This window comes from Pinus tabuliformis, chromosome 2_1, assembly GCF_031772625.1.
Source record: "Pinus tabuliformis cultivar Carrire ecotype Pingquan chromosome 2_1, CPIR1, whole genome shotgun sequence".
NCBI classification, from domain to species: Eukaryota; Viridiplantae; Streptophyta; class Pinopsida; order Pinales; family Pinaceae; genus Pinus; species Pinus tabuliformis.
In genome coordinates, this window is record NC_142299.1 from 618,758,937 (window position 1) to 618,903,115 (window position 144,179).

Here is a 144,179-nt window from a genome sequence, read left to right on the forward strand (position 1 = left end):
GCTTTTTCCCATTTGCCTTCATTCTCGGAATAGAATTTCTCCAAATATCTTGATTTTTGGAGTTTCCTTGCTTTTCTTGCACAAATATATGGATTTAATATCTAGATATTTTATGAGCAGATTCGTTGGCATAACCTCTTGAACATCACTTAAGTTCACTAACGCTCCCCCTGGTCTAACAACATGAGTTAGCAGGCTGACTAATGCTCCTTTATGCTTGGTAACAAGCTTTATAAAGCAGGTTGTCAGTGTATAGAGAGCATTAGTGTGGATTCTGGGCCTGCAATTGTGGTCATTGTTTCAGTCACCTTGTCTTTCACCTCTGAGTTGATGAGGAGGTCAATTTGTCCTATAACACCTGATATCTGAGAATGTCTTATGTTCTCACTAGGATGTTGTATTTTCGTGTCCATATTTGTTTCTGGAGGTCCATCCCTCATCCTATCAACCTCCACCATAATTTCACTCCCATTACTTGGTTCAGAGTAAAGGGGTCCCTTAGACCTAGGCCCCCTTCCATCTTTTTTTTTATAAGATTAGGCCATGAAACTAATGCCCATTTCTTTGCTTGCTGTGCACCTCCCCATAGAAACTTTTTAAATATGTCCACCATTTTGGAGCAAGCCATTTTTGGGGCTGCCATTCCTGAGAATTGATAAATAGGAATGGATTGAAGTACTGCTTTGAGGAGAATTGTCCTGCCCACTAGGTTGAGGAATCTAAAGGACCAATTGTTGAGTTCACCACTGAGTTTTTGAATCATGGATTGCCAACAAGAGGTCTTCAAGGAGTTCACTGACAAGGGAATTCCCATATATTTAGATCGAAGAGATCCCTGATGCCTCCGTGAAGGTGTGTAGGACCTATTTTACTCGACGAGATTCTCTCAGCGAAACATGGAAAAATAACATGATATCATCCACGAATTGTTGATGGGTGATGGGTAGGTCATTTCCCCATAGCCTCAGTTCTTTGATCCAAGAATTTCAAACTTCATTCTTAATGTGATGCCCCAATCCTTCCATTGCAAGAATAAAGGGAAAAGGGGAGATAAGGTCCCCTTGTCAGAGACCTCAGGAGGGGTTGAAGGTAGGAGAAGGGGAGCCATTAAGCAGAATGGAGAACACTGGGGAGGAGACCATAGCATAAATCCAGTTTATCCATCTCTGGTCAAACCCAAAGGCCTTGAGGATGCTATTTAAGTATGCCCAGCTTAAACGGTCATAGGCTTTAGAGAGGTCCAACTTAATCATCATGCCTGGGAGTTTTCTCGTCTTTAGCGAGTGCACTATTTCTTGTGAAGTTACAAATCCATCTAGGATTTGTCTTCCTTCCAAAAATCTAGTTTGCTCAGGTGATATGAGGTTGGGGAGAAGGGGTTTGAGACGCTTTACAATCACAGTGGCTATGATTTTATATATTACATTGCATAGGGAAATGGGTCAAAACCCTTGCGGATCTTCAGAACTCGAGGATTTTGGAATAAGAGCAATAAAAGTGGCATTTAGGCTAGGGCATACCTTCTGATTTTAGTGCGACTCTTCCACCACCTCCAATATGTCCTATCCCATGAAGCTCCAAGTTTCCTGGAAGAATTTCGCCATGAAACCATCTGGGCCAGGGGCCTTATTTTTCTGCATTCCTTTAACTACCTCTTCAACCTCCTCTAGTGTGACTGCTCACATTAGGGCTAAATTCTGGTCTCTTGAGATGAGTTGGGGAATATTTCTTGTAATCCTTTGTATAGCTTCCAAGCAGTCCTCAGGTGGTTCAGTGAGGAGATCTTTGAAATGATCCACTAGCAACTTCTCCATATCCTCATGTTGTACCATTCGGTTCCCCCCAACATCTTTTAAGGAGTAGATTATATTATGTTGAATCATGTATTTGTGGAAGAAATGAGTATTTCGTTCTCCTTCCCGCAGCTAGTTAACCCTTGATTTCTACTTCCATAATATCTCCTCTTGCTTTCTTCTTTCCTCCAACTGGTTAATTAGTTGGCCTTCTTCTTTCATTAGGTTATCTGATCTTCCTTCCTAGATGATCTCTTGTTGCACATCCTTTATTTTAGTAGTCAACTGGTTTTGGTATTTCATAATGTGCTCGAACTCTTCCTTGTTCCATTTCCTTATCTTATGTTTGAGTTCCATCAGTTTCAGTTGAAAGGTGTGCATGAAATTTCTCCCTTGCTCTTCATTGTTCCTCCACCAACCTTCAATTCCCTTTAGCAATTTTGGATCCCTTACCTAAAAGGCCTCAAATCAGAATGGTCGATTCTTGGGCCCAAGCTTCAAGTCTACCTCCAGTCTTATCGTCCAGTGGTCAGAGCCCATGCAAGGGAGAATCGAGGACTCCATGAATATGTCCCTACTTATGGTTTTATCTAATATCATATATATTTCCATTCATGAGGTGATCTGGTGGCTTCCTCCCCATCTATTGTTCCAAGTATAAACTCCATTATTTGTCTGCAGGTCCACTAGGTGCAGCTCCGCTATAAGGTCCTTGAAAGTTTCCATATTTACGTTTGTTCGCCTAATCCCCCCCTTATTTTCCACTAGTGAAGTTATCATGTTGAAGTCACCTCATACAACCCATAGATTGTCTAGGGCACAAATTCCTCAGCTTTGTCAAATTCTGGAGGAACACTCGCTTTTCCCCTGGAATGTGAGGCCCATAAACCCTTGTTAGGAGAACCCAATCTCTGGACCCGATATGTATAAATTTTCTAGAAAGTATCCTCAGTGGACTAATCCACTCTTAAAAATTTATCTCTCCAGGATTCCAAAGGATAACAAGGCCTCCCGCACTTCCATTGGCATCTTGAGTGATTACTTTGTACTAGGGTTTGTAATTTTTTAGGATCTCCTTCAGTTTTCTCTCAGTAATCTTTGTTTCTTGTATTATCATAATACTTGGCTTGTCTCTTTTTAATCTATCCTTAAGATACCTTGGTTTGCCTCTATTGTTGAGGCCCCGTACATTCCATGATGTAATGATCATTTCAATGGTTTATTAAGTTGGTGGAATACCTCTAATAGCAGCACCACCCTTCCAGAGTTTACCAACATCTCTCCTACCATCTGAATGGATTCGTTTAGAGTTCTCCTTCCTCGCTTCATTCATCCTTTCCCTTAGGGTCCAGGGTCTTGGGCTTGGCTAACTTGGGAGCCCAAATGCTCTGGTTGATCTATGATGGTTGTACCCTGCTTGGCTTTGAATTGTTGAAAAGTTGCTTTGTACAATTATTTTTGGTCCTCTGGGATGAATCATTCATCTAGATGCCTCCATTCCTGCAGTAGATGTTTCATCACTTGTTCTTCAACGTTGAGATCTTCCTTCTGAATATCAATCTCCATATGGACTTGTTTTTCCACTTACATAGGGGTTTCTTTCCCTTGAGGTTTTGTTGTAGTGGCTGCAACAACCTCCAAAATTTTGGTCTGCATCCAATTTCAAAGCCTTCCTTGGGTTTTTCCTTAATGTTTGCAAGCACTCAGGTTCATCTTGTGAGCTTTTGTTGAGTCTTTGCACCCTCCTTGCTTAACCATTCAAATTTTTCATGTTGATCACAATGACATGCTTGCAGTCATGTTCTGGCCATCCACAAGGTCTACCTTCATGTTACAAGTTGTGTCCGCTATGTAAACATCCATCGCACTCACACACGAAGTTGTATGAACTATCGTGCAAGCGTCGTCATGGTTGTTCAACAATCTATCACAAGTGTCACGCTTGTCGCTCACACCGTCGGTCAATCACACAAAGTGTATGTTGTCTTGTTGATTCAAGGTGTCTTCTCGTCAAGTCATGGTGAGTGTGTGTTCATGAGTTCATGCATGTACGAAGTCACTTGTTCACACACTTAGTCATTTTGTTGAATATTTGTCAGCCGGACCAGCCTCCAACAGCCGGACATTCGTTGAGCTGCATTACGCAGTTTTAGCTCTCAGTGATTATGTACTGTTGTCCAGAATTGTGCAGAACTTGAGGTTGCCTCCCAGGCAGTCTGCACTGTGCAACCCTAGAATTGACTTGACCGATTGTCACCCAAAACAACACAGAAGTTTTCTAGCAAGCCATTTCAATTTGTGCTGCTCGCAAGCACATCAACTGAACCTCTAGTTGGTCAACCGGAGAGTTTGACCGAGCAGTGACCCCGGGACTCACTCCCCCAAAAATTTGCAAAAGATGCAAATCATGCCCTCTCTGTTGACTGAAGAAACTACACGGGCATGAAACTGCGTATACATGCCAGATAGACACCATGTGTCCATCACTGTATCCCTCAAAAAATTGTTCAGTTTTTCCAGCTAGTCACCCAGTTAGTTGGCCTGCTGCTCTCCGGAAAAACTATGTAGTTTTCACGAGAAGTTCCCCAGCTTCCCAGCATCCCACTCATCTCAGAAACTACACAAGGATGTCCAGCAAGCCAGCCTCCCAGCGTTATGCAAGTTTTTCCAGCAGCACTCCCGTAGCCCGCTGCTAGCTCCTCAGAAAAATTGAGCAGTTTTTGTCAGCAACACTCCTGCAGCCTGCTGCCAGCTCCCCAAAGAAATTGCGCAAGTTTTGATGCTAGTCCTCCGCTACTACCTACACTTTGTCCCTGAAAAAATTGCGTAGATCTTCCCTTTAGCCGAGCCAGATCCCGCAGATAGTCATTGTTGATCCAGATTTTCCATCTTAGTCTCCCATTGGCCTCTGCACAATTTCAACCGGTAGTGCCCGGAGCTCGTGTCCTGGTTTGAAATTTTCCTTGTGCAGTTTTAGATCCTTGTCCTCTCTCCCGGTCACCTGCATCTGAAAGCGAACGACAATGCATCATGGTATACTAGGATATTTCCGGATTTGATGTCGTCCCGTTATGAGTGATTGCAAATACAAGTACATGGATGATACATGACGCGACGACGAATAGGATGAACAAGGAGAGCATGCGAGGAGATTCGTTCGCAAACAAACAAACGACGAATGCATGCAAGGAGATTGTTTCACGAACAGACGAACCAGGAATGCATGCAAGGATATTTGTTCGCGAACGGATGAACACATGAAGCATGCCAAAGTAAAAGCGAAGGAGATACATGCAGATGAAACATCAAGACCATCGAAGGCTCTGCACACCTTTCCATGTGGAGGTGAAGCTATGATACACCAAGAGCACATCCATCACTCAGTAGCACTGCAGCTCGACATGCACACCACTAGCAACATGAACACACCAACTTTGTCATGTCGAGTCATGTCATGAGTCATCTCGGCCACATCACTATTGTGGGCCACACTGTTGTAATCAATGTAATGTAACGTGGAAGTCCAAGAGACCCACATGTAAATCTGAAGAGTCATGTAAAGTTGAAGATTCATGTAAGTCAAATAGTCATGAGGGAAGTCGAACAGTCACAAGGGCCAGTTTTACCCTTGGCTATAAATACCCCTCATTTGTACATGCAAAATACTTTTCACCTTGGCTCCTCCCACATAGCCTTGAGAGTCTGTAATCTTTTCTTTGAGGAGCGAGCAGTGGCTCCAATGCCCCGTTATCGGGGTTAGTGATGTAATGGTGTACAGATGTGTCTTGGAACTTTTTCTTAATTCAAAAGCATCTTAACAGGCTAGCACATTTTCACACATGTATTGTATTACTTTGTAAGACTATTCTTTGAACGCTTGTAATGCATGTTTCTTTAACCTGTATTAAGGCAGTTGAACTATTTCGGTTGTTCTAATACATATTCTTATGAAAATGTGTTGTATAATTTGTTAATGATGTCTCGGCCGTGTGGGTTATCCCGCCAGACACTCGACAGATTCATTTGTGTAAACTTTTTATAATGCATGTCGCACTCGTGTGGACTATTCCGCTGGTTGTTGTACGTGTTATCTGTTCACCTTGTGTTTGTGACTGCCACATCCATGTGGACTACTCCACCGGAAGTTGTGCATGTCATGTTGTGTTGTGTGTCTCTAGCAGAGTTGGGACTATTCCATTTCAACCTGAGACTCACTTCCACCCTCTCCCTCCATAGTGAAAGAAATTTGACACAAGTAACACCAAAGCACTCACCAAAGACGTGAAACTCGTTGTTCGAAGACAAGGAAGACCACTCTCACGTGCTAACAAGCAATAGCTAATGCATATCTTTAAGATAATGGCAACCAAGCCATCGTACCGAATGGGACTCCTACACAAAACGGTGTGAGGTCTAGTTGGGACTTCATACCAAGGAGATCCCCTGAATGTTGGCGGGTCCAACACCATAAACAGGTTCCTCTTCCACCTTTCGCTTGGGCTTGTTCCCCCCCAGATGGAGACTTTTGGTTATTTTCCGATTCCATTGTATTATCAAGGATTGCCTCCCCCTCCTCTTCCTCTTGTAGGATTTCATAGCGGTTGTGGTTGTGTTTCCCTTTTCCACTCTGTACTAGGTTGGGGTTCCCCGGATTCCTCTGGTTTGTTTTTCGTATTTGAACTTCTTGGAAACCATCTCCATCTTCTTTTGCCTTCGTTTCCCCATCTACTTTAGATGCTTTGTGTGCCTCATTCTAGTTTAGCGGGCAAGCTTGGAACAGGTGCCCATATTCATGGCATCACCGACATCTGAAAGGTATATGCTCATAATCCAGGGGTTGTTTCCATACCTCATCATGGTATTCCAGCTCTATGAAATCAGGTAGTGGCTCTGTGATATTCATGTAGACATAGATCCTGGCGTAAGAAGTGTACCTTCCCATCTCGTGGAATCTGCAACCGTGACAAAGGCTCCAATAGAGTTGCCAATCCCCTCCAAGATTTTTGGGTCCCGGAAATCCACTGGTAAGGCAAATAGTTGTAACCACACTAGAGAAGCAAGGAGTTTTTCCTGATCTGGGTTGTAACATTCCTCCCAGTGTCTCATAAAAAGTCCTGCATTGTTGAAAAAATATGGCCCATCCTCAAAGACTCTTTCCTTGTCCTCCAGGTTGAATAATATCACTGAAATAAGCCTTTCACCCATTTTAAGTTCGATATGTCCCTTCGATTGCCATCTGATTTGGATCCATTTGATTAGATCCTTTTCTGTCTGCCATACTCTAATAAATTTGGAGATGAGGCATGGTCCTTCATGTACTTCCTGTATTCCTCTAGCTTGTTATTGGGGATGACGAATCTTGGTTTCTTAGCGGCCCGTGGTAGGCATTGTCCTCTCAAGCCTGCCTTCCACTGAGCTCCCAGGACCGAGGGTCCTTTACCACGGCCATTGCATTGCATGTTTCCGCTCCATGCGAACTCGTTTCCCCTGCCACTACGTTTCGATAGGAGAGGATCTCCCCCCCCTATCAGATGACTGATGGCCCCGGTCAAAAGGTGTGATCAGTGTGATGTGATTGCAATGATTTCCTCTGCCGAGGGTTTCTGCAAAGATGTCAGGGTTTTGCAGGTACCCTAACCGCACTCCGTCTTCGCACGTTCCTCCCTAAAGAATTTTAGGGTGAAAAAAAATCCAATATTGAGTATGTTTTATTTCAATTGGATTTGCATCTTTTTGAGTCGTAAGATTAATGTGATCTATATTTGTTCATTTTTCCTAAACTTGGACATTTTTACCTGAGTACTCTGATAATTCTATTTGGATAAGTTGTTCTATTATGTTTTCCAATGATTGCTCCGCAGCCTTTGACTTATTGACTTATGCAAGTAATTTCTAACCATGATATTTTGAGCAAGAAATTTCTTCATTTTGTCTAAAATAGTTTTGTCAAACTCTTTCTACATCCTTGATAGTGACTTTTGATTTTCTTGAGGCTTCACCTTTGAGATATCTTTAAAGTCTTCTAATGAAGGTATTATCAATTCTAACTTCATTGTAATGTCCTGGAATGTCATCATCTTCCTCTTATAAGGAAACGTCAAAAAAATCTTCTTCTTATAATGAAACATCAAAAACTTTTTTATTTCGTATTTAATTTGAAGGAACCTAGTGTTTGCATCCAAGATAAACCTAGAATTATGTCACCATCATTGCTCCATAAAGATTTAACGGTGAATTGTGATATAAAAATGTATAATCTTTAATGTTTTGTTGTAAATCAGTTGTCATATAGTTTTTTGTCTCAATAGTCTAATTTTTCAATTATATTTGAATAAGGAAACACTCATTAGTTAGTGAATTCATGACTAACATAATTATTTTTTTTTGAGAGGGGAAATAGAAACAATAATATTTTTTCCTACAAGAGTCCCCTTGATTCTAAGTAGCATTGAAGTAGAGCATGTTGAAATTTAGGAAATCTCCCTTTCTCGTTAGTAATAGACTCCATTTTGTTTTATGTCAATAATTTACATCAAACTGTGCGCTGGTTATGAAGCTTGTGTATTCTTTTGTAATGAGTGAAAGTGTGAAAGACTTGCTTCTTCAATATGCCCTTTAATTTAAACTTAATGTCTCCCTTTTAAATCCTTCATGGCTTATTGCATATAAGTGTTTATTAAGGAAGTGAGCTAATGGAAATTAATTATTCCACATTAACCAATTTGATGTGCAATTATTGTTCGCAACCTTTGAGTTGATGTTCTTTGGGATTAATGTTGACCCACGAGTTTGATATTTCTAGTTAACAAATACCCTTTACCCGTTTGTAAACCAACATGACTATAGCGAATAATTTCCCTAAAGCATTGCACCAACAAATAACAACAATGGTGGTGTATCCACCATGATAATCCTGAGAAGGCGGGGCTGCAAAATGAACTGATAGAATGAAAAATTATTAGCAACCATGTGAATGAATGTCACAATGGTAATAATTTACCATTGATTAACCAATCTCTTTGCGGAATTTGGGGAACATGCACCTGTTGTACTCAAACTTCTCCAGATAGTTGCACATCGCATGTTCACCTTTATTTTCAGTGAGGTCTACTAACAAGTTGTGTCGACTTATTTTCTGGTGTATTTATTATGCCAAAGAGTGCTTTGTTGTTTAAATATCACAATATGATGGTCTAATAATTTCACAAAAGGGTATTAGACAATTGTCGTTCAACATTTAATGAAATATGATAACGATTTTATAAAATGATGGTCATATTTGTTGTAATGATGATGACTATGATGTTTGATAAATAACTTCTTTCAAATAATCCTTTCTAAAATTGATTTATGACTTTTATATATAACTTAAAACACACATTTTTAACTTCAAAACTCCCCCCTTATTTATAGCTATATATATAGTCCTTTTAAATAAATACCCACCTGCACATCTTTAACTCCTCAGATAATTTCCTTCACGTAAAAAGATAAAACTTATCATGCACATAAATGGATATTTGTATTTCTTTTGTTTTTCTTTACCTTGCAAATACCACGGATTGCCAAAACCACAAACTTGTAAACCACCATTGGTAATTAATGAGGAGCCAAGGTTATCTTTTTTACTCTTCTTTTTCTTACGTATAGTTTTAAAGATATTTGGAAAAAATTTCATTTTACTTTCACATGGATTTTTTTAACTTCAGATCTACTAAACGCGGAGAGGGATCAAATCTCTCAAGGTGCAAACCTCTTTTATAGTGAAAAAGCCTCCTTTACAATGAAAAATGTTTAATAGGACATAAATCTTTTTTACTCTTCTTTTTATTACATATAATTTTAAAGATATTTGGAAAAATTCTCATTTTACTTTCACATGGATTTTTTTAACTTCATATCTACTAAACGCAAAGAGGGATCAAATCTCTCAAGGTGCAAACCTCTTTTATAATGAAAAATGCCTCTTTTACAGTGAAAAATGTTTAATAGGACATAACATTACAACATTTCTTGCATCTCGGTGCAATAATTCGAAACATTTATGTGTATATATATATATGAATGTTTTTTCCATAACCCTAGATTTTCTTTTTTGCAAAACTTGTTCTTTTTACTTCTTTTTTCTTAACTACAAGAATAAGAGTGGTCAAAAGTCTAAATGTAGTTAAGGATATGGAGAATAAAAAGACCTCGAGAATTTTAGGTGATCATTGGTTGGATTAGAGAACATAGCTCTAATACCAAATGATACAAACAAAATTCTTTACTACACAAAATATTCAAAATGTTTGGAATACAAAAAAAAAATCCATATAGACAATATATAAATAGTATATAAATAATTAATAGTAGAAAATACGATAATTAGTACAGTTGGGGTTCCATATATATACCTAAGCAAAAGTACCCATTCATAAAAAGTCATATCCCAATGGACATGTCCTTTCATAATTATTAATTATATTGTATTAATTATTATTTATATTTATTTTATAAATATTTACAATCATTGTGAATATTGTGAAAAAAAATTAATCATTTTAGAGAAAGAATTCAAAAGCACAAAATAGCATAACGTTATTGCGTAAAAAATGGTCATAATTCAAATAAATGTTGCAAGTTACATCAAGGCCAGTTTTCGCTAGAATTGATTTTCTGTTGAAAAGTATTAGAAAAATTCAAACGTTAATAAGGAAAAGCCATGGTAACATACCAAATATAATAATAAATGTCTCTTAAGATCAATTGTGGACTCTTGGATCCATAAAGAATGATGTAGTGTATAATAATAAATGTGTCTTAAGATTAATTGTGGACTCTTGGATCCATAAAGAATGATGTAGTGATTAAAACTCTGAAGGGATATTACCATTATTTGAAGTATTTTTAATTCGGTATATGCAAAAAATTAATTAAAGCGACCAGTTTAAGGTTGAAAAGAGATGGTGGGAAGAATACTACATTCAAGACCAAATATTATGCCTTTAATGATGTGAAAAAACACATTAGCAATGGTTACCTTATTAGCATTAATGGGAAACCCCTTATTATCTCAGACAGATAAATAACACATTGGGTAACCTTTTGACTATCAATTAGTTTGTTTTTGGACTAAAATCTAAATAGTATTGTCTAAAGTTAAACATTATAACAAAAAATTAATTATTTTTTAAAATATTTTATTTTATTTTTCTAGCATTTCATTGGCTATGATCTCAATGATCTTATTATGCAATGATTTATTTTTGTGAATTTGTTTTACATTGCTGACATATTAGTATTGGGAAGTGTATTGTCAAATAAATATCACTTTAAATAAATTACTACATGCAATGTCTGCTTTCTCTTTACAGCGTGCAACGACAACCACGAACTCATTTGTTATTACAATTTCATTTCTCAATCTTCACTATGTTTATAAGTTTTTCATTAATCGGTCCTTGTTCTTCTTGCTCCAAGTCTTCCAAACCTGACATTGACATGTTAGATGGATTTAATTTTAGTCGTTGGTGAATTGGTACTAGAAATTGTAGCAGTTGGAATTTGCAAAAAATGTAGCCAATAGGTTGTGTGCCATGCAATGTCTATCTCCATTGGATGTTGCACAATGATGTCAAATTTCTCAACAGTAATGAGCTTAAATATAATTATGTAAAACTTTTATATCAACCTAACTGCTAAAGCTTTCATTTAAAATAGATTAATATTAATATCTAGAAAGTAATAGGTTTTTTTCATAGTTGTTTTGTGTAGTAGCTCCATATATACCCCATTGGAGAACGAGTAGTTCCGCTGGATATAAATCAATTTTCAGTGGTATTTCAATAGTCATAATTTCTGAATTTACAGTGGTTTTATACATTTTCGTTGCAAATCTAGATTTTACTTTAATGCTTGGTTTAAAAATTTAGTGCGAGGCAAATTTAAAAGTGTGTAGTTTTAATTACACTTTTATTTTATATTGTTTGGGATATATTTTTCATCTCTTTATATTCTTGTTATCTCTTTTTTATTGATGAAGCTTGAAATATAACCTAGTTTATATATATATAACTAGGTTATATTTCAAACTAGTTTCTCACTCTTTAATGAAAACTTATATGTTTTCGTGTTACATAGTAGCTAGTCCTTTTAATAACTATAGTTGATTTTTAAAAATATATCAGATTTTCTATAGTTTATTATATTGTTTTGCAAAATTAAATAATTGTGGGAATTGTAGTTATAGAAAACAGTTTTTTATTTATTTAAAAAAATACAAAATTATAGATTTTTGATTGGTTGAAACATATGAAAGCATTAATTAATCATAGTTGAATATTACATAATAGGAAAAAATAATAGAAAAAAGGTATTTTTAATTTAAAAGCAAAATTAAATAATTATGAAAATATTATAGATAAAGAGAACAATTTTTTATTTAACAAAAAAAAATTAGTGAAAACATACAATTAATTGTAATTTAACATTACAGGATAGAAAAGTAATATAATCCACGTATTGTAATGTATTGTAATTGTATTAGGTAAATGTCAAAATCAATTTTTTATTTATTTAAAAAAATATAAAACTAATGAAACATATGAAAACATTAGTTAATCATAGTTGAATATTACATAATAGGAAAAAAGAATAGAAAAAAGGTATTTTTAATTTAAAAACAAAGTTAAATAATTATGAATATATATATATATATATATATATATATATATATATATATAATTTAAAATTAGTGAAAACATACAGTTAATTGTAATTTAACATGACAGGATAGAAAAGTAATATAATCCATGTATTGTAATTGTATTAGGTAAATGTCAAAATGTTAATGTATTCACATGATACCATTTGTTATATATCAATCATCTCGCATTTACCTAATACAATTACAATACGAAATGATTGATATATAACAAATGGTATCATGTGAATACACATTTTGACATTTTCCTAATACAATTACAATTCGTGGATTACATTATTGTAATTGTATTAGGTGAATGTCAAAATGTTAATGTATTCACATGATACCATTTGTTATATATCAATCATTTCGCATTTACCTAATACAATTACAATACGAAATGATTGATATATAACAAATGGTATCATGTGAATACATTAACATTTTGACATTTTCCTAGTACAATTACAATTCGTGGATTATATTACTTTTCTATCCTGTCATGTTAAATTACAATTAATTGTATGTTTTCACTAATTTTTTTTAATAAAAAATTGTTTTCTTTATCTATAATATTTTCATAATTATTTAACTTTGTTTTTAAGTTAAAAATACATTTCTCCTATTCTTTTTTCCTATTATGTAATATTCAACTATGATTAATTAATGCTTTCATATGTTTCAACCAATCAAAAATCTATAATTTTATATTTTTTTAAATAAATGAAAAATTGTTTTCTATAACTACAATTCCCACAATTATTTAATTTTGCAAAACAATATAATAAACTACAGAAAATCTAATATATTTTTAAAAATCAACTATAGTTATTGAAAGGACTAGCTACTATGTAACACAAAAAAATATAAGTTTACATTAAAGAGTGAGAAACTAGCTACTATGTAGCACTTGTTTTGTTATAAAAAAATATAAGTTTACATTAAAAGGGTGAAAAATAATTACAGTTTCATATATGCGAAACCCAAATTATCACTAAGAGTGATAAAAAATGACAATGGTAACATCGTGCATCATATACACCACTAAGAGTGATAAAAAATGACAATGGTAACATCGTGCATCATATACACTTATGGGATAAGCTACCAAGAGTGTAATATATGTGGACGTGTATAGACCTAAGTGGGCAGACTTATCCTCACCTAACTTATCCTTGAAGGTCATATGATTTTAATATATCAATGAATTTGCAAGGCAGTAGTGTAGTAATATATTCAACCAAATACATAATGGATTCACAACTAATATCATTTCCACTTTGCATGTGTTTGATATATAAAGGTTTAAATTTTTTAAACAATTTCATGAAAAAATAGTTGCTAACTTCAAATATTGTATAATTGGTAGATTGTTAATAGGGTTTAGATTGGGTGGTTGTGGGGAGTGTTATTTTTCGCACTCAGGATCAATTTTCATAAGTGACATGTTGAGCTCTAAATGAGTATATTGTTGTAAAGCCTTAGGTTCTAGGTTGACAACGTCTTGACTTTTGCAAAATCCAGTTTTCCCTAAGTACTACCCTCAAAATGAGAAGTGCCCAATGGATTTGTACATAATTTGTATTTCACTGATATAATTGATAATTAACCTCAAGGGTTAGCTGAAGTGGTCATAAGCGAAAGGTGAAATATTTCCTTCAATATTGGGAGATCATTTTTTAGGTTAGACTCCATAATCAGAGCTGATTATTTGACTCGTTTACCATCCATGAATCATGGAAAAGTACTCAAAAGGTTTTCTTAGTTATTTTCCTAAGAAAAATGTGTACATAATTGGTAAACACATACCCACAATAAACATAGTGATTGCATCAATGAAATTGAATGAATATGACCTTGAAATTTGTCGAACTAACCTTGTTTATATAAGAGGCCGAATATATATTTCATAGCACATTCTGTTAGAACTCAAGGAACATATATCCACAAAGTAAATTAGCATTGAGTTAGAACTTGAGGATCTGCTTTCTTCTAAATAATGTTCTGTATATATTATTTTCTACCAAGAGCATTGATATTGACCACACTTCATAATACATCCAAATTGCATTGTCTATTGTCTACAGTCACAACAGTTTTCAATTTATATCATTATTTGATATATATTAAAAATTAATCTCTAAAGTGGTGAAACTAAGTCGAAGGGCACGCTTAAGAATCCATGCTCTTAGAAAGTGAACAAAATCTGATTAATATTCAGCTATATCGTATCCAAAACTTTTCAAAAAGGTTACGCATCCCCATGTATTCATATGTATCTGTACCCTTGTAAACATCAGGGCCAAAGACATTATCAAATAGGTATTTTCAGTAAATGATTCCAGAAAACAAACTTCCGAGGAAAATATGAGGCATAGCAGCTTCATCTTCAAAATGCAGAGATAAAAGAAGGTCCAGTTTTAGAAATAATTTAATACAAAGCTAGTTTTGGCTAAAGCAGTACATATGATGCCTTCCTGCTATTTTTAACAGAACACAAAGGATCCTTGCTTGGCAGCCATTCTTGGTTGTTCGGATACATATTTGAAACTAGTCTTTTGTTTGAAGATGCTTGGATAGCACATGGAACACTAAGTTCCAATATGATCCTCTTGGAGTGACAAATGAGTTCCAAGAGATAGCATCAAACAAGTCATTCATTGCAAGGTATTCTCCAGATACATAATTACCCAATCCTTGAGTGACTGAAATTCTGTTTGCATGCACTGGCCATGAAAATGATTTATCCGAACTCTCACGAGACAAAAGACTGTGCAAAGCCTTTCTAATGCATAATTCTCCGAGAAATATGAATGCAAATACATTAATTGCCGCCAAAATATAGCACTGCATAAACCATCAATTTCCTAATAAAGCACTAATATTTAACCAGGTGACTGCGTAGCATCAGATAGATTGAGCAAATTAGGATCTAATCCTTCAATGGACATCTGCAGCTTTACTGCCTGCATCAAATTCAAATGTAGCTGGATCAATAATCCATGCTTTTCATGGTGCATACATTTACCAAAGCACGTAAACCATACCATGCAAATTGCATCAGCAAAATATTTCACACCACTTCCAAATTGGTTATAAAACAAATGGTCTTTGGTTGTATTACTCTCTGTTGAATCCCCATATATATATATACACACACACACACACACACACGGAGAGAAAGAGATACTTTTTGAACTCATTGTGACTGCCTTCACGTCAGTGACAATGAAAATGGACAGAAAATCTGACATAAAGCCGAAAGTTCAACACTAGTGAACAAGAAAAACGGAGTTTCTAGGCTGATTGGATAATCAAACATGTTTGACATGTATACTTTGCCTTTCTAATCCACCTGTTTGAAACAAACTAGACAATAACAAATAATGGGCACTTACTTGCTCTGGAACACCAACCCGGAGCATTCGTAAAAATCGAGAAAACCTTGGGTCATTCATTTCCTGTACATAAAAATACGTGTTAAAAAAAAAGTGTGATCACGTAAACTTGAGAAAATGTACAGATAAAAGTTTAAATTTAGGAAAACTGGAACTGATCCACTCCTAGTTTATATACACACACAATAAGTCAAAAACAGATAAAAGTTTAAATTTAGGAAAACTGGAACTGATCCACTCCTAGTTTATATACACACACAATAAGTCAAAAACATAGATTTCATCATCGAGGTGGTCCTATTATAGCAGACCTCAAATTTTAGTATGGATTTTAGCATGAACTCAAAATAACACATTCTCTTGTGAATATAAATGTATACTAATTTATACTGGCAGACGGCAGGAGATAAATGAAAAAGAAATTCTCCATCACATAAGGTTACTCTTAAGTCCACAATTCAACATAGTTGCCAAAGAAGTGTGAAACCCGGAAGTTTTACTTCGTCAAGAGTGTCAGGAAAACAAGGATAACAAAAACACTAGTGTTAAACACAGTTCTAAATATAGAAGTTTTGAATATAAAATTCATATAGCGGTTTCACAGCTTGAAATGTGGTAATCTTCTTACTTTTCACTTCTATGATAATGTGAACTATAAAAGTAAGCACAAAAAATTCAAAGGAATGTGTTTTCGAGCTTAAAGTAGAATACGAGAAATAGTCATAATATAAATTTACAAGCATAGCATTACATCAGCGAAAGAAGAACCACTAGGAAGAGTTTTCTGGTGATGAAAAAGACAATCCCAGTAACTACGGTCATAATGATAATGCAGATAAACTACGAGATTCAAGATAAGAAACTTTAAGGTAATAAAAAGAAAGAAATCAAAACCTTTCTCTGGCTTCATTCAAGCTGACTATCAAAACCTTCAGTCCTTAAAGAAACATCATTATCATGACAGTTTAACTTTATTCTAAATGTCTTATATTCATGTGGGATATTTGGGTTAATTACTAATAAAAACCACAAAACCATTTTACTGGTCTGCCAAACCCATGGGGATTCTAGCCTAGCAATCACCAGCACTATCGAATGAATCACCTCATTGCCCTTACTTCCAGTAGAATCATTAACCCCAGCTGCAGAAAAAGATTACTAGCTCTCAACTGAAACAATTGAATTGACTGTCCATTTTTTCTCTAAAAACATCCTGTGCAAATTGTCTACTAAACCCCCCTGAATGTACATTCCCAGTTGATCCAACTCTTTTGCTCATTACTCACTGTCCTTGCTGCAGCAGATCCACATATCAAGCCCGTCTTCCATATGAATTGTCACTGACTGTTTATGTTTGTGATCCCTTGGTATAGCACAACTTAGATGGCATTAACATAGTTTTGTCGGGTTGCATAATATGGATCACAACAATAAGAATACTATTGAGCCGTGTCATTTAAACATCTTTATTAGCTACAATGAAATTAATAATGAGGCCTTGTTTGAGGGATTCCATGCATATATCAATCTTCTAAGTTAATGGTGCCAACTCTTCTATAATTTCACTCATCATATCAAAGGTTACATCAAGGATTGATTAGCTAGTAGATTTATTGAAGACTGATTAAATGTCAAAGAAATGTGTGAACAATGAGGATGGGTAGATATCGAAGCAAACAATAAAGAACAGAACAATGGTGTAGCCACACTTATATGTTACAACTCATCAGGGGCCATTTATTCGAATAGATCTCTAAGAGGGCCATATATCCAAATGGTCATCAGAAATAGGCATGGATAAGAAGCCTCTTTAGTATCTCAATGGGCACTAATCTTGATGCAAACATGGCAATGTGGCATTGTGGAGTCTCAATGGCAGAAATGTTTAGCCTCAACGTGTATTTGACAGAAACAGAGCTTGACCTATTGACACAAACATATTACAATGTGGCATTGTGGAGTCTAAATGGCAGAAATGTTTAGCCTCAACGTGTATTTGACAGAAACAGAGCTTGACCTATTGACACACAAACATATTATATTTTACTTCAATAGGCATTAAGCGGTTGTGGACTCAGATTTTAGAACTCGTTTTTTCCAAGACTAAATCTTGGTGGATTCCAGCCCAAAGTATACAGAACCCATTCAACAGGGGAAACCAGAGAAATTTCCTCCACTTTGAAAAGAACCAGGAGCCTATAAAGAGATTCACCTTTTGATAATTGGAATGAGAGTAAATTATGTGCCCATTGCCCTTAGAAGTTGTGTGGGGTGCTCTATATATTATTGAGAAAGAGAACTTATTCAGAAAATAAAAAACTTCCACATCTATAACACAAAGAAGAAAGAGAACAGGAATAGATTCAGACTTGAAACAAAATAAATCCAGTTCAGGCAATGAGATTTCCTTTACATTAATTTCAGAAAATATAGTACATTTCAGGACCTCATTTCTTGAGTACCAATAACAAGATCTGCACAAAGATGTAAATAAGCAAAAGATCTGACTCCACTATTTTGGTTGGTGCCTCACCAATCGGACCAGGGTCAGAATCCTTGGGTAGCAGACCTAAAGAATGAAAACAGAAGTGGTGAGGTTTAGGAGGGAACAAGGTGTAGAAAAAAAAAGAGTAAGGCAAGATAAATTATCAAGACACCAAAAGCAATAAGAGACGTGATAACACATCATGGGCAAGGTGCTAAAGGGTTCTTCCTCTTAGTAGTTGTTGTTCCTTAAATATAGGGGCATGGTCAGTTATAGGTAGTTAACCATTTTTAACTGACCTGACTCTATTTTGGAGCAATGTTGACACCTGTCTCAGTTGCTCGCTTGTCTTGAAAAAACACCAAAATCAACAAGAAGACATAATAATATACCATGGACAAAGTGCTAATAAGGTTCTCTTTGTAGTTGTTATTCTTTAAATACTGGACATAGTCAGTTATAGATAGGCAATCAGTTTTAACTGACCTAACTAACTACTGGAGCATCTTTGACACTTGTCTCAGCCACTTGCTTGTCCCAAAAATACTGAGTTACCATTAAGGGATTCTCAGATGATACTGACCTAACTAACTACTGGAGCATCTTTGACACTTGTCTCAGCCACTTGTTTGTCCCAAAAATACTGAGTTACCATTAAAGGGATTCTCAGATGACGATCAGATTTTAGAATTTGTGGTACCAGTGAAGAGAGCTAGATAATGCTCTTGCAAGGTCTTTTGTTGTTTTGTGGATTTTTGAAAGGCATTCAATTCTTCGCCAAGGGACTCCTTTTGGAGGCTTCCTGACATGTGCATCCTCAATTCCCTCAACAAGGCTATTGTGAAGCTTTATGAGACAGTTATCAGTTGGCTTCACACTCCTATAGGCCTTTCTGATTTCATCCAAAGCACAATCAGAGTCAAGCAAGGTTGCCCCTTGTCACCTACTTTGTTTGGTGCTTATATTGATGTGCTAGAAGTCCACCTTAGGACACACATGCATGTTAATGATGGTTGCCTTCTACATCAGGTCCTGAGTGCTATTCTCTTGTATGAAGATGACATTGTTCTCTTAGAATCCTCCTTGGAGGGTTTACAGAGGCAGCTTGATGCCCTTGCTGATTTTTGTCCCATAGGCAGTTGATGGTGAACCTTAGACTCACAGTGGTCTTCATTTCTTTTTTCAAAGGAGGTGAGGTCAATATCACAATAACTTCAACTTATTCAGGAGCCCATCTCACACACCCCAAATTTAGTTTGAGGCCAGTTTCCCAACCTCAACTTTGCAAGAGGTACGAGTCTCTTTCCATACTTGAGCATTAGCTTTTCCACATACGCCTCTAGGACACTTAATTGAGATGCATCGTTTTGATAGGATCATTAATCCAACTCTTCTCTATGGTGTCAAGATGCAAGGCCCTAGTTTACTTCTCATTAACTCTGCCAGTGTTGAGGAAGTACAGTCTCTCATGTTATAGCAAATGATCCAATGCAAGCAGACAATCCCACAAGCCATTAAACAATCTGAGTTTGGTGCCCAGCCCAAGTGCCTAAAGAGTATTTTCAGAAGGGTTTCCTTTCCTCACAGGGTTTGCTCCATCCTTTATATAGCATCAAGATAGGATACGTATTCTTACTTGGCCTATTGCTTTTTCATGGAGATTGCTTCCACCCTCTTGGGTTGGCAAAGTATTTGATTCTCCAAAGCCTCTTCACTGGTTCAATATATTGGGCATATCCATCAAGCATCCCCCACTTAGCTATTCTTTGGAGGGTTCCAGGCAATACCCAAAGCTCTTTCCGGAGTCTCAACTACACTTTACTCTTGACCAACATCTTTCCCTTCATCAAGAGATCAACATGTGAATAGGGATGACATTTACTAATGATATATACGGTTACTAGGGATATCTCCTTCACAAGCATTTTCTCCTAGGATGGCTTTCTACTTAAGAGCAGGGGGCATATATAGTGTATATTTTTGGTCTCAGGGACAGAACTGGAATGCACTTTGATGCATATACTGAATGTAACTTTTTATCATAATAGAAATTTACGATTTTTTCTTCGGATTAAAAAAATAAAAAATAAAATTTTGACCCAAAAAAAGCAATATATTTGTTGAATAGGAGTTCCCAAAAAAACTATGAGAGAGCTACACCCAAATAACCTTGGAAAAATGAAAAACAAAAGGTATGCCATTTAAAAATATTTGGTTTGGTTGCTTATGATAACACCACATGTAGAAAATAGTTGCTTGTTGGGTACTTTGATGAAAGGAAAGCATATAGGTCATTGGACCCTACATAAATGAGATTGTTGTGACTAAAGATGTTAGAATCAATGAAAATTCAGATCTTCACTAGGCCGGTGATAACTAATTTAAGACTGATAAATCAGCATCTGCAAGGAAAACAAATGCAAAGGTTTTATTAGTGATCACGCAATGTTGTGCAGATAGTAAAAGAGGCAAAAGAGATCCCAAAATTTAATGATGGAGAAGTAAGTGAAAGCCTCGAGGAAGTGAAGATTCCCATGGTCCACAATGACTGTAAGGTAGAAAGGTTACAAGATGTGAAGAAACAAGAGTTTCCACATCTCAATGATGGAGGAGAAGGTAGAACACTAGATTTGTTGATGCTGATTTGCTTGCTTCTTCAAACATTGTTGAATCCTAGGTTGATGGAGGAGAAGCACACATGGTTCCTACAATGAGGCCAAAGGAGTTGGATGTATCCGAATTAGTCACCACTATGGAAAATAGTTTGATTGGTGATGTATGTAAAAGGGTCACATGATGAACCACAAAAAATGTGGATCATTCACACAAGAATGTGAATCAACCACAGGAAGTGCAAGCCGCAAGTGTGTATGAGGCTCTTTACGTATTATGGCAAATTTTATACGCATGGTTCATGATTTTTGTAACAATTTGAAAGCTAGGTGTGGAAGAAGGCAGCTTCTTGAAGTTGAAATCATCTTTTACATCTGTGGTATATGCAGTGAAGTTTCCAGCCAGCATTTCCTCTCATCAGATTGAGATTCAGTAGTTGGTAAGGTTTTCTAAGCTGTGCATTGGCCATGTTAGTTTCTGTTAGAATTTCAGGCCCTAGGTGACTAATATCCTTATGTTCTCAATCAAACAATTAAATTGTGAAATTTAATTAATGCTGACATTAAATTTCAAACCATGGCAATAATCATACAATAGGTAGAAGCTAATTTAGTGTAAGCATAAATATTAATTTTACACATACACATGTAATTACTCCTTCAAATCAGCTTTCCATTTCTTCAAAAACACTTGCAAGGAAAGCTCCACATACTGCCCAAAAAACAGCACTTCACAGACACCAAAAACACCGCGAATTGAGCTTGTACAACCTACTGAAAAAACAGAAAAACCAAAAAACTGCTATACGACCTACATGATGTCATGTACTATCTGTACGGACCTGTCCATACAATTGTATGGATCCATACAGATTTGTCTGTACCACTATATAGAACAATATGAACTATTGTCTCAAATGACGTGTTACTCAAGAATGCCTTTTCCCTGGCTGCCTTCTCTCTCTCTCTCAAGTATGTGTATTGAAATCCTCTAACTTGCCTTGTCTTTATAGTTTGCGCGGAGAATCTATTTTAATATTTTTCCTTGTCTAAGTCATGCATGAGAATCTGAGATACAATTGACTCAACTGCTAAGTATAAGACTTTTATACTAAAATGAATTACAAAATAGAATATTTCTCCAAAAAAAGAATTACATTTTGAAAATACTTTTTCAAAAACATGTTGGAGTACTTCTTGCATGTTCACAACTTCACACTGAACATGCACATAACTTCCTGTCCCAGCTATAATTCTCAACACTCCTTAGCAAGGAAGGAATTCTACACTAATCCAAGTTTGTCTCTAAATACCTCATATTTCTCTTACACCAAGGCCTTGGTCAGAATATCAATGGCCTGTTGATCTATGGGAATATGTTGGAGCTTCATTGCTCCCTTCTGAACCCTATCTCATATGATTGATATGTGATCTCAATATGCTTGGACCTATCATGAAACATTCGATTCTTGGAAAGTTTGATACAACTCATTTTATTACAATAAATTATTGTAGGCTACAACTCTTGATCAAATAACTTTGCAACTTGTGAAGCCATAAGGCCTCATAACTAGTAGTATTAGTCACCATGTATCCTGCCTTTGTTGAGCTCAGTGGCACAAAACTCTGCTTCCTGCTGAACAAGGATACCATCATTGATCCCAAGCTGATGCAACACCCTAAGGTGCTCTTCTTGTCTAATGCATTGCTTTCTCAATCTGAGTCTGAATAACCCTGATATCTTATCTCAATATATGCTTGGACCTGTCATGAAACACTAGATTCTCAAAGATTATAACAATAACTGATTGTAGGCAACAAATCCTGATAGAGCAATCTTGCAAGTAACTCGTGAAGCCAGATGGCCTCATAACTAGCAGTACTAGCTGCCATGTCTTATGCCTTTGTTGAGCTAAGTGCCACAAAAGTTTGCTTCTTGTTGAACCAAAATACCATCATTGATCCCAAGCCAACGCAACACCCTAAGGTGTTCTATTCTAATGCATTGCTTGCCCAGTCAGAGTTTGAATAACCTTGCAACTTCTCTTCATCATCTCAAGGATATGTCAAACCATACTCCATTGTGCTCCTCAAATACTTAAGAACATGTTTTATTGCAATCCAATGCTCTTTTCTTGGCTGCACCATGAAGTGACTCGAGGTGTTCACTACAAAACATATATCTAACTTGGTGTTGACCAAATACATCAAGGAATCTATCAATTGTTTGTACATAGTGGGATACCCCAACTCTGAATCTGAAGTTGTAACCTTTTTCAAATTAGCAAATCATGGGTGTGACCATAGGTTTGCAATCCTCCATCTGAAACCTCTTCAAGATCCAAACTACATACTTACCCTGCGAAGGAAAATCTTCCGTAGTCTTTGCTAAACTTCCAACCCCAAGAAGTAATTCATCAATCCAATATCCTTCATCTTGATCTCAGTTGCCATCTCTACTTTGCACCCCATAATGAGCTTCTCTACATTGTCAAATACAAGCTATCTACATACAGCACCAAAATAAGCAAATCAATCTAAACAAATATATAAGTGACAATCTACTTTGCTTTTGGTGAAACCCATACTTTGTATATATCCATCAATCTTGGAATAACATGCTCTCAATGCCTACTTGACTCCATACAAGGATTTCTTAAGCATGCACACATGGGCCTCCTTCCCATTTACTTCAAATCCCTAAGGTTGTTCTATGTACACCACTTCTTCAATGATCCCATTAAGGAAAGCAGACTTCACATACTCCATCTCATAAACAAAACTAAGGACATAATAACTCTGATAGAAGTGTGTCTGGCAACTAGAACAAATGTCCCCTCATACTCCACTCCCTCTCTCTGGGAGAACCCTCTCACTACAGACCTCGTCTTGAACTTCTCAATGTTACCATCTACAACATGCTTAATCTTTTAGAGCACCTGGAACTCACAAATTGACTTCCCCTTGATCATGGCACCATGTCCCAAACATCATTCCTCGTGACGGAAGTGTAATTCCCCACCATGGCATCTGCCATACCTATTGGCTTATCGCCTCTTGAAAACTAGAAGGTGTTAAACTTCAAAAACCAGTTTCGATTTAGTTTTACTTCAATAATTATTTTATACCCAAAAGAGTATTTATTCAATAAAATCTGAAAATTGTTGGAAAATAAATTCATCGGTATTTTTAACTTCTCATAAATAAATAGCAATGTTCCACCGAGTTTCCGGGACAGAGAAACGCGGGAGCGGGATACGCACAAGGGGGCGTATATAAGCAACCCCAAAATTTAGGGAAATTTCAGAGAAACGGGGAGACGTTAGAGTCATAAAAATTATTAAAAATTTCATATATAAAAATAAAAAATAAAATCCCAACAATATGTAAATAACTAAGTTAGTAAATAGTAAATGTTCATAATTATGAAATGTACATCTAAAAATGATCATCATTTCATATTAGATTATTATGAATCATAATTATCATTTGACATTTTTGCAATCATCAATGTAAAATTGTAAATCTAAAAGTAAATTACTAAATCGAATCCATCATTTGACATTATGTAATGTTCCATCTAAATTCATCATTTGGCAATGGGCATTAATATTATGCAAGGTACATCTAAATTAAATTAATCATTTGACAATTGAAATTACACAATGTACATATCATATGACAATGACATTATGCTTAAGTCTAAAATAGCCATAGAATACTAAACTAAAAGTAAAAATAGAAAGCAGTGAAATACGAGTAAATTTCTCAAAAAGTACTAAATAATAAATCGCAACTCCAATCCAGTGGCTCCAAGTCATAAAATCAAAATCGCAACTCCAATCCGGCAACTCCAAGTCACAAAATGAAAATACAGCCCCATATGTCTTAGGCCCCCGATCAATGGTAAATCCGAATCACATCAAATTGCAAATGGAAAATGTCAAGCAGCGGTAGCAAGAAAATCTCGAGTGGCAAGGTAAAATGTCGAGCAGCAGTAGAAGGAAAATATCTGGCGGCAAAGTAAAATCATAGGGTTAATGAGAAATGAATGAGAAATGTGAACGATTATGTTTTAAAGCTTTAATTTATTCTTTAGTTTTTATTTTCAATTTTTTAAATTATATTAAAATTTGTAATTTTTTTATGTTTTTAATTGTTATTAGCAAAAATATTGAGGGGGGCGAGGGGACACTTTTCGTCACCAAAAAAAATTCCCCCCCGAAGTTTGCGCCAGTTTCCCAAAAAAAAGTGGACGTGGGGAAATGTTTCCCCAAGAACTTCCCTGTCCCGGGAGAGTGGGGGAGTGAGGAAGCGCGTCCCCACCCTAGGGGGCGCGTCCACATGGAACACTGATAAATAGCAACAAAAAATTATAGGAAAATCAACACAAGAACAGCTAAATTTTCTTGCCCGCTAGAAAATTTAGGGACTTGACCAACAGATAAAATAGGCAGAAACTATAGCAATTGTTTGAACCTAGAAATGACCCACTAGTTTTTCAGCCTAGAGAAAATTTGACCTCTAAAAATCGGTTGGTTGAAGAACAACTCAGCCCTACAAAATTCTTAGCCTATACCTGAAAGTCTCAGCATCGTTCTGGTTGTACAGCTACGCCCTGAAATTCTTGGCCTACCTGGTAAATTCAACCTCCAAGTCTTGGCCCCCGAAATTTGCCTGAGTTTCCAAAAAAAAGGGGACATGGGGAAACGTTTCCCCAGGAATTTCCCTGTCTCGGGAGTGTGGGGGAGTGAGGAAGCACGTCCCCCACCCTGGGGAGCACATCCACGTGAAACACTGATAAATAGCAACAAAAAATTATAGGAAAATCAACACAAGAACAGTTAAATTTTCCTGCCCGCTAGAAAATTTAGGGACTTGACCAACAGAGAAAATAGGCAGAAACTATAGCAATTGTTTGAACCTGGAAATGACCCACTAGTTTTTCAGCCTAGAGAAAATTTGACCTCTAAAAATCAATTGGTTGAAGAACAACTCAGCCCTACCAAATTCTTAGCCTATACCTGAAAGTCTCAGCATCATTCTGGCTGTACAGCTACGCCTTGAAATTCTTGGCCTACCTGATAAATTCAACCTCAAGTCTCAGCTCTCCTCACATGACCAACCGGAGCTTTGCCTCCCCTCTCACAACCTCGGCCTGCTCAAATTTTTGGCCTCTCCTTCCCCAAGTCTCGACCCCCCACCCAAATTCTCAGCGTCCACAATTTTTCTCTTCAGAAAAACCTACTATACACTTAAGCCTATCACTCTTTCAAAAAATCGCTTCCTCAATTGCAATATGTCTTCACCTCTCCTTTAAGCTTATTTTATAGTCTCAACTTGGGATAAATCCCTAACCCTCAATCTCCAAAGTGATAGATGTTTGGAATTAATTCCTAACCCACTTACATGAATGGTAGAGATTAGATCTAAGTCACTTAAACAATTAAATTGTTTATCCTTAAAAACTTAGCCCAATAGTCAACATTAATCAATTAAATTAATTAATCTACTTTTCCTAAGCTAGACTTAGGAAATAAATCTTAATAATGCTTACTCCTCTCAGGCAAGCACCTAAAGAGGCAATCTGACATCTTTTGCATGCTAAGACACCAAGCCTATGTAGAAGCACCTAGTTGTGTTAATAACATCAACATTCACTCCTAGGGAGAAAGGTGTTTTGCACCACCCCCAACTTATCCTTGTAGAAAACAAACTTTCCCTTCACCAAGGGCTTGGTGAGAATATCTACAACCTGCTCATCTGTGGATATATACTGAAGTTTCACAGCGCCCCTCTAAACCCTGTCTCTAATGAAGTGGTACTTGATCTCTATATGCTTGGACCTATACATGAAACACTAGATTCTTAGAGAGCTTGATGCAAGTTTGATTGTCACGGTGAATCATTGTCAAATCCAACTCTAAACCAAACAATCATGTGAGCATCTTGCGAAGCCAAAATGGCCTCACAACTCACTAAACTCAGAGCCATGTACTCAACCTCTAGTGAACTAAGCACCACTGAACTCTACATCCTGCTAAACCATGAGATAATTGTTGATCCTAAACCTACGCAACACCTTGAGGTGCTTTTCTTGTCAATAACACTCCTAGGCCAATCTGAATCTGTATAGCCCACTAACTGCCCTCCATCACTCCTAACTATCTCAACCCATCCACTGTACCTCAAAGATACATAAGCACATGCTTTGTTGCCACCCAATGAACCCTCTTCAACTCCACCATAAACTAACTCAATGTATTCATAGCAAGAAAATATCTAGCCTAGTGTTGACTAGATACATCAAAGAACCTACCAACTTCCTATACAATGTGGGATCCACCAACTCACTCTCAAAAGCATTCAACTTCCTCAAGTTGGTGGTCATGGGTGTTGACATAGGCCTGCAATCCTCCATCTTGAATCTCTTCAGGATTTCAACTGCATACTTCCACTATCCAAGGAAGATCTCTCATGTCCGTTGCCACACCTCCAAGCCCAAAAAGTAGTGCATCATGCCAATGTCCTTCATCTCAAACTTTGTTGCAAGATCCCTCTTGCACATCTCTATGAGCTTATCTGACCCTATAAGAAATAGATCGTCCACATACAATACTAGAATGAATGGATCATCTCCAACAAGTGTGTAGTACAAGTTGGGATCCACCTCACTCTTAGTGAAGCTCATGCCTAGCAAATACCCACCAATCCTCGAGTAGCATGCTCTAGGTGAGGGTTTGAAACCATGCAATGCCTTCTTCAACTTGCATACATGAGACTCTCTCCCATGCACCTCAACTCTATATGACTGCTAAATGTACACTTCTTCCTCAATAACCCCATTGACGAATGTTGTCTTCACGTCCATGTAATGCATCCTCTCCACCCATCTCTAAAGTAATAGATACCATACTTTGATAGAAGTGTTCTAACTTCCTGGCGACTGGAGCAATTGTCTTCTCATAGTCCACTCCCTCCTTCTGGGATAACCCTCTCGCCATGAACCTAGCCTTATACTTCTCAATGCTACCATCTACAGCATGCTTGATCTTGTAGATCCACCTGGAACTGACCACTGATTTCCCCTCTAACCTCATAACAATGTCCCACACATCATTGTTCATGATGGAGGCATACTCCTCCACCATGGCATCTCTCCAAACCAATTGGTCTACTACCTCCTCATAATTGTTAAGATCGGAGCCAATGATATTACTCATGAGAACCATGTAACTAGGAAATTGTCTTGGTGGTTTGTCCTCTCTAAACATCCTCCAAGGAGCCTCCACATGCTCCTCAACATCACTAAGAGTCAGGTCCAGCCATCTCAGCCTCCTCTTGACAAACGTATAAGGTGCCTCTTTCTCCCCTTCCTAATCTAATGGTTGAGTACCTACTACTGATGTTGTTGCTTCAACCTTCAAAGCCTCTTGCTCCCAATCGTTTGCCACCACTAGTATTGAATCATGTGACTTCTTCAAGGCCCTGTGCTCCTCAAATCTCACGTCCCTACTCACTACAGTCTTTTCCAGCGATGGGATATACACCCTGTATGCCTTGGAAGTCTCGTTGTATCCTACAAAAATGTGCTTCAAACCTAAGGGCTCCAACCCGGTCCTCTTTTGCAATGATAAATGGATATACACTGGACACCGGAAGATGCAGAAATGCCCCACCTTCAATTTCACTCATGTCAACACCTCAGGAATCTTGTCCCCCGAGACCTTGTGAGGATTCCTGTTCTAAATGTAATCCTACAAAATGTGCTTCAAACCTAAGGGCTCCAACCCGGTCCTCTTTTGCAATGATAAATGGATATACACTGGACACCCGAAGATGCAGAAATGCCCCATCTTCAATTTCACTCATGTCAACACCTCAGGAATCTTGTCCCCCGAGACCTTGTGAGGATTCTTGTTCTAAATGTAGAATGTCATGTTACATGCTTCCTCTCACAAGAACATAGGAAGATCCTGATCATGAATCATGGCTCCCTGTTTTTCCTCTCAAAAAACCCATTTTATTGTGGATTGTAAGGAACTGTCAATTCCTTCTTTATACCTACCTCTCTACAAAAGTCCTTGAACTCATTAGACATATACTCAACCCCATTGTTTGATCTCAAAACTCTAACAATCTTCTTTGTCTGGTTCTTCGTGAGAGATTTGAACTTTTGAAACCTACTGGAGACCTTATCCTTGGTTTTCATGAAGTAGATCCATGTCCTCCTCGAACAATCATTGATAAAGGTGACAAAATAGTTGTAACCACTCAACAACCCCACTGACATAGGACCACACACGTCTGAACGCAATAAATCCAGCAACCCTTTGGACCTAGAATCCCTGTTCGGGAAGGCTATCTTGTCACACTTGCCCAAAGCTTACCCTTTGTAAACACCATGCTCCTCCACGTTGAACTCAGGAAGGCCAATGATAATCTCTCGTAATATAGGTAGAGCCCTGTGATGCAAATGTGCCATCCTCCTATGCCACAAATCACACAAGTTGTCACTGTCATGCACTAATGCTCGCACCAGCTGACCCCTCAACATATAAAGGTTCCCTTTTCTTCCTCAAATCACTTGGCATGTGCTCAAATTGGAATCCCTCAACCTGGCAAGTACCTATCCATGACTAAAGTACACCTCGTGCCCCTTGTCCTCCATGGTTGAGACTTCTAGAAGATTCTCGATCAACCTTGGTACATATAGAACCTTTGTCACCTCCATATTCTTCCGACTCTAACTAGAACACAATGTTACCAATCCCCTATACTACACATGTGGCATTGTTGCAAAGCTCCATGTATAGCTCTAAGTTTGACTCTGACATACTGATGAACATATCACGCGATCTTATCATATGACAAGAAGCACCATTATCCTTGAACCACGCACCCTTAGTGATGGTGGCTAAAATACAAGACACAAGTGAGAACTCCTTATCGAACTTGGTGGCAAACTCGCTCACTTGCTTATCTATTGAAGTTGTTACCTTAGTCTTCCCCTTTCCCTTGTTCAGATATTGACCTGTATAGTGGCCGACTTTATGAAATGCAAAACACTTGACTTTGCTCATGTCCTTATCTCCAACTCCTAAGGTACTTTTCTCTAATATGTTCTTCTTCCCCTTACCCTTCACTTCCTAACTATCAAGGGCAAGGTTCTCATCATTACCCTTTGACTACCCCCCCGAAGTGACTCCTCTCGAGTTTCCTCAAGTATGAAGTCATCCCATAACCTTTCCCAGTTAGGAAGATTCTCATGTGATATGATCCCCTTGATGAAGGATGCCCATGGCTTGGAAAAGACATTCAGGGTTGTCCTCATTGTCTTCTCATCTGTCACTTTCTCCCCAACTAACTTGCTCATCTCGAACCAGTGTGATCACAGTGAGATATGAACTAACACTAACTCACTTGGTCATCTTGATGTTTCTCAACTTCTCCCTCAACACCATTTTTTTTTTGCATTGCTACTCTAATAAAGATCGGTCAAAGCCTCCCACATTTTCCTAGTTATATTCTTCCCTTAGAGATGAGGGATCACATGATCCTCTACTCCATCAAGAATAATCCTCCCAACCTTTAGATCTTTTAATTGAAAGACAACCAGTTGTGTAGCATCAATAGGAGTAGTATGCTATTTGCAAACTCCCAGATCCCATTCTCCATTAGTTCTAACGATATCCTCTCCTTCCAAGGACTATAGTTGGATGTCCCCTCCAACCAATCTTCATATTGTTGATAAGTGGTTGTCATTGATGTCAACCCAAGTAGCGCCAAGTGTTGCCCCACCTTTTGTCACTCAATGTAACTTGAAAATTCATGGAATCTTGCATTGGGATCCTTCTAGATAGATTCTCCTCGACGAGATGTTTCTAGTGGTATGTGGCATGCCATGTAGTTCTTCACAATTTAAAAGATATTCTCGTTTGAAGTTTGTAACCCCAGTTGATGGGCTAAAACCCCATGAGATGGTATCATTGTTCATATTCGTTAGTTTTTAAAGGTTATTTAAGTGTCATTAAGGGTTATTTACTATTATAAATACGGTCATAATCTTAAGATATGGTTTTATATTATTCCCAATCCTTAGGAGGTGCACTTTACCATTTAGCAAGTAAAGAAAATTCAAAATTGCTCCCTCAAGGCCAGCGCCTTCTTAACTTAGGAAACAAGGCACTTATTATTTCAAATTTAAATGTTTTTAGGACTTTTGAAGCCCCTCCTAATCTCCAATGTTCATCTTTTAAAAGCCCTCCTTTTGTCTATAAAAGGGAACCTCTATACCTTCTATTGGTATGTGCTTCAACAAATTATTAAGGTTATTCTCTGAATATTTGGCCACCCTAAAAGAGCTAATAATGCAGAGACCGCAGAATGGATTAGGCTTCGGTTTATAACTATTTTTGGAACTGGTTGTGTACAGAACTTGTGCTTCAGGAGAGCGAGGTACAGGATAGTCTTTTTGTGTCTTGTGGCTTGTTTAGGGTGCAGATCCATTGGAGCAAAGGCATAAAAATTGGATTAGCATTCAGACCTGCAGTTTTGAGTTGAGAAACAACTACAAAATTCCGTCATTCATTATCCTTTGGAGAGCGATTTCAGGCCTCAGTTTTCGGATTTGGACCTGTAGTTTAGGCTTGAAAAAGTTGCCTCAAAAATTCAGTATCCATTGATTGTAAAGTAGAGCGAGTTTAGGGCTCATCTTAGGTTTGTTTTAGGTCTAGTTAGGATTAGTCTAGAGTTCTATTCTATGCAAAAATTGATGATATACCTGTGAGAAGAGATCACCGTCTAGGGTTTGTGGCTGTATCAAGGTAAGTTTTGTTGGTATAGTTTCATATTTGGATTTGTCTTGTGCTAATCTGCTGCAGGTGGAAGATCAGCTTCAGTACCTCAGCTATGTCAAGGTAAGTCATTTGTTTGTACTGTTTTACTCTTGTTTGGCAACCATCTTGTATCTTCTATTGCAGACATCGCATTTCAGGTCAATTGTCCTTTTATCTTCTAATACTATTCCTGTTAAGTCTTCGTTGTTATTGAGTTTTCTCTAGGATACTTGGGTACCTTGGTTACTTCTCTTTGGGAATCATGAAATTCGCATAAGTGATCAAATCTAATTGCATACAGCCCAAAATTTACATTTACATATGGTTCAGAATTTTTTGTTGTAAGTTTACTTTTGTAGGCTTGATTGGTACTGGGTTATTGTCTTTTGTTTTGGATGTTGGGGATTCGCTTGGGTATATCTTTCATTGCAGGCACAAGACGCCTACAACATCTACTGTTTAGAGACTGAATGGAAGCCTCTCCATGCACTGAAATCTACAGCATTTGATTGACAGCTAGACAAGGACAGAACAGTGACTTCAAGGGCAGTATGGAAGAGCAGTTCTTTCATTAAAGGCAAGGCTAACTATCACAAACAGTGAAATAGAGTATCAAGGTCCAAACAAGCAGACCACTTCCTACAGCAAGATTCATCATCAGCATCAAGGACAGTTTGTACAGCAGTTGTCAAGACTTGTAAAACATAGTAAAGAATCTGCACTATTGTACAAGAGTTGAAAAGTCAATTTTATTTTGGGACAAGGGTTCGGTCTGTAGTTGGGACAAGGGTTTGGTCCATTGTTGGGACAAGGGTTTTGGTCCTAGTGTGTGTTGAGTCAAGGGTAGTTAAGTCTAGAATTGTTGGTCAGTCAAAACAAAAAAGGCATTGTATATCATTGTAAGTGGACCATTGTCCCTGGTACGAGAGTCCACAATTTTTGCTTTTAATTTTTGGCTTTCTAGGGTGGTAGGGTGGTGCTAGGGAGGTGATTGAAGTCACCTTCAGGTGGGTGCCTGAAAACACTTCAGGGTGGTAGGGTGGTGCTAAGGCAAGTTGGTGCTTGCTAGGGTGTTGGTGCATCCATTCAGCTGACTGCTAATAAAACCTTAGGGCATTGGGGTGTCCTTCCAGTGGGTGCTGGAGAAGAATGCTTTTCTAGAGTTCTAGGGAGTTGTAGCTTTCTTTTCAATTGGGGCTGAAGATTTTAAAAGAACTTATTAGAAAAGCGTTCAGTGGTTTTTGACCCGGAGGGGGTTTTCCACCTAAAAATTCTTGTGTTCATTGTATACTACTTATTTACTATTTTGAATATTGCTTTAATGCTCTGAAAAGATTAATTAAATACTAATTCATAAGAAATATTGATTCACCCCCCTCACAATATTTCCAACACATCTCAAACTTGTTCTGGCCATCCTGACAAACCCCAAATCAAATATCTAGAAGCCTTAGAAAATATACTACTCGAAGAAAAGAAAAGAAAAAAAGTGTTTTGTTGTAAACCCTTGTGACTGCTTGATCTTCCCCACAAAGTTTCTAGTGCTCTGACACCATGTCAAATTTCAAATACCAAGTCTGATTTATTTTTACTTCAACAATTATTTTACACCCATAAAATTATTTACTCAATAAAATCTAAAAATTGTTGGAAAATAAATTCAATGGTATTTTTAACTTCTCAGAAATAAATAGCAGCAGAAATTTATGGGAAAATTGACACAAGAAGAACATAATTTTTCTGCCCACAAATCTCACTTCACTTTTATTATTTTGAAAAAATTTAGGGCCACAAATCTCCCTTCACTTTACACGGAAATTACAGCAATTATTTGAACTAGAAATAGCCCAATCAACCAGTGAAGCACGACCCTTATAAGACTCGCAAGTCTTCACGAGTCGAATGACGAAACGAGTCTAGAGGCCAAGACCCTCCTATAAGACTCATACCCTCCAAGACTTGTCCAAACTATTCAAGACCCGTGAACCCTTATAAGACCCTTATCGGACTCGTGGAGGACCAGCACAGACCAAAATTTGATTTTGATAAATTTTTCTTTGTTTTTTTAGATCTGGTAGTGAGGGAAAGGGAAAATGGAGGGAAGTAAAATGCTTTATAAGCTGACCTCCTAAACTTGTGACCCATTTCGCATTCACATTGTCATTTGACTCATTTCTCGTTTACCGAGTGTTCACTAAAGGAGTTGAGTGACTCCATTTCACAATGAAGGAGCTCTCGCAAGAGGCTTCATCAGACCCAGCTTCATCACAACCAAGGCTTCATGAAGTTTGATTATTTGTTTAATTTTTTTTTGTTTCCATTTCCAAAAAAAAAATTTATCTTTCACTTTCAAACTTTTTTGTTTCAATTTCAAATTGTTTTTAGGCCTTGTGGTTGTGTTTGTCAGCCACGCACAGGCTCTGTGCAGCTGAGAAACTCAACCACAGTGCCAAAAAAATGTCATCAATTAGAATTTAAATTTAAAGCAAAATTTAATACTGTGATTTTATATTTTTTTCTCTTCCAAATTCCATGCCACCGAACGGTATGTAGAAATCCTTGAGATTTGGCATGGGCACATTATGTCTGAGTCATTCCTGGTGACGACCACCAAGTCAAGTGCAATTATTGTGATGCCACAATGTATGTGGGCATAAACAAGCTAAAACACCACCTAGCTAGAATTCATAGGAATGGTCTTCAACCTTGTGATCATTGCCCTCCAGAAGTCACTGTTGAAATGGAAGCTTCTTTGGATGCCATTAGAGAACAAAATTCTAAGAGGGCAAGAATGAAGGTTGAGGTTTCTGGGATAGGTAGATCTCAGATAGCACCACCGGATCAAAGTGCAGGTAACTCCTCTTCAATTGTTGTGGCAAACAAGAGTATAACCTCTCCTTTCTTCCTTCCTTGTACAACTACAGGATCTCAGCCAACCTTGGAGAATTTTAATGAAAAGAACAGGAAGGAGGCAAAAACAGCAGTGAGGAGGTTTTGGTACCATAATAGTCTTTCATTCAACTATGCAAAGTCTTATTTTTATCAGACCATGGTGGATGCCATTGTAAGTGTTGGCCCTGGATACAAAGCCCCATCTTATAATGCACTTAAGGAGAAAGAGCTAGATGAGGAGCTCGAGTGTGTCAAGGCACAATTGGAGAGCATTAAAATCTCATGGAAGTTTACAAGTTGCACAATTATGTCTGATGGGTGGACAAATCAAAGGGGCAGAACAATAATAAATTTTGTTGTAGCTTGCCCTAAAGGAACCATGTTCCTAAGATCCATTGATGCATCTACATATGTAAAGGATGCAAATTTGATTTTTACATTGTTGGTTGAGGTTGTGGAGGAAGTTGGGGTTGCAAACGTTGTCCACTTAATCAAGGACAACACAACAAATTATGTGGCAGCTAGAAAGTTGCTTTGTGCCAAATATCCCACCATTTTTTGGACTTTGTGCGTTGCCCATTGCATAGAATTTATATTGGAGGACATTGGGCAATTGGAGTGGGTGCAAGATGTTGTGCAAGAGTGCAAACAAATTACCAAGTATATTTATAACCATCACAGGAAATTCATAGAGGGTGAGCTTAGTCGCCCAGCTATCACACGGTTTGCTACAAACTTTCTTTCCCTCCGAAGTCTTTTGTATGAGTACCAAGCATTGATAAGAATATTTTTAGCTAGCAATGGATATTTTGGAAAGATAGCACAAAACCAAAAACATTGGTTGTGAAAGCATCTCTCCTAGGTGATAGTTTGTGGGAGAAAGTCACTGAGATTGGCAGCTTCACTAAGCCCCTTGTGGAAGTCTTGAGATTGATGGATGGAGAGAAACCTGCAATTGGATATATTTATGAGGGCATGGACAGGGCCAAAGAGGCCATCAAGACTTTCTATAAAGGAGATAAATATAAATATCTCCCTTTATGGGAAATTATTGATTCCAAGTGGGACAGGCAACTAAATTCACCATTGCACGCAGCGGGAGCATATCTCAATCCGAGCTTATTCTATAATGAGGGGTCTAACATTCAAAAAGATCCTGAGGTGATGAGAAGTGTCATGATATGCATTGAGAAGATGTTCCTGGATCAAGATATTCAAGACAAAATCAACATGCAACGAGATATGTACAAGGAAGCATCTGGCATGTTTGGATTCAGCTCAAGCCAATGTCTCAAGGACAAAAAAATGCCTTGTATGTTGCAAACTAATTATCTTTGTTGTTTTTTTTTTACAGCTCATTGGTGGATAGATTGTTGGTTCTGAGGCACCACAATTACAAGAGTTCACCATCAAAGTTTTGAGTGAACCCTACATCACTTTTGGTTGTGAGAGAAATTGGTCAGTATTTGAGCACATCCACAGCAAAAAGAGAAAAAGGTTGGAGCATGAGAGGTTGGAGAAGTTGGTTTTCATCTACTACAACCATTGAATGCTTACAAAACCACTGTAACCTAAGGATCTATATCCAATTTTATTAGATAGTATTGATTTAGAGTTTGATTGGGTTGTGGAGGAGTCCCCTGATTTGAGTTGGCTTGATGAAGAGACTAAGGATCTCTCTAATTTGCTATCTCAAATGGAAACTCCAAATACACCCGCCTTGCAATTGTTTCAGCCTTTCCATGTTGGCACTAGCTCCTTCATGGCTTATTCTAGGTGTAGTCGTGCATGAGACTCAAGATTGTTATGAGACTATGACTTATCATTTATGACATATGTATTTGAATTTTGAACTTGCTGCCATTTTTTATTTTGATTATGGAATCATGATTCCTTTTCCTATTCACTATCTAAATTTTTTGCTTACAAAAATCGAATATGTTATGTTGTACTATCATAGCTATGAGATGATGTTATGAATTATTGCATATATTGTGGTTTTATAACTTATAAGGATTGGAAATGTCATTAGTTTATTTTTTGTGCTTAAAATTTACCATATTTTAATTTTTTTTGTATTTTGTCGAGTCTTATGCGAGTCATTCCCAATTCTTGTACAAGTCACCAAGTCTATACCAATGAAACATGAATCTCCGATCACTCGCGATTAATCACGCGTCAAACTCTGCTCTTCCCTCAAACGATCTGATTCAACTCTGGCCGATTCAAACTCCCGTTGACCGAGTTTGATTCTTGGTTAACATGAGTTTGACTTGCGACTCACCAATTAATTGCGATTTAGGCGACTGAGGTGAATTTCAGCCCTCAACTCAGCAAGCACGGGTTTTAAATTTTAAGGTTCCCACATTTTTCGCTGCGTGGTTTGGTTAGGTTACGTTGGTTCGTAACTGACTTCTCACTGCTTAGGCCTGCAACTAATACACCGAGAGGTAATAGAGGCATGGTTTCAGTTTCAGTTTACTCCGCGTAATAGAGTCGTAGTGTAATAGAGGCATAGTGTGCAATGTGCTCTAGTGTAGCTTCAGCGTGTGCTCTGTCAAAGATTTCAGTAACAAACCATTATCGTATCTTTTCAGTAGCAATCAAGAGATTGCAATCACTGCTTTTTTATTGATTAGTATGCAGTGTTTTATAAACTTTTAAAAGTAGATGCTTCTGGTTCTATGTAGTCACTGGTTAGGAGTTAGGACTTAGTACTTATGTTAGGACTCATAACATATATCAGATACTTATTCATTCATGATATTTTGGACATCTATTGATATTATGCATTGTTTGGACATGGCTTTATTGAATATCAATGAAAAATGTTTTTTAATTCAATGTGTATATCAGATATCTTTATTTATTGAATTCACCAATTTTTTCCCGATTTTTTCCCAATCCGATTAAAACTCTTCGCTCTTTTGCCTCGTTGATTTATTGTCGATTCCGAGTCTGGTAACATTGGTCTATACCCACACGAGTCTTATATGAGTCTAAGTCGTGCAACATTGCAATCAGCATCAATAAAATCATGCAGCTACCATTTTCCACTCGAAATATATCTCAAACCATAATCAATGATGCTACGAAGATATCTCAATATATGTTTCGTTGCAACCCAATGCACATGTCAGGGCTCAACCAAAAAATTGGCTCAACATGTTCACAACATAGTAAATATAGGGTCAGGTGTTCACTAGATAGTTCAACGAGCCAATCAATTTACGATACATAGAGGGATCAATCAAATCAAAAACACAGCCTCATATCTTCTTCAAATTTGTTACCATGGGATTGTCCATCATGCCAAACTTCCAATCCTAAACAGTGATGCATAAGACCAATATCCTTCATCTCAAATTCAGAAATTATCTTCCTCTTACACTGGACAATGAGAACTTCAACCCCTGTCAGAAACAAAGCAACAAAATCGAGGGTTCACCTTTAACATCATTGGATCATTCTTCAAGACTTCTAGCCATCTTCATCTTGGAAGTCACAACTGACTTATTTTCATCATGGATCAAAACATGCTTCAACCAGGTTGATCTTGTTTGCTCCCTCTGAGTCCATAGCTTATGTAATACAATATTCTCTCAACACGAGTTTTCTTGTCTTTGTTCTTATAGTCTTGCATCTAATGCCGCAGCCTTGCCAGGCTTCATCATGTACCTGTAATCCTCACCAAGGAAGAACAAATATAACCAAACAAGATATACAAGGACAAGACAAATATCAAGAACAGTAGTGATTTAAAAGAAGAGAGATACAAGATACTTATCTTTTTTAGAACATGTTAGCTCCCTCTTGATCTTTAGCCTTCTTGCAAATCAACCTTGTTCATATCATCATCATCATGTCATTCCTACTTGGAGCTAGGGTTTCTTCTTTCAAGCAGAAGCAATCAATCCATAAGCCCTAGGCTTTCTTTTCCAACCCTAATTGTTTAGATAGGGTTATCAATTGATTAACCAAGGTTTTGATTCCAAACCCTAACAATTCTTCAAGTTTAGTCTAGAATTTACAAATTCACTCATCCTTGCATATTTCCAGCTTCATCATTTTTTATTTCAATGTCAGTATTATGAATGATCAATCCTAGGGTTTTATTCACAAACCATAGGGCTTTGCTAGGGTTTACAAACTCAAAATTATTAAAATTGGAAACTAGGGCCAAATTCCACTTTGGACAGCTCATTTGATGGAGATAATTATTGCATTGAATTCCTCTTTTCGAAAGGACCAAAATCAACCTAAAGATCACTAAATTTGGACAAGGAGAAATATGTTTTTGAGGTCAAGCCCACACATGTGCAAATTGTCAAGGTCGGCCACATCATCATGTAGGCTCAAGAAGCCCAACAGACATGCCTTTTGACCCTCAATGTCTTGTATAAATAAGGATGACTTCAAACCTCATTTGGCACCTCATCAACTCATATATTCTTCTCTCTCCTCATCTGATTGGTTCGTACACCTCATTGGGTAGTTGATCTTCTCACGCATGTGGCAGAAAGGAGGATGAATTTCAAGAGCCCAAATTTCAGTTTTGTTGCAGGGTTTGACCACATTAACCAAGGGATGTTTGACCTCATTTCACTGTGATTTTTATGGGAGAATCTCTGTTTGAGCAGGCCGCATTTATTGGCACAAAAAATCGAGATTTTCTGGGTTGTTTGACCTGTGTTGACCGCAACCCTGTTTGACCCTAGGGTGGACTTCAAGTTGGCCAAGTTTGACTATTGATTTATTAACTATTTTTCACTAACTTTGACTAGCAAGAGAGGTTGAGTTCCTCTCTCCTTTGACAGAATTTTTTGGAGAAGTATGACCAGACTTTCACTATTGTTGACTAAGGGCAGAATTAAACATTTGACAGGGCTATTTTGGACAGTGGTTTTGATCATCTATTGGCAAGTAAATTTTGACGTTATTGTACTCTCTCTCTCCATTGAACATTTGATATTTATAATAAGAAGAATCGATCAAGGTTTTCCCCATCTTGGGGTTTTTCCCTAGCTTGAGCCAAATTCTTGTGTTCTCTTGTCTTGGCTTGTCTTATGCATTTATTGTTTATGTTCTATCTATAGTTATTGTCAATGTGAATGGTTAATGTGATTTCTATTGTAAATTAAATTGGAAATTGTCATTGGGCTAACTAAAGGACATTGAAGTAATTGTTGCAAGCATAGAATATACGAATGTTATCTAAAATTAACATGGTATCAGAGCCCGAGTGAGGACAAATCCCAAGCAAGAGAGAAAAGCAATCACTAAGATATTTGTTGGTCAAAGACTATTGGACAAGTCTCCATGGCCTCTACATCGTACTTCAAGACTGAGGACAAGCTCAATGACAAATCTAAATATCGTGCATGGAAGGTGAATTTGGAGGAGCATGAAGTACAGGGAAAAGTGGTGGAACCTCCTTCAAATGCACTGGTTGTTGCTAAGACTAAGTATAGAAAATTGAACAAATCAAATCCTCTTTCTCAACAATGACAAGCTACCTGCTTTTGACGAGTTATTGGCTAGATGCACTCAAGAGGAGACAAGGATGATGGAGAGAGATAAGTCCTCCAATGGAAATGAACCTACTACCTTCTTTGTTCATGCGAAAAGGAAGAATGATGTTGGTGCAAGGAGACAGGGTCAAGGATCTAAGAAGGGATTCAAAGAAGGAAGAAAAGGAAGGTGTTACAATTGCAATAGGTTTGGCCACTATGCTAAAGAGTGTCCTCACAAGAAGAATCCTCCAAGGGATGATGACAACAACAACAACAATTTCAAAGGCAATGGAAATCAAAGGAACAACAAGTTCAACAACAAAGGAAAGAGGAATTCTCCAGCTGCTCGAAATGCAAATGGTTGACCTCCCAAAAGGACAAGAAATGTCAAGTATGATGAAAGTAATGTTGTAGAAAAATATGATGAGTTTTATCTTATTTCCACTCTATCTACTACCTCTCCTCCAGATACTTTGGATCACTGGTTGATTGATAGTGGAGCTTCAAGGCACTTCACTAGATACAAGGAGGCCCTCTCAAATTTGGTTGAAAAGAAGAATAATTTAAAGATTATACTTGGAGATAATGCCACCTACCCCATGAAAGGGATAGGTATTGTCACTCTTCATTTGAATCAAGGTCAAACCATACATCTACAAGAATTATTGTACGTGTCCAATTTGACGAGTCTTATATCAGTCTGAGTCGTGCAACAACGCTATCAGCATCACTAAAATCATGCAGCTGCCATTTTCCACTAGAAACATATCTCAACCAAAATCAATGGTGCTACAAAGATATCTCAATATATGTTTCGTTGCAACCCAATGCACATGTCAGGACTCAACCAAAGATGTTCACAACATAGTTAATATCAGGCCTGGTTCACTAGATAGTTCAACGAGCCAATCAATTTACGATACATAGAGGGATCAATCAAATCAAAATCTCAGCCTCATATCTTCTTCAAATTTGTTACCATGGGACTGTCCATGGTCTTACAGTCCAGCATGCCAAATTTCCAATCCCAAACAATAATGCATAAGACCAACATCCTTCATCTCAAATTCAGAAATCAACTTCTTCTTACAATGGACAATGAGAACATCAACCCCTATCAGAAACAAAGTGGCAAAATCGAGGGTTCACCTTTAACATCATTGGATCATTCTTCAAGAATTCTAGCCATCTTCATCTTGGAAGTCACAACTGACTTATTTTCATCATGGATAAAAACATGCTTCAATCAGGTTGATCTTGTCTGCTGCCTCTAAGTCCATGGCTTATGTAATACAATATTCTCTCAACACGAGTCTTCTTGTCTTTGTTCTTCTAGTATTTTCATCTAATGACACAGCCTTGGCAAGCTTCATCATGTACCTATAATCCTCACCAAGGAAGAACAAATGCAACCAAACAAGATATACAAAGACAAGAAGAATATCAACAACAGTAGTGATTTAAAATAAAGAGATACAAGATACTTATCTTTTTGAGAACATGTTAGCTCCCTCTTGATCTTTAGCCTTCTTGCAAATCAACCTCGATAATATCATCATCATCATGTCAATCCTACTTGGAGCTAGGGTTTCTTCTTTCAAGCAAGAGCAATCAAACCATAAGCCCTAGGCTTTCTTTTCCAACCCTAATTGTTTAGATAGGGTTAACAATTGATTAGCCAGGGTTTTGACTCCAAACCCTAATAATTCTTCGAGTTTAGTCCAAAGTTTACAAATCCACTCATCCTTGCATATTTCTAGATTCATCATTTTCGATTTCAATATCAATATTATGAATGATCAGTCCTAGGGTTTTATCCACAAACCATAGGGCTTTGCTAGCGTTTACAAACTCAAAACATACCTAGAATCTATTCAAGACATTCAGACCTCTAAACCTTCAGATTTTGCAATTTCATCAAGTCTCAATTCCTCAATAATAGTTCAATCAGACTTAAAGTTTTGAAGAGAAGCTTCTACCTTTTATCATATCTGCCTTACCTAGCAATAGGTGTAACCTTGACATTCTTTCATTTGTTTCCAATGTCCAAAGCTACATGCTTGCAATGATCAATCTATTGATTGACTGGCTGAACTATAGAGTGAACACCAAACCTGATATTTGCTATGTTGTGAACACATAGAGCCAATTTTTTGGTTGACCCCGACATTACAGCGAAACATATATTGAGATGTCTCCATAGCACCCTTGATTATGGTTTGAGATATGTTTCTAATGGAAAATGGCAGCTGCATGATTTTACTGATATTGATTGCAATGTTGCACGACTCAGACTCGCAATAGACTCGTTTGGCTATTGACTTGGTGACTCGTATAAGAACCAAGAATGACTCATAAGACTCAACAAAATACCTAAAAAAAAAAAAAAAATTGGCAAATTTTAAGCACAAAAGAAACTAATGACATTTCCAATCCTTATAAGATATAAAACCACAATATATGTAATAATTCGTAACATCATCTCATAGTTATGATAGTACAACATAACATATTCGATTTTTGTAAGCAAAAAATTTAGATAGTGAATAAGGAAAGGAATCATGATTCCATAATCAAAATAAAAAATGGCAGCAATTTCAAAACTCAAATACATATGTCATAAATGACAAGTCATAGTCTCATAACAATCTTGAATCTCATGCACGAATACGCCTAGAATAAGCCCTCGAGGAGCTAGTGCCAACATGGGAAGGCTGAAACAACTATGAGGCAGGGGTATTTGGAGTTTTCAGCGGACTCCTCCTCCACAACGCAATCAGAGTCTAAATCAATACTATCCAATAAAATTGGATCTATAACCTTTGGCTACAGTTGTTTTGTGAGCATTCAAAGGTTACCAACTTCTCCAATCTCTCATGCTCCAACTTGTTTCTCTCTTTGTTGTGGATGTGCTCAAATACCGACCAATTGCGCTCACAACCAGAAGTGATGCAGGGCTAACTCAAAACTTTGATGATGAACTCTTGTAATTGTGGTGCCTCAAAACCAACAACCTATCCAACAATGATTTGTAAAACAATAACAACAAAGATAATCAGTTTGCAACACCATGTTAGTTTTTGTAGCATCGGATGTGTTCTAGTCACGAAACTTGGTGGAGAGGCTAAAATACATGAGATCTCCATAACCCAGAAATCGTTTCTAGAAATTCCACCTAAAGATGGCTTAATTAGATTATTAACCTATTTTTTAATGTTTCCCAAGTCTAAACTTAGGAAAACTGGTTAATTAATCATAATTGATTAAGTCAAGGTGAGAATTCTCTAGAAACTCACACAAATCAACAAGGAATTAATTTGGGCCCTTGATTAAGTTCTAATCTTGGTCGTTGGTGCTCGAATAGAGGATTATAAGAAGAATTCGATGGGCACTTTGGAGAATACACTAGATACACTTGTGGAGTTCAAATTCCTTGGCAGTTCGATTTCTAGAGAGCAGCAACAGTGGCTGGAAAGCTGAAGATCGAAGCAGAGACAGTGAGGGGCAGGGACAGTGATCCAGAGGAAGTTTTCCAAATCCGAAGAGGTAGCAATAAGTGACAGAAGTAGTCCACACAGAAGCAACGCAAGGACTGCACAGTCGCTGAAGTAGAGTTGTTCGATTTAGCTAGGGAGGAAGCTGATTCAGCTTCCAGAGGTCAGGAAAGTCTTCCAAAGGGCCAGAGAGTCACTTCCAATAGCAGAGACAGGCAAGACGGCTTGTTCAGAGGCTGAAATTGAGCCACACGTGTGAGAGGCAGCACTGGGACTGCACAAAGGGCCTACATAGGGGTTTGGACAACCAACTTTTATGGAGAAGCCAGTGTTGAGATTGCTTGTGGGGTGAGAAAATTTTCCCTTTAATATTTCTGTCAGATTCTTGTTGTTTGGATTGCCAGTTGGGCATCCACAGATTGTACTCAAAATTTCACTGTTGCATAATAATAAAAACCCTCAGTTGTTGCATTAGCTTTCCCACATTGGGTTTTTCCCAGGACATTTGTCCAAAAATAACTGTGTCAATTTTTATGTCTGTGTGTTAGAATATTTCTCAGTTTCCAGCGTTATTATCTTCCACAGAGTTTATTTGTGAAAATCACAGTGTGAATTATTTGATATTTGCAGTAGCAGACAGCAGATAAATTGTTAAATAAATTAACAATTAGAAATATAATTTCTAGTTACTGTGATAGATGAAATTTTCACATGGTATCAGAGCGTGAGTGATTAGTCGAGAAGTTCAGAAGCAAAAGAAGAGAATTTTGCTAGTCAGAGGGAGCAACAGGCTGAAATTCTCAGAGACTGCACAGAGCCTAGGGCAGGCAAATCGAATTGCTAGGGGAAGTTAGATTTTCAGTTGCAAGGTTGCAAAAAATTCGAGCTACCCAAAGTAGTGATTCCAACAGGCAGAGGGAGCAGAAGTAGCTCATATTTTCGCTGAGCAGATTCCTTGGTTGGACGCAGAGGGTTTTGCAGTAGCTTGCATAAGCAGAATCTGCGTCGGGTAGAAGAGAAAAAGCACACACAGCAGAGGGAAAATTTCTCTCAAAGGGTTTCTAGCCAAGAAATATGATTTTCCAATTGCAGATTGGCAATAGCAGCTAGCAAATTTGCGCATTCCAGAAAGGAGTGCGAGTAGCAGAGCAGCGACCGAGTAGAGGGAAAGAGGGAGTCTTCAACAGATTCAGAGATGGCCACAACTGGATTGAGAGATCAAGATAGGTTGGAAGAAGCCTCCAACTATGTTAGATAAATATCGCCTAAAGCTCTACATAGACAACGTTGTGGCAGTTCCCAAGATGTGGATCAGCTGAAAGAATACAGGAAGGAAATGGCGAAGGCGAAGCTTTGATCCTAGATGGAGTCCGAGACCATATAGTTTCACATATATCTAGCAAAGATACTACCAAACAAATGTGAGACGCTCTCGCTTAGTTGTATCAAGGTACTTCCAAACAACGAAAGATGTTCATGGAAGAGAAGTTGAGGTGCATCAAGATGCAGAAAGGGGAAGGCATAGATCCCTTCCGCACCAGGATTTAGGAGGTCTGAGATCAGCTTGCGGTTATTGGGGCAACACCTCAACCAACAGAGCTAGTAAGGTTGGCACTGAACAGTGTCTTGGAGGAGTGGCAAGTTTTTGTCCAAAGTATATTGGGCAGAGACAAGCTACCAGAATGGGATAGGATGTGGTTGATTTGCAGCAAGAGGAGTTGAGGCGAGCTCTTCTAAAGAGCACCATCAATGGCAGCAGTAGCAACGGATCGAAGGGGGCAAAGGAGGAGGAAAATGTGGTCCTTGCATCAAAGGGTCCCAATCAGGGATGGGGAGAAGAAGAAGAAGGACCTGTCAAAGGTCAAGTGTTCCAAGTGTGACGAGCTTGGCCACTACAGTACGTAGTGTCCTCTCAGGAAGAAGGACAAGCAAGAGAAGCAGGACCAACAGGCAGTGTCAGTTATCGACAAGTTGTCCTCCAGGTTAGAGGAAGACTTCGTGATGATGGCAGCCATACCTCCAAGAGTGAGGTGGGGTGACTTGGAGTTGTAACCCAGAGAGCTACAGAGATGGGCAAGGTCCACTTAGGTGTCCTTCTCATGGATCATTACCTTGCTACAAGGGCCCACAGTATTCAGTAGCAGGATGGATCAGTGTCAGTGATTCAGTCAGATTCAGAGTGATAGTTGCAGACTAGTGGCATTCATATGTTGAGGAGGACAATCGCAAAGTCAGCAGCATCACAGATTCTTTAGTGACAGTGCAAATGCTAGTAGCAGTCAGAGACTCGAGAGACAGATGCATCATACTGAACACAATTGATTCAGTATTTCAGATGCTTCTCAGTTGCAGTGGTTGCAGTTGCAGCAACAACAAATGAGAGGGAGTTGCAGTGCAAATGCAGTGTTCGCAGCAGTATAGTAGGGTCAGCAGCAGCACAGATGCAACATCAGAGTTGCGCAGTGGTTGGTGGGCAGTATGGCCAGACATCAACAGCGTGACAAAGAATGATACAGAGACAGATTGTTGTAGCATGGTGTGCAGCACTAGAATACAATCCTCGCTAAGAGGGAGTGTTAGTTTTTGTAGCATCGGATGTATTCTAGTCACGAAACTTGGTGGAGAGGCTAGAATAATGAGATCTCCATAACCGAAAAAACATTTCTGAAAATTCCACCTAGAGATGGCTTAATTAGATTATTAACCTTTTTTTTAATGTTTCCTAAGTCTAAACTTAGGAAAACTAGTTAATTAATCATAATTAATTAATTCAAGGTGAGAATTCTCTAGAAACTAACACGGATCAACACGGAATTAATCTGGGCCCTTGATTAAGTTCTAATCTTGGTCGTTGGTGCTCCAACAGAGGATTATAAGAAGTCGATGGGAACTTGGAGAATACACCAGATACAGTTGCGGAGTTCGGTTTCCTTGGCAGATCTATTTCCAGAGAGCAGCAGCAGTTGCCAAAAAGCCATAGATCAAAGCAAAAACAATGTGGAGTAGGGATAGTGAACCAGAGGAAGTTTTCCAAATCCAGAGAGGCAACAGCAAGTGATAGAAGTAGTCCACCCAGAAGTAGCGCAAGGAATGTGCAATAGCTGAAGCAAAGTAGTTCGATTTAGCTGAGGAGGAAGTCGATTCAACTTCCAGAGGGCTGAAGATCACTTCCACCAGAAGAGATAGGCAAGACATCTTGCTCAAAGGTCGAAACTAAGCCACACATGTGAGAGGCAACGCTGGAACTGCGCAGAGGACCTACGCAGGGGTTTGGACAACCATTTTCTAGAGAAGCCAGTGTCGGGATTGCTTGTGGATTGAGAGAATTTCTCTCTAATTATTTATGTCAGATTCTTGTTGTTTGGATTGACAGTTGGGCATGCATAGATTGTACTCAAAATTTCACTGCTGCATAATAATAAAAACCCTCAGCTGCTGCATCGGTTCTCCCGCATTGGGTTTTTCCGGGGACATTTGTCCAAAAATAATTGTGTCAATTTTTATGTGTGTCCTAGAATATTTCTCGGTTTCTAGCGTTATTATCTTCCGCAAAGTTTATTTGTGAAAATCACAGTGAATTATTTGATATTTGTCGTAGCACACAGTAGATAAATTGTTAAATAAATTAACAGTTAGAAAAATAATTTCTAGTTGTTGTGATAAAAGAAACTTTCACATGCCAAACATATAAAAGAGAACTACCAAAATTACAAGCTAAGTTCTCACAATTTGCACTTACAAGGCATTTGCTTGTCCTTGAGAGGTTGTCTTGAGTTGAATCCAAACATGCCTTGTACATATCTCATTGCATATTGATTTGTCCCAAATATCTTGATCTGGGAACATATTCTCAATGCATATCATGACACCTCTCATCACATCGGGATCTTTTTTAATGTTAAACCCCTAATTATAGAATAAGCTTGGATTGAGATATGCTCTCATTGCATGCAATGGTGAATGCAGCTGCATGTCCCACCTAGAATCAATAATTTCCCATAAAGGGAAAAATTTAAATTCATCTCCCTTGTACAAAATCTCGATAACCTCTTTGAGCCTATCCATGCCCTCATAAATATATCCCATTGCAAGTTTGTCTCCATCCATCAATCTCAAGACTTTCACAAGGGGTTCAATGAAAGCTGACAATCTCAGTGATTCTCCCATAAACTATCACCTAGGGGAGATGCTTTCACAACCAATGCTTCTAGTTTTGTGCTATCTTTCCAAAACGTAGGAATTTACAGGGTAAGTTCCTCAGATAGAACACCAAAGGACACCGCTCACAAACAGATCACAAATCAATACACCAATATTCTTGACGTGGTTAAAACCCTCAAAGAGGGAAACAATCCACTGCCTGAGCTAACACGGCCACTTAAGGCAATTTATTAATAAAAGAAAGAAAATTTACATAACCTTCTCTCATAAACGGTTGTTACAGATCCATTTAGGCACATCAACCCCAACCTACAGATCAGTACTATTAGGGCCCATCAAACCCTAATTCAGTTGTTACATGCCCTAAAGAAGTCAACCATCAGAATGCCTAGCTTCCCAAGAAGTTCCATGGCTGAAATCATCCAAAAATTGCCTCTAAGAAGATCAGCGCAGGCAAGCCTTCATTAGGGTGCACTGCAATGCAATCCATACACTATTAGGGTGTTATGTAGCGCACTTGAGCCCTCTTTGGCCTGCGCTAGGCGAATTTGAGCGAAATTGCATTGGGGTTTGGGAATATTCTTATCCATTGGATGCATCTAGAAGTTTCCCAAGTTTATCTACTCCTTTGAGCTCGAATTTGGATGAGGTAGGGAGTTAAGGAACATCAATCCCTTTATCACCATTTATGGCATAACTTCCTTTATTCACCTATAAAAATACCACTCATCTAAGTGATCAGGGACTCGAAATCATTGAATTATAGGGAGATGTTGTCAGTATGAGACTTGAGTTGGTTTCAAGTATTGTAACAATGTCAAAATGTTTTGCTTGTTATGAGGAGAGGATGGGATTGAAGTAGAGGAGTGATATTGAATCAAGCAAGTTGGGTTGTAACTCTTCCTTTTACTAATAAAGTGTTCAAAGCTTTTTCCATATGTTTGTATTGTCCATTGATGCTTTCATATGTGTATTATGAACTTGATTCCATTCTATGTTTAATCAATAGATCATTATCATATGCTTTGATCAGTTTTTGCCTTCTGTCTGTGTGCAGGTACTTTTCAAGCGGATTAAGTACAGAAAGGAGCGACAGAATTGGTCAAGGGAGATAAGGAGTAAGCGAAAGCTACAGGTAGGCTTCTTTACCTCTTATTTAATCTATTGGTCATAGAAAAAGTAGAGAATGTTTTGCACTGTTGTTCTAGACTTAACTACTAGTCTAAGGGTTTAAGCGTTTATCCGTAGACACTAAAACTTCCCAAAACAAATTGGCGACTCCACTGGGGAACGATCATCCATCTTAGTAGCTTATCAGCCTCTTAAGACACCTTGACATACTTTACTTGTTGTAATTCAGCCTTTTGCATTGAATTTTGGTCAAAATTTGAGGTTAGATGACTCTTGAGTGGCCTCACAGGAATCAGCGCAGGCTAGCCTTAGAGACAGTGCGCTGCAATGCACCCTCCAGTTAGAGACAGTGCACTGCAGCGCAGTTACTCCCTCTTTGGCCTGCGCTGATCTTCCTAGGGTCAGATTCCCACCCTTGGAATTAAATTTTTTGCCAAAATTCTTCTGATTGCTTGTTTGCTGATTGTAAATGGATGTCATGTCTTAGAAAATAGGTTTTCATCTCCTTAGCTGGCCCTACTTAGACTAGGATTGATAAATGTTTCTTATGTATTTACTTTGTCATTTTCAATCTATAGTCGAAAGTTAGTGTTTTGGTTGATTGATCTTTGTCGAAAGAAAGTGTTGTAAAATCGTCTTTTCCTTCAAAAATTGAATTGTCGTAAAGTCTTCATTCATGAAAGATCGATTGATTGATGTGTGCATATGATTAGTCTTTTCGTTGAAAGTGTCGTAATTCCTCATTTCTTTGAAAACGAAAGTGTTGTAAAGTCTTCCTTTCCTTGAAAAGAAATTGTCACAAAATCGTCATTTTTATGAAAAGAGTTTATTGATCGATTGTGCATTAGTTTTCCTTTTTGTTCATTCACATTAAGGGAAATCGAAAAGAAATACATGCATTGTGCATATTAAAGTTTGTGAATGCTTGAATGGAATAGCTAGGGAAATTGCATTAGATGTGCTCTTTGCTCTTTGTCAAAGATCTGATTGCTCTATCCCTACTAGCTAAGGATTTTCATTGTTAAATTGAATGGAAAGAATGCTTATCATATTAGTTGCATTTTAGGAATTGCAAACATACATCACATGGTGAACCTTGAAAGGCAAATTCTAAAGAAGATCAACTTAAAATTTATCTGAATTTACCTAATGGAGCATTGTCACCTAACGAAAAACATTTAGAGGTCTAGGCTAGAGACGTGTTCTGGCGTCGTAAAACAAAGCAGTTGTCACTAAATTGTCTGCAATACATCCCAAGTGTGATACCTCATTCCACGTACGTGAGTATATCGTAGCTCGTCCACGTACCTTCGAGTATATAGGGCGGTGTTATAGTACGTAAAGTATATGGGAATGCTCTCACTGTGCGGTTTTGCATTAGACAACGCTTATACGGATTGGGCCTCTATGTACTTTCAAGTCGCCGCCTTATACACTGTGATACACCGAACACAGCATTCGAGGAGATTCTCTGCCCGTACTTCTCGGTTCGCCGGGAGGTATTCTGCAGTTCACAGTTACTTGGTAAACCTTTTGCCTAGATTATCCCTCTTTTGTTTTGTTATGTGACTTTGATTAAAATAAAATTAATTGACCGCGGATAACATCCTCCACGCTCTCTCCTTAGTTGATCTTAGGTTGAAGCATATGGCGACAAATCCAGAGTCCACCGATCATGGAATTCCTTTTGATGGGAATCCTAGTCCTTTTCCTCCTTTTGGAAATATTGGTGTTCCATATATGGCTACATTATCCCTACCGAAACTTACCATTGGCTTGTCAGTATGGTTGTTTTCAACCTCCTTGGTCCAAAATGTCGTGATTTCTCCGCAATCGAGTACACCTCCAACTGGACAAAATCAACCTCCAGTTGATCCTAAAGTTGACCATTTTCCTTCTTCCTCGCTTGTTTCTTCCTCCCCTTCTTCCTCTTTGCCTGGTGAAAGTATTGGTACTAGTAACCAGGTGGCTAAGAAGAAGAAGAAGAAGAAAATTCAGCAGAGGGGCAACAAAGCAACTATTGCTTTGAATGCAACATCTAATGAGAAACCGTCCATCAAGCCTCACAAAGTTTGATATCCATGCAAACTTTGTGCGGGAGACCATCTTCTTCGAAATTGTCCTGATATTCCTCAGATCTTAAAAGAATGGTCTTCTCATTCACATCATCTTGTGTCATCAACTTTTAGAGATCATGCTAGTGACACACCATCAACTAGTGATAGTAAAGTTCATGGAAAAAATGGTAAATTTAAGTTTCCCTGTAGGTTATGTGAAGGGAATCACCTCATTCACCTTTGTCCCTATCTGGATGAAGCCAAAAAAGTGTTGGATAACCGTCTTGCTTCACCGCAGCGACTTCCATCTGGTTACAGGAAACTCTCCCTAAATCTTTCACTAGTTGATGAATTGACTGACCAAAATCAATAGTTGGTCAAAACCACTCTCTAAAAGTGAATCCTATGAGTCTATACCTGACCCAAATCAACAGGTCGAGGTAACAATTGACCCAATTTCACCTTCAGCAAATCGTACCTTTCCCGAAGAGAGTGAATATGATACCACTCAGGTTCTTTTTGTTTCTTCAGATTCTAATGAGCTTGGGGGCAGTCCTCCTATTCCATCAAGACAGGAGGAAAATCCTCCCGTTCTCATAACTCAAGGGGTTAATTCTCCCATTTCTACGGTACCCCCTCCAAGTAGTCTAGTCACTCCCTTTGATTGGAATCGACTGGCAAGAATTTGTCTTCCTTCTTATGTGCCTTTCCAGATCATAGTACAAGTTTGTAATATGATTGTATCTGGCACTATTATAGATGAAGGTCCATCAATGACCATCCTCTCCTCAACTGCTTGGCAAGCGCTCAGTTCGACGCCGCTTGTGCCAGTTACCCAAAATCTGTTGGCTTTTAACAGAGGAACCAGTCGACCATTAGGGATCCTCCCTCAGTTACCTATTACTTTGGGAGGAAAAATCGTTTATCTGAACGTGATGGTAGTCCTAGGCCCATTAGATTACAATTTACTTCTAGGGCGCGACTATGTTTATGACATGGGAGCTATTGTTTCAACACTCTTTCAAGTGATTTGTTTCCCGCATGAAGGCAAAATTGTCACCGTTGACCAGCTTTCATTTCTCGGTCCAAATATGGCTTCCAGTCAACCATCTTCCCTAAGTGGTCCTTTTGTACCAATGGTATCATCCCCGCCACGAGTTAATTATGTGGCAACCTGTTCCATACCTACATCAACTGACGATCAATTCAATGATGTTGTACATCATGTACTGGGGGCATTGGAACCAGATCTCTACTTCATGACCACTTATGAGTTGTGATCGAATGATTGGAGGACAGTTCCTTGTCTTGTGTCAACCTCATTAAAAAAATGAAACAAGGGTCTATGAGGATAGTTCCTAGTCTTATGTCAACCTCGTTAAAAAATGAAACAGCTCCCATGAGCATAGTTCCTTGTCTTGTGTCAAGCTCGTTAAAAAATGAAACAAGGAACCTGAGCAAAGTTCCTTGTCTTGAGTCAAGCTCATTAAAAAAAGAAACAAGGTCCCCTGGAGAAAAGTTCCAAGTCAAGTCTTTGATTAGATCTTGTAAAATCCCAGTCGAGTCTTTCACTTGATCTCGCAAACGAACCTTCATTCCATCCACCTGATAGCCATGAATAGTCTACTTAGGTGAATGTAATGAAGCTTGGGGGGCATGCACCTAGTGGTAAAGTTAAGTTTCCCTGTAGGTTATGTGAAGGGAATCACCCCATTCACCTTTGTCCTTATCTGGACAAAGCCAAAAAAGTGTTGGATAACCGTCTTGCTTCACCGCAGCAAATTCCATCTGGTTACAGGAGACTCTCCCTTTCATCATGCTAGGGGCATGTAAACCAATTTCAAGCATAGTTTTTCATTTCGAGATTATCTAAAAATGAAACTGGATCCAAGCATAGTTTTTCGTTTCAAGCTTGTGTAAACATGAAACTGAATCCAAGCATAGTTCCCCATGGTTCAAGCTTTTGTTAAAAAGAACCCATTTCCATTTTTAACCCTCGTGATTGCCATTTTATCAGCCTTTTCGTCAGATGAGCCTTGATTGTTTTCATCCCATCGCCGCCATCCTGTTGGCCGATCATATGCTTTCACTTGGTTGTTTTCATCCCATCGTCACCATCCTTTTGGCCGACCATATGCTATCACTTGGTTGTTTTACCCTTTTTGAGGAACAGTTGCAATGAGTGGTCTTATTAGCCAGCCTCTTCACATAAATCAACATGTTTTGAGAAGTTCCAACATTACCGGAACCAGTTGCTACCCTAGACACCACTCATTCCTCAAAATGGAGTCCTCTTTAAGCTCTTTTCAGACTCTCTAAACATGAAAATATTGTTGAGCGCTTGTCCTTTCCAGCTCGTTAACGGATTGGAAAAGATATCTCTTTTGTATCATTTTACGCTTTTTCGGACTTGAGAGATTAATCTACGAAAAAGAACTTTTGGAGTTTCCTTTTCATTCCTTTTCAAACTCTCTAAACATGAAAAGGACCGAGTTATCTTTGTCATTAAACTCGTTAAAAACATCAAATAGCGACAAACTTGTCCATCTAGACAAGACCGAGTTTCACCTTCGCTAGACTCGTTAAAGCATCAAATAGCGATGGATTCACCTGAAGGGTGGAATTATATAAACAGCATATGTTATCCTCCTCGAGCTTGATAAAAATAAAGAGGTACTGGTCAGCAATGACTAGGGAAAATGGGAAAAAGGGGAGAACACTTTATGGTCAGCAATGACTAGGGAAAATGGGAAAAAGGGGAGAACGCTTTATGGTCAGCAAGTCGCTCTTGAACATGACACTTTCGCTTCATCTCCGTGACTATTTGGGTTGGGTTATCTGCTTGACAGTTATCATACTCATGGTCTATCATACCATCCATCACTTTTGTGTTGGGTCATTGCTGCCAATTCATTCAAACTATTTGGGTTCGGTTATCTGCTTGATGGTTATCATACCTATGGTCTATCACACCATCCATTACTTTGGTTTTGGGTTAATGCTGCCAATTCATTCAGTGTTGCTGATATGTTCAAGAGAAGTCATTCAGTTCAAACTTCATCCTTTGCAATACCGTAAACCTTCATTTTCATGATCGCCATTCCTGAACCTTTTGTCGTTAGTCAATTTTCATCTCCAAAATCATTTACCTCGTTTCATGTCGTTGATGTGGGATACATCAAGGCCCTCCTGCGATGAGTCGCTTCTTGTCGACATCAGCACATTATCCAAGAAGTTGACTTAGAAACACCCCTTCAGTACCTTGAAGCTTGCATACATCAATGGCAAGTTTCTCGCTTCCGGTGATAGGTTGACATCACTGGCCTTCGACCGAAAGACTTTGTATGGTGTTCGACATCAAATCATTTATTCACACCATGTGAAATGTACTGTAGTACCTTGAGGGTCATTATCATTATCAGTGATTCCTCTCGCATCTGTTAACGGCTTACATCATTGGCTGGTAATTAGACGATGTCTTCCCATGTTCGACTTCAAATCATCTATTCACATGGTTAGACTTGTACTTGAGCGAAAGATTGAACAAGATTGAAGACCCCAGATCTAGTTTCATCCATTCAGACTGCGATATTTTCAGGAGTACTAAATCAAATCTACAATGGCCTTACATTCATGGCCATCCATTCACGGGTCTATATCTGTAGACGACTATATTTGTACATGTAATGAAAATTTATAAGATGAGCATGGGTATGCCTTCCCTCAGCAAGTTCATGAGAAAAAATCAAATTATCATGATATATGCAGGTCACCTTCAGCTTCGAAACCTCCTCTCCACATGATAAAGCATTTCACTCAACATATATATTTACAACTTCATGCTTTAGGGGGCAACTGTTATAGATCCATTTGGGCACATCAACCCCAACCTACAGATCAATGCAATCCATACACTGTTAGGGTGCTATGCAGCGCACTTGAGTCCCCTTTGGCCTGCGATGGGCGAGTTTGAGCGAAATTGCATTGGGGTTTGGGAATATTCTTATCCATTGGATGCATCTAGAAGTTTCCCAAGTTAATCTACTCCTTTGAGCTCGAATTTGGAGGAGGTAGGGAGTTAAGGAACATCAATCTCTTTATCCCTTCCTCCATGGAACTAAATCCTAAGTTTGGGAGGGCATTCATTATCACCATTTATGGCATAACTTCCTTCATTCACCTATAAAAAGACCACTCATCTAAGTGATCAGGGGCTAGAAATCATTGAATTATAGGGAGATGTTGTTAGTATGAGACTTGAGTTGATTTCAAGTATTGTAATGATGTCAAAATGTTTTGCTTGTTATGAGGAGAGGATGGGATTGAACTGGAGGAGTGATACTGCATCAAGCAAGTTGGGTTGTAACCCCTCCTTTTACTAATAAAGTGTTCAAAGCTTTTTCCATATGTTTGTATTGTCCATTGATGCTTTCATATGTGTATTATGAACTTGATTCCATTCTATGTTTAATCAATAGATCATTATCATATACTTTGATCGGTTTTTGTCTTTTGTCTGTGTGCAGGTACTTTTCAAGCGGATTAAGTACGGAAAGGAGCGACAGAATTGATCAAGGGAGATAAGGAGTAAGTGAAAACTACAGGTAGGCTTCTTTACCTCTTATTTAATCTATTGGTCATAGAAAAAGTAGAGAATGCTTTGCACTGTTGTTCTAGACTTAGCTACTAGTCTAGGGGTTTAAGTGTTTATCTGTAGACACTAAAACTTCCCAAAACAGCGGTCACCCTACAAATGACCCTCCATGCTCTTTAAATAGAGATCATGGACCAATCGGGAGTTAAGCCACGGATCAAGTGTCAGTAATACCGAGGAGAGAATGAATCGTCGGATCACTTCATGTCTAGAACATATCGTGCCCATTGGATTGTAAGTTACAAAAGTACATAGTAAAGAAACACACTTTACCTAACTCTACACTAGACCAAGTTATACTTAACTATTTCATATGTGTTGGAATATCCTAACATCCTCCCTTAAGAACAACTTGGGATAGGATTGAAGGATGTACAAATATGACACAATAGGAGAAGGAAGGAGGCACTAGGGCATATCGCCCCTTAGTGACAATTTCCTAAACTCCAACCATAAATCGAAGTTTAGTAAACTTTGCCTCTGTGAGAGCCTTTGTAAAGATGTCTGCAACTCGATCATCGGTTGAACAATATTGCACTTTAAGAACATGGTCATGAATGAGCTTTCTGATGAAGTGCATGTGTAGTTCAATGTGTTTGTTGCGCTGATGTTGGACTGGATCTTTGTATAGTTGAATGGCACTTTGATTATCACACCAAAGTGTAGTCGGATGCTGCTGCTGAAAACCAAACTCTGATAGGATCTAACGAAGCCACAGAGCTCCCTTACTAGCTTCTACGGCTTCACGATACTCTGCTTTTGCTGAAGAAAGAGAAATGGCACTTTGTTTCTTGCAAGCCCATGTAATAGGTCCAAAACCAAGAGTGAAAACATAACCTGCAGTAGACTTCCAATCATCAGGGTCACCAACCCAATCGAAATCAGTGAAACCAACCAATAAAGGAGATGCTTCTGCACTGTAATGAATCCCAAACTGAACTGTACCTCGAACATAACGAAGTATTCTTTTAGCTGCTTTCCAACGACTTTCATGTGGGTTTTGCATAAACTGAGCAATAAGGCCAACAACAAAGGAAAGGTCAGAACAGGTATGGGTCAGATACAAAAGTTTTCCTACAAGCTAACGGTATAAGGTAGCATCAACTTCAGGGGAAGTACAAGTGACTGAAAGTTTGGCTCCAAACTGAAAGGGAGAAGGGGCTTGCTTACGGTCTTCCATGTGAAAGTGGCGTAGAAGATCACAGGCATACCTGGACTGGGAAAGAGAAATACCTTCCTTGGATTGCAAGACTTGAAGACCAAGAAAATAATGCAAGTGCCCTAAGTCTATCATTTCAAACTTCTTTTTAAGGCTGGACTTCACATGGTTTATAAGGTTGGGATCACTACCAGTAAGGATAAGATCATCAACATAAAGAACAAGAATGATAAGAGACTTACCCACTTTCTTGGTGTAGACAGTATTGTCAGAATGACACCTAGAAAACCCAGTATCTAAAAGAAAGCTATCCATTTTGGCATACCAAGCCCGAGGGGCTTGCTTGAGACCATAAAGGGATTTTTTAAGCTGACATACAAGGCTAGAGTCTGTTTGTATAAAGCCAGTAGGTTGTTCCATATAAATTTCTTCATGCAAGTCCCCATGCAAGAATGCAGATTTAACATCCATCTGATGGACTTCCCATTTGAAGGAGGCAGCAAGGGAAAGAACAAGGCGATAGAGTTCATTTTGGCAACAGGGGAGAAGGTTTCAGTATAGTCAATGCCTTTAACTTGTGAAAAACCCTTAGCAACAAGACGAGCTTTATGTTTGTCAACTTTTCCATCTGGTCCATACTTGATTCTGTAAACCCATTTGCATCTAACAAGTTTTCGTCCCTTTGGAAGAGGAACAAGATCCCATGTATCATTTTCCAATAATGAACGATATTCTTCATTCATAGTTGCATCCCAATCTGGATGCCCTGAAGCTTCTGCAAAGGTGTTAGGATCATAGTTCTCTGAAGCTTGAGCCAGTAAAGAAGAGGCTCTATCAAACTGAGAACGTGTACGTCGTTGATCTGTAGGATCACCTGCAAGAGCACCTGCTGCATCCCGAGTAGCACGGACCCATTTTGGACGCTGAGGAGCTGAAGGAGGATCCTAAGAAGGTGGGGGAGGATTGTCATCCTCGCTGTCATCATCTGAAGAAGAAATATTTTCAGAAGTAGAAGGGATAGAGAGAGATGGCCCGTCCACCAAACTAGGCTCGTAGGCCGATATATTTTCAGCGAACTTTACATCTCTTCTAATGATAACATTTTTGGACTTAAGTGGAATAAGTCTATATCCTTTGACATCTTCAAAACATCCAACAAAAATACATTTTTCACTCTTAAGTTCTAAAGCTTTATGTTTATCATCTGGAATATGGGCCCACGCTTCACTTCCAAAAACAGGAAAGTGACTTACATCTGGTTTAATTGAGGCTCCATGCTTCTTCTGGAGTGATATTCTTTAAAACCTTAGTGGGAGTGCCATTTACTATGTAATTTGCACAGTTAATTGCTTCTGCCCAAAAATTAAGACTAAGTCCTTTAGATTAAAGCATACAATTAGCCATTTCCTTTAAGGTGCGATTCTTTCTTTCAACTACACCATTTTGTTGTGGAGTATATGAAACAGTATGTTGCATTTGAATTCCATTCTCAGTGCAAAAGTTGATAAATTTGTTGTTAACATATTCTCCGCCATTATCAGATCTTAGCTTAAGAATTTGATATCCAGATTGTTTTTCAACAAAGGCCTTAAAGGCCAATAACATGTTAAATACTTCACTCTTGAGTTTTAAGTATACCCAAGTGCATCTGGAGAAATCATCAATGAAAGTTAAGAAATACTTGTAGCCAGAGAATGAAACAACTGGAAGTGGACCACATAAATCACTATGCACAAGCTGTAAAGGGGTTGAGGCGTGCCAAGAGGCACATTTTTCAAAACTATCCCAATGATGTTTTCTGAGTACACATCCGGAACAAACACCATCTCTGTAAGATACCATAGGAAGACCTGTCACCATATTTTCTTTACATAGATTTTGAAGGGAGCGATAGTTTAAGTGACCAAATCACTCATGCCAAAGTTTGCTCACTTTATCATTATGAGCAACAAATATCGAGGGAAGAGTTGATGACCCAAAATTGTTAAACTTATACAACTTTGTAGAATCATCAGCAATGCTAGTAGCTAAAATTTGTTTAAGATCTCTTAGGTCCTTAATTACAACATCGTGAGGTGAAAATTCAACGGTTTTAACTTCACCTGAATGAGTTATCTGATATATAGATAGAAGGTTGCAGGATAAGGTTGGAACACATAATACATCATTAAGTTGACCATTGTCTAGATGAACAGTCCCAGTCCCTACAACACTAAGAGATCTCTCATCACCAACATATATATTTTTGGTGTTACAATCATTTAAAGAAGAAAACATGGCTTTGATACTTGACAACCACATGCAAAAAGTGCTATTCCTGAAGATGAAGTTGAAGTTGAAGAGTGCTCCAAATGGATGTTATGCTTCTTCATTACTGCTTCCAAGGCTTCCATCTTCTTAAAGCATTTGGATTCTAAGTGGCCATCTCAATTACAAAAGCGGTAATGTCTATAAGTCTTCTTCCCTTTGTTTTTATTTGCCTTATCATTTTGTTGAAATGATTTTTCATTTTGAGACTGAAATTGCTTAGGACCGTTGTTTGGTTTAGGACCATTCTTTTTAGGATACTGCTTCTTAGGATTCTTTGAATTTGGTTGTTGCTGGGCGGCTAAGGCTTTCTTAGAAGAGTTTCCAAGATTAAGAAGACCAAGATGTAAGATTTTTTCTTATTCTCTTATTAAAGAATCACGAAAGGTATCAAAAGAGCGGGACTTGAAGTCTTGTCCTTGAGAAATAAAGGCTTCTCTAGTAGAATGGAAGGTGGAAACGAACACAGAGTAAGCTGGTCCCTACTTAGTAAGAATAGAATAGATAACGCTGCCATCTTCTTTCTTAACCTTAACACCTTCCAATATAAGTCTAAGGGTCTTGAACTTGGACAAAAAATCTTCAATGGAAGAAAAATTATTGGGGTCCAATGTAAGCAACTCATTTTCAAGTTGATGGGCTCTAATTTCATTTTTAATTCCAAAAACTTTAGTAAGTTGTTTCATTGCTTCATTAGGGGTATCAAGTTCTGCGATATGGAATCTAAGGTCTGGAGAAATATACATCCCTATCAACCCACATGCTTGATCTTGCCTATTTTCCCATTTGGCTGCCTTATCTTCATCTTTAGGTTTAGTTTCTTGGCCTAAGGCTATTCTGTAAAGACCTTTACTTCTAAGTAAATCCACAATGTAGGACCACCATTGGAAGTAGTTGGTGCTGTCAAGAATAACTTGGCATGGACTTTCCATTTTAACAAAAACTGAAGTTGTAGATGTTGAAACTAAGTGTTCCAATGGAAAGATCTCGAAAAATTACGCTGATTCAAAAAAAAACGGCTTCCGGATGAAGAAGTTATGGCTTTTTGAAAAAAAATTGTTGAAGATGTCGACGAAGTGCGTGAATGTGCGGAAATGAATGATAATGTTATATTTAAAAAACAAAATCCCTCTCTTTCCAAACTTAATCTAATTAGCTCACTTTAAAAAAAAAAAAAATATGGACCCACTTTTATAAATAAGTGAAAGTCACTTTTACAATGGTACTTTATGAGCTACTCACTAAATTGTAACTTAAATGAAAGATAAAGAGACTTTAGAATTATAAGTGACTCACTTTTTATAATGGGTGAGAACACTTTTAAATAAAGTAACTTTAAATCATAAGTTACATGTACTTTTTCAAAAAGTAACTCAACAAAAAGAAAGACTTGAACCCAAGACCTCTATTATCATAAAGTAACTTTGGACCAAGTGAGCTAGTTTAAAAGGTTAGTAATTTTTGGAAAAGAGGAAGGGGGTTTTTTTCTTAGTCACTGAAGCTTTGGGGTGCGTGCTTACTTGAAAAAACTCTTTTTTCATACAAAACAAAAATCACACAACCCAACACGGACATGCAAAAAAAAACGAAACCTTACGGCTTGAAGTTAGCTTCCCCGGAAACTATATATTTTTCCCAATGTTTCTGATTTTCCGAGATCACACTAAAGCGCGGTGGAAAAGAGCATACAAATGAGAAAAATTCTTCCTTTCTGTTTCTAATTTGCCAGATTGCACAAAGTCGCGGGGCAAAGAGCATACACAGAAATGAAAGGTATAGATCCGGTAATAAAAAACAGAGTGCTAAATAAACCGAAATAAACAGATAGATGAATAACTAAAACTGCAAATTAAGATTGTATACCTCCAGATCTTAAAAATGACGTAGCTAGGGCTATCGGAAACCTTTTCGCATAAAACGAAAGGGATTCCTCACTGGAACAGATGCTCCTAACGAGCAGTCCTCTCGGCCCGAAAGCAGTCAGAAATAGTAGATCTAAGAAATGACAGTCGGATGCAATTGTACCGGATTTGGATCACCAACGGATGCGGCCCTCAAATAGCTCTGATACCATGTAGGAATTTACAGAGTAAGTTCCTCAGATAGAACACCAAAGGACACCACTCATAAACAGATCACAGATCAATACACCAGTATTCTTGACGTCGTTAAAACCCTCAAAGAGGGAAACAGTCCACGGCCCGAGCCAACGTGGCCACTTCAGGAAATTTATTAATAAAAGAAAGAAAATTTACATAAGCTTCTCTTATGAACAGTCACCCTACAAATGACCCTCCATGCTCTTTAAATAGAGATCATGGACCAATCAGGTGCTAAGCCACAGATCAAGTGTCGGTAATACCGAGGAGAGAATGAAATGTCGAATCACTTCATGTGTAGAACATATCGTGACCGTTGGATTGTAAGTTACAAAAGTACATAGTAAAAAAACACATTTTACCTAACTCTACACTAGACCAAGTTATACTTAACTATTTCCTATGTGTCGAAATATCCTAACACAAAATATCCATTGCTAGCTACAAAACATTCTTCTCAAAGCTTGGTACTTGTACAAGGCATTGGAGGGAAAGAAAATTCGTAGCAAACCTTGTGATAGTTGGGCAACTAAGCTCACCCTCTATGAATTCTCTCATAAGGTTCAACACCCAAGCATAGTTATAAATATACTTGGTAATTTGTTTGCACTCTTGCACAACATCTTGCACCAACTCCAACTTCCCAATGTCCTCTGTATCAAGTCTACGCAATGGGCAGCGCACGAAGTCCAAAAAATGGTGGGATATTTGGCACAAAACAACCTTCCAACTGCCACATAATTTGTTGTGTTGTCCGTGATTACTTGTGTTAAACAACACACATGGAATGGAAAGGAGATAAGAATGCGAGTTGCATTTACTATTCACAAGATATACATTTATAATACATTGTTATGACCCTTGGTCTTCATATACCAAGTGCCCTCTTGGACTCCAATGACATTTCACATTCCACACCATAACCCTTAGCGGATTAGGTGTCCAACATTCCCCCCTTTAATCCGAAGGGGTATATATGAGTCCAAGAAGAGAGTTGTAATACAAAAGTGGCAACCAATGGCTGAATGTGCTTTCTGAAAAGATGGCATAAGGTGGGAGAACTTGAGGTCTCAACCAGTGATGGTTTAAGGATGACCACCAACATTGGAACGCTTAGTGCAGTTCCTGGAACTCTTCCAAATCTAGCTAGAAGTTGAAGTCTTCTACTAGAGGAAGTGCTCCCAATTTTTGTGAAAAGGGAGACCTTTGGGTCTCAACCTGGAACGCTTTGTGCAGTTCCCGTAACTCTTCCAAATCTGGCAAGAAGCTTAAATCTTTTGCTAGATAAAGTGTCCCTAAAGCTTCAAAAAGGGATACCATCAACTTGGAAAAGGGAGGTCTTCAACTTGCGGAAAAAAGGGAGAACCTTAACCTAAAAAGGGAGGTCTCAACCTGCGGTGGTTTAAGGAAGGCCACCAACCAAAGGCATGCTCATGGGCTTCTATGTGTCTAGCTACAACTTTGAATCTGGGTATGGTTCTAACTGTAGGCTCAGGTTGTGCCTCAGGTTTGCTTGATGTATCTGTGAAGCTTGTAGATGACCATCAATTCCCCCCCCATTAGATATAAGTCGAAGATGAAGAAAACTCAACTACAAGACTTTTTAATATTCAAGAACAAATTCTATGATATGATCAGAATATCTTCTTGGTTGTTGAAGCCCATTGCTAAGAAGCGATCCATCCAAGGTGAATCTTTGTTCTTGCAGGAGGCTTGTTTCTGAAGCATTTGTTTAAATGATGATTATGCTAACCACAAAGCTCGCATGGATGATGATCAAAACAATGATCTTCCACATGGCCAACTCCGTCACAATGTTGGCATTTGCAAATTTGTTATGGAGGAGCAGGAATAGGTGAAGATGGATCACCATGAAGAAACCCAGCAGTATGAAAATGAATAGTCTTAGAGTAGTATTGGGTATGAAAGGACACCTCCTTTTCAAATCCAAGACCTGCTATGTTTTTGTTGTTGAGAATCTCTTCCCAAGTCTAATGATGGGCTTGGGAAGTGCAACCTGAACTTCTGCATGTTTATACAAAACTGCTCTTGAAATTGGCACTTGATCTGAATGAACCTCAAGTTTAATTTATTGTTGTTGGTGGGAGTTTGTCTCAATCTCAAAGAGAGGATTGTTCTAGACAAAAACAAGTTCAGAAAGATGACTATGTTGTTGTAACTCATCTCGTTGTAACTATGATTGAAGTTGCAAAAACTCTATCTTCCCTTGTGTATTTTGTTGGCAAAATTTAATATCAAAGAGGGCGTTCTTGTGGACTTTTACTGTGCTGTCAATAGTGGAAATTATCAGAGTATTCAATAGCTTTAATATTTCGCCAATTTGAGCCATTTCAAAACTTAGTAAATGAGAGGTATAAGCTTTTCAAACACTTCCACGATATGCGATCATATAATTTGACAATATCAAACATACAAAATGTATCCTAACAACATTATTACTACAAAATGTATGCCAACCATCCAAAAGATCTTTGAACCAAACCAAGAAGTGGTTTGAGTATTCCTTCATTCAATGTAATCTTTTTGTATGCCTTTCTACCCGGGACTGCTAGGGCCATTTCTCCAATCGAATAACCTTTCCCTCTAAGTTCAATCAACACTACAAATCTTATGCCTATTGACAACTCCACTATTTGACCTAGCTTAACGATGTCGGAACCATGAAGGGATCTTATCAACGTATTATACAACGCAACAAACTTGACATGAATCAAGTCATACCAATATAATGCAACGATCATATAATGGATTCAATCTATTCAACCAAGAGTTATTCCAAGCATGCGAGCAAGTGTCATTGTAGTGGAAAAGAAAGCTCACATTAGACAGTATAGAAACTGCGTGGAGGTTCTATCTTCTCGCGTTCCAACTAGAATTTCAACCGTCCCCACTCAATCTTAAACAACATCTTTAATTTTACCAGCTTGTATATAAGTTGGTCAACCTAGACTTAGCAACGCTAAAAGAACTCTTTCTTCAAATATTGTGGCTAGAATAGATTTTGTGGTTGTTGCAACTAGGGTTGTCAACTGTCTTTATCGGTGAATAGGATAGTGATATTAGTGAATAGTGCAGCTCTCAAAAAGTTCTTTATCAAAGTGAACTTCCTTCAACGCAAACAAAGTGCGACACAGAGTCAGCGTAAGGAAAAAAATCTAGAGATGGTGCCTCGATTAGGAGTGGGCTCAATCACGTGGAGTCCAGCAAAGATACAATGTTGACTAGTTTTCATGGAGGAGCAGTGGACATGAGTTGGAAAATACAGAGAAACACTCATCAAAAACAGCGCACGGAGCTTTATAGACGACATTTATAAACATCAAACAGAATATGAAGCATAAGAGCACATCGTGCTTTCTATGCCTCAAAATCCCGGAATGGAAGGTTTTAGCAGGGGCCAAAAAACTTCAAAGCAAAGAAATCAACCTTTGGATTTATTGCGAGCAATCAACATCCATGAAGCAATCTTTGGTGGCTTAAAATACCGATTGACAATCTCTGTACAATCTTAAAAACTTCGATTAATGCACAGGATTCAACTCAGCAATTAGCACTTGCTCGACTCTTTAACACGCTTGTTGAACAACAATAATAACATCGGTCATTCTTTTGAATATTGATTCTCTTCCTTGCATGAACCTATTCACTCTAGCGGCACCATTCTACTTTACATCACGTAGGATCCGCCATTTTCAAGCTAGCCGCCAAATTAATTTTGGTCTAAGATGATAAGGCAAAAGTGCAGGAGTGAGTGGGTTCAATTTCATAGACAAGTGTTGCAAGTTGCAACACATTCTGGAATAATGCGAGAAAGTCGTAGAATCTTTAAAGGCAGATAGTAATTTGAATATTATCTATCAGAATGACTCCATAGACAAAGCAAAATAACATCCGATGTACACAAAGATTTGTACAGAGATGTGAGTAAACAATAGGCAAAGGATTCAACTCAACGATTAGCACTTGCTCGACTCATTAACATGCTCATTGTACAACAATAATAACACTGGTAATTCTTTTGAATATTGATTCTCTTCCTTGCATGAACCTCTTCACTCTAGCTGCACCATTCTACTTTACATCATGTAAGGTCCGCCACTTTCAAGTTGACCTCCAAATTAATTTTGGTCGAAGACTATAAGGCAAGAGTGCAGGAGGGAATGGGTTCAATTTCATAGACAATTGTTGCAACATGTTCTAGAACAATGCGAGAAAGTCGTAGAATCTCTAAAAGGCAGATGGTAATTTGAATATTATTTATCAAAGAATGACTCTATAGTCGAAGCAAAATAACAGTCGACGTACACAGAGATTTGTACAAAGATGTGAATAAGCAATAGGCAAAGGTCATAGCGATAGAAGAGAGGCAGCGAAAAATGTCGTGGTACAGGTCTAGGCGTAAGTAACGCACGCTGGAATAGAAGACAGCTTTGGGAAGACTAGCACACATGGGTAGAACGAACCCAAATCGTTGAGCCAGAATCAGAAAAGCAGATATTACTGACAACCACAGAGAGGTCAGGATTTAGCGGGGGCAAAGAGCCAAATTTAGGTCCTATGCTCTGACTGGTACAGATTTTGGAAGAGTATGGACAACGCCCAGGTTCGATGATAGACACACAGAAAAAGGCCACAAGAAAACAAAACAGTGGCTCAAATTGGAGTAGGGCAAGAGAACGCTCGCTCTAATACCATGTTAAACAACACATATGGAATGGAAAGGAGATAAGAACGTGAGTTGCATTTACTATTCACAAGATATACATTTATAATACATTGTTATGACCCTTGGTTTTCATGTACCAAGTGGTCTCTTGGACTCCAATGACCTTTCACATTCCACACCATAACCCTTAGCAGATTAGGTGTCCAACAACTTGGACATCATTTGCAACCCCAACTTCCTCCACAACCTCAACCAACAATGTAAAAATCAAATGTACATCGTTTACATGTGCAAATGCATCAATGGATCTTAGGAACATGGTTCCTTTAGGGCAAGCTACAACAAAATTTATCATTGTTTTGCCCCTCTGATCTATCTACCCATCAAACATAAGTGTGCAACCTCTAAAATTCCATAAGCTTTTAATGCTCTCCAATTGTTCCTTGACACACTCGGGCTCCTCATCTAGCTCTTTCCCCTTGTGAGCATTATACGATGGGGCTCTGTATCCAGGGCTAGCACTTGCAATGGCATCCACCATGGGCTGATAAATATAAGACTTGCATAGTTGAATGAAAGACTACTATGGTACCAAAACCTCCTCACTGCCATATTTGCCTCCTTCCTCTTTTTTCATTAAAAATATCCAAGGCTGGTTGAGATCCTAGAGTTGTACAAGTAAGGAAGAAAGGAGAGGCTATACTCTTGTTTGCCACATCAATTGAAGAGGAGTTACCTGCACTATGATCTGGTGGTGCTATCTGAGATGAAGATCTACCTATCCCAATCTCCAAAAACCTCAACTTTCATTCTTGCCCTCTTAAAATTTTGTTCTCTAATGGCATCCAAAGAAGTTTCCATTTCAGCAGTGACTTCTAAAGGGCAATGATCACAAAGTTCAACACCATTCCTAGGAATTCTAGCTAGGTAGTGTTTCAACCTATTTATGCCCACATACATTGTGGCATTGCAATAATTGCACTTGACTTCTTGGTGGTCATTGCCAGGAATGACTCGAACACAATGTGCCCATGCCGAATCACGAGGCTTTCTGCTACACTTCGATGGCATCAAATCTCGAAGAAAAAAAACAATATTAAATTTTGCTCTAGATTTAAATTTTGTAATCGATGACAAACCTTTTTGGCCCTATGGCTGAATTTCTCAACCACGCATAGGCCCTGTGCAACCGAAAAACTCATCCATAGGGCCTAAAAAAAATTGAAACTGAATCAAAAAATTTGAAAGTGAAACAAAAAGAATTGAAATGAAAACAAAACAAATAATTGAAACAAATAATCAAACTTCATGAAGCCTACCTAGTTGTGATGAAGTTGGGTATGATGAAGCCTCCTTTAGCCTCCTTCAACCTCATTGTGCAATGGAATCACTCAACTCCTTCAGTCAACATAGTGAATGATAAATGAGTCAAATGACAAGTGAATGAGAAATGAGAGGGAGGGAGGTGCTTATAAAGTATTTCCTTCCCTCCATTTATCAAAATCAAATTTCGGTCTACATTGATCCTCCACAAGTCCGATAAGGATCTAATGAGGGTCTTATACGGATCACGGGTCTTGAAGAATTTGGACGAGTCTTGGAGGGTCCGAGTCTTATAAGAGGGGCTTGGCCTCTAGACTCGTTTTGGCATTCGACTCATGAAGACTCACGAGTCTTCAAGAGTCTTACAAGGGTCGTGCTTCACTGTCGCAGGCCACAAAGGAATGTGCCATAGAGAAGCTCACATACCACAGAAGAATGCACCACAAACAAGCTCACATACCACAGAGGAATGTGCCATAAAGAAGCTCGCACACCATAGAAGAATGTGCCACAGAGAAGCTCGCATACCACGGAGGAATGTGCCACAAAGAAGTTTGCATACCACAAAAGAATGTGCCACAGAACTCGTATCTTTCCATAGAGAAATTTTGCCTTCGATAGCTCGCAAATGCCTCAGATCAGATGATGTGAAATCTGCCTTGAAGGAGAGCGAATAGGCTCAATAAAAAGTTGTTCATCCATACGAATAGACGTGTCCCTTGGGTAGGTCAACTTGATCTAGGAGAGTGTCGACTTGACACTTGTGGAGGCATAAATTCAAATTTAAATTTTCTTTTTGTTTCTTGATGAAAATATCGACCATGGCTACTGAATTCCAATACTTATATCAATGATAGAGATTAGATTTAAAACACTTCAATAATTAAATTATATATCCTTAAAAACTTAGCCTAATAGCCAACATTAATGAATTGAATTAATTTATTTATTTTTCCTAAATTGAACTTAGGAAAAAAATCATAATAACACTTGCTCCTCTCAAATAAGCACCGAAAGAGGCAATGTGACATCTTCTACATGCTAAGACACCAAGCCTGTGCAAAAGCACCTGTCTGAGCTAATAACATCAACAATAGGCTCAAAATCTAGAATGTCGCTCATCAATGCCATTTAGTTTGAAAAGTTAATCAAAGGCCTACTCATTCTAAAAGTGCTCCTAGGAGTCTCAACATGCTCCTGAGCATCCCTTAATGTCTGATTTAACCATCAATGTCTCCGAATAGAAGGGGTTCATGTTTTTCCCTCTTCAACTAAAGGCTATTGTACTTCCCTAGATATCACTAGGGAACCTAGCTCAACCTTCAAAGCTTCCTACTCCTCATCCTTAGTCACTGGAATAGGCTCATGGGGTTTCTTAGTTGCAAAGTCTTCTTCAAACTTTACATCCTAGCTCATTATTATCTTCCTCTCCTTTGAAATAGACCCTAAAAGCCTTTGAAATCTCATTATAACTCGCAAACAAATCCTTTTGCTAGAGGGCTTCAACTTAGTCTTCTTCTCTACTAGTACATGGATATAAACTAGACAACCAAAGATGCAAAAATGACTAACCTCTGGCTTCATACCAATGAATACTTCCTACAGTGTCATGTCCTCCAAGATCTCGTGAGGAGACTAGTTCTTGATATAGACTATTGTATGGAATGCCACAACCCAAAGAAACACCGGCTAGCCTTGGTCATGTATCATGGCCTTAGCAAGCCTTATGATGAATTGATTATTTCGCCTGCAACCCCGTTTTGTTGTGGGTTGTACGGAACTGTCACCTCTTTCTTGATTCCTACTTTCTTGCAAAAGCCCTCAAAGTCCTTGGAGGTATACTCTCCCCCATTGTTCAAACTCAAGACTCTGATATTCTTCCCTATGTGGTTTTGAACAAGAGCTTTGAACTCCTAAAACCTACTAAAGAACTCATCCTTAGTCTTCAAGAAGTAGACCTAAGCCTTGCAAGACGAATCATAAATAAAGAAAACAGAATATGTACTACCTCTCATTGACATTGTTGGCATCAATCCACCAACATCCAAATGTAGGAGGTGTTGAATCCCCTTAGACCTATGCAAGCAACCTTCGCATGCTTTCCAAGCATGCACCCTCTACATACACCATGTTGCTCATCACTGAACTTTAGAATACCCATGACTATCTCCCTCAAAATAGGAAACGCCCTGTGATGCAAGTACCCCATTCTCTTGTGCCACAATTCTCACAAGTTGTCATTGTTATGCACACCAAAGCCCGAACAAGTTCACCCTGCAAACTATACAAATTTCCTTCTCTAACACCTATTATGTGAGTTGTATCCCAAGTCACTTGGTTCATGTTCATGTTGAATTCAACAACAATGAAATTCAATAAAATTTGTCATATTAATATCTTTGATAAAATTCACCATTAAGTTTGAACATATATAAACACATAAAATTATTATGATTTTAAATAATTCATATTTTTAATATATAAAGATTCAATCTATATAAAAATAGTATCTATATTACTTATCAAATTCATTAAATATATTAAATACCATTTATAATGTATAAATATAACAATATAACTTGACTTACCTTAAGGGGTGGCAAGAGCGGGGGGGAGGATCTATCACCCCAAGGATCAATGGGTATATGCCTTCTTAGGGTTTAGGAATCGCCACAAACAACCAAGTAGAATCCTACACACTTTTGCAAGGTCTCTCTATGGCTATGAAGAGAAATATTCAATATCTCATTATCATTGGTGACTCTACCATTGTTTTGCACCACCTTATCAACGGCTCTCCTCCATCTAACATCAAACTCCAAGCTATTGTGAAAATGATCTATCATATGTTAGGAAGCTTTCACTCCAAATCATTTATTCATGTCCATAGATACAACAACAAGAAGGTGGACCTCCTCATGAATGAGGGGGTCCATCTAGCAAAAGGAAACCTTAAAGTGGATGGGGTTCTAAGCTTAACCCTAGTTCCTTAAGCCTGCCTACAAACCATGTTTTGTAAGTGTCAGTTTTTAGTTGGTCTTTTCTGGAGGATCTACAACCTAGAATTTTTAGAACATTGTAACGCACCTGTGCCTACCGTAGGGCATAGTTTCGGATCATGGTTTAGAATTTTGCTTCTTACTACAATAGTACAATGTTGATCAATATGGACCAACAGAAAATATTTGTAAAGGTTGTATAGTTGTGCCCCCCAACACAGATTTTATGAAATATAAATATATTTTCAGTTCGGGTTAAAAAAATCAACAATGACAACAACAACAAACTTGACTTACATTAATATATAATTAAAATTACAAATCAATCATCAAACCCTAAGCTCTCCTACAAAGACATTTGATACCAACCATTTCGTTTGGCGCAATCAGTTTGCATCCCCATCAATTTGATATAGGTTGACCTTAGGGGCCCCAACCCCCATCCACCACACAAACTCTCCCACCTCACTCAACACCCTGATTTGTGACCCAGATATGCACACAAACTAGTGTGTAGAGGCATCTTCGTAGTGAAAATCATCCAACAGTGTACTGCACAATCAACAATGCAGCAACTATATATTGTAAGCATATTTCCAAAGTAACTATTGCATATAAAAATGATTTTTGTTATCAAATTTGTGCAGTTAATGATTAAATGCGTTGAAGTTTGAATTATATCCTTAAAGTTCAACAGATGCAATGACTATGGTTGTATCTAAGAGAGAACCCTTCGACCTAATGAAGACTTGATGGTTCTTCAAATTTATTCCAAAGCCCTTATATCCATGACTGAAACTGAAAGTAAATTCTTCCTGGGACCTAGAACAAACAAGACATGGTCAAAATCTAAAGAATTACCCGACTTGAGCTGAAAGGGAATTTTACCAACTCCTACTACTAGGTACTTGGCATCATCACCAAACTCAAACTATACTTCCAGTCCTAATTCTTCAAACTAGAAAATAATTTCCAGGCTAATGTCCTATGTCGAGATGCCCCATTGTCCACATAAGATGCATCCCTCGTAGTCATGCTAGTAAAAAGGTACAATGTCACCGAGAAATCATTATCAAACTTGGAAGCAAACTTGCTCATCTTAGTTTTTGTAGAGACTACTACCTATTTGTGTTACTACTTCATTTTACCCTTCTTCTTCTCTAGACACTGACGCATAATGGCCATGCTTATGACAAAAGAAGCACTTGATTTTACTAAATCCTTCTTTCCTTGCTATGAAGTTGACTTTTCACTCTTTCCTTTACCCTTGCTAGGCCCTTAAACTCTACCCTTATTTGACTAACCAAATAGAGCTAGGTCATCACCACCCTTCTTGTTGGCCCTTGACTCCATCCGAGTCTCCTCTTGGATACAATTATACCAAAGCCCCTCAAAGTCAAGAAAGTTTTCACACTTGCAAATATCTTTGAGAAATCATTCCCATGATGCTAGGAAGCATTTCAATACCATGTTCACTAGATCTGAATCTGAAACCTTCACCCTGACTACTGCAAACTGATCACCAATCTGTGCGATCTTCATAAGGTACTTCGTTATTGTGCCCGATCCATTCATCTCTATGGATCAAAGTTTGTTCCGCAATCATCCTCCTGTTTATATTCTGACTTTATAAACACTAACTAGGGCACCAAACATCTCCTTCGTCATATTCTTCTTGGATACATCAGAGATCCAGTGATCCTTTATGGCATCCAAGATCATTCGCTTGGCCTTACTTCCATTTTGCTGTAAGCTGCCAAGTCCTACGAATCTGTAGCCGAAGTCACAGCATCCTTGACAATATCCCAGAGATAATGCTCTTTTAGTAAGAGTGTAACCCTCACTTTCCATGCCACAAAGTTTAAGGTGCCATCCAATCTGTCCTCAAACTGGAGGCCTGCTACTGCCTTCTCTAAGATCTATTGCACAAACTCTCAAATACAAAAATAATAATAATAAGAATAAGAATAAAAACTTTGAAATTCTCTTATTGTTGGTCCTTCTTCCCTGCAATAGATTTACTAAAGCAAATCCCTAATAATGTCAATCAAATATCAAACTCTGATACCATGTTAGAATTTCAAGCCCTAGGCAACTAATGTCCTTATGATTTCAATCAAACAAATAGATTGTTGAATTCATTTTAAGCTGAAATTAAATTTCAAACCATCACATTGATCACACAATAGCTAAGAATTAATTTAGTGGAAGCCTAAAATTAATTTCACACATACACAGGTACTTACTATTTAAAATCAACTTTTCATTCTTTTGAAAATATTTACAAGAAAACCTCCACAGACTGCCCAAAAAACAGCACTGCATGGATACCAAAAACAGCCAGCAGAAAACTGTTATATGACCTGCAGGACAGGCTGTACAGTCTGTATGGATCTTCTTGTACAACTGTACTGAGTACCGCCTCAAACTGTGTGCTACCCAGGAATGCCTCTTCCCTCGCTGCCTACACTCTCTATATATATAGTTTGCTCAATTGCTCAAGTGTGTGTGTGTTGAAAGCGTCTACCTTGCATTGTCTTTATAGTTTTCGCAAAGAATCTATTTTAAAATTTCTCCTAGTCTAAATCATACGTGAGATAAAATTTTAGACTCGACAGTTAAATATAAGACTTTCACTTTGCTTTACTGAAATGAACTACAAATAGAATTACTTTTTGAACATACTTTTTGAAAATATCTCAAACTACTTGCATGTTCATAACAAACATGTGCAGGAATTCCTAACCAAGCTATAATTCTCAATAGTCACAAGTCACGTGATTAGAATTTCTGCTCATTTGATGACAACATCAAAATCCAATTTTTGGAGTGCATTTGAGAGGCAGGTTGTAGACATCTTTGATAGATTTGGTCAAGATTAATTTTCATTCTGAAACAAAATTTTGTTCTCGATATGACCATTAAGGGGGCTTGCTAGAGTTAAGGTATTAATGGTCATGTGATTTGAAGTCACATAACACATTGTAATAAAGCAACTTAAGGTAAGTTAGTCCTTTTTCTTAAATAAAGTTAGATTGGGTTAGATTATATTGAAGTTTAATCAACAGAGTAGTTGTGGGGAATTTTGGTACAGGACATTGTCTTCCTCGTATGTATGACATCCAAACCATATTGAACGTGAATCAAGTATATCATTCTTACTCTTATATTGGCTCCCATTTATTGTCTGCATACTTGTGTGGTTTTCCAGACATTATCACAAGGAAAAAATATTGGCATTTGCTGCAACCCATTTTTTAAGATAAAATTACAGAAACACTTGAAGAATTGCACTGACAAGACATTGAACAGGATAACAGAATGCCTAAAAGATCACGTGCAAACAAGAAACTAAATTATAAAGGAGTATTCAAACAACCATTTGCAAGTTTTGCTCAGGATTTGGAGGTGAAATTGTTGAGTTCTTTTCTGGCTCTGAGGTTTTACAACTTTCTGGTGGAGTCCGGATGGATTCACTGCAAAAGGAGAAAGTTAACTGTTATTATACAGGGTCAGAAATCCTGGATCTCCTATCGGAGAACAAATCAAATAACAGACCTTAGAGAAAGGAGCTTAATCATTATTCGTGACTTTAAATTCAAATTGACCAAGAACGAAGCACAGTAAAGAATAACAGACAAAATATTTGTAGAGCTCTACTCTGAATATTCCTGGCCTACCATGATAACAAAGGGATGGAAAAAGAAGAGAAAAATGTGAAAGTAACATCTTCCCCTTTGGAGAGTGTTATGACAAAATATTAGGTACAAGAAAATATAACAGAGGCACATTAATTTCACTGTAGACCAACCTTGAGGGTTCTTCAGCACCATTTGCTGCCTGTGGTACACTTTCAGAAGATTGAAAATCTGGTGGTGCATGCAGGGAGGAAGGACCTGCAACTCCTTGACAACAATCTACACTCTTCAGCTTAGCCTCTAGAAGCGTCAGAGTTGCATCCAAACGCAACATTCTCCTAGAAGATTTTGAATCGAAATAATTAATCAGTTCCTTGCATAGCTCCAAAAACAAAAGTGAACACATCTGATTGAAACAAAAGGCACAGCTGCTGTATAGAACTAACAAAACTAACCTCTAGATCCTGTACTCTTACAAAAAGAGTAATTAAGTAGCAAATACATTTTAATTCCATAATACATGGCATAAACAAGAATCACCAAAGCACACACACAAAAAAAAAAAACACCACTGGAAAATCAGTCAATGCATAGGAGGTTAAAAGATCAATGACTTGAAATACACTGCAAAGAGGATGTCAATTGTGTCTAGCCTGGGGCATTTTTAGGAATGCTATCCTCTCCACCCAGGATCAATTCCTGCAGGTGACATGTTGAGTTCTTAATGAGAATAATGTTGAGTCAATCTTAAGCCATGAAGAATCCAGTTTACCCCAGGTACCATCCTCAGAAGGGGGTAAGTGCCTGGTGGGATTCCCCAGGATGTGTATTTTGCAGAAATTTAAAAAATAAAAATAAATACTGTAAAAAGAGCTTGAAATATCTCCAATTCAAACAAACTAAGCTTATGAAGGAAAAACCAACATGAGGAATTTAAAATAACCATTATCCTTTGCAATAATATACATACAATGATTCGAGTAAAAGGATATGTGACTGTGACCAAAACTACAAGCATCCAATGCCCATTGGTCCTTTCGAATTAGGTTGGACATCGAGTACACATGTAAACATCAGTGATTCTAATTTGATTTCAAGATAATTCACAGAAGCTATTGCCTATAAGTCATAATAGCCCATTATCTGCCTAGCCACTGTCAATTGTGTCTAACCTAGAGTTGTTGTGTCATGGAGTGTTGACCTCCCCGCCCAATTTCTATTTCTGTAAGTGACATGACAGTTTCGAGCTTCTAAAGAATCCTGTTTACCCTGGTTACTATCCTTGAAATGAGAGGAAGTGCCTGGTCGGTTTATCCGGGAAATTAATTAAGCAGAGATTAACCACCCAAAAAAAAAGAATAACAAGCCATTACTGAGAAACATTGGGAGCTGCCTATATATACTCTATCAGTCAAGCTCTACTACCAAAAGACGCCAAGGAATCCAGCATAACTGAAAATAAATTGTTGACACCCTGTCTGTATTGCAAGTTGCAACAGAATTAAATCAGGATGTAAAAAGTGAAGTGTAAACATATAGCTGCATTTCATGATAACTGAAGTCCTTACTTTTAATAAATAACCATAGGAACAAAGCAATAAAAGAGATCATAAAAAATAAAAATAAAATACCCTTAACAGGAAATCACCAGAATACTTAGGTGCTTTTACAAAAACTAACACTAAATTTGAATGGGAATATCAATCTTCTGTGTTTGAATTTATTTTACAATTGTAAAACTGCCAAGGTGATAAATCTCTCTACTGACACCATTTGTAGATCTCAGGCATGTTGTGTCTCCTGAGTCCTAAAGCTCAAATATAACAGAAACTCACTGCAGAGATACATCAAGTGAGACCATATTCATTATCATCATCCAGAATTGCGGGAGATGGTGTGGGACAGTCGAGAGCTGTGATAAAATTATTATTAATTATATACAAAAAAATTGGCATTCATTAAAATCAAACATGCTTTGTTTTATATTCCAAATCTTTTTCTTGAGAGTCCTGACCCATTGAAATGGAATAGAGGGAGTCAACAAAGCAGGAAGGAACTAGGGTTAGGTCTGCATGCATGATTTTGCATTGAATCCTCATTTGATCTATGTCCCTCTGCCATTTATGATTTACTCCTGTTGTCCTCAGAACGCCAGGCAGCCAGATTCTCACCTGTCGAGTGGCAAGATTTTTATGGCCCACACTCATCCAGCCATAGCAGTGATGTTGAAGGCAGAGAGGAGGAACATGGAGCTGAATGATCCTGCAAGTTGTTCCAAAAGTATACAGCAAGGTAACGAGTCTAAAGTTTGGACCTGACCCAATTTTCATTAATATTGATGAGCATTATTTTCCATATGAAAGGCTGGATCAATGTGCCTTGCCTCAGTATTACATGGATTGAGTCCCCTCTGTGAATGATCAAGGCCTAGATGCAGGACAATTGGGAATCTGAACTTTAATGGTGCATCATATCTCGCTGAGTCTAACTTAACACATTCCAAGCATATAATACAACATACTGAAACAAAATCAGGGAGATGAGAGCTAGAAAGAACAGATATATTCCAGTAAAAGAATGGTGGCCAACAGAACACAAATCAAATGGATACCTCCACTCACCCATTTCCCCATTACTTTCACATGTATTTATAACTGTTTTGTGACTCTTTTAATTTGACACATAGCACTTATAAAACTCAAGACCATGCCCCTATATCATTTGTAACCTAAAAAACTGTATCAGGATTCAGAATATTATTTTGTAACTGAAGAATATTCATGATGACTCATCAATAACTTCTATGAAACATCCATCCTCGCCTCATAAATGATAACACCTATTTTATACATTTTCTTTGTTCAAATATGCCTATATAAATAGCCCTTGTCTCTAGCACTCCCCTTTAATGATTCTGTGGCTAAATCATGCAATGCCTTCAATTTTGTCTCTGCATTAATCATCTTGCTTCATATCTACATCTAACTCTGAAAATTTCACTTTGCTCCTCCTCAAACTAGAATTCAGTGACACTAATCTAGAACTATACTCACTATATCCACTACATTCACATTAGAGTGCACTCAATCTTTTACCCTTTGCTGGTTAGATACATTACCTTCAGCTGTAGGTGACATCACCCACAATTATATAGATGGTTCATATAATGGTTTCGTCAACATTTGTCTTTGTCTGCATTGATCATCTTTGCTTCATATCTACATTTAACTATGAAAATTTAATTTTGCTCCTCAAACTAGATTTCAGTGACACTAATCTAGAACTACACTCACTATTATCCACAGTTGAAAATAGTAGTGAGAAAGGTCTTCTTGACTTGTGCCACTGTCAAGAAAGACCTCGCTCAGTCTTCCTTAGCATGCACGAGTTCCTAGAAATTAGGACGAGTCATGAAGCAGTTAACTCATGTGCAGGAGTTGGAGGCTCAGTTCTGTTTGTCTCCAAGTGTGAGTTATATTTGGAAAGGGACGAGTTAGAGAGCTTCAAGTTCTATTTGAGGCAGGACGAGTTGAAGAGTCAATTCAACTTAGTTAGCAAGTCGAACTCAACTCATATTCCAAATTTAACTTGCCAGATTTAGCATGATCGAAAAGCTTATAAGGAGGACGAAGGCACATCATTGTACACTATTGTTTGAAAACGAGTTGTGTGTGAAAGCTGGTTGCTAGGAAGAGCGTACAAGGAGAGACCTATATGCAGCTTGTGATGGAGATAATTTCCTTGCAGAAGTGTGCTGATATTTAGGAATTAATTCCTAAATAATAGGAGCCTGAACAGCACTATGAAATAGGAGCCTGAACAGCGCAAGGAAATAGGAAGCAGAGGTCGGTTTCTTGCATGCAGGTTTCAGCTAAGTATTAGCAGTGAGAACAAGCTTGTTCTCTAGTGAAACAGATTGCCTTGTAATGAATTCTATATTGCTCAATTCTGTCAATAAAATTCTACAGCTAGCAGAGGGTTTTCCCAGTTGGGTTCCCTAGAAAAATTTTGTGTTGGATTGTGTGTGACTGTGTTTCTTTATCTCTGTGTATTCTTTTATTTCCACTGCTTATTCATTGTAGAGAAATCCCGTGTCTTGGTGCAATGAATTAGTTTCAGATTTGTTCATTCAAGCAGTTGCAGGATTTCAAGGAAAATCTACATGGTATCAGAGCAAGGAACAGCATAAAGACCAGCACACAGTGATCACGTATTTGAAAAACAAAGATCCGATTTGTAAAGAGCAGTTCCTTGGACAGGGAGGATGGCATACCAAGGACTGAGAGCTGACCACTGTTTAGAGGGAACCTCTAACTTTGTCTCTTGGAAAGGGAGGATCATGATAGTATTGGAGGATAATGGGGGAGGAGAGTTTGTCAAGAACGCTATACCGCCACCTCAAGATCCCCAACAGTTGGCCCGGCATACTAAGAATGATGCCAAGAACAGGAGGATTAATTTAGAAGGGGTGAAAGATCATATAGTTCCTCATATCCATGAGAAGAAGTCAGCCTTTGAGATGTTCAAAGCTATTTTAGATCTATATCAAAGTTCCAGTGATACTAGGAAGCTTGCTCTTAAGGAGAAGCTAAGGAGTATCTGGATGAGACCAAGAGAGCCCATCGTCACATATCTTACAAAGTTCACTCAGGTTTGAGATGAGCTAGGTGGTGTGGGTGTCACTGTACCTGAGCATGACCTTGTCAATTTTGCCTTACTAGGACTTCACAAGTCTCAATATGGTTTCCACGATGCAGTAAGTGGCAAAGAAAATTTTCCCAGCTGGGAAAGGCTATGGACTAACTGCGTTCAGGAAGAGATCCGAAGAAGGACCAAAGATGGTAGATCGATGATGACAGAGGACGAAAAGAACTTTGCCCTAGCAAGCAAGAGTAGCAAGGCCAAGGGCAAGGACAGCCAAAGAGTGGCCGAGTCGAGTCAGAATGGCAAGAAGAAGGATCTAAGCAAGATCAAGTGCTTCCATTGCCATGAGTTTGGACACTATGCCACTAAGTGTCCTAAGTGGAAGAAGAGGTCCAATAAGGATCATGTAGCTGCATCAGCAGAGGTAAATGCATTTTCTGCCCAGTTTGAAAAAGATTTCTTATTGATTGCTTGCATGGCAAGCTCAGCAGACAGCAGTGTATGGTATATTGACTCAGGAGCATCATTCCACATGACCGGGAATAGGGAGTATTTCAGCCAGTTGAAGGAGAAGGACATGCAGTTTCAAATCGAGCTAGCAGATGATCTAGGGGAGTTTGTACTGTCATCTTTGAGAGGGAGTCTGGGAGCCCTCTCCATCTTAGAGATGTCGTCTATGTTCCAGGACTGAACAAAACATTGTTTAAGTAGCTACCCTTGAGGACAAGGGATATAATGTCATCTTCAGCGGAGGTAAGGCATACCTCAAACACTTAGCTTCTGGAACAGTGAAGAAGATAGGTGTGAGTGTGAAAAACCTTTACAGGTTGCAAGTTGAGACATGCACAACATTGAGCAGCAAGGCAGGTGGTGAGTAGAGTAGAGATATTTGGGAACTTTGGCACAAGCGCATGGGACACTTGCATCATGGGGCATTGAAGATTCTTCAGCAGATCACCACAAGATTACCAGCATGCAGTTTTGATCAGCATGATGTGTGCAAGGGGTGCACACTTGGCAAGTATACCAAGACTTCTTTTCAAGGCCGAGACATCAAAGCCAAAGGGATTTTGGAGCTTTTGCATTCAGATGTATGTAGACCCTTCTCTTCCCCGTCTATTATGAGACACAGGTATTATGTTACTTTAATTGATGATTTTTCTCAAAAAACTTGGATATTTTTCATGAAGAAGAAAGATGAGGTCTTAACCAAGTTCATGGAGTTTAAGGCCTTGGTAGAAAACCAGACTGGGAAGAAGATCAAGGCAGTGAGGAGTCAAAATGGTGGAGATTCAAGGAGATGTGTGCGAAGGAGGGCATTAGGAGATGTGAAAATTTCACTACCGAAATTCTATTGCAGCAACTGGAAATTATTCTTCTAAATGTTAATTAATTTAACAATTTATTTGCTACGAAAAATACTGAATAAATCACAATGCAACCTTCACAAATAAAACTGCGGAAAATAATAGTGCTAGAAACTAATAAATATGCTAGCATGCACACACAAAATTAACACAGTTATTTTTGGACAAATGCCCCCGGAGAAACCCAACTTGGTAAAACTGGTGCGGCAGCTCAAGGTTTTTATTATTATGCAGCAGTGAGAAATTTTGAGTACAATATGGATGCAGAAAATTAGCAATCCTACAAAGAAATTAATGGAAAGAATATTGTGAGGAATTTTCCTCACCCTGACTAGCAATCCAGGCTCTGACTGCAACCCCAAGTAAGCCATCCAAACAGCCTTTGCGCAGGCTTGCATCACCCTTGCACAATTCCTTTCACGCTCTACCTGAATCAGCTTCTCTTGTAACCATCATGTCTACCACTAGCTAAGAAACTATCTCTTTGGCCTTCTGGAACACTTTCCCGACCTTTGGAACTGAAATCCAGCTTCTCTCTAGTAAAATCGAATTGCCTCTAGAGGCTTCTGCACAGCCCCTGCGTAAGCCTCACTGTGGCTCTTTTTGTCTCTCTATGCACTTCACTAGGTCTGGAAAACTTCCTCCGGCTCATTGTCCCTACACCTCGCTGTCTCTGCTTCCTTTTGAAGCTCGAACTCTTTCGGCGAATGTTGCCTCTCTGGAAAAATCGAACTCTCCAAGGAAATCGAACACCACAAGTGTGTTCTCTATCTACCCATCAACTTCTTCTTATAATCTTTTGTTGGACCTCCAACAGCCAAGATTAAAACTTAATCAAGGGCCAAGATCATATCAGAGCCGATCCATGTGAGTTTATAGATGATTCTGTTGAGAAATCTAGGGCATGCAATATTAACAATTTCTCTGCTTGATAATTGCTTGTGATATGTTTTTACCTTTTAGCTTATGAACCTTTCTTTGTTATCTTATTAGTGTGTTCTCTTCATCAAGACAATTATCAAAATAAATAAAGACAAGTGACACAGTATATAGGCTTCTCCAGCCAGGGCCAAAACCTCTCACCTCTTGAGAGGAAAACCCGATAAAATTCTTCTTCTAGATCTTCAATTGATAAGTACCAAGACCATGACACGAACCCTTGACTATAGTATCCTCCCAAGAACCTTGTCACCCACCTTGATGTTCTGCCTCTTCCTTCCTTTGCCTTTCCTTCTAGAGAAACTCGGTCTCTATCTCTTATACTACACCTTCACAACTTCCCTAGAGAATCTCGGTCTCTAGGTCTTCTAGAGAGAAACTCGGTCTCTACTTTGATCTCTTAGAAGAGTCTTTCTCTTGCTACCCCAAAAGAATTTCACTGCTCTAACTTCGCACTGCCTAGAAGAAACTTCACTATACCCAAAAGATAATGTCCCAGAAGAAACTTCACACTTCTCTTTTGTTGCTCCTTCTTCGCTCTCCTTTTTAGCCCTCTCTTCGACTTTCTTTTGCCTTCTTCTTCGCACTTTTCTAGTCAAGATTAGATCGAATGCTTGTTTGAATTGTGTGTCTCCAAATGAGGCCGAATAGGGCTATATATACCCTTCTTCGCTGCCCTTTAGGCCGACTTGATTGTTGTAGTTGAGGCTGACTTCAAGTTGCAGTTTCTTCATAGTTTGTAGGTCGGCTTGAACTTTGAAGGGGTTTGGTGACAAGTTCTTGGATGATACTTTACATAGACAATATTGACCTATTACAAAGTGTAACATGACTTCATTTACATGACAATGACTCTTTTATGTCTAGATGAATAGACCCTAAAGACTCTCAATGGGAGTCTTGACTCAAAAACAAAAACCCCTTGCTCATGAAACCCATGAAGCAAGTCAACATAATAATTACATTTTTCTATTTGCATCTCTTTACATAAAATCATAATTACATGTCATTATGAAGACTGAACCTAGTTACATTTTTCAACACTCCTTCTTAACTAGGGAGGCATTCATAATGGTACCTTGGACTTTCTCAATCTGAAGAATCTCTCATAAGAAGAATTCGGATTTGTAACTCATTTGTATAACATCATACCAACCAGCATTTATATACCAAGGCCTTCACTAAGAACTCTATCTCTCCACTAGATCAGAGAAAGATGATGGCGAGACCAATGATTTATAGACATACTCATCATTGTCTCTCTCAAAACATACCCCACTCGAGTTCTCTCAGGATATGCTCCATAAGGACTATTCTTTTCTTGGACTCCCCAGTCCCTAAAAGAATATCGGTCCTCCACGACTACTCTTTCATGGGATTCCCTATCTCATCCCACAAGAGCATTGGATGCCAAATGATTACACAATCCTCCATTTTGTCTTCTCAGGTGAAGCACAGAACAACATGTCTATCGCTCCTTCTTATACCAGGAGGTTTTATTCCATTAAAGGAATGTACTCATTCCTATCACAGAGGAATGTACCTAAGCTTTCGACTTAGGAATTTCCGAGTTTCTTCCAAGTAAGAAACTTCTTCTCATGCTCCCTCTTGACCAGGGACCTATAGCAACAATCAGCTGTATGAAGAACTCCTTTCTTTGATGTCATGAATTTCTTTTAAGGAGTCTTCAACCTTTTGGGAACTTCTATATATATAGGGCACAAATCATTCATCACTTTTGTTCATGAGTCAATCATGTCCTCAACTCATCAGAAAGTGATCTATCAGATTTTCCATCTGGCTTTGCTTCATGTCATTCTGCTTTCATGCCATATTTCTCAGAAGGACATTACATCCTTCTATATGGTCTGCTTGGAAGTCATTCACAGATCTTCCCTTTGACAATCCCACATAAACCCAACCAAATGTTAGTTCAAAAATAATCAATGAACACTTCAAATTAGAATTAACTTTGTGATGATCTTTCACCATGACATCTTCCTGTAAGTATCAACATCCTATATGTAAATTGACACATTTCCCACAAATATTCAATGTCAAGGGTCTATCTTTTTCCGACTTCCATCAGAGTCTTCACATTCTTCCGGGAGATCTTCTAGTCAAATCTTCTTGGACTTCAGATGTTGAATGCCTTCTTTCTTCATTGCATATTATCATGATTTCTTCCTATCTTTTCACACACTTCATTCCCAAGGGCTTCTAATCAGAGTTCTTCAATCATAGTCAACCACCTCATACTTCATATGAGGACATATTATGTTGATTTCATCTAGTGTGATTCATGCCTTCCGACATTCTTTCATAGGAGGAGATTTTGATCATGCTTCTCAAAATAGAAGTAGTGATCCTTGTTACCTGCAACCATACGACATGACTTTATAACATTAAATACAAGCATACCTTATTTACCTTTAGGTCATCTAGGCTTCTTTTAGCAGCTTCCTTGATTGAAAAGATCTTCAACCCCTTGATCTGCTTCATCTCTCATGTCATCATACCATCATCCCATGAACTCCACAAGTTGGAGTTCTTGATGAAACACTTGCTTCCTTTCTAGATTGGTGAATCCTCCAATGAGGATTCCATCTCGCATATCCTTATTCAACAGATGTTTCCCTTTTAAATTGATGTATGATGAGACTTGTCCTGGATGAATTCTTCCTTTGATCTTCCAATGAGGTCACCAAGAGCTATATCCTTCAAAGTTGACTACCATAGATTTTGTTCCAGTGGTCCTTCATGTTTCCCTATGGTGATGTCACGAGCTCTTGCTTCTAATGCTTCTCTTCCTTGGACTTCCTTCTTTCAACTTCCTCCACTTCTTTGATGAAATGGACTTCTTCTCTATCCTTCTTGTTATTGTCCTTCTTAAGCTAAGGACAATCTTTCTTGTATAGCATTGAATCTTAGCTATGTTCTTCTTTCCTTTCGACAAAGTGTCTGAATCCTTTTATTTGATCCTTCAACACTTTTGCCCTCAACTTGTCTTCTTCTATCTTGCATAGAAACCACAAGTTGTTGAATGAGGTAACTTTCTTATCCCATGGATATTTGTTACCTTGATTATTAGTTAGTGCATTATAGATCAATGATGATTATCTTCTTTCCTAGATCTTGTAGATGAGATCTTATGAAGATATCCTTCATCCTTTGATACCTTTACTTTTTGTGTAGATCAAATCTAAGTCATGTGACCTTCTTTCCCGCATCTTTAGAGAGTATTCTTACAAGTTTATCATATACATCTCTTTGATGTCTCCAATATTGCTATATGAGGGGATCTTTCATAAGAATCCCTTTCCATGAATTCAGAGGAGACCTTTTAATATGTTCAATGACTTCACCTTCTTAGAGGACTATGTCTATCCTCCTTTTTCATGCAAGGAATTTCGATGACCCATCCAACTTATAGATCTCCTTGCAAACACGAAGTCATTTTACCAAATTGATTAAAGAATGAAAGATACTTACTTGACAAGTGAAGATGAAATCTTCACCTTGATCACTTTGATGATGGTTGAAGAAGATGTATTAGAGCTCCCTCTTGGATGATCTTCTTCCAAATGAAAAAGTCTTTCTTCAATAGAGAAGGTTGCTCCTTTTGATGAGAATGATTTGTTGCTTCTTTGGATGAACTTCTTCAAGGACAAGGAGAGGATCCTTGCTTGCTTTATAACCTTGAAAATGATGACAATGCCTTCTTGCCTTCAATATACTTCGACTTCTCTTGTAGTGTAGATCAAAAATGCTTCTAGGGTTTCAACTTTCTCCAAGATGATGTGATCTTCATCTTTAAAGTCTTGTGATCTATCTTGCCTTGTAGACAACTTGATGAGGACTAGAGGATCCAAAAACTTTTGTTGTTGTAGACTGCTTCTTTGATCTAGGGTTTTATCCTTCAATGTAGATTTTGATCTTTTTCTTAGATAACCTTTGACTTGCTTTGGTGCTTTTCTTGAAACTCGATCCTTGAGTGTCTCTTTGATGCCATTCCTTTAGTATCTTTTATTTGAGATGCCTTAGAGAGGCATGATGATATCCATGTATGTCAACTTGCTTTGACTGCCCCTGCTTGTTTTCAGCGCCTTAGCTTTGATACCATGTTGAGAAATCTATATTAACAATATCTCTGCTTGATAATTCCTTGTGATATGTTTTTACCTTTTAGCTTATGAAGCTTTCTTTGTTATCTTATTAGTGTGTTCTCTTCATCAAGGCAATTATCAAAATAAATAAAGACAAGTGACACAGTATATAAGCTTCTCCAGCCAGGGCCAAAACCTCTCACCTCTTGAAAGGAAAACCCGATAAACTTCTTCTTCTAGATCTTCAATTGATAAGTACCAAGACCATGTCACGGACCCTTGACTATAGTATCCTCCCAAGAACCTTGTCACCCACCTTGATGTTCTAAGTTCTAACTCTTCCTTCCTTTGCCTTTCCTTCTAGAGAAACTCGGTCTCTATCTCTTATAGAGCACCTTCACAACTTCCCTAGAGAATCTCGGTTTTTAGGCCTTCTAGAGAGAAACTCAGTCTCTACTTTGATCTCTTGGAAGAGTCTTTCTCTACAACTCCATGTCATCGCACCTCACTCCTGGAGGTATAGCTGTGAACATGGCAAAACCTTCCCCTCCAGCCCAGAGGACAATTTATCTATCTCTGTGGACAATATTGCCTAGTCCTGCTTCTCTTGCTTGTCCTTCTTCCTGAGAAGATATTGCGTACTGTTGATTTGTGTAGTAGCTTGGGAGGTACTCCAAGCCCTAGGGTTCAGGGTTTGGAGGGCAAAGAACCACAAGGTCACTTGTGGGCTTGGAACCCAAGGTAGGGGTTTTGCACCCATCAGGATTAGGGCCAAAACCATGACGAATTTGAGAGGTACTCCAAGCCCTAGGGTTCAGGGTTTGGAGGGCAAAGAACCACAAGGGTCACTTGTGGGCTTGGAACCCAAGGTAGGGGTTTTGCACCCATCAGGATTTGGGCCAAAACCATGAAGAATTTGAGCATGAGAAAATTTGAGGTGATAGAGCTTGGCATGCCGATTCCAACACTCCAAAGATCACTCAAATCGGAGCTCTAGAAACGAAGTTATGAATTTTTGAAGTTGACAAATAATTATGGACCGTCAAGTCATGTAGGCTTGAAGTGAATTCGTCCAAGGGACATGTCTCTTCATCAATTCGTGGAGCCCTTCATTTAGTGTATAAATAGAAGGTGGAGAGCATTCATTTAGTCATCCATTTGTGCAACACACACAAGAGTGAAGCTCGTAGAAGAGAGGGGAATATCATTGTTTTGGGACGTAGTTAGCAAAGGCAAGACAACGAAGAAGGAGAGGGCCAATTTAGGCCTAGTTCAGGGATCCGAGAGCTAGAAGGAGGGCCGATTACCCTTGCTGGAGAGCCGAAGCTTCAAAGGGTTGTTTGCGAACTGTTTGTGGGCAGAAAGAGGTAAAGGATGACTGTTTTGGAGGGTTGTTAGGGTGCTGCAGAGACCTGTGGTAGGCCAACCATTCCAAAACAGGGTTGCGTGGAGGCTTGAAGGGTTGTCATATGCCCAGAACAAAAACACGTAGAGGCAGCACCTTACCTTGACTAGGTCTCAGTTATTTGGAGGTTGTTTTGTGGGTTTATGAAGGGTTGTTGCAACATGCTCTTGCCCTAACCAGGGACAACAGTATAGAAATATTGCAACAATATTGTATGTGTGTTGGATTCGCATTTTTGGATCAGTTTTGGATCATCTATTGGAGCAAACTTTTGGTGCCATGTGGAGGACCTTCCGTGGTGGTGAAGAGTCCATCCTAGGAGAAAAATCAACAACGTAGTATTGAGCATAAATGGTCTGGTGGAGGGTCGCGTGTTGATAGCCCAAAGTAGCCCTAGACGAGCTGAAGATTGGGTGAAGTTTGATGCTGAAGAATTAGGCCTACCCAGAGAGCAGATTGGATCAGCCCGTGTACATGCTACAGAAGTGACTTGCAACAGTGTTAGGTGGTAGCCCTCCTGGAGTCTCGATGTGTTGTCCTTTGAAGGACTAAGGGGCAGCTAGTGAGCAGTACGGGAGCGAAGGACCAGCAGGACAAGATACGACATAGAAGCTACAACGACATTTGTCATTGTATCTTGTATACCATAGACTGTTGTATTATTCAAATTTGGTTTAATATAACGAAAATTGGTGATTATACAATATTGTACAATTTTTGTTAAAAATTATGTATATTTATGCATATGTGACTAACTGTTTTACATTTCCGTTGTGCAAAGTAGTTTATGGTTGAGATTCTTGGTTTGGTAGCGTCAGTGATTTTAAGACTCTAACCTAGACCCAAGGTCGTGGAAATTCAACATGGTATCAGAGCATCTACAATGTCCAAGTTGCAAGCAGGTCTCTGGTATGAGGACAGGTTGGAGGGGTTGTCCAACTATACTCCTTGGAAGGAAAGGATCAAGTTGGTCTTGCAAGTCAACAAGATCTAGGAGTTCGCCAAGAAAGAGATCAAGAAGCCAACCAACCCTAAGGACCTGTAAATATATGAAGGTTTGGATGTGAGCGTGAGATTGATCATCCTAGATGGTGTGAAGGATGCCTTAATACCTCATTTGTCCGGGAAGAACAATGCACATGAGATGTGGATGGCTCTTTAGAATTTGTTCTAGAATAAGAACGAGAACTGGGTACTGGTATTGGAGGATAAGTTGAAGTCCACCAAGATGATAAAGGGTGAAAGCGTGACCTCATATCTGACGAGATTGTCTCAAGTCAAAGATGAGCTTGTTGCCATCGGTGTGACTATCTCAGATGGAGATATGGTAAGGATTGCCTTGAAAGGGTTCACCGAGGAATGGAAGCCCTTCATCAAAGGGATCGTTGCCAGGGAGAAGCTGCCAGACTGGGATAGGTTGTGGGATGACTTCATTCAGGAAGAGTTGCGAGACAAGGATCTTCATCCAAAGAAGAAGTCTTTCGATGATGACATGGCACTTGCAGCACGAATGAAGGGTAAGCAAAAGAAGGACTTGAGTAAAGTCAAGTGTTTCAACTATGGCGAGATGGGTCATTTTTCGTCGAGATGTCCGATGAAGAAGAAGGGAGATGACGAGAAGAAGAAAGGAAAGCAAGTTGTCGGTGTTGCCACTTCAGCTGAGATAGATGATCTCACCAAGAGATTGGAAGAGGACTTTGCTATGATTTTTCATATCTCACAGGGTACTATCAATGAGGATGGATGGTACGTGGCCAGTGGTGCAACGAAGCATGTGACAGGGTCACAGGAGGTTTTTGAGACTCTAGCTGAATGGGACTCGAAGTTGCACATGGTGTTGGGCGACAAGAGTCAGTTGGAGATCCTAGGATTGGGAGTTGTGCCATTCAGGATAGAGGCAAGGCGTGTGATGCAAGTCCAGGATGTACTGTTTGTACCAAGACTTAGATATAGCATAATTTTTGTCTCGATGATCGAGAGGAAGGGGTTTGAGGTCTTGTTCCGGGATGGGAAGGCAAGACTTAGGCCCAGAGGCTCTAAGTCCGATGGGATTGTACTCGGAATTAGAGAGCATGGTCTCTACAGGTTGATGGGAAAGCCTGTGGATCATGGAAAAAAGCAGGTGGAGCAGGTGCAGGTTCCAGAGAAGCAGGAGCAAGTGCAGGTACAAGCTTCAGAGGAGAAGGTACAAGTTCTCGAGAAGAAGGTACACTTTCTAGAGAAGAAATTACAAGTTCTAGAGACTCGAAGTGAGCTTGCAGGTTCAGAGAGAGACTTTGCAACCCAAGAAGAGCGCATGGTCAGTGGGGAGCAAGGGTGCTCCTACAACCACCAAAAAGGAATCATGGAGAGATTGGAAAGCGATACAGGAGAAGAAGAAGAAGGAAGATGCTTCCAGTGACGGCGACACTTCCGAGAAAGGCGTAGTTCATCGAACAGGGATTGTTGCGATTGTGAGCGCCAGTTGTTGGGCAACTGTTGCGAGCAGTGACGATGATGATGGGTTACTTCCTAGTCTTAGAAGTACCTCCCTCGCTAAGAGGGAGTGTTGATTTGTGTAGCTTTGGAGGTACTCCAAGCCCTAGGGTTCAGGGTTTGGAGGGCAAATGGAGGGCAAAACACCACAAGGGTCACTTGTGGGCTTGGAACCCAAGGTAGGGGTTTTGCACCCATCAGGATTTGAGCAAAAACCATGACGAATTTGGGCAAAAACCATGACGAATTTGAGCATGAGAAAATTTGAGGTAATAGGGCTTGGCGTGTCAATTCCAACACTCCAAAGATCACTCAAATCAGAGCTCTAGAAACAAAGTTATGAATTTTTGAAGTTGACAAACAATTATGGACAGTCAAGTCATGTAGGCTTGAAGTGAATTCGTCCAAAAGACATGTCTCTTCATCAATTCGTGAAGCCCTTCATTTAGTGTATAAATAGAAGGTGGAGAGCATTCCTTTAGTCATCCATTTGTGCAACACACACAAGAGAGAAGCTCGTAGAAGAGAGGGGAATATCTCTGTTTTGGGATGCAAATAAGAAAGGCAGGATAGCGAAGGAGGAGAGGCCAATTTAGGCCTGGTTCAGGGATCCAAGAGTTGGAAGGAGGGCCTAGTACCCTTGCTAGAGGGCCAAAGCTTCAAGGGGTTGTTTGCAGACTATTTGTGGGCAGAAAGAGGTAAAGGATGATTGTTTTGAAGGGTTGTTATGGTGCTGCAGAGACCTGTGGTAGGCCGCAAGCCTAGCCACTCCAAAACAAGGCTGTGTGGAGGCTTGAAGGGTTGTCATATGCCCAGAACAGCAGCACATAGAGGAAGCACCTTACCTTGACTAGGCCACAGTTATTTGGAGGTTGTTTCGTGGGTTTATGAAGGGTTGTTGCAGCATGCACTTGCCCTAACCAGGTACAACAATACAACAGTATTGCAGCAGCTTTGTATATGTGTTGGATCCATGTTTTTGTATTAGTTTTGGATCATCTATTGGAGTACCCTATTGGTGCCATGTGGAGGACCTTCCTGGTGGTGAAGAGTCCATCCTAGGAGCAGAATCAGCAGCGTAGTATTGGGCATCATTGGTCTAGTGGAGGGCAGCGTGTTCATAGCCCAAAGTGGCCCTAGACGAGTTATCTTGAAGTAACGAAGAGAAGCTGAAGATTGGGTGAAGTTTGGTGTCGAAGTGCAGCGCCTTGATGGACAAAGGTGACTACTAGCCTGGCAGTTTGGAGCTCGGGAATTAGTCCTACCTAGAGAGTAGATTGGATCAGCCCGTGTACATGCTACAGAAGTGACTTGCAGCAGTGTTAGGTGGCACCTAGTGAGTAGTATGGGAGCGAAGGACCAGCAGGACAAGATACGACATAGAAGTTGCAATAACATTTGTCATTGTATCTTGTATACCATAGGTTGTTGTATTATTTAGATTTGGTTTAATATAACGAAGATTGGTGATTGTACAATTTTGTTAAAAAGTGTGTATATTTGTGCATATGTGATCTACTGCTTTATATTTCAGCTGTGCAAAGTAGTGTATGTTTGAGATTCTTGGTTTGGTAGCGTCAATGATTTAAGACTAACCTAGAACCAAGTTCGTGGAAATTCAACACGTACTCTAGTGGCCAAGCTTGCCACACCTTAAGCACTTGACCTTTAACAAATCCTTCTTCTTTTCCCCCTGTCCCTGACTGGAACCCTTTGATGCAAGGGCCACATTCTCCTCTTCCTTCTCACCTTTCACAGCCTTGCTACTGCTTCCATTGATGGTGCTCTTTACTAGATCCCACCTCAACTCCCCCTGTTGTAGATCAAACCACATCCTATCCCATCCAGGCAATGTGTCTCTACCAAAGATACTTTGGACAAACACTTGCCAATCCTCTAAGACATTGTTCAGTGCCAATCGTACAAGATCTATGGGTCGGGGTACCTCCCCAAAGACTGCAAGCTGATCTCTAACCCCTTGAAACTTGGTGAGGAAGGGATCTATGCCTTCACCCTTCTTCATCCTAACGCTTCTCAGCTTCTCCCAGAGAAACATATTACGTTGCTCAGAAGAACTCTGATATAGCTGGGAAAGACCATGCCACATCTCCTTGGCAGTATTCTTGCCGGATATATGTGAACAGTGAGACTATATGATCTCAAACTCCATCCAAGATCATTTGCTTCGCCTTCGCCATCTCTTTTTTGTACTCCTTGAGCTTATCGACATCCTAGGGTGTTGCCACCACATTATCTACAAAGGTCTTCAGGCCATACTCATCTAATAGGAAGGACATTTTGGCCTTCCAGATGACATAGTTGGAGGCTCCCTCCAACCTATCCTGATCTCCAAGCCCAATTGTGGCCATCACGAATTTGGTCTAAAATCTCCCTCTGCTCGGCTGCTAGATATACTATTCGCACTGCCTGCTGGAGTGAGAAAAATTGCTCACGGCTACTACCAATCTGTAACTGGAAAATTTAGATCTCTAAAACTCAAGATCCCTTGAGAGAAATTTTCTCTCTGTGTGTGTTATTTCTCTTTCCACCCAACACGGATTTTGCTCTAGGAATCTGCTGCAAAACCCTCTGTGTCCAAACGAAAATATCTGCTTAGCAAAAATCTAAGTTGTTGTTGCTCCCTCTGCCTGCTAGAATTGCTTTTATGGACAAATCGAATTTTCCTACGAATACAACAGGAAAAATCGAACCCTTGCCTAGCAATTTGTATTGTCTGGCTAGGCACTGCGCAGCCCCTAAAAATTTTGGCCTGTTGCTCCCTTGGAACAGCAAAATTTTCTTCTTCCACCTCTGAGCTTCCCCATCTGAGCAATCACACTCTGATACCAAGTGAAAATTTCCCTACTAAATTTATATTGCAACAACTGCAAAATATTCTTCTAATTGTTAATTAATTTAACAATTTATTTATTACTCCAAATATTGAAAATTGCCGAAAATTGGCAATCCTATAGAGAAATTACTGGCAAAAATATTGTGAGGAATTTTCCTCAACCCCACTAGCAATCTGAGCTCTGACTGCAGCTCTAAGTGAGTCGTCCAAACAGCCTTTGCGCAGGTCTGCATCACCCTTACGCAGTTCCTTCCAAACTCTACCTAAATCAACTGCTCATGTAGTCGTCTTGTCTACCACTGGCTGAGAAATTGTCTCTCCATCTTTCTGGAACACTTTTCCGACCTCTGGAACTGAAATCCAACTTCTCTCCAGCAAAAGTAAATTGCCTCTAGAGGCTTCTGCGCAACACCTACGTCAACCTCACTGTGGCTCTTTCTACCTCTCTACAATGCACTTCACCGGATCTGGAAAACTTTCCCTGGCTCACTGTCCTTGCCACTCACTGTCTCTGCTTCCATTTGAACCTCAAACTCTTCTGGAAACTGCTGACTCTCTAGAAAAAGCAAACTCTCCAAGGAAATCGAACTCCACAAATGTGTTCTCCATCTACCCATCAACTTCTTCTTATAATCTTCTATTAGACCTCCAACGGCCAAGATTAAAACTTAATTAAGGGCCAAGATCATATCAGAGTCGATCCGTGTGAGTTTCTACATGATTCACACCTTACCTCAATTAATTTTGATTAATTAACCCATTTTCCTAACATTAGACGTAGGAAATAATTAAAAATAGGCTAATAATCTAATTGAGACACTTTTAGGTGGAATTTCCATCAAAAATTTCAAGGTTATGGAGAACTCATGTGTTTTAGCCCCTCCACAAAATTTTGAGACTAGAACACCTTTGATGCTACAAAAACTAACAGTAGAGAGTAGATAGCACACCATAACCCTCAGCAGAATGGGGTGGCTGAGAGGAAGAACCGCAGTATTGTTGGAGCGGCCAAGGCCATGTTGCATGATCAGGGACTGCCTATGTTCTTGTGGGCCTCGCATGCAACGCTGCAGTATTCCTATAGAACAAGGGTCCACACAAGGTTCTTGGACGAGTTACACCAGAGGAGGCTTTCACAGGCAAGAAGCCTGATGTTTCACACTTTCGTATCTTCTGCACAAATTTTTACTACCATGTGTCCAAAGATAGCAGAAAGAAGTTGGAGCCCACAGCAGAGAAGGGTATTTTCGTGGGATAAAATGAGATAGCACAAGCATACAGGGTGTATCTTCCAGGACTCAAGAAGACAGTTCTCAGGCATGATGTGAGGTTTGAGGAGTCCATAGATCTAAGGGAGTACTTAGAGTGAGCGCAGATTAGAATATCTAGGATGGAGGAGCTACTCCTTCCTAAGGAGGAGCCTCAGCCAAGATCACAGATTGAGTCTCAGTCAGGTGACAAGAGGCCCGCATAGCAAGATGCATAGTAGGATGATGAGGGGAACAGACCAGGACAAGAGTAGGCATCCACTCAGTTAGAGACTCCTAGCACAGGAAGGAAGAAAGACAAGTGGGTCGAGAAGTTGATTCAAGAGGCCCAAGAGCAAGTTGAAGCTCCTAACACCATGTTCAAGCAGAGCAAGCAGCCACAGAAGTTCACATGATATATGGCGCTGATGATAGAGGTGGAGGACATTGAGCCTTCTAGTTATAAGGAGGCAACTTCTCAGCAAGTTTGGAAGGATGCAATGGTGGAGGAATATTCGTTCATCATGAAGAACGATGTTGGGAGATTGTGCCATGACCTGGGGGCAAATCAATAGTTGGCTCACGCTGGGTATATAAGGTGAAGCATGGAGCAAATGGGAGTGTGGAGAAGTACAAGCCCAAGTTTGTGGCTAAGGGCTTCTCACAAATTAAGGGCGTAGACTATGATGATACCTTTGCCCCAGTAGCATGATATTCATCCATAAGGACTATTCTAATTTCTGGCACTTGCAGCTCAAATGGGGTGGAAGATCCACCAAATGGACGTGAAGACAACATTCCTCAACACAGTGGTTGAGGAGAATATTTATATGGAGCAGCCAAAGGAGTTTGCGCAGTTCAACAGAGACACACATGTGTGCAGGCTAAAGGAGCTCTTTATGAACTCAAGCAAGCTCCGAGAGCATGGTACACTCGTATTGACAGCTTCCTTCAAGGATTATTGGGCTTCGCTAAGAGTGAGGTGGATGCCAACCTGTACTACATCACGGTTGGAGGGATTTCGCTCATTCTAGTGCTCTATGTTGATGACCTTATATTGACTGGAGCAGACAACTTGATTCAAAACTGCAAGGAGGACCTTGCAAGGGAGTTTGAGATGAAGGATATGAGGCTTATGCACTATTCCCTTGGCTTGGATGTTTGGCAGGGTGATGGTGTGATCTTCATGGGACAAGGGAAGTACACTATAGAGATTCTCTGGAGATTTCATATGCAAGATTGCAAGCCCATGGCCACACCTCTAGTCACAAACTAGAGGAAGGTGGATGCTAGCAGAGCAGGGTGAGTGGATGCTACAGTATACAGGCAGCTCCACGGGTAGTTGATGTACTTGGTCAACACACAACCTGGTATTTGTTTTGCAATCAACCAGCTGAATCAGTTCATGATGGAACCGACCAAAGTTCACTGGGTTGTTGCGAAGCATGTTTTGAGGTATCTCAAAGGCACAACAGACTATGGATTGTGGTACAAACAAGTTGATGGAGTGAAGCTTGAGAGCTTCACAGATGCAAATTGGGTAGAGTGCTCCACAGATCGAAAGAGTACTTCTGGTGGCGTCTTCAGCATTGGGTCAGCAGTTCTTTCCTAGTATAGCAGGAAGCAAATATCAGTTGCACTCAATTTAGCAGAGGTCGAGTACATGGCTGCCAGTTTGGTAGCTTGCGAGGCTCTTTGGATAAGAAAGTTGCTTGTGGGACTTTTCAGACAAAGGCTGGAGTCTACTGTGATACACTATGATAATCAGAGTTACATCAATCTCTTTGAGAACCCATTGTTTTATGATTGCTCAAAGCATATCGAGATAAGGTATCATCATCTCAAAGATTGTGTGCAAAAAGGGATAGTGAAGCTACCGTACATTCCAACAGAGGGGCAGACATCAGATATCTTGACCAAGGCATTGGCAAGAAGTAGCTTTGTTCATTTCAAAGATAAGTTGGGAGTTGTACAAAATCCCTTCCTCACTAAGAGGGAGTGTTGAAAATAGTAGCAAGAAAGGTCTTCTTGACTTGTGCCTTAGTCAAGAAAGACCTCGCTCAATTCTTCCTTAGCATGCACGAGTTCCTACAAATTAGGACGAGTAATGAAGCTGTTAACTCATGCATAGGAGTTGAAGGCTTAATTATGTTTGCCTCCAAGTGCGAGTTATATTTGGAAAGGGACGAATTAGAGAGCTTCAAATTCTATTTGAGGCAAGAAGAGTTGAAGAGACAATTCGACTCAATTAGCAAGTCGAACTCAACTCCTATTCCAAAATTAACTTGCCAGATTTAGCATGATCGAAAAGCTTATAAGGAAGACGAAGGCACATCATTGTACATTATTGTTTAAGCTGTGAAAGTTGGTCGCTAGGAAGAGCGTACAAGGAGAGACCTATACGCAGCTTGTAACAGAGATAATTTCTTGCAGAAGTGCACTAATATTTAGGAATTAATTCCTAAATAATAGGGTTTTTCCAGCGCTAGGAAATAGGAACCTGAACAATGCAAGGAAATAGAGAGCAGACGTTGGTTTCTATATTGCTCAATTCTGTCAATAAAATTCTACAGCTAGCGGAGGGTTTTCCCAGTTGGATTCCCTAGAAAAATTTTGTGTTGGATTGTATGTGACTCTGTTTCTTTATCTTTGTGTATTCTTTTATTTCCGTTGTTTATTCATTGTAGAGAAATCCTGTGTCTTGGTGCAATGAATTAGTTTCAGCTTTGTTCATTCAAGCAGTTGTAGGATTTCAAGGAAAATCTACATCCACTTCATTCATATTAAAGTGCACTCAATCTTTTATCCTTTGCTTGTTAGATGCATTATCTTCACTTGTAGGTGACATCACCAACAATTTATATAGATGGTACATTGTTAATTTTAGATATGTTCTAGGCTAGAGCAATTTATTTAAATTTTCATAGTTAGCAATCACATCAGCATTAAAGTAAACTGCAGATAGAACATAAATATAAATCGCAGAAGACAAGCCAAGACAAGAGGACACAAGATGTGGCGCTAGCCAAGGACAAACCCCACAATGTGGGGAAACCCTTGATCAATTCTTCTTTTATGTTCTTCAAATTTCAGCAGAGAAAGTGAGAGAGATAGTATATTTACAATAGAAGTCGACACTTTGATTTTTGATATCTACAGAGATCAGTCGAAGACATATTGCTTCAACTGATTCTCTAGGGTGACTTCTTCACCTATCATAGTGCTGCATCTCGTCCATTTGCTACACTTTACCGAGTACCACCATCATGCATCATCATGCTGCTTATGATTACTATGTTGCCCATACATCATGTTGTCCATGCATCATGTTGCCCATGATCTCATCTATCATGTTGCCCATGGTCTCTTGCATCATGCTACCCATGATCTCATCTATCATGCTGCCCATGATCTCTTGCATCATGCTACCCATGATTTCATCTATCATGTTGCCCATTATGCTACATCTTCTATCATGCAGCCTTATTTATGCAGCAATAAGTAGATCAACCTTAGCTGCTTGCTATGGCTTGCAGCCTAGCAAAGCAGCTAGGCTATAGTTCCAGATACCTTCCAGCAGACCCATCTTAAACTATCCTTCTATTTTCATGCTGTCACCTACAGCGATCCAATATTATGACAGCAACTTGATCCTCAGACCTATCCTTGTTGCTGCATATATATTCTCATGTATAGCATTCCATAGGTCCTCACCATGACAATGTTAGGCTGCACAACATTCAAACCCTTGTTTCATGAAAGCCTTAGACTAGGGCTGGGGTTGTTCTGTACAGTGATTAGAACTTATTTATGACAGCGTATAGGTCTGCGTAAACCTTCACACTGTGTATTGGCTTGGCAGCTACAGGTATCCTTTTAACTGCGACCAGATCTCCTTGACATGACTGCAGCTTCTTCTTCCTCCATTGACTGCGTGAACAGGTCTGCGTTTAGGCTGCTACAGGCAGCGTATGAAGGCTTCTAGGACAGCGTATCAATGTCTCCCTTGACTGCGTTTTAGGGCTGCTCCATTACTGCGGCCAGATCTCCTCTAACTGTGGCTCCATGCCTTGACAGCAGTTCCTTTTCATGACTGTGTATAACTGCATCTAGGGCATCACATTGTTGTGCGTATAGTTGCTTCCCATTGCTAATGGATTAGGGCATCGTATGGTAGCTAGGGCATCATACTCTTTAGTATCTCTCCTTCTCCAAAAACCCAAGACGTGGAGAGGAGATCACCTAAAGAATGTGTGTTAAAATGACTTCGAGTCCTTACTAATTTATACTAAAACGTAGATGATGAATAGGCATGTCAATTGGGCTTCTGAGCCTACTCAAATTGCTAGTCGGCTTGATAATAATTCCATAATCAAAATAAATTCATATCTCCATAAATACTTATCGGAATCAGATGATCTTTAGATCAATCCTACACCTCTCGACGAGAGGGATCCAATAAAAATATCAGCTGCCATAAATAAGCTAACCCACATGGAGTTTGGCCCTAGTTGCCAATTTTAACACTCCCTCTCAACTAGGGAGAACTCCGTCCGCTAATCCATATGTCCAATTGTACTATCTCTGCCATCAGTGCCTTGCACTGCTCTGTCCAACTCTGCTCAGTTTTGCTAGCTCTGTTGGCTCTGCTCAGCGCTGCTGGCTCTGCTCTGTTGGCTCTGCTCTGCTCAACTTAGCTCTGCTGAACTATGAAGAAGAATTGATCGAGAATGTCTCATACCATTCTCCACTAACCCGAAGTCAATCTCAAAGTGCGTACCACTGGTCCCAACTAGTCTCAACCGACCCAAAGTTAGCGTCATAGTGGGTACCACTCCTATTACTGGTCCCAGACCAGTATCATCAGTCTCAGAGAGTGTACCACTGGTCCCAGACTAGTCTCAATCGACCCGAAGTCAGCGTCATAGCATGTACCACTCTCACTGGTCCCAGACCAGTCTTACACTGACCCTAAGTCAGTCTCAGAGTATGTACCACTGGTCCCAGACCAGTGTCAACCGACCCAAAGTTAGCATCATAGTAGGTACAACTCCTACCACCGGTCCCAGACCAGTCCTCCACTGACCCTAAGTCAGTCTCAGAGTATGTACCACTGGTCCCAGACTAGTCTCAACCGACCTGAAGTCAGCGTCATAGTAGGTACAACTCCTACCACTGGTCCCAGACTAGTCTCAATCGACCTGAAGTCAGCGTCATAGTAGGTACAACTCCTACCACTGGTCCCAGACCAGTATCATTGATCCCAGATCAATGAAGGTCATCCTAGCATAGGGAGTACGGTAGATACAGCGATGCGTCCATCGGTACCTATCCTCATTTCCCTGCTCATTGATCAGATGAGAGGTACTTCCCATGAGTTCCAGACTGCATGGGTAGGATGCCTCAACAGGAGAACTTAATCAATCATGTCCTCACAGGAGAACTAATCATCCTGCTACACAATCGCCATGGAGAACACATCATCCAGGCCTCACAGGAGAGCTAATCATCCTACTACATAATCATCATGGAGAACACATCATCCAGACCTCACAGGAGAACACATCATCCAGACCTCACAAGAGAACTAATCATCCTGCTACACAATCGTCATGGAGAACAGATCATCTAAACCTCACAGGAGAACTAATCATCTTGCTACACAATCGTCATGGAGAACACATCATCCAGACCTCACAGAAGAATTAATCATCCTGCTACACAGGAGAGTGAATCATCCTGTCCCACAAGAGAGCGAATCATCTTGTTCCACAAGAGAGCGAATCATCTTGTTCACAGTGCGCACCACCAGGGGAGGGTGAGTCACCCTGTGGTCATATGTTGCTCCAGTAAGAACCGCAAGCCCCAAAGCTCCCAGAGCTCAATGTATGCAACATGCAGGACCCTTTTACAAGGGTCTCTCGACGACTCCAAGTCGATCGGGAAAATCACAAATTTGATCTTTCCCCGGGGCTCTGACAAAGTGTAGCGACTTGTACATCATCTCAATGCGATGGAGCCTCCTTGCTCATCAACTTACCATATCCCAGATAAGGCAGTATGTGATGTCTATCTACTGGAGCAATCATTGAATACAGGATTCCTCAATAATCGAATCCCACCTCTGGTTGTCATAGAGAATCACAGTGGTATTCATCATGTGTACTCACTGAAGAGTTTCCACAACCATGCAACTTCATATGAGGTCATACTCGTAGTTATGTATTCGGTCTCAGCGGTACTTATAACAACCAACTTCTATTTCCTGCTCATCCATGATATCGAAGCAGAATCCAAAGAGAACCAGCACTGAAAAGTGCTCTAGTGATCCTCCACACTGCTTGCCCAGTCAGCATTCGAATAGTCATGCAGTTTTCATATTTCCGGCAATGTATTGTGCCCCGAAGATATCTTAGAAGATTCTTGGCACCAATCTAGTGAGGCTCAACTAAATATGAGCTCATCATGCTAAAACATATATCCGAAATCCAACTCCCTCTTACTTCTGCAAATGAGAGGATCTGCACCCGTCAGAAATAGTTCGTCCATATAAGGTGCCGGTATGAGAGGTCTATCATCCACAACCTTCAGGTAATGGTTTGGATCGGTTTCACTCCTAGTGAATCTCAGCGTCATCAAACAGCAATCAATCCTCTCATATTACGCTTGGGATGTTTTGCTTCAAGCAAAGGAGGGTTTTCTTCCACCTGTATACATGAGATTCCCATTCATGAATCTCAAACTCCACGGGTTGCTCCAAACCTGTGGACCTGCTACATGAGGGGAATGGTCCCCTTGTAAGATTTTCCTTCGGTACATCTCAGACATGTACTTTCATGCTCCTTTTGAATTCAGGCTTCCCTGTCACCATCTGACTCACAGACCTCAGGTGCTATGTGTCAATGGACATGGTCCCCAGTGGACTTCCTGTAACTTAATACAACCCTGAACTCAAAAACATCTTTGAAAATTCTATTTTCAAATACATACCTTTCCATCGACGAGTGCCACCCTGAAACCTTTGACTTCCATTTCCGAGATGGACACCAGGTTCTTCTTGCGATCAGGTACATAAAAGAGATTCTGGGGTTCCTTGCTTTCTTTGAAGAGTCAACCATTTCCTTGATGACCTGCATTACTTGTCATTCCTCTGATCATTGAAGATGTCCCTGGAATGATTATTATCTTCATCAAGAGATGTGTCCCTGTCCTTCGGACACTCCTTTGCATAATGGCCGAACTTATTTCAAGGCATTCGCCTTTCCTTCCACCCTTTGATCCGAACTTCCCAATGAAGTGATCTTTAGGTAGGACATCAGAAACTTTCCGCTGCGCCATTCTGATAATATTCTCTACTTCGACTTCACCCTAGGTGAATTAGAAGAGGGATGAGGAACCCATTGATCCTTTTGTCCTGTCCCAGCTGTCTTCGGTGATTGCTCTTTCACTCTTGCTTGGGCATTGTCTTCACCTCAGCATTGATCCCATGTTAATTTTAGGTATGTTCTATGCTAGAGCAATTTATTTAAATTTTCATAGTTAGCAATCACATCAACATTAAAGTAAACTGCAGATAGAACATAAATATAAATCGCAGAAGACAAGCCAAGACAAGAGGACACAAGATGTGGCGCTAGCCAGGGACAAACCCCACAATGTGGGGAAACCCTTGATCAATTCTTCTTTTATGTTCTTCAAAGTTCAGCAGAGAAAGTGAGAGAGATAGTACATTTACAATAGAAGTCAACACTTTGACTTTTGATATCTACAGAGATCAGTTGAAGACATATTGCTTCAACTGATTCTCTAAGGTGACTTCTTCACCTATCATAGTGTTGCATCTCATCCATTTGTTGCACCTTACCGTGTAGCACCATCATGTTGCATCATGCATCATCATGCTGCTTATGATTACTATGCTGCCCATACATCATGTTGTCCATGCATCATGTTGCCCATACATCATGCTGTCCATGCATCATGCTGCCCATGATCTCATCTATCACGCTACCCATGATCTCTTGCATCATGCTGCCCATTCATCATGCTACCCATGATCTCATCTATCATGCTGCCCATGATCTCTTGCATCATGCTGCCCATGATCTCATCTATCATGCTGCCCATTATGCTGCATCTTCTATCATGCAGCCTTATTTATGCAGCAATAAGTAGATCAGCCTTAGCTGCTTGCTATGGCTTGCAGCCTAGCAAAGCAGCTAGGCTATAGTTCCAGATACCTTCCAGCAGACCCATCTTAAACTATCCTTCTATTTTCATGTTGTCACCTACAGCAATCCAATATTATGACAGCAGCTTGATCCTCAGACCTATCCTTGTTGCTGCGTATATATTCTCATGTATAGCGGTTCCATAGGTCCTCACCATGACAACGTTAGGCTGCACAATATTCAAACCCTTGTTTCATGACAGCCTTAGATTAGGGCTGTTCTGTACAGTGATTAGAACTTATTTATGACAGCGTATAGGTCTGCGTAAACCTTCACACTGCGTATTGGCTTGGCAGCTACAGGTCTCCTTTTAACTGCGGCCAGATCTCCTTGACATGACTGCGGCTTCTTCTTCCTCCATTGACTGCGTGAACAGGTCTGCGTTTAGGCTGCTACAGGCAGCGTATGAAGGCTTCTAGGACAGCGTATCAATGTCTCCCTTGACTGCGTTTTAGGGTTGCTCCATTACTACGGCCAAATCTCCTCTAACTGTGGCTCCATGCCTTGATAGCAGTTCCTTTAGATGACTGCGTATAACTGCATCTAGGGCATCACATTGTTGTGCGTATAGTTGCTTCCCATTGCTAACGGATTAGGGCATCGTATGGTAGCTAGGGCATCATACTCTTTAGTATCTCTCCTTCTCCAAAAACCCAAGACGTGGAGAGGAGATCACCTAAAGAGTGTGTGTTAAAATGACTTCAAGTCCTTGCCAATTTATACTAAAACGTAGATGATGAATAGGCATGTCTATTGGGCTTCTGAGCCTACTCAAATCGCTGGTCAGCTTGATAATAATTCCATAATCAAAATAAATTCATATCTCCATAAATACTTATCGGAATCGGATGATCTTTAGATCAATCCTACACCTCTCGACGAGAGGGATCCAATGAAAATATCAGCTGCCATAAATAAGCTGACCCACATGGAGTTTGGCCCTAGTTGCCAATTTTAACATATATATAATAGTTTCATCAACTTAGAGCTGGGAGGCTGCAGGGTCTCAAATTCATGGATCAATGTATCCTTACATACCTCCTTTTTGTGGAAGACGTGCTCATATTTCTCAATGGTGGCATTCAGGACTACAACACTCTATCTAATGTAATGCGATTATTCTGCACAGCAACGAGGATGGAAATCAACCGACCAAAGTCCACCATTACCTTCTCGGCATGCTCTCTACAGGAATATCGTCATGCATATCTGAAGTTTCCCTTCCAAAGCCTTCAGCTGGAGGAGGGTTTAAAATACCTGGGATTGTGTATTAAATCACATGGATACAAAATTGTTGATTGGACCTGGTTAGTGGCTAAGGTAGAAAAAAAGATGAACAACTGGAGCCATTGTTTCCTGTCGAGGGCAATGCGACTGGTGCTTATCAAATCCATTCTTGAAGCCACTCCAGTTTACTGGATGTCGCTTGCCTGGATACCTCAAGGCATACTATCTAGAATACAAAGGATTTGTTGCAATTTCCTCTGGAAGGGGCACAAGGAAGGAAAACCATTTGCCTGGGTCAAATGGAGTCACATCGCTTTGCCAAAAAAATGGGGGGTATGGGGCCTCAAAGACCTCCCTACCTTTGCACATGCATTGGCTGCCAAATTGGGTTGGCTCCTCCTAAAGACCAAAAGCCTATGGACAGAAGTGGTCACTTATAAATATATTTGGCCTCAGAATCTCATGGATTGGGTTCGATTACCATCTTGGAACAAACATGGCATATCAATTATTTGGAAAGTTGTTTTACAAACTCTCCCCACCATCAAGAGAGGATTAACTTGGCGAATAAACAATGGCACAGCAATTCGCATTGGGGTCGATCCATGGATTGGATGCAGCAATATGTACCAACTCCCTCCGGCTCTGATTGCATTTCTTAACAACAGGGGCATCGTCACAATAGCACATATTGTGGATCAGCTGAATTTGTCCATATTCCAACAAGCATGGAAGTCAGCAGTAAATCTTGGTATCCCTAATCAGTGGGCTCAGGATTGGAGGCAATACACTTCTGCAATATCAGAATCACATGTTCGATTAAGAGATGACGATGATGAATTGATTTGGGCCCCGACAACACATGGAGCATATTCACCTAAAGAGGGATACCCCATCATACACGCTACTCATAAGCCCACTGTACTAGAAAGTTGGTGGCGCGCAATCTGGAAACTTAAGGCACCTCCCCGTACGCGCCTCTTCATGTGGAACATCATCATGAACAAGACACCTACAGGCATTAACCTAATGAAAAGATCCTTTCAGGGACCATCTTGGTGTGTCATATGTCATTGGGAGGAGGAAACAAATGATCACTTATTCCTGTCCTGCACAACCGCTCATCAAGTTTGGGAGCAGGTACTGTCCGCATGCAACAATCAGAGATGGGAAGGAAACAACATAAAGGAGGCATGGAACAGTTGGTGGAACGCATCCCCAACAACGAAAAACCACAATCTTCCATTGATCACTTGCTGGAATATCTGGTTAAGCAAGAACAAAATCATTTTCAAAAACTTGCATATCAGGTGGCCACTGATTATTTCTAGGATCTGCAACTGTTACAATGAAATTCCGGAGGATGAACATCCCTCCCCTACCCAATCTATCACCCCTAAAGTCATTGACCATGAACACCCATGGGCCTACTTTGACGGTTCAGCCCAAGACCAGGGGTGTGGAGGGGGGACTTCTACTTCACCTATCCGATTCACATTCCTACCACATTCGTATGGGCTTGGGTGCTGGCACTAACAACTTTGCTGAGCTCATATCGCTTCGCCATCTATTATATTTTGCACTGAATCACAACTGTAGACACATTCAGATATTTGGGGATTCTAAGATTGTTATAAATTGGTTCAATTGCACATCTGCATGCCATGTTCATTCACTCAGGAACATTTTGGATGATGCATTGTTTTTAAAATCACAATTTGATCAGATTACATGTATTCATATTTACAGGGAGCGCAACAAAATTGCGGATCAGCTTTCAAAAGAGGCAGCGCATCAACCTAGGGGTGAATGGCTGATTCAGGAACAAAGGCAGGAAGAGGCCTATCAGTACTATCACAGGCCTTATATAGATCGGATGCAGCAGAGGGCCGACAGGCCCTAATTTATCATAGATTATTCGATGCATAAACAAGCAGAAAATCTACAGCAAAGCAATTTTGAAATTTTGTAAATTTTTGTATAACTTTTACTGAACTTTGAAGGTCCACCCTAAATGGGTAATTATGTACAGACTTATATATTTTTTGGATGACTACAGTCACACATACAGCATATGCCACAGACATCTACAGCATGTAATTTTCCACATATAATAGAAAATTATGATTTTTCCCTGGGAAAAAAAATAGCTTCATCAACTTTTGTCTTTGTCTGCATTAATCATCTTTGCTTCATATCTACATCTAACTCAGAAAATTTTTTTTTGCTCCTCAAGTTAGAATTCAGTGATACTAATCTAGAACTATACTCACTATATCCACTACAGTCATATTAGAGTGCACTCAATCTTTTACTCTTTGCTGGTTAGATACATTATCTTCACCTGTAGGTGACATCGCCCACAATTTATGTAGATAGCACATATAATAGTTTCATCAACTTTTGTCTTTGTCAGTTTTTGTCCACATTACCCAAATGGGTCTTCCACATTTCCCGGTGGCATCACTCACTTTCTGGGTGGAAACAATAAGTTAATTTGTGGTAAATTTACCCTCTCACATCAACTGTGGAGAGATAATGAAGTGGGATAATCTTACTTCAACTCCTGTGTAGGTACACTTCTTGCATCAATTCCATACATTGAAGCTGCATATGACAGTGTACATAAGTCCTCAAATGCCTTGGACATACCCAGACTGTATGGGTAACCAACCGTGAATCCAAGTACCAGATGGCTGTCAACTTCCAATTTAATGAGGAAGCAATAATCAAACATTCATTAATTTCTTAAATCTTCTTCTTACCAATTCTGCCAGTCAAGCCTTCAATCAATGAGTTGTGAATTATCAATTGTCAACGATCAGTTCAACCTATCCCAATTCCCATGCATCTCACTGCTAACTTAATCCTTAGTCTGCATATCATGTTCTTCATTCTTCCTCTCAACAGCCTGCATCTTTATCTTTGACCCCTGTAAATAGACTTGAACACTTCTTTGACTTTCCTCTTGCATTAAAACTATGTCACTCACTGAAATATCTAACTATCAAGAAGACATCCCACTGGGTAGGTAAAATTGATTGGTGTTTCAATTTCATTGACTGGTGTTTCAATATTCCAGAGGATTTACTTCATTTGACTGACCAACTTGACCCACATCTTGAGTAGTGACCAGAAATATTGTATAAATTCTCACAATTTCTACTTCGACTCCAATGCAAATACTTATTTGTCTTGGACTCTTACAAATTCTTTGCATGTTCTGTCATATATTTTGACACAATATCAACCAGATTTCATCTTTCACGTTGCCACAATTCGACATGTGATTATCATACGTGAGCACAACTTAATTAATTGGAAGGACATAATTTCACGTTTGACAGAGGGATCATTACACCTTGGAATTTGATACAGTTAGGCTCAAGCATCAAAGCCAAATTTTGTGGCATGAATTTACAGAACACACTTAAATCTGCACAGATAATATTGTTTCAGCAAATTTCTCGTTACACTGAAGTTGAAAATTTGTTTACCATAAACTTCGTTCTGCTCGTCAAAATAGCTACCTTCAGCAAATCACCGGATTGCCATTCTGAGTACATTCAAAAGCTTTTCATAACTTCCCCTGCCCACAGTAAATTGCTCTGAATTCCTTTTATTCGACCTTTTCAATCACCGTCTTGATTTTGTTCTCAATAGATCTAGCTGCAAGCAAGAAAGTTGATCTCTAGAAACAAGTCATCATCTACTACTGCCAAAATAATTGTATCTTCCCTTGATTATTTTTGTAAGTACAGACATTCATTGGCCTTATTAAGTTATAGAGCTTGACATAACTCTAAAGCATAAGACACAATTGGTTCCCCTGCTTATAAATTGGCCACATCTCTAGTAAAAGAACGAGAGCCCTAGGTGGGGTCTACTTTGTTCATTAATAAGAAGAAAAAAAAAATCAGTTGATCCTGAAGATTTTCTTGTAGTTTTGATGTTGTATTGTTTTTCACAAAGATCCCAATTGATGACATTGTTATGTTATAAAAGGGATCACTGACCATGCTACTGTCAAATTGGTTGAACTGTGCTTAATATTATCATTATTCAGCTTCCAAGGGGGGAATATATGAACAAACAAGTGGAGTTGGCATGTGATCACCACTTTTACCTATTGTGGCCAACCTGTTTAACGAACATTTTGGAGGGAGGAGAGGAGATATGGGTGGGAGGTTGTCCAGGAATATAATAAAGGGAGGTGGTGTTGGAGAACATAGTCTGGGGGTCAAGGTCAGGCGAAATGGAATGGGGTCAAGGAAAAAGGGCGCACCAAAAGGCTTTTGGGGAGTGGCGGAGGGCATCACAAAGTCCACATTGCCTCTTGGAGAAAATGGAGTGACAATGGTGGGATCCAATCGAAGTTTCAATATCAAAATTTTGGGTGGACTACACCCCCCTAAAAGAGTCAGAAAGGCCAATATGGGAGTAACTTTTGTCAGTCAACTTATAAAACATATACAGTAGATAACTCATTGCATGGATGAGTAGTTAGAACCTTGAGAAATATGATGATGCCATGAAAAAGAGGTACTCTAAAGTTCTAACCCTAATTAATTCTATTCATTTCCAAGAGAAACCCTTCTCATGAATCATTTCCATGTAGACATCCAAGGACCCCTCTACTGGGAGTACTATTTATGCAGTGCAATGATCTCAGTTAACCTTTGATGCTTGTTCCTCTACCAAATAAGCAAGCATGGACCCATTGCCAGCGCTGTGGCCAGAAGTGGCAGATGCAGCTGACTCATTGGCTTCATCAACTATGACAGAGGTCCATTATAAGCAACCTCATGAATAATTTTAAAGTTGTCACTAACTCCGCATTGGCTTCTACCCTAGCATCTCACCAATTGCAAAATGGTGCCGTCCTATTCCCACTTGCACTTGCAGAGGTATGTTGTTCAGTTTTTCTATCATCATTCAAAATATACCTCAGATCTGAAACCTAAGCCAAAGGAGGTTCATTTTTACAGTAATGCAGCCCCAGGGCATGTTGCTCGAGGCACTTCAAACAAAACTAATAATATCCCTGAAAGTGATAAAAAGGATATGTTATTTTCCATATTACTTTTGTTTGGCTATCTGCGGAAAAAATTACTTTTATTTGGATGTGATAAACGATTATACTCTAAACATGAGAAAATATAATTGTCCAATTCACCTCCATGAACAAAAAAACTGCCTTCCTAACATTTGTATCCTTATTTTTTACAAATGACGGGATGTAGAAACAGAATAAGACCATCACAAACCTAAACTTGTGGATCAGGACACCGAGAAAGATATATTCCCAATGTAGAGCTGCCACTGCATATCTCCAATGGTTGGGAAAATGTTAAACATTAATGGTGGCTAATTGATAATGGGAGCCAATGCCCATATGGGTAGCTGCGTTACCAGTAACATAATGTCGAGGAGCCATATTTGGGAGAAAACCATTAATCACAGGAAACCCCATTTCCATTTCCCGTGTTTTGATGAGCAACCCCTTTTCTGAGAAAGCCCTTTTGTTACTTGCAAAACCCGCCCATTTATTATGAAAGGGCTGACATTTCTTGAGAAATACAGGCCATGTCATAAACAACACCACTGAAAAAGTGAAAGAAAAAAAGAGTTAAAAATAGAAGTGTTACTATAAGTTTGTAATTCTAAACCTAAATGCTAAAATAGTTTTACAAAGCGTGAAAATATCATTGTTATCATATATTTTCTGAAACAATACAAAAGCATAGCCCCAAAGTTTGATAGCATTTGCAAATTCATGTGTATGACTATGCCAAGTTAGTGATTGCTACACTGTATTCTGTGAAAATAAAGGCTTGAGAAGTTGAAAGCCAACATTGGACTCTTGGATCCTCAAGGGGAGTTTGGAGAGCGGAACTTAAACATTGGTGACTTGAGATGAGCATCAAACCAGCACCACATTTCATCCAATTTGACTCTGCACCATGTAGTAGAGTTGCACAGGGTTCCGCATTCTTAGGTTTTCATGCCTTGGTGTTCTTGATTACTTCTCAAGAACTTAATCACCTTGCAGGAATTTTTTATTGCATGGTAAAGGGAGCAACGTTCTTCTCAAGTACTCCTCGAGAACTTAGTTGCCCTAAAGGAAGTCTTAGAAAACTTTTAAGCACTCTTCCTTCCAATCTAGAGAAAACATAAAATTACCATGTCTGAAGTTATTATGTTCACTTATATCTTGAGAATTTCTAAAATAACCCAAAAATGTTACTCGTACGAAACATGAGAATTTTTGTTTCTGCCTGTTTCGCTTTCTACTTGTCGTTTCTGGTAAGATAGACAGGTAGGACCTGCCCTCTCTTTAGGGCATGCATAGAAGGCCTAATGGGCTTTTAATTTTCACCCCCACTCACTTATTTCTAGGAAATTACTTTGATCGTTTTTGAAGAAAGGAGCAGTAGAGGATTGATTTGGACAGTTTCCCGGTACACCAGACCGCAATGAACAAATTCATAAGCAGATGGCCTATGGTGATAGAAAATTCATGACCGACGTGGAACACCAACCCATGTTGAGGGCGGGCATGCCTGGCATGCCTAATAAGCACCGAGTCATGTTCCAGCCTGGCCTTTGCCGGCACATAATCAAAATTATGTATAATTGGAAAGCCCCCTACAATGAAATTCACGACGACAACATGACCTCTTGACTATTGTTTAAGGGACAGGAAGAAAAAAGATCTGCAAGCAGAAAGTAAAAACAAGAGCTAGCACAAAATTTACAAGCAAATGAACATACCGGTGTACTTCTGCCAGTTTTTGCTCGCATAATGCCGAGAATCTATTCAAAAACCTTGTAGTGTGGACGATGAAGACGGTCACCTATAACCCATTTCAATCCTCCGCTTAAAAACACAGATTCTTTGAAAATTAGTCCCCTCTGAGCCCCAACCGTGAAATGTATAAAGTGTAAAATACGTCGCCTGTTCAGCTCTAACTTACAATCGCTTTGAGCTAACAGACGTGGTGACTAATGTGGGGACGTAGGTGAAGGAAGATTGGTAACATACCAGGTAAATTGTCCTCTTCTCAGACATGGGTATCCATGATTCGTCCTCCTCGTCGGTCCCCGTTGTTGATTGGTACCGATTCTCCATTGTTTCCTGTTAAATTGTTACAACTGAATCATTCAGGTCCAGTAACAGTTCCGGGAAAACACTGAATTCGACTTGGGGCGTTACCGTGAATGAAGGATCAATTACTCGGGCCTTCAATGAAGCAAAAATTTGTAGGCCAAGATTTTTAAATCGGTCAGCCAAATCAGGATGTAGGTAAATAACCACTTTGTGCCTTAACGCAAAATTTTGTCCTCTTAATTTTCCGAACGGTCAGTCGCGATAGAGAGGAACGAGTAGACAATAGCATAAGACTGGTCCAGAAAAAACAGCTATAACTGAGAAAGCAACGAAATTCCAATATTATTGATAAATATTATCAATAACAACAAGGGCAATAGTTGTTTGTCCGTGAGTTTAGATCATAATTTATAAGTTTGTTTGTTTACATCATAATTTATAAGTTTGTTTTTGAATGTTTTGTTGTTAGTAAATTAGTAATATGTTTTGATAAATATTATCAATAATAACAAGGGCAATAGTGGTTGGTTTTAGAGGTTAGATCATAATTTATAATTTTGTTTTGAAATTTGATAAGGGAAAAAAATAATATTATAATTTGTTTAATTAATTATAGGATTTTAAAATTTGATATAAGAGTAAGATAATACAAAAAATTACATGCAAAGAGGACATAATACAATGCGTAGTGTAGAAATTTATTTAGAGTTCATGTAGCTAAAAACATGGAAAAAGAAACATAGCATATGGATGAAGAGCATATGGTATTAAATATAAATATATTTTTCATGTTTTTACTGGGTAAGAATTGGAGATGAATTTATACACGAAATAAACTTTAAATTTCTAGAAACAAGATGTATTAATTTCATTAATATAAATATGTTTGTGCATATATTAATGTCTATAGGCCGTGTGATAAGTCTTTGTGCTTGAAAAATCTTACTAGGTCTAAAACTGGTGGAGGTAAGGTTAAAGACTATGTAGAAGCAAGGCATGTGAGGAAATAAAATATGTGTGAAAGTAAAGCATGTATAGAGGTGAAATGGTAACTGTGAGAATATTCTATGTTAATTCTATGTTTTATTATACTTAATTTGGTCACATACCTAATATATAGGGAGAAGTTAAGACATATTATGCATATGTTAAGGAATTAATAAATATTATGGCTATATGATTTCTCTAGTGGTATAATTCCTTTTAGGTTACATGGAGAGAAATGAAGGTACTTTCATGCCTATAAGACAAATATAGAGTTTAAAGTAATAAATTTGGTTTAAAGTCACATTAATTATTTAATTGGAAGAATTTATTAAATTTGATATAGTCCACGCATAAACATTTCCAATAGTATTTATATGAAAAATAAGTGTAAAGTGACTAATGGCACTCTCCCTCATTTGGTGGAAATCTTCCATTTTTCCCCTATATTTTTTTGTGGGCCAAAGTTATTCCGGGTGTAAAAGAAGATAGTATGTCCAAATGTAATTTTTGTGTTTTTACTTAATAAGAACTGAAAAAAGTTTATTCTTATGAAATAAACTTTTAATTTCTAGAATCAAGATTTATTAATTTCATTAACGGAAATATGTATGTGCATATATTATTTTTTACAGACTTGTGTGCTAAGTATGTCTACTTGAAAATCAATTCTAGAGTAAGCATGGCACAAACCCTAGCCCTCTCCCATGTCGTCGTCGCTTCCTTGAATGCATGGTTCAAGTCACCTTTATTGTTTGAGGGATCTCTGACCTCGAACTTTAGGACTCTCTTCCCCACCCACGGTGCTTTAGATCGGTCTGAGCCTCCATGCCCGTTCCCTTTGCCATGTGAGTCGCCATGTTCATTCCAAGGACTTCTTCTTGCAGGATAGGGACGTTTATTTGGATCAGGATGTGAAATATTTGAGGGGTGTAGCCTCAGTGGGTCATACGCATGCCCTCCCCACCAAGAAAGCCTAGATTTAGAAGAAGGAAGGATGTGCAGCAATGGATGCAGTGAACCTACTTCCTTCTCCATCGACTCAATGAGCTCAGCAATTCGGCCCCAGTTTGATTCAACATTTTTCCATCTTCACGAAGACCCTAGTTAGAGGCTCTCTTTGTCTCACCTTTAATAGTGACTTCACAATTACAACATTAGGTTTCGAGTTTCCAATGCTACAGACATCCCCTTCTCTGAGTTCAATAGCAATAAGTTGTTGCAAGACGACTTCCTTCTTTAAGATTTGAGCATTGGCAAGGATGTTTCCCTCATGGTCTCCTTGAGCTTGCTTAGGGGAGCCAAAGGATAGAATCCTTCTCAGTAATCTTTCTAGGCACCAATCCAAGCCAGAACTCCATCTTTTAGGTTTAAAGGCACCTCCCAAAAGAAATGTTTCAGTGAAGTAGCAAAGACAGGGTCCCAAGATTTAGCTCCCAAACCCCTCTCAGACCCTTCTTTTATCATTGAGCATTCAAAAGGAATTCCATCTGTAAAGGTAACCGAAGGTGTTTCTCTCATACATGCATATCGATATGCTAAAGATGCAATCATCCGTCGCTTTAATGGGTTTTGGCCATCAAATACAACTTTAAGAGATTGGTTGAACAAGACCTGGACCACAAATTACTCCCTCCTTCTCTATTCCAAAGGATATTTCATTGTATACTTCAATAACCTGGAGGATCGTCTAAAGGCCCTTGATCAAGGGCCTTGGTTCCGGGGTGTTCAGGACTCTCTTTAGAACCTTGGTTTCCCACCTTGAATCCTTTAACCATGGAGGGAATGAAGACTCCTATTTGGGTAAGGTTTCCCAACTTGCGCTTCCTCCTTTGCAACCCGCAGTCTCTGAAGGAGATAGATTCAACCCTTGGACTTTTCATCAAAATAGACATGAATATTCCAAAAAGGCTTCTACACCTTTGCAAGAATATGTGTAGAGATAGATCTTAGTGATGGTCCTTTGAATAAAATATGTATAGACTTGATTAATGACCCTCTTATCTAGCCTTTGGACTATGAGAATACTGCCTTTCGTTGCAAATATTGCCAAGAGGTAGGGAATCTGCAGCATAATGTCCCCTCTTTCCCATCCTCAAGGCTTCCAAAAAGAAATAAAAAATGTTGAGCCCCTCAAGCGGCCAACAAAATCCCTTTTCCTTTAGGCACTCCAGAAGCATAGCTATCAGCGACCAATCAATCCTCCCCAAAGGTACCCTCTTCAGGTACCTAGGTCCAGCAGCCTCCCGCTGCCACTCAACCTCCATTAGAATATATTGATCTAAAGCATCTCCAACAATTCGTTAAATAGTATCGGCCTCTATCACAGCTCGAAAGACAACAAGTTGGATCTCCCTCTCTAGAGGCAAATCCATCAAATATGGAATTATTCTTAGAGTAGCTCCATGGAGGGAAAAAGAGACCTCATGAGTCTGACAATTCAAACAGTGGCAAAGAAACAGTTACCATTATAGCCATAGCACCAGAGTATAACCCAGTAGATAGTCTAGCCATTGTTGTTAAATCATCAACATCTACCAACTCCATGGGTTGGATAGATGTTCGGAAGAAAAAAGGAGAAAAGGAATGTAATAGATCCACTCACGGAACACAACTTTTGCATGTATCAGTTTGTCAAATTCTCAGTTTGTCTATATCAAGATGCTCTTAGTAAGAGCTCCACTTTATATTTTAGTAAACTATTAATAGAAAATTACTTACTTAAAAAAAATATGTTCTCTTGAAAAATCTTTGTTTAAAACTAGTGGAAGTAAGGGATGTGTAGAAGCGGGGCATGTGCAGAGCTAAAGTCTATATGGAAGTAAAGTATGTGCAGAGGTAAAGCGTGTGTGGAGGTAAAAGGGTAAGTATCATGACTCCTTCCATAATATTCCAGAAGCATGAAGAGGTCATAATATTTTATGTTTTATTTTACTTCATTTGATCTCACACCTAATATATTGGAATAAATTAAGGCATATAATAGATATGTTGAGGAATTAATAAATATTGAGGTTATATGATTTCTCTAGTTGTAGAAATCATTTTTGGATTACATGGAGAGAAGTGAAGCTAGTTTGATGCATTAAAATAAATATGTATGTGTGTATATTAATGTTTATAGGCCTATGTGATAAGTCTCTCGCTTGGAAAAATCTTATCAAGTCTAAAACTGGTGGAAGTAAGAGATGTGCAAAGGGAAGGGATGTGCAGAGCTAAATTTTGTGTGAAAGTAAAGTATGTGCTGAGTCAAAGCATGGGCAAAGGTAAAAGGGTAGGTTCCACTACTTCGCAATATTGATATTTTTTTCGGTTAAGGGAAAAATTCAACCTCCTAGGGCCTGAATTCATGTCCCTCTGCATTTTTTTAGAGGTGGTACTCCTCTTTATGCACACACTCACAAAAGTAAAATTGGATTCTTAGCAAATGCACCTGTGAGTGGACCAGGTGTCTTCAATAGTGCCACTAAAAGAAATAATGAGTCATAAAGTAGAATTTAAATACAAATGTATATCCATTCCGTCACAGTAAGAGAAATATCATTAAAGTATATCAAAGGACAGAGACAAAATGACAAGGTTCATATGTGGGAGAGACATAAACAATGTTATTCATGTAACATCATAAAGAGCATAGGAAAAGATTCACAAGATTCATATAGCTTTAAACAAGTTTATGAACCACAAATGAACTGTTTCCTCGAAAGGAGCTCTCTCCAAGAGTCAAGAATATTACAAATTTAGGTTTTAAATATGTTTAATGCCTAAAGAACTCAACAAGATCTTGATACTTAATCGAAAATGTAAATGCATTCGTCCCAAGGGGGATTGGGATTGGGATCCCGTGAACCGTAACATAAATAAGATACCTGGAAGAAAAAGGGAACTGCATTCAGAGATCGGCTTAAATTATGGATAACACAACCAAGAAACCTGAATGATCAAAGACTGGGAAGAAGGAAGGGAATGCTTCAAGAATTAAGAATACTTACAAAATGTGGAAGGATGGATCATGTGTTGTTGAAGTTTGCATTGCCTTTATATAGTTGTTGAGATAGTTCTTGTAAACGAATTCTTGTATATGACTATAGATAGGTGCCTAAAATATATTCCTTTCAGATAAAAACCTTGAACGACTTTAGCTTTACTTAAATTAAAATAATTTAAATATTGTGCAACCTCTGCAAGGAGGGTTTCATTCTTTACAGTCACTTCCCGCACAGAAAATGGCAAGGAAATGAATTTTTTTTCTTCTTTTGCTCAAATAAAACTAACCATGGGTGGTATTGTCTACAAACCTCTGCAACAAAATACTTATCTAAAACAAACTTGGACAAGAGTAGTGGCTTATCTTGAGACCCATGCATTTGAATCACATATGGCTTTTTTCCCATTAAGGAAAAAGTTGACCTCTTAGGGCCTGATAACAGGTCCCTCTACATTTTTATAGAGGTGGTACTCCTCTTTGTGAACACACTCAGGTAATTGAAATGGAATTAAAACATTAAACCATGCACCTATGAGTGGACTAGGTGTTTTTCCTCAAATATGCAAAGAAAGAAAACAATAAAAGATATAAAGATCAAAATTTAAGCATGACATCCATCCATTCCATCATAGTAAAAACATATCATTGAAGCATATCAAAGGATAGACATGAGATAACACGATGAAGATATCAAAGAGCTAAAAAAATGATTCCATTCATGTAGAATCATGAAGAGCATAAGAAAACATTCACGGGACCTATACAACTTCAAATAAGTTTCTAAATCACAAATGAAATGTCTTATCGAAAGGGAGCTCTCTATGAGAGTCAAAAATATTATAAATTCAAGATTTAAAAGTGTTTGGGGCCTAAAGCACTCATTAAAATCTTGATACTTAATCGAAAAAGTAAATGTATTTGTCCAAGGGGGACTAAGATTGGGCTCCCATGAACTGTAATGTAAATAAGGAACCTGAAATAAAAAGGAGGAACTACAATCAGAGACCGACTTAAGTGATGGATAACACAACCAAGAAAGTTGAATGATCAAAGACTAGGAAGTGTTGGAAATACTGGGGGGGGGGGGGGGGGGGGGGTAAATCAGTATTTCTTTACAATTATTATATTATGCCAGTTAAGATCACTTGTTAAACCAGAACACAATATGTACAACAAGAAAATAATTTTATTAATAAAAATTATGAGGACTCCAATCCTCTTACAAAAATCAAGCTCCAACCTAGACAAAATAATTCTAACTTCTTCAAGACTTTAACTTTGGCTCAATGAGGCTCCAACCCCTTATGAGGACTCCAATCCTAAAAAACAATCCAAGCTCCAACCTGGTTTCTTACAAGGATCCAACCTTGTATGAGGACTTCAATCCTGTAAGGAGCCAACCCTCACAATTTACTTCAATCCTTCAAGGTGGCTTCAATAGTGCTTCAAGGCTTCATAAAAAACTTCAAATACTTTTGCAAAATGTCTCCAAGATAGGTCTACAAAGTCCTCTGCAATTTGCAGTAGCAAAAACTTTAGGTCTACTTCATCAATACTTCTATTGGTGCTCCAACAAAACATGTATTCAAGTGTCAGCCTTCAACTATGCTCCAAGGATGTCTTCAACGATCTTCAATGCTCCAAAAATGCCTTCTTCAAAAATTTCCAAGGTCTGTTCCATAGGATTACTTCAAAGACATAACTCAAAAGTTGCTTCAATAATTTTTCAAAGCTTACTCCACTAGGTCTTTACAAACTCTCTTAAGATTACCCTCAAGGGTTGCTCCGAAGGGTATCAAAGATACTTCGGAAGGTTGCTTCAAAAGAGACCTAAATATCCTCAAAAGATTGATCCAACGAAGGTTCTTCAAGGCTGCTAGGAGATTTTCAAATTGGGATTCTCTGTCAAATGTTCCAAAGTTGACTTCTACAATTATCCACGCAAAACTCTAATGATCCAAGCAATGTTTTAAGAATATGTCTACTACTACAGAACTCTTCAAAAGAACTACTCAAGTGGGTCCACCAAAGAGATGCTCCAAATGATTTCAAATTTGTTCCAATAAGGGCTTCAAGGATATTTTAAGGATGAGTTCAAAGTTAACAAAATTACCTGCTTCCATATCATGCTTCCAAACAACCTCATTGTATGTCTTTAAGGAGGGACGATATATGCTTCAAGGAAGTGTCAAGATCTACTCTCAAATATAAGGTGAGGCAAAGATGTTGGACACTTGAAATTGTTTGGATGGAAGATTGCGTCATCATGTTGGCATTGATGTTAACTCTATGCAATGGCATGTTGGCCTTGATGGCAACCAGAGTGAAGTTATGTCAACCTCAATGTGTATATAAGATGGAGATTGTGGCATTGATTTCAACTTGGCTAGCATTTATATTAGATGTAGGATGCACATGAAGTGTTAAGCTTAAGGGGATTCCTATGGTAGTTGCACTCTTTGGTAGATAACCATCATAGTAGCAGGACAATGAAGAAGCTATAATACTATAACTATGATGGTTAAGTGGCTCGAGATTTGAGAGAATTTATGCCTTAAGAGATTAGTTTAGATGCTTCTATAAATGGCATAGTTGGACAATGCTCAGAAATATCTTTCCAATGGTATGTTGAAGTCCATAAAAGACCTCCTGGGTCAAAATTTATTGCAGATCAAAGCTTGAAGTTCAAAAAGTCCAAGTTGCAAAGCTAAAATAAATGCTGGAGTTAGTTGATGCTAATTTTGGCAGTTCAATTGAAGTTGGGGGACATGTCACCCTAAGAGGTTTTCCCTAGAGGTTAGTAAAAACACGCAAGCCAAAAAGGTCGAGGATCTAGGGTCGAGATGAGTCGGCAAGATGAGTAGGTAGAGATGTCAGAGTAGTCGACCAATGAAAAGATCAGGAGGGTTAACTTGAAGGTCCTATAAGGGACACATCACCCCAACGGAGTTTTGCCGGAAGGACCAAAGGTGCACACAAGAAAAGCGCCCAGGATGACATAAGCTCGGGAAGAGTCAACAGTGGAAAGTGCGACAATTGACAAAGTTTCAAAGCAGGCAGTCCCCACAGGATAAATCACCCTATGATACATTCCCCAAAGGAACCAAAGGAGTGCTTAGAGAAGATGCTTGGGATGACGTAGGATCGGGAAACGTGGCACAAGTTGACGTAACAAAGAAATAAGGCTCAGGACCCTTAATTCTTTAATGAAGAAACCAATGCAAAACTAAGGCCTAAAACCTCTTCTTCCTTTATATCTTTGACAACATGGACAATTGAGAATAAGACAAATGGCACAATATGATTGGCTCTTGGTGATTACATCAATATGATGTCAGCACATGGGTGACACATGGCATGCATTTTTGGCATTTCAGGTGGTCAAGTGGGCCAAATCTGCGTGACAGATGTCACTACTCAGGAGGCACCATGCGGCGTTGATAAAGTAAGCATGACGTTAAAAGGTGCACAGGCTAAGGTGAGCACAAAGGAAGGGCTTGAGATGACGTAATCCCAAGTAGAGTCAGCAATGGAAGCACGATGATTGGTGGAATTTTAGAGAGAGAGGTCGCTACGGGACAACTCACCCTAGGAGACCTTATCCAGAGGAACCAAGGGAGTGCTTGGAAGAGATTCCTAGGATGACGCACAAAGGTACGCACAAAGGAAGCTTCAGGATGACAAGGTTCTAATATCAATTGTTGGAAACAATGTTAATATTGAGAGGGGGGTGAATGAATATTAAGGCTAATTTTAACTTTTAATGCCAACTTATACTTTCATGTTCAAACTTGGAAACTATTATGTATGCAAACACCATCATATCATGTGCATCAAATTAAATCATCGTACATGACAACAACATGAGTAGAAAATACATAGAACACAAAGGATTTAATGTGGAAACCCAAGCGGGAAAAAACCATAAATCTTGTTTATGATGTAAATAGAAGCTCCTAATCTATTACATCAATTTGTTTGCTATCACCCACTAGCTGGAAGCCTTGAATCCCTTCTTTGTAGACACTTGATCAACTTACTATGAAGCACCCACTTTTTGGATTTTTTGCATTCACCAACTTGCAGCTCCATGGATTTATGCAAGCACCAACTTGCAGGAGGCATAAACCCCCCAAGCTCTCTTCAAACACCCACTAGATGGAAGCTCCAACTCCATGTTTTGTAGCTTCCAACCCACACTCGATAAGGAACTTGATTGCTCTCTGTTATGGCACCCACTTAGCTTTATTTCAGCTTTGCATTCACCACTTCTTGGCCCTCTATCCTCTTCAACAACCTTTACTCATACATAGCCCACACAACACTCATTATTCTTCTCATTCTACTCTCTCTACAACAGCACATCAACTCTCAACCCTCATATACTATGTAGCAGCACACATTAACTCTCGACCGTCATATACTCTGCATATAAGCTCTCAACCCCTTAGATTTTCCACAGGAACTCTCAGCCCCTTAGTTGTTCCACAAGCACTCTCGACCTCTTCTCAACAACTCACTCTCACACAACACTCTACTACAACCCCCCCTAGTGCACAACTGCAACCCATGGTTTTGTTCCATTGCAACACGAGGAATTATGCTTGACTGTTCTTTTAATCACACTGCCCGAGTGTACTCTACGCATGGCTCTCCATCCTGTTGTTGCATCAAATTACTTTCCCACTGTAGCAACATTAACTCAAAGAATGGGCACCTAAATTTTTTCCATACTGAGAATTAAACCTCATTCTACCTGCAGACTCAACAAGTACCACTGAATTGAGTTATATCTGATAAAATCCCTAAACATCAAACTGGCACTCCATTGCTACCCTTTAAGGTTCACAGGACTTGAGGAGAATATCAACATGGATATTTGTTTTGTGATATGATCATAATACTCCCAGATCCACTCTCATATATATGTTTTCATGGTGTGAGAGGCGCTTAGGTTTGACTTGTTCAGATTGATCTTGGCACTCCATTACTTTTCTTTACATATTTTCATCCTCGTTGTTTCAGTCTCATGGCCTCAACACTCTTCCTTAGTGATAATTTTTCCATTTCTACCAATTCTTAAATGTGGTTGTCGACCGGTTCATTGCCTGCAAGATCCAACTGTAGACAGCCCCAAATATAACATAGGTGCAATTATAGTGCATAGGCTAAAATAGTTGTCGACCCGTTCAAACCTGCATAATCTAAATATGGTGAATAACTAATTTTGTTATAGCTGCCAAATGTGGAGAGACCCTATTATCGACTTGTTCATGTCGTTTAAACATATTGCTCATGGTGCTTTGTATATAGCTCAAAGGCCCTTTTAAAACATATGTACGCAATGCCTTTTTCATTGAATTCAACCTGAAAGCCTTTTGTTGCTTAACACACGAAACCACTGCAAAAACGGCCTTGAGTGCTCCTTTATGCTATATCCCTGAGGGATTAATCACCATGCATTTTACTTTCATGCTTGTGTTCACAGAAAGTGCACAAAACCAAGTCCAAGTGCTTTACCTTAGCACACGACCCTCCTTCTGGGATTATGTGTCCACTAGCATTCCCTCTTTTAACAATGCGCCAATCAAGAGCCTTTTGGGAATATGTGGCCTTATGGGCCCACCCTGCACCTTCACCATTAGTCCCCAAGATTTGATTGTATATATCACCATATACCAAAGCCTTGTCATCCCGGAGCTTCCTCCTTTTCACCTTTGATTTCCTTTCAAGATGACATGTCTCGGGCTTTGTCTTATTGGTTCTTAGCTCTGTCGTCAACTGCCACCATTTCTCGGCGATTAGTCAACCTAAAGAGACCTGCTTTGCACTCTTTCAAAACCTTATGAGGTCACTGGTCTAGGATGATGTGTCTCGATGGGACCTTTTCTAAGCACTTGGATCAATCACGTACCAGTTAGGGTGAGTTACTATGCCATGCCTTTTGTCACCATGCCTTGGCACTGAATCATGTTGAATGCGATAGCTTAAGAACCTTTTAAATCTTCCATGGAATCCCTTTCGAGGTAGCCCATCCGGAGTGACGACATGCTTACGATATCAATTCCGTATGGTGCCTCTTGAGAGGTGAAACATGTCACTTGGATTTGGCCCACTTGACCACCTGAAAATGCCAAAAATGCATGCCACGTGTTACCCATGTGTTGAAATCATGTTGATGTCATCATGCCACTATGTATGCCATGCCATCACCACAATCCAATCACCTTATTCCATCTGTCTTATTCTCATTTGTCCATGTTGTTAAAGGTATGGAGGCAAAAGGGATTTATGGGCCTTTCTTTTGCATTGATTTCTTCATTAAAGAATTAAGGGTCCCAGGCCTTATTTATTTGTTGCGTCAACTTGTGCCACACTTCTCAACCCTATGACATTCTAGGCATCTCCTCCAAGTGCTCCTTTGGTTCCTCCAGGGAAGGTCTCCTGGGGTGGGTTGTCCCGTGGGGACCTCCCACTTTGAAACTCCACCAATCGTCGCGCTTTCTACTGCTGACTCTTCCCGGGTTTATGTCATCCCAGGTGCTTCCTTTGCGCACACCTTTGGTCCTTCTGGGGAAACTTCATCAGGGTGATGTGTCCCTTATGGGACCTTCATGCTAACCCTACTAAGATTTTCATTGGTTGGTTGTTATAACATCTATGCCCACTCGTCCTACCGACTCATATTAGCCTCGGATTCCCAACTCTTTTGGATTCACACTTTTATGAACCACTGGGGAAAACCTCCTGGGGTGACGTATCTGCCAACTTTGGCTGAACTGCTTAACAAGCCGCTAGACTTAGCGCTAACTAACTCCACCATTTACTTTAGATCTACAACTTGGACATTTTGACCTTCGAGCTTTGCTCTACAATAAATTTTGATCTAGGAGGCTTTTTTCGGACTTCAGCATATCGTTGGAAATATCTTTCCAAGCACTGCCTAACTATGTCATTTCTAGAATCATTTGAACTGATCTACTAAAGCAGAAATTCTCTCAAATACTGATCCACTTAACCATCATAGTTATAATATTATAGCTTCTTCAATTTTCTTGCTGCTAGGATGGTTCTCTACCAAAGACTGTAGCTACCATAAGACTCCCCTTGAGCTTAATACTTAATGTACATCCTACATCTGGCATTAATGCTAGCCAAGTTAACATTAATTATACAATCACCATGACAACAATCTCCATATTATCTACTGAGGTTGACATAAATTTACTCTAGTTGCCATCAAAGCCAACATGCCATTGCATAGAGTTGACATCAATGCCAACATACTGATGCAATCTTCCATCCAAACAATGCCCATTGTCCAATAATCACCCCCTTTGGCATTGATGGTAACACCTCACTTCTCCACATTGATGGTCACTCCTCATGCTACATCCAACAAACACAATCAATGACATTGAGCTTTCTCTCCCCTACTTGAGCCACTAATAACTCACTCCCCCCATTTGACATCAATGGAAAAGGGCTACAAGTTACTTTCTCTCCCTCTTTCAAATGATGTCTAAGGGTCGGGTTGCTAATGTGCACTCTTCTTTGTAGACTTATTTTCTCAAGGGATGATATCTCTTTGATGAGACACTTGAAGTGTGCCATCCAAATCAACCAACTCTTCTCTCCCTGAGATCATGTTCTTTTATCTTCTCTGACCTCTTTGCTTCTGCCTCGGGACTAATCCTGCAGACCTAATTTAAAACTTTGGATTCCTTATCACTCCATAGTTATGTTACAATTATCCTTCTTCTTACAACAAAAAGTGTTGTATACTCCCCCTGAAACCAAGTTGGTTGTACTTTCCTCTTCTCTTGCAATGTTGATACACAAAATAAACACATTCATCTTTGTAATCAGCTAATGAACTCAACCATACCTTTAACATTCAGATGCACCTCCCTGATTATTCTCTCTGGTTGCATGCATCTGAATTAATTGGCTTCCCTTGAAGCCATTCTCTTCTTTCAATGAAGGGAAACAGAGGATCTACTTCCCCTGAGCAGATTGTCCTCCTTTTTCTTCCAAACTCTCAAAGGCTAAGTCTTGTCAAGAACATTACCATTTATTTCCTAAACATTCATTCTTCTTGAGGGTAATGATCATTGTCTTCTATTGCTACTAAAGCAACTCCCCCTTGGCCAATGCTCTCTTTTCTTTTTCTAATCTCTTTGCCTCTACCTTCTTGCTTCTGCATGTGGACTGACCCTGTGGACTTGATTACAACCCTGGGTCTCTTTGCATTCAAAACTCCTACTACAACTTCTCTTCTTCTTACAACACAACATACAATGTTGTTGTGTGCCCTTCCTTGGAACTATGCTAGCCAATTGCTTTGCTTACAGAGAAGAATTATTGTTGCTTTTGCTTGTCTTGCAACTAATAATTCTGGAGACAAATTTAATAGGGATAAGAGGGTCACATCTTTTGTTTTTCCTCTTAATCTTCTTGTGAAAGAGATCATATCTCTATTGATTTCTTTCTCTTTTCTTCAAACTTCCTTTACACTGAGCACTAAAAGCAATCTTGTATTGCTTTACCATCTTATTTCCTCTAACCTTCACAAGCTAAGTCTCTTCATCTGCATGAATATTCTGAGTGGACTACCTTGTCTTCTCATATCTGCAACTTGTTGCAGTGTGCCCAAAATTGCCACAATTGTAGGTTTCAATATGTGTTAGGAAAGGGGCAAAGGGGTTTCGATTTCTCTCAACAATTTCACCATTTATTCTCTTATTGTTCTGATACCCACTCCTTGGGTAATAATCAACTCTCTTCTTTTTGTTACTATACTGCTTCTTGGGTTGCTACTACCCTACACATTTTGTTTTATTGCATGCCATCTACAATATGTGGCTTTATGCCCATAATTGTTGCAGGAAAAACAATAGCCATAAAAGGGCTTCTGGAAACCAAATATACCATTTCCTTGAGACCTTTGTCCCTAAACTGAAAATTACCTTTGATGGTTATTCATTATTTCTTTGTGGCCATTTGAATAACTTCCTTGAGTCATTCTTTGTTTTTGTTGTTTTTTCTTCTCTCGTTGATGCTACTTTCTTTGTTGTTTTTTTTCTTCTTCTCTTGTCATTGCTACTTTCTTTGTTGTTGTTGTTGTCCAACCACCTTTTTCCTTTTTTCTTCTTGGGGCCTTTAATTGCCTTTGTTTGGGTAGTTTAACCTTAAACCTTTGCTTTATTGGAGCTTTAATCTTCTTTGAAGCCCAAACCAACCTTGATGAGAAGGGATCTCTACTTAACAAGCATCTCATCCAAAGGCCTTTGTGCTCTCCTCAAGCTTTTGATAACTAGACATCTCTTTATTTTCCCTTTCTACGTCATGTCTCAATGAGAATACTTCAACTTCTAGTCTCTCATAGTAAGCTTCTTTCTCGGGAAGTTGATTTGTCAGCCTTTCATTCAATCTGTTGGCTTTCCCTTATTGAGCATCAAGATAAACAATAGTTTTTCTCAACTTATCATTCTTAAGCTCATATTATCACAAATTTTTTTATTGCTTGAGATTTACTTATGAAATCTCTTTGATCTCTTTGAGAGTAGAAATGAGTTTCTTCCTAAAATAAATGTTTTGATCTAGATCCCTCTCTTCACTATCAGATGTGCTAGTAGAATCATTAAACATATCTGGATCCCTTTCTTCATCTAAAAAATCATACACATGTCCGAGAAGTATTCCATCTTCATCACTACCATGGATACTCTTATTCTCTTCATGGGATATACTCTCTTCTTCTTCATAGGATCCCTCATTTGCTATTGCTACTAAAGTAGGTATATCTTCATTACTACACTAGATGAACTTATATCTCTTTCTTCAAAAAATTCATATGAACATCTAGAAGATAAATGACCTATCTCTTTGCATTTATCACAAAACAATAGCTTACCTTCTAAGCAGCCAAGCCTTTCATCCAAGTCTTCTTCTTCACATTTTGAGTGAATATCAACAACTTGCACATTTGAAAGAAGATATTCGGCTTTAAAGCATCTTTCCTCAAGGATGTATTCTTCTTCCTATTCCTTCTCTTCTTCTCATCTTCAACAACAACTTCTTTAATATTTGATTCACTCCTCAAGCAACAAGGTTCATAAGCCTTTTCATGAACCTCGTGACTGTTTCCTCCATACAGACATTGCAACTTGTCCAATATTTCCTTTGTTGTTTCACAATGTCTGACTTTATCAACTCATGAATTTGATAGCCCTTTCATGATGATCCTCTTGGCCTATGTATTGAACCCATTCCTTTCTCCATATTCTACAAACAACCAAATATCTTCTTTGATGACCATTAAATGGGCTCCCATTTTAATCTTCCAGAACTCATCGTCTGATCCATTCAAAAATGGAACTCCCTCTGTTGTTAGCCATGTTTCCTTTTGATTTACCTTCAAGCGACTAAGTTATTCCTGAAGGAACCTACTCTAATACCAATTGTTAAATCCATGGAGCTGCAAGTGGGTGATAACAAATAATCTAAGGGAGTTGGTGCTTCTTGTGAGTGGTAGCTCACAAACAAATTGACGTAATAGAGTAGGAGCTTCTATTTACATCATAAACAAGATTGGTGTTTTTTCTCGTTTTGGTTTCCACGTTAAATCCTTTGTGTTCTATGTGCTTGTTTCTCATGTTTTTGATATGTATGTATATGTGTGATGATTTAATTTGAAGTGCATGATATGATGGTGGTTGCATACATAATAGTTTCCAAGTTTGAACATGAAAGTATAAGTTGGCATTGAAAGTTAAAATTTGCCTTAATATCGATTCACCTCCCCCCCTCTTAGTATTAACATTGTTTCCAACAATTATGTGATTTATCTCATCCACAAGAGGATAGAAATTGTGCTATGTTGCAAGCCTGGGGTTACTCCTTAAGAGGATTGAACCTGTGTTATGTTATAGGTCTCCATAAGGGCCGAAATCCTACTGCTCCCACAAGTCCGAGACCTATTCCCACAACGATGAGGCCTGTTCTATACAAGGCTGAATTCTGAAGTTGCAATCTGAAGTCTACAGGTCTGAGTGGTCTTCCTCAAGTCGAAGAAGAGTTCAGTCTTCAAGGGGTTTGTTCAAAAGGGGGCCGAGACCTACTCCAAAAATAATCCTAAGAATCCACGAAAATCCCAGAGAAAATATTAAACCAAAAAAAGTTCCACGTCTTGTTCTCTTGATCAGCCATGAGGTTCACAAGTTGTGAACCATTTTATCCTCACCCTTAGGTTTGTATTAGTTCTTGTCTTTCATGCACAATATGGATGATCAAAATGAAGGAGGTGTGGCTTCTATTTAGACATGTTTGAACCTATGTTGAATCGACTTATATGTTCGGCTAGGCTGACTTTTATATTTAATTTTATGTTTATACAAAAGCAAACCCACATTGTTCTACACATCTCTTAGATATTATTGTCATTTGGGCTCCAATGCCTACAAATGCCTTTAAAGGAACATCATTATCTCTAGGTCTCTCTAAGTCATTCTTTACTGCCCTATGTTGTATGGTTTATCCCGCTTGTTAAACACACATGGACAGCTCAAACATATGAAAGATAAATCATGTGAGTTCATTTTTTTATTAACATAAGATACACATTTATAGTACAATAGGTGACTCTTGGGATTCAGATCCCAAGGTCTCTTGGACTGCTTTGTCCATTCAACTTCCACGCTAACCCATTAGGATTAGGTGTCCAACATTCCCCCCCTTAATCCGAAGGGTTATGTATGAGTCCAAGAAGAGAGCTGTAATACAAAATGTGCAAAAGATGCATGGCAGCACTAGGCTGAATGTGCTCTATGAAATGTTGGTATAAAAGGGCGGTGGTTTAAGGATGACCACCAACACTGGAACGCTTAGTGCAGTTCCCGGAACTCTTCCAAAACTGGCAAGAAACTGAAGTTTTCTGCTAGAGGAAGTGATCCTATTGTTTCAAAGAGGGAAACCTTCAACCATAAAAGGGAGGTCTCACCCCGCATAAAAGGTAAAACTTCAACCTGTAAAGGGAAGTCTCAACCTGTGATGGTTTAAGGATGACCAACAACTCTGGAATGCTTAATGCAATTCCTGAACTCTTCCAAAACTGGCAAGAAGTTGGTGTCTTCTGCTAGAGGAAGTGTTCTCAATCTGTGTTCACGGGCATCTTTGTCTCTGGCTGCAACTCTGAAACTGGTGTGGCAGGTTGTGGCTCAGGCTCGCTTGATGTGACTTTGAAGCTTGTAGATGACCATCATTTCCCCCCCTGTCAGGTACAAGGTGAGAAGATGGAGAAAACTCAACTGCAAGACTGTTCAATACTCTAGAACAAGTTCTAACATGCGTTTGGAATATCTTCTTGGCTGTTGATGCCCATTGCCAAGAAGCGATCCATCCAAGATGAATCTTTGTTCTTGCAGGACGTTTGTTTCTGAAGCATCTGTGTGAAGAATGACTCGTTTTATGACAGTGCTCACATGGATGAAGATCAAAACAGTGATCTTTCAGATGGCCAACTCGATCACAGTGTTGGCATTTCACAATCTGTTGTTGTTGTTGTTGTTGTGGAAGAGGGGCAGAGTCTGGAACAGTTGAAGCTGAACTGTCATAAGGAGCAGGTGAACTGTCATTAATGAAACCAGCACTCTGAAACTGAATGGGCTTGGCATAGTCTGGAATATGAAAGGACAAGTCCTTGTCATATCCAAGACCAGTTCTGTGCTTGTTGTGGACAAGTTGTTCCCAAGGTTTGATGATGGGCTTGGGAAGTGCAGAATGAGTTTCTGCATCTGCATGTACGACTGCTGCTTTATTGGAATGAACAGTAACATTAATGACTTGCTGCTGATGGGTGGTTGTATCAATGTTCTGAACAAAAACAGGTTCAGAATGGTGTCTATTTTGATGTAGCTCTTCTTGCTGTAGCTGTGATTCAATCTGTAAAAAATCAATCTTTTCCTGTGCACTATATAAGCATGTCTGAATTTCTGAGAGAGATCTTTTGCTGATTTGTAATGTGTCATCAACAGTAGATTGTATAAGAGTTTTCATGAACTCTAATACTTCACTGATTCTGGCCATTTATGCGTTAAAAACTGATCAAAACTACTACTTAATGCAGAAAAGTAGTACCCACTCACAGTACACAGCAATATTATTTATAAATGTCAGCAAATGATCAGTGTGCAATATAAAGGATTACAATCAGCTCACCAAAAACTTTATGCAGCAGTGGAATCAAGAAATCAATGCACTATAATGAGTTTTAAATACAACAACTGGGGCAGCAGCAACTGCAAACTTGTTTGGATCCTTCACTTTCAAATCAGCGTCAGCAACAAATCAAAAAAACTCAATAGCTGGCAATTTCACAACTGTACCATTGCATGCGGAAGCTTATCTTTCATGTGATTCAAAATCATTCACCATTGATTTCTTACTTTCATTAAAAGCCATCATATATGGAATTATCTCAATTCCAATATCTACTCATCAATAGGAAAATTCATAACTTCTTAAACCCAATGACTCAAATCATTCAGATGCTCATCAACCAAATAAATATCATTCATATATGACCAAAATTTAATGAAACAATGTAACCAGCTTCATCAATCCAGCTAACATCCCTCATCTCATCTAAGTGAGCCAACAAGTTGTTTGCATCACACTTGATGTTTGCAGGCCTTTCAAAAAACATAAACTTCCGGTTAGAATCTCAGCCTACCTCCGAATACAAGGCATCAAGTAAATAGACCTTGGACCTTCATGCCCAAATTCGCATCAAGGAAACTGACCTTATATAACCTTATAGCCAAATGAGCAGACGGGCATCCAGAAAACAGATTCGAAAAAAACTTGAGAATCCTATCTGCATGTGGGTGTCAAAGTAGTCTCAAGCCAAAAACTGTAAAATTGGACTTTTTCTACCGTCAATATCACAAGAGGATTTGTGGGACATTACTGCGCAGAGACATTTTCCTGCTTAAAAATCAATGCGGCAAATGCTTTTAATTTCTATGCAAACTCTTCGTTGTTGTAACGAGAGTTCAAATCAAAAGACTCGAACCCTTATCTGGTCATGCCCTTGTCTTCTTTCGAAGAGGAAACAATTAATGAGCGCAAAACAACGGGATCTATTCTCAAATTGCTTTCAGTGTTGAAACAAACAAAGAGAATTGATTGCCTCACTAATCTTTACAATAGTGCAGACAAGCTGCAGACTGTGTTTATGATTTCCAAGAAATCTAACTTACTAGAGCCGAGGTTATACCTAACCTTTCCAACAAAATCCTTCGAATACAGTTGGAAGACACGACACCCACACCCACAGTCTATTACATTTGCAAATACCTACAAAATGGTGGTACCCACCATATGACCAGTCAGAATGGCGACAGGCGTTCCTGCGGCAACAATACGAGCTATCAGGTGCGAAGACTGCCTTCGAACAATCGCTGGTCTCCAACGGGTGCTTCTATGCTTTTTCACAACGCCAGCGACAGATCACAATTCCATCAGTTGCACTGTCCATGAAAAAAAATGCAACTCTTCCTTATGTTGCCGTGAAGGGAAACGAGAAACTCATGAAGTATTTACTTGAGTCTGGAAGGAATCCAAATGAACCAGATAACAACGGTCGAACTGCATTGCACATCGCAGCAACGGAGGGCTATACTAAATGTGTAGAGACATTATTGGAGCATGGAGCGAACGTGAACAGCAGAGAGAATCAAAACAACTCGGGAGTATCACCACCTGGTCTTCGCAACGCTCGGCCGATGAAAAAACTCTAGGTTACGCAGCTACCAAGCTTCTGTGCAGATTAGTGAAGTCACAAACTAAGTGCTACACAGCAGGTCCGTGAAGTCCTTACGCGAGCTAGGCAAAAAATCGAGAGGTTTGTTTGATCTGAATAATGTCGAAAGTAACATGCAGGTACATGTTGGAGCTTCATATTCAAGCAGATTCCTTCACAGTGTTCATTAAATGCACGACCAATACAGGGCAGTCAACTTGTAACTTACTGTTTCAACGCATTACAACTATATTATTCACAACCAACAATGACCTTCGATGGAGTTTGACAGGTTCGACAAAAACTTGAAATTCGATACCTTGAATAGCCTCCCATCATATATTGAAATACTCTGTAGTCATTCCCAGAAATACTCTTATGAAACTTATGAAACGTATGACTGTCACTTGAATGTCAGAGAATGCAGATGCGTTATGCGTTATGGACAGAGGTGGTGCATAAACTTATGAAACGTATGACTGTCACTTGAATGTCAGAGAATGCAGATGCGTTATGCATTATGGACAGAGGTGGTGCATAAACTTATGAAACGTATGACTGTCACTTGAATGTCAGAGAATGCAGATGCGTTATGCGTTATGGACAGAGGGGGTGCATAAACGTATAAAACGTATGACTGTCACTTGAATGTCAGAGAATGCAGATGCGTTATGCGTTATTCAACTAAGTTTGAATTCAATGGTAGCTACACCTGCAAATCTGCGAGGATTAAGATTTCACTTCCACAAATAGATGAGAAGAAAGTCAGAGAGGTTGTAGATGCCATGCCATCGATGCTGCAATAATCCGGACAACAGAGGCTGAGCGTATATGGACAGTGAACGCAGAGCGTATATGGACAGTGGCAGCATGTCAGGAGCACTGGAAAAGAATATGGCAGAGGGCCAGGACTGACATGCACATAACAGGCCACAGAAAAACAAGTGGCTCTGATACCATGTTAAACACACATGGACAGCTCAAACATATGAAAGATAAATCATGTGAGTTCATTTTTTTATTAACATAAGATACACATTTATAGTACAATAGGTGACTCTTGGGATTCAGATCCCAAGGTCTCTTGGACTGCTTTGTCCATTCAACTTCCACGCTAACCCATTAGGATTAGGTGTCCAACACCGCTAAACCTATCTTTATTACTGCCCTAGTTGTACAGCTACCAAGTGCTCTTGTTGCTACTTGTTGTCAATGTCATCATACAACATAACCACTCGTGGGAAAGACTCTGGATTATGTTCTAGTACAACCTAACAATTTTCATCGACACTTTTTTATCGAATAACCTCTTCAATCCTCTTCTATACTTTAACATCAACTGGATCTGCATTAAGGAGTGTTAGATAGCTATCATGGACATGAGGGGTGTTATCCCCTACAATTTCCTAGGCAGAGGATGAGATCGAAAGAGGTAACCTCAAAGCACTTTCAGTTCAGTAGCTAGCCCTACTTAACCATATAGGGATCTCTAAGGATTTGTCAATGAATAACTGAAAGAAATAGGTTTTAGACTAGATATACAAGTCTTGTTTGAGTATTTGAGAATTTAGGGTTTTTTAATTTGCTGGACTAGGGATTAGAACATGTAATTAGGTCAAGGCCTAAAGTGTACAGTAACAGGTATAAAGAGGAGCTAGATATCAATATGTTATGGTGAATTTAAGGTTTTGTCAATGTAGTATAGGTCTGAGAGTTTAGGAGAACATAATGAGCACGTATAAGCGTGAATTCATTAGTTATAGAAGAGAAGAAACACAAGCATGATTTTCCACATAAACAGAGCTTAAATCTAAGAATTTTGTATATATGACCGCAAGGAAAACCATAATAAGAAGATAAAGCATGAAAAAAGAGATGATTTCATAAATTAGAAACTGATCTAGTATTCCTAAAATATAGTTGCAACTGCTCCTTGATTAACTGTAAGAAAACATAAGGTACAAGCTTCTCCACAAAAGTCCAACCCCTCTCTCTGAATGAGAAATGATACATATAGACTCAATCAAATAGCTTCCCCACCTTCAAGAGTCGAATTCCTAGGTGGTGGAATTGTTTCCAAGATTCTCTCAACCAACAGGTGAGAGTGAGAAGGTCAAATACAAACTCTTCTCTTAGACTTTGATTTGAGTTTTGCTTCCTTTATGAGGCCTAATTAACCATAAAAACAACCTATCATGTCAATTTATTCATGATTACATCATCTAAACCTCGAAATACTAAAGTTACATCATGAGTTTGACTTTGACCAAGTCAAACTGAAAACCTAGTAAATTACACACTGAAATTTTAAATAAAAACTCATAAATTTGCAGACGTGCAACGCAAACTTTCAGGTCATTTTAGGTGTCTTCCTAAAATCCAATTTGAGATATGAGAGAACGGTCAACTAGCTTTGTCTGTCTAGTTTCAAGAACAAATTGAATTTTTGAAAATTACCCATCGGAAGGCCTTCAAAAACTCATTCTCTCAAGGTGTCTCCAGAAGCGTAGCCCTTGTCAAAAAGAGTGGCAGAATGATGATTTTTGACCCCTTTTTCTCCTTTTTCTCAAAATTTGAGCCCTTTATGAGAAATATGATGAAATGGGTTTTGAGAGGAGGTCATTATCTTTCCAAAAATGTAATCCACTTGTCATTTGGAGCCCTGAGGAAAAAGCACAGTGCTTCTGTGACTAGCCCAATTTCTGAATTTGGCACCAAAATTCTCAAAAAACCAAAAATGCTCAGAAAACCTTCAAAATTGGTCATGAAGTGAAAAATGAGGTATGTTATGCCCTCATGGATGCTTTAGCAAGCATCTCCAAGTTATCCCTCTCATTTTTGTCCTTTAGGGTTTCCTTTAGCTTATTTTTCAACTACTTGAGCTTGATGTTGCAAATCATGTTTCTGGTCTGATAATGATGGGCCATGTGTCTCAATAGCTGATTATCCCTGTTGGCTTTGTCAAGAAGCTGTTCTAAGTGGTCATTGACCTTACTTAGCCAATACTCTCTATCCTCATTGATCTCCAAGGCAATTATGTCCTCCATGTCTAGGTCTTCATCTAACATATTATGTCCTTTCTCCTCCTTCAATGCCCTTTTGAGTCCCTTGGTCCTTGACCTCTTTTTCCTAACTTGTTCTTCAGGTTCCTCATGTACCAGGCTCCAACACTGCTTTACCTTTGTCTCCTTGCTGCAGTACCTTGGATTTCTCTTTCTCCATGATGAGTTGTTTAGCTTTAAGCTGACCGTTCTCTTGTTCAAGGAAGGAAATGACGAACCTTGCTCTTGCCATATTTTCCATGCACCCTTTGATTTGAGAATCCTTCTCTTTGATAATGTGCTGCATGTTTGAAGGTTCATTTGCTGCTTCCAAGTCCACCAATTCAAAATCATGTTCAAATAAGTCATCATCCTGTACATGTGATCCCTGCTTTGCTGATGTAGAAGGCTTGGCCGCCCTTTTCTCAACTTGAGAAGTAAACACAAGCCTTTTTCCTCTTCGATACATTCTCATCACCTCAGGTTTAGGTGCCTTGGGAACCTCCACTGACTTTCTTGATGATCCTACCTCCACCTGCTGTGTTGATATGTCTTGATGATGAACTGAAAAAGTAGTTTCATGCCATTGCAAAGCTGTTTCTATGATTGAATCCCATGTCATGTTCCTTTCTGCTAGCTGATGGAGAACTATAATCTTTATCAAGCTATGATGAAAAAGACTAGGATGATGTTCTTTGCCTTTCACTTGTACCTTCTCAGACATTTTAATAAGGCTTCTACATAGATAATTACACATGTTGAGAGGTTTTAGAGCTGTGAAATGCATTAGAAGCCTGATGTTATATGCATACAATATGGAAAATCTTCCCTCATAGGTGAAAAGCTTCATTACAACCTTCATCAATGGTGCATACTTCTCCAACATGTACATAAATGGGATGATGTGTGTATGGGCCTCTCTGTATGGTGTTTTCAAGAAAGATTTGTAATGTTCAAGGTCCAAGTTCATGCCTTTGATCAAGTACTCTCAATGGTCAGGTATCCCTGTGGCAATATAAATGGCAGCTACTGAAAATGTAAATTGTACCCCTTCAATGATGGCCCTTTCCCCTTTCAAATTGGTGGCAATCTAATCAGTTAGTTGTTCATGGAAACCCACTTCACCTACCCTTTGACAAAACCCTAGAAAGCTGACATCTTCAAAGCGCTACTTGATGAATGGTGATGAGTTGATTTCATTGCAGTTGGTAGGCTCATATCTCAGGATTTTACCTCCTTTATGATGTTTTCTCCTTTTTGATGGTTTTGACAGTGAGACTTCTTCTTTTGGAACCTTGAGATTGTAACCATGAAGAAGTTATGAAAATTCATAAAAACTTATGCAAAGAGTTGCTTATCATAACTCATCTAATGCCAGATTTATGCATGGAATGAAGATGAGCCATGAAACCCTAATGACTTAATGAATACATCAGACTAAGTGAAATGGCAATGATGATGACTGATATGATGAAACAATTCTCTTTATTATGACTCCCTCATCTGAGTGATGTAAGCGATCGACATGTGAGATTTTTTAAGAGAATAGAGACGTTCCTAGACAAACTAGCCAGTGACAAAATTTTACTCTGAAAACCTAATGACATGATAAATTTTGACCTTGATACCACTAACAAACTTGGTAAAAGAATATTTGATTACTGGTGACAGGCAGACAAGATTGACACTAACATTGGCTCCAGCTAGGGATGGCAGCTCCTTAGAGGTGTCAAGAACACCGTAGAGTAGGTAGCCTTATTCATTTGGCATGGAATCAAATTGCAAAGACTAAATTCAAACTAAAAACTGACTGACTAAATGACCTTGATAAAACTCTAAAATTGAATAAACTTACTTATGGCAACAAACCATCGGGATCTTAGGGCCTTCCCCTCGACCTTCAAATCCTGATGATAACCACCCACCTGTTGAAGATGTATATACAATCATGTGTAATGATCCCTCTAATGTAACCAATCCAGCAAATGGCTACTTATTTGAATCATGCTCGTACTTTCCTTGAGCAGAAAGAAAAAACAAAAGCTAGGCCACTCCAAGTGTCCACTGAACATGTGCTCATGATTCATAAATACAAGAAAATTCATCTTCCCAGATGGTTGCAATAAATCAGTGTAAGGATCCTTAAAAATCTGAAATGTTACCTTGTCTTGAAATCCAACAAAAATACAAGTACTCCTTTCATTTTGATCTGAAAGAATACTCGATTGTTGATCCATAGGAATACATAGGGAAGTATGAATTTCTTCTACCTGAGTGTTGGATATAAATTCTTCAAGCATGAACAAATCTGATTCTATCTCTAGCATACTATCTATCTCTGACTGACACTCTTCCAATTCATAGTCTAAATCATCTTTGAACAGAAAACATTCTTCAAGATTATTAAACATGTCAGCCCTATCCTCTTCATGAAAGAAAACAATCCCTGTTAGTTGATCTCCTTGCAGGAAATCTACATCACAAATTGGCTTACTCACAACAACTTCCTGTATAGTTTCATCAGTCTCATGACTGTCATCATTTAAACCTAGATTTTCATTTTCAATAATGGAAGAAATTTCACTCACACATTCTTGACTGTGTGAACACTACAAACCTGCCTTAACTTGGGTTGTAACATGGCTTTTTAGGAGCTGATCTATTTCATCTTCAGACAGAGGAGAACACTGAGTTTTATAGAGATCAACATTGGCTTGGTGATTTTCATTTTCAAGATCAGGAGTAGGCCTTTCTCTATTTTGATCCCAGTCTGTTTCATCCAAGGAGGAAGTTGTTGATTCTTGTTGGGAGGAAAAATAATAAAGGGTTTCTAATATATCTTCTTCCATACATTCATCACACCCATACGAATTTTTTCAAGAAATTTAATGAATTTTTCAGAAATCTCACAACATTTATCCATCATTGATAAGGAAAAATTGCAGCTTTGATAATGTTGAAAGAAAACTGAATGAAAATCCTTTATAGAATATAAACTAGCAGATGGTAGACTCTCATACCATTTCCTAGCTATTTTTTCCAAGGTAGCCATGAAGATCTTCATTAGACAATCTTCAAGAAACTTAGTCTTTAATCTGTGAATATGAAAATGAAATTTGACCATATGCAAACTAGCATCTTCTCCATCCTAACCTTTAAATTTTGGTAGCCATGTTTGCTAATCTATACAAGGAATATGATTTGGAAAACCAAGAAAGTGAGCACGATTCATAGGAGCATACCTTCTAGCGGTTGAATCCATCTTGAAAATAGTTAAGTCACCAAGAAGTTCTTCAAACTACCAGTTTTTGAACAATGGAGTCGCCGTGAAACTTATGAACCTTTGGATTTTCGACACTGGAGTCGCCAGGTGAAAGATGCACAACCTTTCTTATGTCTAGTCATTGTTCACCATCAGCAATCAAATCTGATCCTTGTCGTTATTTCCTAGGGAATATATGATCTTTCGTTCCCCGGCAACGTTGCCAAAATGTTATCCCCTACAATTTCCTAGGCTGAGGAGGAGATCGAAAGAGGTAACCTTGAACCACTTTCAGTTCATTAGCTAGCCCTACTGAACCAGATAGGGATATCTCTAAGAATTTGTCAATGAATAACTGAAAGAAATAGGTTTTATTCTAGATATACAAGCCTTGTTTGAGTATTTGAGAAGTTAGGGTTTTTTAATTTGCTGGACTAGGTATTAGAACATGTAATTAGGTCAAGGCCTCAAGTGTATAGTAACAGGTATAAAGAGGAGCTAGATATCAGTGTGTTATGGTGAACTTAAGGTTTGTCAATGTAGTATAGGTATGAGAGTTTAGGAGAACATAATGAGCATGTATAAGCATGAATACATTAGTTATAGAAGAAAAGAAACACTTGCATGATTTTCCACATAAACAGAGCTTAAATCTAAGAATTCTGTATATATGACTGTAAGGAAAACCACAAGAAGAAGATAAAGCATGAAAAGAGAGATGATTTCATCAATTAGAAATTGATATGAAAGGAAAACAACACCATAGAGTTACTGAACAAGTATTCCTGAAATATAATTGCAACTGCTCCTTGATTAGCTGTAAGAAAACATAAGGTACAAGCTTCTCCACAAAAGTCAAACCCCTCTCTCTGAATGAGAAATGATACATATAGACTCAATCAAAAAGCTTCCCCACCTTCAAGAGTCAAATTCCTAGGTAGTGGAATTGTTTCCAAGATTCTCTCAACCAACAGGTGAGAGTGAGAAGATCAAATACAAACTCTTCTCTTAGACTTTGATTTGAGTTTTGCTTCCTTTATGAGGCCTAATTAACCATAAGAACAACCTATCATGTCAATTTATTCATGATTACATCATCTAAACCTCAAACTACTGAATTTACATCATGAGTTTGACTTTGACCAAGTCACACTGAAAACCTAGTAAATTACGCAATGAAATTTTAAATAAAAACTCAGAAATTTGCAGAAGCGCAGCGCGAACTTTCAGGCCATTTTTAGGTGCGTTCCTTAAGTCCAAATTGAGATATGAGAGAATGGTCAACTAGACTTGTATTTCTAGTTTCCATAACACCTTGAATTTTTTAAAATGACCCATGGGAAGTCCTTCAAAAACTCATTCTCCCATGGTGTCTCCAGAAGTGCAGCGCCTGTAAAAAAGAATGGCAGAATGATGATTTTTTACCCCTTTTTCTCCTTTTTATCAAAATGTGAGCCCTTTATGAGAAATATGATGAAATTGGTTTTGATAGGAGGTCATTAGCTTTCCAAAAATGTAATCCACTTGTCATTTGTAGCCCTGAGGAAAAAGCGCAGCGCCTCTGTGACTAGCCCAATTTCTTAATTTGGCACCAAAATTCTCAAAAAACCAAAAATGCTCAGAAAACCTTCAAAATTGGTCATGAAGTGAAAAATGAGGTATGTTATGCCCTCATGGATGCTTCAGAAAGCATCTCCAAGTTATCCCTCTCATTTTTGTCTTTTAGGGTTTCCTTTAGCTTATTTTTCAACTGCTTGAGCTTGATGTTGCAAATCATGTTTATGGTCTGATAATGATGGGCCATGTGTCTCAATAGCTGATTATCCCTGTTGGCTTTGTCAAGAAGCTGTTCTAAGTGGTCATTGACCTTACTTAGCCAATACTCTCTATCCTCATTGATCTCCAAGGCAATTCTGTCCTCCATGTCTAGGTCTTCATCTAATAGATTATGTCCTTTCTCCTCCTTCAATGCCCTTTTGAGTCCCTTGGTCCTTGGTCTATTTTTCCTAACTTGTTTTTCAGGTTCCTCATGTTCACCAGGATCCAACACTGCTTTACCTCAGATTGCTCTTTCTCCATGATGAAATGTTTAGCTTTAAGCTGATTGTTCTCTTGTTCAAGGAAGGAAATGACGAACCTTGCTCTTGCCATATTGTCCATGAGCTCTTTGATTTGAGAATCCTTCTCTTTGATAATCTGTTGCATGTTTGAAGGTTCATTTGCTGCTTCCAAGTCCACCAATTCAAAATCATGTTCAATTAGGTCTTCATCTTGTACACGTGATCCCTATTTTGCTAATGTAGAAGGGTGGGCCCTTTTCTCAACTTGAGAAGTAAACACAAGCCTTTTTCCTCTTTGATACATTATGGTCACCTCAGGTTTAGGTGCCTTGGGAACCTCCACTGACTTTCTTGATGATCCTACCTCCACTTGCTGTGTTGATATGTCTTGACGATGAACTGAAAAGGTAGTTTCATGCCACTGCAAAGCTGTTTCTATGAATGAATCCCATGTCATGTTCCTTTCTGATAGCTTATGGAGAACTACAATCTTTATCAAGTTGTGATGAAAAATACTAGGATGGTGTTCTTTGCCTTTCACTTGTACCTTCTCAGACATTTTAATAAGGCTTCTACATAGATAATTACACATGTTGAGAGGGTTTAGGGCTGTGAAATGCATTAGAAACCTGATGTGATATGCATACAATCTGGAAAATCTTCCCTCACAGGTGAAAACTTAATTACAACCTTCATCAATGGTGCATACTTCTCCAACATGTACCTAAATGGGATGATGTGTGTATGGGCCTCTCTGTATGGTGATTTCAAGAAAGATCTGTAATGTTCAAGGTCCAAGTTCAAGCCTTTGAACCAGTACTCTCCATGGTTAGGTATCCCTATGGCAAGAGAAATGGCAGCTACTGAAAATGTAAATTCAACCCCTGCAATGATGGCCCTTTCCCCTTTCAAATTGGTGGTAATCCAATCAATTAGTTGTTCATGGAAAGCCAGTTCACCTACCCTTTGACAAAACCCTAGACAACTAACATCTTCAAAGCACTGCTCGATGAATGGTGATGAGTTGATGTCATTGTAGTTGGTGGGCTCATATCTCAGGATTTTACCTCCTTTATGATGTTTTCTCCTTTTTGATGGTGAAGAATCTTCCTCCATTATGATAGAAACCCTAGATAACAGAAAAATGGAAAAATAGTGAGGAATGAGTGAAATGATGAAATGAGGGGGTTTGGTAAGGGAAATGATGGTAGGGGAATTTTAGGAGGTGAATAGGGGCTGCAAGAAACTTAGGAAGTTTGAATGGAGTGAAATGAGAGAAAGTGTTGACTATGAGAAATTGAAAAAACTGTCCTGCTACGAAACTTCCCAAAATGATAGGTATGAGCTAGGGTTTGTGTAAAGGAGAGGTAATCTGATGGTAGATGAGTTAATTAGTGAATGATAGGGTGAGTTATACATGTGCAGAGGTATGAGGTGACAAATTTACAACTTTGCAATGTCATAACTAAGCAAAGCCATCAGTTACACTAGTCTTGCAGCATGAAATTTCACATAAACCCTAGATGAAGAGAACTCACATTTGCATTTACTTTACCAATGGAAAAGGTAAGAAAGATGATGATACTTACTTGTGAATAAGATTAGAAGAGAAAGAAGTAGGAATGCAAGCTCAAATTTGAAATTTGGGTGAGTTTGGGCGGTTTTCAGGCTACTCTGTCACAAGCGCAGCGCAGTTCATGGAAGCACAACGCCACCTCCAGAAGCGCAACGCAGTTAGAAAAAGCGCAACACCGGGAGATTTTTTTCCAAATTTAGCTAAGAACCTGTGTTTTTTCACCAATGGAGAGGAGAACTCAATGAACAAAGGAGGTTAGGATGTAAATGAAACAAGTTTGGGACTTTTTGAGCTTTCATAGGCACAATACGATCTTCTTTTGAATAAAAATGGGCCCCACATACCTTTTCAAAACATGACTTTCACCTTTTAAACTTGGCCACTTTGGAAAGTTGAAACCCAAGTTTCTCTTTATCTTTTTGGATAGTGAGACTACTTCTTTTGGAACCTTGAGATTGTAACCATGAAGAACTTATGAAAATTCATAAAAACTTATGCAAAGAGATGCTTATCATAACTCATCGAATGCCGGATTTATGCATGGAATCAAGGTGGACCATGAAACCCTAATGACTTAATGAAGACATCAGACCAAGTGAAATGGTAATGATGATGATTGATATTATGGAACAATTCTCTTTATTATGATTCCCTCATCTGAGTGATGTAAGTGACCGACATGTGAGATTTTTTAAGAGAATAGAGACATTCCTAGACAAACTAACCAGTGACCAAATTTTACTCTGAAAACCTAGTGACATGATAAAATTTGACCTTGAGACCCCTATCAAACTTGGTAAAAGCATATTTGATCACTGGTGACAAGAAGACAAGACTAACACTAACATTGGCTCCAGCTGGGGATGGAAGCTCGTTGGAGGTGTCAAGAACACCGTAGACTAGGTAGCCTTATTCATTGGGCATGGAGTCAAATTGCAAAGACTAAATTCAAACTAAAAACTGACTGACTAACTGACCTTGACAAAACTCTAAAACTGACTAAACTTACTTATGGCAACAGACCATCGGGATCTTAGGGCCTTCACCTTGGGCTTCAAATCTTGATGATAATCGCCCACCTGTTGAAGATGTATATACAATCATGTGTAATGATCCCTCCAATGTAACCAATCCAACAAATGGCTACTTATTTGAATCATGCTCGTACTTTCCTTGAGCAGGCAGAAAAAACAAAAGCTAGGCCACTCCAAGTGTCCACTGAACATGTGCTCATGATCCATAAATACAAGAAAATTCATCTTCCTAGATGGCTGCAACAAATCAGTGTAAGGATCCTTAAAAATCTGAAATGTTACCTTGTCTTGAAATCCAGAAAAAATACAAGTACTCCTTTCATTTTGATCTGAAAGAATACTCGGTTGTTGATCCATAGGAATACATAGGGAAGTATGAATTTCCTCTACCTGAGTGTTGGATGTAAATTGTTCAAGCATGAGCAACTTTGATTCTATCTCTTGCATACTATCTATCTCAGACTCATACTCTTCCAATTCATAGTCTAAATCATCTTTGAATAGAAAACATTCTTCAAGATTATTAAACATGTCAACCCTATCTCTTCATGAAATAAAATAGTCCATGTTAGTTAATCTCCTTGCAACATATCTAAATCACAAATTGGCTTACTCACAACAACTTCCGGTATAGTTTCATCAGACTCATGACTGTCATCATTTAAACCCAGATTTTCATTTTCAATAATGGAAGAAATTTCACTCACACATTCTTGACTGTGTGAACACTGCAAACCTAACTTAACTTGGGTTGTAACATGGTTTTTCAGGCGCTGATCTATTTCATCTTCAGAGAGAGGAGAACACTGAGTTCTATAGAGATCAACATTGGCTTGGTGATTTTCATTTTCAAGATCAGGAGTACGCCTTTCTCTATTTTGATCCAAGTTTGTTTCATCCAAGGAGGAAGCTGCCGATACTTCTTGGGAGGAAAAATCATAAAGGGCTTCTAATATATCTTCTTCTATACATTGTTCATGCCCATACGAATTTTCAAGAAATTTAATTAAATTTTCATAAATCTCACAACATCTATCCATCATTGATAAGGAAAAATTGCAACTTTGATAATGTTGAAAGAAAACTGAATGAAAATCCTTTAGAGAATATAAACTAGTAGATGGTATATTCTCATCCCATTTCCTCGCTATTTCCTCCAAGGTACCCATGAAGATATTCATTAGACAAAATTAAGGAAACTTAGTCTTTAATCTGTGAATATGAAAATGAAATTTGACCAAATGCAAACTAGCATCTTCTCCATCCTGTCCTTTAAACTTTGGTAGCCCTGTTTTCCAATCTATACAAGGAATACGATTAAGAAAACTAAGAATGTGAGCGCGATTCAGAGGAGCATACCTTCAAGAGGTTAAATCCATCTTGAAAATAGTTAAGTCACCAAGAATTTCTTCAAACTACCGGTTTTTTAACAATGGAGTTGTCGTGAAAATTCTGAACCTTTGGAATTTTTGACACTGGAGTTGCCAAGTGAATGATGCATAACCTTTCTTGTGTCTGATCACTATTCACCATCAACATTCAGATCTGATCCTTGTCGTTCTTTCCCAAGGAATATATGATCTTTTGTTCCCCGACAACGATGCCAAAATGTTATCCCCTACAATTTCCTAGGCTGAGGAGGAGATCAAAAGAGGTAACCTCGAACCACTTTCAGTTCAGTAGCTAGCCCTACTGAACCAGATAGGAATCTCTAAGGATTTGTCAATGAATAACTGAAAGAAATAGTTTTTAGGCTAGATATACAAGTCTTGTTTGAGTATTTGAGAATTTAGGGTTTTTTAATTTGCTGGAATAGGGATTAGAACATGTAATTAGGTCAAGGCCTCAAATGTACAATAACAGGTATAAAGAGGAGCTAGATATCAGTGTGTTATGGTGAACTTAAGGTTTTTTCAATGTAGTATAGGTCTGAGAGTTTAGGAGAACATAATGAGCATGTATAAGCATGAATTCATTAGTTATAGAAGAAAAGAAACACAAGCATGATTTTCCACATAAACAGAGCTAAAATCTAAGAATTTTGTATATATAACTACAAGGAAAACCACAAGAAGAAGATAAAGCATTAAAAGAGAGATGATTTCATCAATTAGAAACTGATTTGAAAGGAAAACAACACCATAGACTCACTGAACAAGTATTCCTAAAATATAGCTTCAACTGCTCCTTGATTAGTTGTAAGAAAACATAAGGTACAAGCTTCTCCACAAAAGTCCAACTGCTCTCTCTGAATGAGAAATGATACATATAGAATCAATCAAACAAATTCCCCACCTTCAGGAGTCGAGTTCCTAGGTGGTGGAACTATTTCCAAGATTATCTCAACCAATAGGTGAGAGTGAGAAGGTAAAATACAAACTCTTCTCTTAGACTTTGATTTGAGTTTTGCTTCCTTTATGAGGCCTAATTAACCATAAAAAAAACCTACCATGTCTATTTATTCATGATTACATCATCTAAACCTCAAACTACTGAATTTACATCATGAGTTTGACTTTGACCAAGTCAAACTGAAAACCTAGTAAATTACACAGTGAAATTTTAAATAAAAACTCAGAAATTTGCAGAAGCACGGCACCAACTTTGAGGCCATTTTTCGGTGCCTCCCTGAAGTCCAAATTGATATATGAGAGAACGGTCAACTGGCCGTTCCTGTCTAGTTTCTATAACACCTTGAATTTTTGAAAATGAGCGATGGGAAGGCCTTCAAAAACTCATTCTCCCAAGGTGTCTCTAGAAGTGCAGTGCTTGTCAAAAAGAGTGGCAGAATGATGATTTTTGACCCCTATTTCTCCTTTTTCTCAAAATTTGAGCCCTTTATGAGAAATCTGATGAAATGGGTTGTGAGAGGAGGTCATTATCTTTCCAAAAAATGTAAGCCACTTGTCATTTGGAGCCTTGAGGAAAAAGCGCAGCGTCTAACCCAATTTCTAAATTTGGCACCAAAATTCTCAAAAACAAAAAATGCTCAGAAAACCTTCAAAATTGGTCATGAAGTGAAAAATGAGGTTGTTATGTCCTCATGGATGCTTCAACAAGGATCTAAGTTATCCCTCCCATTTTTGTCTTTTAGGGTTTCCTTTAGCTTATTTTTCAACTATTTGAGCTTGATGTTGCAAATCATGTTTCTGGTCTAATAATGATGGGCCATGTGTCTCAATAGTTGGTTATCCCTGTTGGCTTTGTCAAGAAGTTGTTCTAAGTGGTAATTGACCTTACTTAGCCAATTTTCTCTATTCTCATTGATCTCCAAGGCAATTCAGTCCTCCATGTCTAGGTCTTCATCTAACAGATTATGTCCTTTCTCCTCCTACAATGCCCTTTTGAGTCCCTTGGTCCTTGGCCTCTTTTTCCTAACTTGTTTTTCAGGTTCCTCATGTTCACCAGGCTCCAACACTACTTTACCTTTGTCTCCTTGCTGCAGTACCTTGGATTACTCTTTCTCCATGATGAGTTGTTTAGCTTTAAGCTGACTGTTCTCTTGTTCAAGGAAGGAAATGACGAACCTTGCTCTTTCTGTATTGTCCATGAGCTCTTTGATTTGAGAATCCTTCTCTTTGATAATTTGCTGCATGTTTGAAGGTTCATTTGTTGCTTCCAAGTCCACCAATTCAAAATCATGTTCAATTAGGTCTTCATCCTGTACATGTGATCCCTGTTTTGTTGATGTAGAAGGCTTGGCCCTTTTCTCAACTTGAGAAGTAAACACAAGCCTTTTTCTTATTTGATACATTCTGGTCACCTCAGGTTTAGGTGCCTTGGGAACCTCCATTGACTTGCTTGATGATCCTACCTCCACTTACTATGTTAATATGTCTTGATGACGAACTAAAAAAGTAGTTTCATGCCGCTGCAAAGTTGTTTCTATGAATGAATC

At 38.9% G+C, this 144,179-nt stretch overlaps 1 protein-coding gene across 1 annotated transcript; it reads right to left on the reverse strand.

Moving 5' to 3' along the window:
- Nucleotides 1-14,875: 14,875 nt before the first annotated feature.
- Nucleotides 14,876-109,851, reverse strand: LOC149202037 (uncharacterized). The gene is made up of 7 exons (XM_089403074.1): nucleotides 109,639-109,851; nucleotides 109,468-109,560; nucleotides 109,197-109,279; nucleotides 74,101-74,265; nucleotides 73,669-73,765; nucleotides 15,879-15,941; nucleotides 14,876-15,446 (listed from the first exon to the last, which is right to left on the reverse strand). The coding sequence occupies exons 2-7, from the start codon at nucleotides 109,552-109,554 to the stop codon at nucleotides 15,366-15,368; spliced, it is 576 nt and encodes a 191-aa protein (XP_089259200.1). The 5' UTR covers nucleotides 109,555-109,560; nucleotides 109,639-109,851; the 3' UTR covers nucleotides 14,876-15,365.
- Nucleotides 109,852-144,179: the final 34,328 nt, after the last annotated feature.

Excerpts from the sequence above, each read along its gene's own strand:
- LOC149202037 (XM_089403074.1), bottom strand. The coding sequence starts at position 109,554 with ATGGAGAATCGGTACCAATCAACAACGGGGACCGACGAGGAGGACGAA. Across the intron at positions 15,942-73,668 it reads CTGAGCAAAACTTGCAAATG|GAAATGAATGACCCAAGGTT; the intron begins GTTGTTTGAATA and ends TTTTATGTACAG. Across the intron at positions 15,447-15,878 it reads GGGTTGGTGTTCCAGAGCAA|GCAGTAAAGCTGCAGATGTC; the intron begins GTAAGTGCCCAT and ends AATTTGATGCAG.